This window comes from Coffea arabica, chromosome 6e, assembly GCF_036785885.1.
Source record: "Coffea arabica cultivar ET-39 chromosome 6e, Coffea Arabica ET-39 HiFi, whole genome shotgun sequence".
Taxonomy (NCBI): Eukaryota; Viridiplantae; Streptophyta; class Magnoliopsida; order Gentianales; family Rubiaceae; genus Coffea; species Coffea arabica.
In genome coordinates, this window is record NC_092321.1 from 1,945,626 (window position 1) to 2,051,540 (window position 105,915).

At 38.0% G+C, this 105,915-nt stretch overlaps 11 protein-coding genes across 21 annotated transcripts; 5 read left to right on the top strand and 6 right to left on the bottom strand.

The window, feature by feature from the left end:
• The first annotated feature begins 2,285 nt into the window (after positions 1–2,285).
• Positions 2,286–9,777, top strand: LOC113695796 (ribonuclease II, chloroplastic/mitochondrial). Of its 4 annotated transcripts, none has more exons than XM_027214952.2 (15): positions 2,286–2,751; positions 3,480–3,633; positions 3,764–3,877; positions 3,962–4,039; positions 4,108–4,239; positions 4,511–4,732; positions 4,892–5,077; positions 5,293–5,355; positions 5,438–5,544; positions 5,623–5,772; positions 6,655–6,814; positions 7,617–8,012; positions 8,320–8,544; positions 9,067–9,237; positions 9,320–9,777. In XM_027214952.2, the coding sequence occupies exons 1-14, from the start codon at positions 2,480–2,482 to the stop codon at positions 9,193–9,195; spliced, it is 2,388 nt and encodes a 795-aa protein (XP_027070753.1). In that variant the 5' UTR covers positions 2,286–2,479; the 3' UTR covers positions 9,196–9,237; positions 9,320–9,777. The 4 variants fall into 4 exon arrangements, with proteins under 4 accessions (XP_027070753.1, XP_027070752.1, XP_071910395.1 ...); XM_027214951.2 differs by having other exon boundaries at positions 9,067–9,217; XM_072054294.1 differs by having other exon boundaries at positions 2,287–2,751; positions 3,711–3,877; positions 9,067–9,217.
• Positions 9,778–15,980: 6,203 nt separating this feature from the next.
• On the top strand, positions 15,981–19,078 carry LOC113695797 (expansin-A6-like). The gene is made up of 3 exons (XM_027214955.2): positions 15,981–16,334; positions 16,583–16,901; positions 18,155–19,078. Exons 1-3 carry the CDS (start codon positions 16,181–16,183, stop codon positions 18,468–18,470), a joined length of 789 nt encoding a protein of 262 aa, XP_027070756.1. The 5' UTR covers positions 15,981–16,180; the 3' UTR covers positions 18,471–19,078.
• Positions 19,079–22,077: 2,999 nt separating this feature from the next.
• Positions 22,078–23,508, bottom strand: LOC113694634 (16 kDa phloem protein 1-like). The gene is made up of 5 exons (XM_027213480.2): positions 23,269–23,508; positions 23,074–23,169; positions 22,854–22,998; positions 22,554–22,686; positions 22,078–22,268 (listed from the first exon to the last, which is right to left on the bottom strand). The coding sequence occupies exons 1-5, from the start codon at positions 23,339–23,341 to the stop codon at positions 22,209–22,211; spliced, it is 507 nt and encodes a 168-aa protein (XP_027069281.1). The 5' UTR covers positions 23,342–23,508; the 3' UTR covers positions 22,078–22,208.
• A 1,127-nt stretch (positions 23,509–24,635) lies between these two features.
• On the bottom strand, positions 24,636–28,484 carry LOC113696206 (probable serine/threonine-protein kinase PBL10). Of its 2 annotated transcripts, XM_027215594.2 has the most exons (7): positions 28,007–28,429; positions 27,787–27,912; positions 26,980–27,305; positions 26,572–26,707; positions 26,313–26,455; positions 26,053–26,176; positions 24,636–25,383 (listed from the first exon to the last, which is right to left on the bottom strand). In XM_027215594.2, exons 2-7 carry the CDS (start codon positions 27,842–27,844, stop codon positions 24,929–24,931), a joined length of 1,242 nt encoding a protein of 413 aa, XP_027071395.1. In that variant the 5' UTR covers positions 27,845–27,912; positions 28,007–28,429; the 3' UTR covers positions 24,636–24,928. The 2 variants fall into 2 exon arrangements, with proteins under 2 accessions (XP_027071395.1, XP_027071396.1); XM_027215595.2 differs by having other exon boundaries at positions 26,980–27,342; positions 27,787–28,484.
• A 7,332-nt stretch (positions 28,485–35,816) lies between these two features.
• Positions 35,817–38,609, top strand: LOC113695191 (transcription factor AS1-like). 3 transcript variants are annotated; one of them, XM_027214197.2, is made up of 2 exons: positions 35,817–36,134; positions 37,272–38,609. In XM_027214197.2, exon 2 carries the CDS (start codon positions 37,635–37,637, stop codon positions 38,280–38,282), a length of 648 nt encoding a protein of 215 aa, XP_027069998.1. In that variant the 5' UTR covers positions 35,817–36,134; positions 37,272–37,634; the 3' UTR covers positions 38,283–38,609. The 3 variants fall into 3 exon arrangements, with proteins under 3 accessions (XP_027069998.1, XP_027069997.1, XP_027069999.1); XM_027214196.2 differs by having other exon boundaries at positions 37,298–38,609; XM_027214198.2 differs by having other exon boundaries at positions 37,304–38,609.
• A 5,002-nt stretch (positions 38,610–43,611) lies between these two features.
• LOC113696264 (E3 ubiquitin-protein ligase PRT6) lies at positions 43,612–61,614 on the bottom strand. Of its 3 annotated transcripts, none has more exons than XM_027215695.2 (19): positions 61,152–61,614; positions 58,366–59,469; positions 55,961–57,183; positions 55,717–55,857; positions 55,000–55,243; positions 54,178–54,891; positions 53,302–53,502; positions 52,503–53,158; positions 50,698–50,749; positions 49,979–50,618; positions 48,708–48,916; positions 48,088–48,620; positions 47,897–48,001; positions 47,737–47,803; positions 47,566–47,643; positions 46,292–46,360; positions 45,537–45,569; positions 45,226–45,353; positions 43,612–44,438 (listed from the first exon to the last, which is right to left on the bottom strand). In XM_027215695.2, exons 1-18 carry the CDS (start codon positions 61,209–61,211, stop codon positions 45,345–45,347), a joined length of 6,138 nt encoding a protein of 2,045 aa, XP_027071496.2. In that variant the 5' UTR covers positions 61,212–61,614; the 3' UTR covers positions 43,612–44,438; positions 45,226–45,344. The 3 variants fall into 3 exon arrangements, with proteins under 3 accessions (XP_027071496.2, XP_027071493.2, XP_027071495.2); XM_027215692.2 differs by having other exon boundaries at positions 45,472–45,569; XM_027215694.2 differs by having other exon boundaries at positions 45,467–45,569.
• Positions 61,615–63,833: 2,219 nt separating this feature from the next.
• LOC140003723 (transcription factor MYB3R-5-like) lies at positions 63,834–71,442 on the bottom strand. Of its 3 annotated transcripts, none has more exons than XM_072054297.1 (9): positions 71,076–71,442; positions 70,463–70,642; positions 69,621–69,672; positions 69,208–69,265; positions 68,776–68,870; positions 68,547–68,650; positions 67,907–68,035; positions 66,044–67,118; positions 63,834–64,191 (listed from the first exon to the last, which is right to left on the bottom strand). In XM_072054297.1, the coding sequence occupies exons 2-8, from the start codon at positions 70,639–70,641 to the stop codon at positions 66,053–66,055; spliced, it is 1,683 nt and encodes a 560-aa protein (XP_071910398.1). In that variant the 5' UTR covers position 70,642; positions 71,076–71,442; the 3' UTR covers positions 63,834–64,191; positions 66,044–66,052. The 3 variants fall into 3 exon arrangements, with proteins under 3 accessions (XP_071910398.1, XP_071910400.1, XP_071910399.1); XM_072054299.1 differs by lacking the exon at positions 63,834–64,191 and adding an exon at positions 64,625–64,748 and having other exon boundaries at positions 71,076–71,216; XM_072054298.1 differs by lacking the exon at positions 63,834–64,191 and adding an exon at positions 65,697–65,902 and having other exon boundaries at positions 71,076–71,216.
• A 5,529-nt stretch (positions 71,443–76,971) lies between these two features.
• LOC113697170 (kinesin-like protein KIN-10B) lies at positions 76,972–80,848 on the top strand. Its single transcript, XM_027216654.2, has 10 exons — positions 76,972–77,267; positions 77,384–77,552; positions 78,383–78,776; positions 78,869–79,074; positions 79,180–79,854; positions 79,936–79,982; positions 80,069–80,090; positions 80,222–80,284; positions 80,373–80,411; positions 80,517–80,848. Exons 1-10 carry the CDS (start codon positions 77,041–77,043, stop codon positions 80,559–80,561), a joined length of 1,887 nt encoding a protein of 628 aa, XP_027072455.2. The 5' UTR covers positions 76,972–77,040; the 3' UTR covers positions 80,562–80,848.
• Positions 80,849–81,521: 673 nt separating this feature from the next.
• LOC140009260 (metallothionein-like protein 1) lies at positions 81,522–82,710 on the bottom strand. The gene is made up of 3 exons (XM_072054300.1): positions 82,551–82,710; positions 82,131–82,214; positions 81,522–81,998 (listed from the first exon to the last, which is right to left on the bottom strand). Exons 1-3 carry the CDS (start codon positions 82,613–82,615, stop codon positions 81,905–81,907), a joined length of 243 nt encoding a protein of 80 aa, XP_071910401.1. The 5' UTR covers positions 82,616–82,710; the 3' UTR covers positions 81,522–81,904.
• A 6,767-nt stretch (positions 82,711–89,477) lies between these two features.
• LOC140009261 (uncharacterized) lies at positions 89,478–93,876 on the bottom strand. Its single transcript, XM_072054301.1, has 4 exons — positions 93,052–93,876; positions 92,599–92,684; positions 90,762–92,412; positions 89,478–90,423 (listed from the first exon to the last, which is right to left on the bottom strand). The coding sequence occupies exons 1-4, from the start codon at positions 93,215–93,217 to the stop codon at positions 89,732–89,734; spliced, it is 2,595 nt and encodes an 864-aa protein (XP_071910402.1). The 5' UTR covers positions 93,218–93,876; the 3' UTR covers positions 89,478–89,731.
• A 5,449-nt stretch (positions 93,877–99,325) lies between these two features.
• On the top strand, positions 99,326–102,733 carry LOC113694934 (probable protein phosphatase 2C 4). Its single transcript, XM_027213853.2, has 4 exons — positions 99,326–101,354; positions 101,457–101,570; positions 101,964–102,228; positions 102,343–102,733. Exons 1-4 carry the CDS (start codon positions 99,933–99,935, stop codon positions 102,456–102,458), a joined length of 1,917 nt encoding a protein of 638 aa, XP_027069654.2. The 5' UTR covers positions 99,326–99,932; the 3' UTR covers positions 102,459–102,733.
• The last annotated feature ends 3,182 nt before the right edge of the window (positions 102,734–105,915 follow it).

Genomic DNA, 105,915 nt, shown 5'->3' on the forward strand with positions numbered 1-105,915 from the left:
CATATGCAACCAAGCATGGAGTGCACACAATCAATGTATAAAAAAAATATTACTAGAGCTAAAGAAAATAATTAAAAATACAACTAAAAGAAACATAGTAGTCAGTAAATAACTATATATATGTCTATATGTATTCTATGTATTAGAGGGTTTTTATTAGAAGCCTTCACAAACCTCCAAAATTCCAATCCCTTATTCTTACAATTTTACATTTATTTTAATTCAATCTATTGGGTAACCCTTATTGCATCTCTGCAACTTAAATTTACGCGACTCCACTAACTTCAACAACCAAAATCCAATTAGCTCGTACCCCTTATATGAATATGCAAATTACATCTGCAGATCCACTAACTTAAATGACCAAAATCCAAATGACTCATTTAAGCAACTGACCACTATGTAAATCACATTAGCAAAATTTTTAGGAGTTCATTTGAATTACAATTCTCACGATCTATAATTACTAACTAATAACACAAAATCATTCTCAAAAACTAACAATTCCTAGCCAAATTTATCTGCATTTGTTTTCCACCCAAACCAAATAGAGCGAGAAAAAACTTTTAAGAATTTCATAGTCTGAACATAGAAGAATTCCACCTATAAGAATTTCAAGGATGACTCAATTTTAAAAGCTTGCAAGATTGCAAAGAAGAGAACAACTAATTATAAAATGAAACCTAGACCGTAGTGATATAACAAAAGTACTCCAAAAGGTTTAAGAAATTCACTTCCAAAAAAGACAAGTCTCACATAAAATGAGATGGATAAAATCCCAATTATACTGTTTAAAGTGTCAAAACCATCAAATTACAATTCCTGATATTCTTTTTTTTGCCAAATATTATTGCCATTTGTATTCAATTGTTTTGCATTCAATTTTTGCAATCTTTTAATTCAACTTATTTATTACTCATGATATGTGTGCATTTATTTATTTCTAATGGTATATCATAATGTACTTTTTTTGTTGAAAACATATTTTATGCGTACATTTATTTAGTTCTCATGGTATGCCGAAATATACTTCTTTTCCTCTCTGGGATACATATTCTATACTTTTATTAACATAAAAGTAGTTTATGTTGATAATTTTAACTTGAGTTTAGCAACTAGCTTACATGGTATGTTGGTACATAAGAAACTAAAAATCTTTCCTATTAGCCCTTTTATGTCTGTTAAACTTTGCTGATTGGTCCATATAAAAGAGGAAAAAAAACACTTATTTTTCACTCTTATCATATTTTGTTTAGTTAGCAAGTTTGATTTTGGGCAAGATGATCTCAAACTAATAAAATGTTGATATTAGACTATAATTCACAAAGGATTGTAATATGTATTTAAAAATTTGACCCTTTTTTGTTTGTTAAACTTGGATAAGTTTGGTTTTTAGCAAGATGGTCTCAAAACTTATAAAACGTGTAATTAATTTCATATACCTTTAATTTTCATATATATTATAGATCACATTTTCTTCTCAAACAAGTATAGTGTTAACATGCAAATAAGATATTTTAGTAGTAACCTGTATCTTAAAGTATAAGATAGACATGCACAATGCACAATTTGTATTTCGTTATGATACTTCTTATCTTATAGAATTATAAAGAAAGGTTGAATTTCTTTATGCACATTTATTTTTATGTAATATTATTTATAAAATATGTAAAAAAAATACACTAATTTTGAACTCTGCTCTTAATTTTCGGGAAAATGGAAGTAGGCCGTTCAACCAACGGATCAATTCATGCAAAGATCGTGCCTTTGAATTTATAATACAAACTTCGCAAAATTCAACAAAGTTAATTAATTCACTAATAATGACTTTTGTACCAAAGGTTGATTGGTGTGAAGAATGTTCGCACCTACGTACAAGATTATCAAATCAAATGTATAATGTTTATAAGTATTTCATTTTCAAATCAAATTAAACATGCTATGACATTTATTTCTATTTATGTATAATTCATTTTATAATATACATTCCTAGTCTTATTTCAGGATCCAACTTCCATAGAAAGGCAGTTCATAAATGATGGGCATATTTTATCATAATTTGAACTAGAATTAATCTTTTATATAGGGATGGTGTATAAACTTTCACTACTAGATATATGAAATATAATTTAAATTTGAAAATCAAATTGTACATGTGTATCATGCATCTAACCGTGATAGTGTATACACTGTCAGTATAAGATTTACTTTTAGAGCGATTGCTAAAAAAATTTTGGAAGGTTTTTTTTTTTTTTGGGTGTTTAATTCAACCACCCTCTAGCGTAGTAGAAGTCGGCAATCTAAAAGCACAATATTATCAACAGGCGACAGCGGGCATCCAATCCTTCCTTTCCTTCCTGCTCTCAATTGAAAGAAGCCCGTCCCTCTTCCTCTTCCTTCCCATAAATATTTCTACATCAACTCTTGATGCAGAAATTTTGTGCTGTCGTTTACAGAAATTAGTTAACTACGATAACCAATGGCGGTTCGAGTATTGAACACCCGCGTGACGTTTCGCTCTGCCGCGTCGCCGCCGTTCGCCGTTTTTCGGAGCTGTGTCCGCCAAGTCAGGACCGTGCGGCATCCCAACCACTCCAAATTAGGGCTTCATCTCTCAATTATTGGGTCACGGTGGTGTTTTTGTAGCTATGGTGGAAGCATTCGAAGTTACTCAGTTCAAAGTCTTGTCGACACTGTCATGGAGGAGCTGGGGGTCTTGCGCAAACGCCGCCAACTCCGCGTTTCTAACAAGTATCTACACTCCCACGGATTGTCATAATTTCATATTTTCCCCGCTGTTACGTCAATGTGGTTCTCAATTGCAATTTATGTTTTTACGAAGTCCTTATTATGTGCCAGTGCATATAAATGTTGAGTAAGTTCGCTGGAAAGCTTAGAGTGCCCCTATGTGCGTTTATATAGGCAATAATATGGTTTAACGCCTGAATTAATATGGGATGACTTATGGTGCCTGAGCTTTGGAGAATTGTAAATTGGACTTGACATAAGTTTAACTTTGATTGATTTGTTGGGAAAATGAAATGGAAGACGATCAATATATGATTCTGGGCCGACCTGTTTTGCTTTTTCGCCTTGATTTCTTAAAGTGCTAACAGCAGGTATCGATTTTATTCATCTGTTGGTTATTTGCATTGTATCTTCTGGGACCAGGAAGACTGATTTCAATGAAACTACCGTATATATATATATTCTCTGGTAGTATGTATACCTCTACTTTTTTTTGACTTGGAGCTGGCCTGATGAGTGGAAACTCGTTTAAGATAGGTGGGCTTTCCTGCTGACATAGGTCACCCATGACTTACCACTTTTTGGCCCCTTGTGATATATGTGTTCTGAATTGTTATCATGCCAGTATCTAGAACGTCTAGGTCCATTAAAATAGTCAACAGTGCCTCATATTAAGACTAAGGTTGGTCTGTTTCTTTATGGTTGCGGTGTTTGACAGAAAAATTCTGCAGGTTAGCAACTAGTGGGGAGCTTCTCCAAGATAAATTGGAAAAACGAACACTGCAGAAAGGGTTGCTGCTGGAGTTCAAGAAAGACACCGGAAGGGTATTGCTGGCTGTTGCTCAGAAACCCGACGGCAAGAAGAACTGGATGGTCTTTGATCAGGTTTTATTGAAACAATACGCTGCATGTCAGATATGTTGCTAGGTGTTAGAACTCATTCTTTTATTCCTTGTTTGTAGGTTTTTCAGGTTTTCAGGTGGTCTGATTGTTCTTTTGGTTCTTAATGATTCAGAATGGTGTCACAACCTCCATAAAACCACAACAAATAACATTTATTGCTCCGGGTATTGAGGACTTTGACCATACACAGATATCAGACTTCATTCAGAGAGCTCAGAGTAACTTGGTTGGTTCTTCTTACAGTTAAAAGAACATGTTTGCAGTTTTTAGCTTGTTGTAGTTGAGTTTGGAAATTCATTATTCATTGCAGGATCCAGCACTACTTGAGTTTGCATGGATTGAGCTGCTTGAAAAGGGCAAGTCAGTAACTATTGAGCAACTAGCTGAGGTATACCTATTAAAATTGTCATGGTTTCATCTTCTTGTTCTTCTAATGACCTTGGTTTATGCTAGCAGATGATTTTTGGTAGTACGGAGCCCCTTGAGAGCTATTGTGCCCATTTACTGCTGTCAAATGATGATGTTTACTTCACAGTTCTGGAGACAAAAGGTCCTTTCTCTCTATATGGTCCTCGACCTGCTGTTCAGGTATGTCTCATTGAGTAGTACTGCTTTATGTTGTAAGAAAATGTATTTGTGGTTCTTAGTCTTTCTCCATCTTGTGAATTATGCTTGGCCTTTTTGTTTGCATGATTTCCTTAGGCTAGTTTGCTTCCTTTAAAAAAAAAAACGTTATGTTTGTTGGTCAAGGTCAATGTTTTCCCCTTATGGGGATGGGGTATTTACTTGTGCCAATGACCTTCAAGTTATTACTTGTTTATTCATAGTAAACTAAGGTCCTCTTAACTTGAACAATTAGGTGGAAGAGCTTCTTCAAAAAAAGCATGCCAAAGAATTGGCTGAAAGGGAGTTTCATGAGTTTATGCAGTTATTGAAATCTGCCAAAGGAATGCCTCCACATGCTAAACCCTCAAAGTCTTCGTGGAGAAGTGAAGAGAAAATTTGGCACAGAATTGGGTCTCTTGAAGCTTATGCTATTGATGATTTCAAGAATGATGACCAAAGGAAAACTGCTGGGATGGTAACTTCTTTTATAAGCTAATATCACTTGATAGTATTCCTGTTCAGTTGCAGATCCTGATAAGTCTTATTTATAATTGAAGGATGGTTATTTTTTAATGCCTTTCGAAATTGTGTAAAAGAGAAAGAGTTATATCATCTCTCCTATTGGTTTTGGCAGATTCTAAAAGAGATGGGGCTATCAAAAACTTCAGCAGCAGCCCTAAATCTACTCATAGACATTGGCTACTTCCCTGTACATGTCAATCTTGATTTATTGAAGTACAGCATTCACACTGATTACCCAGACAGGGTTTTAGCAGCTGCTGGAAGCCTGTTATCAGAATCGTATGACGACCTTGATGTGGTATACTGGCTTTGCAATTCTTATATCCTCTTAACACTTTTAAATTTTGCATGAAATTGAGTCACACTAGCTAGACTATATTTGCTCAAAGTAACTGGAAGATGACGGTTTTCTTCGGAATTAAGTTTAGAAAATGCAGTTATAGCTCCACATGAGATTGTATATTTTTTCATATTCTTTTTGTGACATAATTATTTGCTCATGGTTATATCTAGAATGTCAGATTAGATTTGACCCACTTGAAGGTTTATGCCATTGATGTTGATGAGGCTGATGAGGTAATTTTTGGTCTTATTGCGATCTCCTGTTTGTCTTTATTGTGTTGTATTCCATAATGGATTTCCTCACAATCCATTTCAGCTTGATGATGCACTGAGTGCTACAAGGCTTCAAGATGGTCGAATTAAGGTTTGGATACATGTTGCAGACCCAACGAGCTTAGTTCGACCTGGAAGCATAATAGACAAGTAGTTCTTGTTTTTCATAGCAATTCTTTTTCCAAATAAGCTGTAATAGGGCATTGCTTGATCTAATCTTGTTCTTAGAGAGGCAATGAAAAGAGGAACTTCCATATTTTTACCAACTGCAACCTATCCTATGTTTCCTGAGAAATTGGCGATGGAAGGCATGAGTCTGAAGCAAGGAAAACCCTGCAATGCTGTAACAGTATCTGTTATACTGCGACCTGATGGAAGGTGAGCTCCTGTTAGCTAGTCTTTTTAGCAAATTTCAGTTTATGAGGTCCCAGCTTTGCATCTGCACTTCTGTTGTTACTTATCATGCCATCAAGCTTAGAGGAAAAGACTTCAGAGTTATCAGTTTAAAGAATGGGGAGGGCTTAGATCAAGAGAGAAGGGGCATTCCACTGCAAAGCATCGATTCTAAGTCCACTATTCTATAAATCAGAAAGAAATCCCGGAGAACCTTCGGCTTCCATTCTTTTCGCCTTGGGATTACTTTTGCCTTTAGAAGGCTGCACTCAGGGTGAGGATTACTTTGGTTTTCTAGATAAATGGGTTTTCTGGGCTTTGACCTGAAAGCTCTGCAATGTGTTTTCGAGCCTTTACGACAGGAGAGAGTATTTTGGCCTCTATAGAGAAACTTTATAAAATTCATTCCCTGCTTGGTTGTGTCTCTTGTAGGTGAGTGGATGTAATTTCCAGAGTGAAGGTTTTGATACTTTCATTCTTAACCCTTCTTTGTGATGTCAGTATGCATTTTGGGGTTGAGGAATTCTGAAATTTAGAGAATCATTTAATTGTGCATTTTCATAGTTGGTGTATATGTGAGAGTGTCCATGAATCCTTCAGAATTTGCTTTTCAGTTGGAGCGAGTGATCTGAACGCATAATTCGAATTACTCTTACATGTTTGCTTAAAGATACTGTAAAAATTGATACTCTTGCATGTTTACCTAAATTATATTACCTTTTGATGTACCCAGCATCACTGCACGAGTTTTGCCTCATTTGAACGAATCATTTGTTGAATGATGAGCAACTATATAGATAGTAGACATTTCAACAAGGTTTGAGAAAAACTATTTTTAGCAGGAGTTTCACTTTTATGGCTTTATAGTATTGCAGAATATTCTGTGGACAATTCCATAATCAAACCAACTTACATGCTGACATATGAGAGTGCATCAGAGCTCCTTCTTTTGAATCTGGAAGAGGAGATTGAATTGAAAATTCTGTCAAAGGCTGCTGCGCTGCGATTCAGATGGCGGCAACAACAGGTCAATTTCTTTTCCAAGGTTTTAACATATTCATCTCCATGGTTTAATTATATTCACAAAATTCTTGGTCTAGTTACCCCTTATGTTCATGAAAGATGTCACTGTTGTGGTATGGAGTATGCTATTTGCAAATTTACCAATCGTGTGTGCATGAAATTAACCAGGCTTCCTTCAAAACTTTCGAATATGCTATTTGCAAATTTACCAATAGTGTGTGCATGAAATTAACCAGGCGTCCTTCAAAACTTTCAGTTGTTCTTCACATATTTAAATTTTTAAAATGGAAGAGGTGAAAGTTGACATGATTTTCTGGCCTTTAACAATGGCTACTTAATTTCCATGTAATAAAGTTTCAGTTAGCTGCACCAATTATTGAGTTTTCACTCATTCATCTTTACTGAATGGGGTGGCATCAAGCAACTCCTACAGAAAATGTGTGAAGTTCTTGCTTTGTATAATATATTCATGGCCTCTTTTTTGCTTCCCTTCGCATAAATCAAGCACGAGCCTTTAGCTAATTGAATTCATGAGAAGGCTGTGGCCAGCATTAAAATTTTGTGGTGGCACGTTTGATTTCTAGGATTTCCAAATTTGTTTGGAGCACTTATCATTTTATCATGCTTTAATTTTGTGAAAGGTTTTCTTCATGAGCTTCTTGTATATTTGGAGTGCAAACAGATTATCATCCACATTCTTCGGTGTTACTATTGTTTAAGGTTGTGATATTGCAAACCATCCATGTTGGCCAAGTGCCACGGTTTTTTGGTTCAAGTTGTAATTGAACTGAAAAAGCTTTGTGTAGGGTGCAATAGACACGGCCACATTAGAAACACGAATCAAGGTTGCAAATCCAGATGATCCAGAGCCTTTGATTAGACTATATGTTGAAGACCAGTCAGATCCTGCTATGCGACTTGTATCTGAGATGATGATCCTGTGTGGGGAAGTTATGGCCACTTATGGTTCTTGTAACCACATCCCATTACCATATAGGGGGCAGCCTCAATCAAATATTGATACATCAGCATTTGCCCATCTTCCTGAAGGACCTGTGAGGAGTTCAGCAATTGTTAGAATAATGCGGGCAGCTGAGATGGATTTCAGTAAGCCTATCCGTCATGGGGTTCTAGGACTTCCTGGCTATGTTCAGTTTACATCTCCCATCCGAAGATATATGGACCTCCTTGCTCATTACCAGGTAAGGTTTTTCGTTTAGTACATGGGGTGAGTATCATGCATATCATCTGTCTACTGGTGCATAGCTGCTTCAACGGTGGTTTTGACATTCGTAGCCTGTTTTCCTCCTGGAAAAGTAGGCTGTAACATTTCTTGAAGTGTCTCATAAACAAATTACGAAGTTTTTCCTGTCACAAGCCAAAAAGTTACAAATTGGTTAATATTTATTCCTTGACATACTATTTTTAAACATAAGCTAACAACTGCAACTGAGAAGGGGGCATTTGTTGTGTTCCATGAATTTGTTAAATTTTTTTGCCAATATGCAGGTAAAAGCATTTCTTAGAGGTGATTCTCCTCCTTTCTCAGCTGGTCAATTTGAAGGAATTGCATCTTTAGTAAACATGAGCACCCGAGTAGTCAGGAAGCTTTGCAACAGCAGTCTACGGTATTGGATATTGGAGTATTTAAGACGGCAACCAAAAGAGAAAAGGTTTTCTGCTTTGGTACTCAGATTTATTAAAGATAGGATGGCCGCAATACTCTTGGTGGAGGTAATGATGTGACAGTTAATATTTGAATTGAACTCATGTTTCTTCCTCCATTTGCTGTTGAGTTTTGTGTAATTGCCTTTCTTTTTTTTTAAGGTGAAAAAATTCTCCTAGAATACATGCTTGTCTGCTAGCTACAACAAATGTCAGACTATGTATGATACTCATACCGTTTACTTTGATTAAAGAGAATATAAAAGATTCTCCATAAAAACATGTTCCTGTTCTAGCTACGACAAATGTCAGATTATGTATGATATTGAGACCATCAACTTGGTTGAAGAGAAGATAATCAACTTTCCTTCATTAATGAAGAGAAGCACCCTTCATGAATGAGAACCCCCCACAAAAAAAAAAAAGAAAAAAAAAAGAAATTGAATAAAAAGAAAATTGTAAGTTGAAGAAAAGGAATCGAAAATGGTAAAGTAGAGAAAAGGAGTCGTCTCAGGGCTTTGTCAAGACGTGCTACCTGTTGCATTGTTCGTTTTCTCAGTCAAAAAACTAATGATGATGTACTCTTTCCAGGTTGGACTTCAAGCTTCTGCCTCAATGTCCATAGGTGTAGAGGTTGGTGACGAAGTTAAAGTTCAAGTGGAAGAAGCTCATCCACGGGATGATATTCTCTCTCTCAAAGAGGTTCCAGTGGCAGAATGACCTTTTGATGTTAAAGTTTGTGGTAAAAACACTGACTCTAAGGTGGTAGAGAATGGTGAATCTATGATTTGAGGAGAAGCAATCTCTTTTAAGATGCTGACACATCAATTTTGTTGAATGACAGCCCTTCTCTCTATGTTAGCTGGTACCTTCAGTTGGGCACCAGACGGGAGTACATGGAACTGTCGTCGAAGTCTCGAGGAGCTCCAGTTATTTGTATTTCACTACTTCAGAAGCTTAGGCGCAAAGCATGTACAGGCACAGCTAGGGGCCACATCATCTTTCATTATGCGGCACCACAATGCAAAACAGATGAAATCCTGAACTCTTTTGAGTTTTCCTCTTGACGTGTCGAATCCTCAAGGGCTGCGACGGAGTTTGATCTAAGATCACGTTTTTGGCTGGCATTAATGGGTGGGTGAGTTCAACACGGGAGCCTGTGAGTTCCCATCTGCTGGGAAATTCTGAGGTTGGGAAAAAAAAAAAAAGGTTATACAGGAACTGTTTAGTTACAAGCATTCGCGCGCTGTATATAGAGGTTCCGAGACTTGAAATAATGTCATGGTTTTTATGTTTTGGCAAGTCAGTCCATCCCTCCGTCGACAACTTCTTACTTTACCTAAAATCTTAATTAAGGTCTTACGGCGTTATCAAATTGGCACGTACTTGATTAAGATTTTAACATGCAATCCGTTGGGAATGGTGTTTTGTAAACTTAGAAAGATCGTGGGCGATAACAATGCGTTGCCTTGACGGACGCGCATCGTCAATTACCATAATCTCCTCCCTTTTCTTTTGCACGTCAACAAAAGTTGTGTGCCTAAAACTTGGACGGCATGATCTTTGATGAGGGTTGGTGATTAGCTTGATTAGCAAGCGGATGGATCTGGATTGAAAAATGGTCCTACTACGTCTACACGATTTCAGCGTCTTCAAATTCTGTTCCTGGTGGGCCGATCATTTTCAAGGCCCAAACTAGCCATCGAATGAGATACCCATATTTCATTTAGAGTTACAGGACTGGGCTTATTCTCGTCCTTGATCTTCCGCCACTTGTTTTTTTTAAAGTATACAGTCACATTAAGGAAAGGTGTCCTAATATTAAGCTAGACTGTTAATATCAATTGTTTTTTATATTTACAGTTTAAGAAAGCCTCTGGATTAGTAGACCTAGGTGCAAGGTGCGTGTGCAAAAAAAAAAGATATTCGAATTTGAAAAAAATGATGTGTCTTCTAGCGTTAAAAAGAAACAAAAAAAAAAATAGATTATACATTTAGGAAATGTTAATCCTTGATATTATTATGACAAGTTAGGTCCTTAGTAGGTACCAAGGAGTACACAATGACGAGACGAAAGCAGCAGCAAGTACCATTGTCCAATTTCGAGGGTGCAACCAAATCGCCTAATCTGGCCTGTCTGAACTGTAGACGGAGCGCATTCGTACGGTTGATGGTGCGGTTGCTTTGGAAAATATTTTCCAGCAACAAAAAATCTGGAACAGCTCTTGTTGGCCCATAACTAGCAAACCCAGAGGTGGTTGTCATAAATACTCCTATTGCTTTGCAGCCGCTTTCGTGTTCCTGATGAATGATGATCACTTGGGTTAGAAAATGTACGAAATCGCAATTGACGGCCGAAGTTAGGAATCTTTAAAGACTAATAAAAGCGGTAAGTAGGTCATTTTACATCTTTAACATGCCTCTTTATGAAATTAATCGAGTTATTAAATATAGCAACAACGCACAAAGGAATTTGACTTGCCACGTCGGCTGTAATTAGCATGCATGCACTCATGTTTTAATCAGTTGGGATTCTCTGTGTCACTACTCGGTGCTAAATCTAGTGTCAATCCCACTTATCAATCACCGTGATGGTAGAAGAAATTTAAATAAATAGCACATGACAAATTAAATAAACAGGACACTTGACATAAATATATATAGAAGTGGCACTGAATTGTCATTGAAAAAGTGGCAATGAGGATCGCGCGTGTGTTTCAATTTGCTAGATGGAGATCGATATTAATGGATGGCGACCTCTCCGTAGCAAACTAATCCAATCTGAATGTCCTTCGTCCCCAGCCCCTCAAGGTTTGTTTGCGTCACTGACATTATTATTATTATTTGCTATTATTTTGAGGGTGGCTTTTTCTTTTTTCTTTTTTTTTTTTTCTCTTGCCGCGGGGGGCGTAGCTGAAGCACGAGAGATGAGGGATTATTTAATATTTATTATTATTTTGGCGGTTGGACATGGATGGGCTCTGGTGTCACCTTGAGGCGGGGTTCTCCCACATGCTCAGGATCATCTTCCCTGTCACTTCCATGCATAATGTGTCTTCCATGATATCTCCCCCTCCCTCCCTCCCTCAAGAAGATGATTAGGTGGCCTCTTGACTATTATATTCTTGATGCGGCAAAAATCAGTTACTACTTAGTAGCACTGCTGACTGCTATCGCTATGCTGCTCGATAGATTTAGAGGCAAAGCATAATTGAAATGCGGGGTGAAGAAGGTTCAGGGTTAGGACTGCTTAACGAGACGACGGACTTTAATGTTTATCAGGATTCAAGCACGTGCGATCAGCAAAAACATTTAATTCCCTCGTCTTGGCCCGAATGCTTTTGTATCTCTGTAATCTTTACTCGTGATCTGCTTTATCATCACATCACTGTGTTGTACGTGTTCATCTGAATATTGCACCAAGTCTTATCCGTGTGTTCATCTGAATATTGCACCAAGTCTTATCCGTGTGTTCATCTGAATATTGCACCAAGTCTTATCCGTGCATCACCGACAAATTAAGCAACAAAGTTTTAAACACTCGTTACAATCATTCAACATCATTTCATACGAATGAGACGAGTTGTAGGAAGTAAAATCTTTTTCTTTTGGGGGAGGGGACGAAGCATTCCAAGGGAGTATCTAATTAACCAAGAAAAAGCATTCAATTGTGATGTACATACTGCATACAGTTCTTTGAATTTTCCTGTCCTCTTGTCTAAAATAATTTTTCCGTACGCCATACAATTGTTGGTCATATATCACGTGTACCGTACGTTTTTTTTTATTATTATTTTTCCATGAGAGCATTGCATTTTCTAAAGTAGCGCGCATGTGGTTGGATTAATTTTTTTCATTTGATGTGGTCTATAACTAACTCATGAACCGTGGCTGGCTACGGAGGCGGCGGGAACCGTGATAGATATAAAGCACCAGCACTGTTACGATTGTACTAATGAGAAGTCATTTAGTGAGTGAGCGTGCGTGGTGGCTCGATAGTAAATTATTTGAGATATTTTTTTTATTTAATACATATATAAGATTAAAAAAATAATTAAAAAATATTGATAATACAAATAAGTAAAAATTTGCAAATAAACTAAATTACAATCTAAACAAAGTATTATGCAATTGTTTCCGGGATTATAATAAGCCAATTGCCAAGTCATCGTGAATGCTTTTACTACCTTAATTTGTGGTCGACTTGATGGCGTGCGCGGGCGGGAACTTTGCAATGGTGGGGTGGCGTTTTGGTTTTTCGTCCCTTCTTTCCCCACCGGCAAGGCGGCAGCCAGGACCTGACAAGTAAGTACATCATGAACCTAGCTTATCGATTCACCGTAAAACTCAGGATTGCAATTTGCTACTCAATTAGAATTAACTTTTTTGTCGTTGGGAGAGGAGATTTGTAACAACAATACTACTGCATTTCATTCTGGAATTAGTAGTGGTGATTACTTAAGTACCCCTAACCTACTAGGGTTATGGTAAATTTCAATAATTAATGTGAATTACTAGCAGTTCAATCAATGGTGGATTAATGCGTTTAATTGGGAATGCAATTTCAATTTCACTCGCCTGCCTTTGATTCATTTGCCACAGTCCTCCACCTCCAACACATATGTACGTACATTTCCTTGGTGTATATACAGATTACTAATAAGAAAAGAAGGGGAAAGTTGGATTCACATGCGTGTGTAGGTTTGGGTTGGGCTGCTGGGCCTTGACGGCGCCATTGATTCACTAAAGCTCATAATCTTTTCTTTTCCATTTTTTTTTGGGAGTGGGGGATTGGGGAGGGGGAAGGATTAATCAGTTGACATTCTCGTCTAACCAATGAGTTGTTTAATCTCCTAAGTTATGCCCTAAGATTTCACAAGAAACGATGATAGAGGAGACTTTTACGAAGGCACCCATTTTACGCATTCTAGTAGAGATTGAGACTGCAGGTTTTGTCACTGGTTATATTGGTTTCCTTTGTTGGGGTGTATTGAAGATCAGCGCAGTTTGGACTTTGGATGCGCCTCAATAGTTGGAGCGTTTATGCGATGCTGAAGCTTGTTTTGGCCCAACTAGCCGCGAATTGAGAAAAAAAAAAAAAAAAAACTCGCGAAGTTGGCAAGAAGTCATCAGATTCCCTTGATAGGGGAAGGAAGTAGGTGCAGAGTGCGCTATAATTGATTGGGGCAAAATGCAGAGACATAGGCATTGAGGGTGAAGATCATAATAGAGAAATGGTGCTTAATAAATGATTCCCTGATGCAATGGGCGACGAGCAGCTGGGACTGGTGAAAAAAGCGATCGATCGCAGGTGCCTGAATTTAATTTAGAATCCGCCACCCCAAACCATATGCTGGTGAGGGTGATACTTTGATCTCTCGAGCAAAAAGGACATAGAATAGAAGGGTAGATGAGGCTCCCAATTTGCTCACCGTCATCCTCGAAATCGTTTTTGTTTGCCTCCACTTTCAGAGCAGATGCCCGGTGGATCCTCCGTGCATTTGTTCCAGCTTAATCAATTTTCTGGACTAATTTCGTCTTGGCGGAAGGTGTCAACGGCAGTTGTTTACTGTAATAGGGAAGGAGATTAGCAGATGGACATTCAAAATATACGGAAGTTCATCCTTTTAAATCAAAGAAAAGAAAATGTCTCAGTTCATATTCGAGTAAAAACAGTAACTTCTACCAATTAGTTTCGCAAAAATCTCATAGTAAATTTTCTTATTAGGACCGGGCACATTGGTATGGAAGTGGCGGAGGCTCGTTCAGTAATTCTTGCAGCAAATCAATTCTCAGAGTGCCATTTGCCGACCCCACACATGCGCACCCAGCAATCATAGCCACGTGCGCATCAGGGTACAAAGCAATTTCCCTCATCTTTTGCCTTTTCTTCTTCTTATCATTATTGTTCTGTTTATCTATAAAATTATAAGAGAGAAAACAATAAATTTAACCTCCTTGTGACATGTCATCACGAGCCCGCGTGGATTGCTATTTTTTTGAAAATTTTATAAACAATGTATTTATAATTATTTAATATATATATGTGGTAAAAAATAATTAAAAAATATATTTATAGAAATGTAAACAATTTTTAAGAAAAAATACCAATAATAATTAAATTTTTTAATAAAAAAAAATTTGAGCGTGTTCAATTTCAATCACCATCAAAAGTCAGAAACTATAAATTTCTTATAAAGGTTCTTAGAAATTGCCCATCAATAAGGTCTCACATCGTAAGTAGAATTCAAATGCACGATCTTTTATGAAAAAATAGCATTTTCATTGAACAAACTTGTTTTGACTTCAATAATAATTACAAAACTTTGTAACGATGAGTTATTACTCGCAATAAATGACCCACGTATTTCCCTCTCCCTCGTCTTTGTCTCTCTGTCTTTTCCTTGTTACTATTTTTTTTTGTTCTTTTTCAAAGGATGGGAAAGCTAGTGTTCTAACCAACAGCCGTTTGGGTTGTTGATCATCACCAATGACTTAAAGTCTTTGTAGGGTAGGAGGCCAAAAGTTCAAACTTTACCTCCCATTGCTTTGCCAATACGTGACTAAACGGTTGTGTAATATACCTATTTGATCCGATAGTGATTCAGTTCCCGTCGATTCTCACATTGGTCTAGTTGAGCTTTCTCCCTAAAATAGGTTAGAGTAGGAGACGCGCCCGTTTGATCCGATGGTGATTTAGTTCCCATCGGTTTTTCTATTAACCCAATCGAACCTCCCTCTAAAATAAGGTAGAGTAGAAGTGGAGCAAACGGTGATAATTAACAAAAAAAAAAAAGAAAAAGGAAAGCTGGTGTTCCAAATGGCAGGACAAAGAACATCGCCACATATATTTTTGTTACATTGTCAATATGATCCTTCTCCAATGATTATTTTCATTTTCTTATTTGATTGAGATCCTTCTCTAAAGCTGAAGGTATTTTAAACTTGTAAAACTTGACATTTACTGTAAAGTTATTTTGACGTTAACATTTGAGCTGCGGCATTATTGCAGCCTGGGAACCAACATATAGTTTGGGGAAGGATTATGGTGACGTTCCAATACGAGGAGACAGTGAAATAGCCACTTAATTAGAGAAAATACTTGTGTAGGTTTTGTTTATTAACCCGGATCATACAGTATCTTCTACAGCACTATGATATAATGAGGCAAGAAAAGTTACTAACTATTTGACGAAATATGTAAATTTATGCTAGTTTTGGCTGCTCCACATGCTTTGCAAGTGAAATCACCAACCATATCAACCAATACTACACAGTACCTTCCCTATTAGTGTTTCGATTGTCGATTCAAACTTCAAACCACTGGGAAAATCCACTAGGAGTTGGATCTTGTCCAACCAATAAAGGGGGGAGGAAAGAAAAAAAAAAAGAAAAGGCCAAGAACATTAAATAAGGACATGGGGTGACAATCTTCCATTAATTACAGAACCCCGGGCATGTGATCGTGAGTGTTTTACGATTATACCCTCTCAGAAAATCACTGTGGTATGGAGGCCGTCCTTTTAAGTAGCCCCCTTTCCTCCCGCTTTCCCCTGGAACAGAGCACCCTTCCCCTAGCGGCTAGCTAAAGCCCCCTACTCCACCAACAGAACACGGTATATGTATATCCTTCCAGTTTCAGTTTCAGTCGAGCCGGAGTGGTAATTACTCATAAGGTAATTGGTCAAGTGAGAATTTTCAAAAAATGAAAATGGCTCAAATGTGTCTGCTCTGCATTGCTGCTCTGCTCTGTTTCTTGACGGTGGTTAACGCTAGAATGCCGGGTGCTTATTCCGGCGGTCCCTGGCAAAGCGCCCACGCTACTTTCTACGGCGGCAGCGATGCCTCTGGCACCATGGGTATGCATGCATCATTCGTCCCACATCCTCCCCTCTATATTTTACACATACTAACTAAAATTTTGTACGTACTACGACTGTAGTATTTTCTTGAACCTCAGATTTTACTTATATGACATGTCCGTCCCCAATCGGTGCATGCCTGTTTTCACATAAACTCTGTAGTAGTATGCTAGTAAAAATACTAGTACTACTAATTATAAACTTTTGATTGTTTATAAGTATTTTGATTTACGGTAACTCATCAGGTGGGGCATGCGGGTACGGCAACCTGTACAGCCAAGGCTATGGAGTGAACACGGCAGCGCTGAGCACAGCGCTTTTCAACGATGGTCTAAGCTGCGGGGCCTGCTTTGAGCTAAAATGTGCTGATGACCCCAAATGGTGCCTTCCCGGCAGCCCTTCCATTTTTATTACGGCGACAAACTTTTGCCCGCCAAACTTCGCCTTACCAAACGACAACGGTGGGTGGTGCAACCCTCCCAGACCCCACTTCGACCTCGCCATGCCCATGTTCCTCAAGATTGCCCAGTACCGCGCCGGCATCGTCCCCGTCAACTTCCGTCGGTAAGTAGTTTCACTTTCACCACTCGCGATCCATCCATTGGATAAAGATAAACAAACCCCTCTTAAGCTACTAGTTAGTTGTATATATTAGCGGGTCTCGCTTCGGTCTTTTCTCTATGGTGACATTTTTTTCTTTCTAGAGCCTAGAGCACTAGCATTGGGATTTGAGTTTAGACCATCCGTACGATGTTAGCATTGGCTAATACAATAATATATGTGACAATTATCTTAGCAAGCCGAACAAAAAGCGAAAAGTTATCTTTGTACTTGGACTATATACACATTAATTGCAACTATGTTAAAAAAAGGAGATTAGGAAAAGAAAAGTTCCTAAGGGTGAAAGGTACGCAGAATGGTTAATCAGTACTCAGCAGTCGGAGTCATTCTAGTAGTAGTTATTTTGGTTCCGTTTTTGTCTCTTTTCTTTTCCTCCCTGTTCTAGTGGTGTACTAATTTGACAGGCACCAAGCAGTGTCCCTTTTTTTTTTTTGTCGGTTAATTAATCTGTGGAGTGCATTTGTTGGCAAAAAAAAAAAAAAAGAGTTAATCTCTGGAGTGCTACTGGAATTTTTTTCATCCTAAGCTGGTTGTGAGAACTGAGAAGGGAATCCGCCAATTCTATTTGTAGTTGTGGTCCACCCCAGATTCAGAGATGCTGGACGCGTTTTTGCGTCGCTTTCACCATTTTTCAGTTAGTAACAAATTACTACCCACCAAAAATTTTCACTCCTATCATCCTATGTTGTTCTGTGCCATGCCATGGTACACTAAAACCCGGATTCAGTCCAGAATGGACAAATGCCACTTGATTTTATTCTTTTTTGAAAATGGATTCGTATGCTAAAGTGCAGCCCAAGATAACGCCGGGAGATCCCGATCTCGGTTGCCGATCCTTGAGCATTTCCGGTTACGAGGGCAACAGCGTAGTTTTATGAACAATATTGAGTGTCGATGCAAAAAGCCGCACTGTCATGGTGGGGCCTCATTACCTGAATTACCGGTCAATAACCCCAGTCCCTCCCCTTGTCCCCTGCCCTAAGGCAAAAACTGTAAGGTGCATGCAGCAGCAGCATCTTCTTGTGACAAACCATGATAGCATTAAAGAACCTATTACCTAACGTCGTGCTTAGGATTTTTTTTTTTTTTTCTAGTATATATAGTACTAGTGTTTATTAGGTACGTTACGTTTTAATGATCTTAAAACAACTTTTTGGTAAAATAAAATAAAATAGAATAAAATTTGGTTTTTGCAGGGTCCCTTGCAGGAAGCGTGGAGGAATCAGGTTCACCGTCAACGGCTTCCGTTACTTCAACTTGGTTCTGATCACCAATGTCGCAGGTGCAGGGAATGTGATGCGCGCCAGCGTGAAGGGTACCCGCACCCAATGGCTGCCCCTCAGCCGCAACTGGGGCCAAAATTGGCAGTCCAATGCCCAGCTCGCGGGCCAGGCCCTGTCCTTCAGAGTCACCACCAGCGATCGCCGTACCTCCACCTCATGGAACGTCGCACCACCTAACTGGCAATTTGGCCAGACCTTCGTCGGCAAGAATTTCCGAATTTACACTTAAATAATTAACTTTCAACCACCACCAATTCCCGTAATTTAGTACTAGTAGTATTATCAATCAATTAAATTAAGTAGTTTCTGGATCCAAGTAACAGTAGTAATACCCTATTTTCACGCTCTGCCGCCTTCGCAGTTTTTCTTTTTCCCCCTTCTTACCCCCGGAAACTATTTTGGAGCAAGCAAGCGCTAAAAGCAAGCAGCGCCATTTTACCCTACTAGCTGCTTATTAGGCATGGTACTGCACTACCAGGAGACTATTAATGGTGGTGAAGAAGCACTTATAAATAGCTATAGGATTGTACTGTCAAGTGGGCTTGCTTACGGTAAGCTTTGTCCATTCTTTTTGACGTGGAAGCCATGACCCTGCAAGTTTGGCTTGGAGTCGTCTTTTCTTTTTCTTTTTTTTTAAAGTATTCTGGTGCTGTAGCCTTATGGGCAGTGAAGATATGCCGGCAGCAGCAGCAAAGTGCAAAAGCTGTTTGTAGGGGCTGAAGTGGCTGCAGGGAAAAGCATGATCCCGGTGTAGCCCGCAGCTCCAGTTATATTCGTATTCAGTATTGATATTACGATGAACACCATTAATATATACTACATCTATAGCTTTTGGTATGTTTGTTCTTCTCATTGTGGTGAATGGATGTAGTAGAAAAGATGAGGCATGAATGCTTTAATTTAATGCACTGCTACTAAGAATTTGTGTTGGGGGTCGGTCGGTCGGTCGATCGAATTGATGGTGCCTTGGTCACTGCAAAATGGTTTCAGCGACCACCACGACCATCATCATGGCGGCATTCGGGAATTTGCACTTCCTAATCAAATATTGTCAGTTACCGCTAAACTTCCTGCCGGGATGTACCCAAAATTTCAAGAAATTATGGCAGGCTTTGCTCGTGCCAACAACAGCCCAGTACGGTCCAGTGCTATGACAACCAGATGTAAATTTTCAGCATATGAAGTCAAAGTGACATAAAACTCCCGTTATCGTGCCTCTTATGAGTCTTATCATTTGGAATCTCTCTCCCAAAAACATGTTTTCGACATTCACTTTTCTCTGGATAGATCTACTGAACTCCGGCTATGGATCACGCAAAAAGCCAAAATCCTTTTTAAGCTTTTGTTATTTTATTTTATTACTGGTAACCCAAATTTGGAACTCTGGATATGGTCTTTATATCACCTTATCATCGCTTTTTTTTTTTTTTTTTTTGTAGATTATTCACTCGTTTTGTGTTTCCTTCTTTTTCTGGGACAGAGACAGCGTTGTTCGTGTTGGGATCTGATAGTCTTTTCAATTGGGCCCTTCGGCATTTTATGCAAATTGTTGGGCTCTCGACCCTTTCCTTTTCACATTGTCTCGAAGAATAAGTAATCCTTGCTTAGCATAGAAACGGGATATATACCTGATCCTTGCTTGGCAGAAGATGGGACTTTCGGCAGGAAAAAATCCACGATCCAGGGGTAAGGACCATGTGACGTTTGTCTCATAATCGACTGGAGGAGGATAGATTCCCATTTTATGTTTCCTTTAGCCTTTTCGAGTGGTTCTTAGATAAATGAGGCATGGTTTCCAATTTTGAGCTTATGCCATGGAGGACTTCGAATTGGGTTTTCAGAATTTTTAGTGAAACATTTTTCAAGTGATCATGTGGAATCAATCATGGCATCATAAATGAGATATTCTTGCGTGCTAGTGTGCTGAAGTTGGAGCTCGCAACGTTCAGGATTTGACTGCCTTTGTGGTAAGAATCAGTTGTGCTTTCCCAAGCACAAAGCTAAGCATTGACCAGCACTAGTTCCGATCACATCCCTAGTGGCACCTGGTGTTTTTTTTTTTTTTTTTGTCGACACAGGGGTGTTTGGGTCAATTTTTAAAGGAACCCGACTAATCCCCTGCGACCCGGACCTTGGCTCCCCAACCCGACCCAAGCACGGTAAGTGCGCGGAGGAATCCAGTAGCGCAGAGACTCGAACCTGGGACCTAGAGGTTCACCAGGGGAGGTGCCGTCTCTGGATCATTCACGCGGGGGCAGTGGCACCTGGTGTTAGCTTTGCTACTTTCTCAATACATTTTTCTATAAATAAATCTTATATATATTGACCATATATACACTATCACAATTGTTGGATATATAATACGTATATAAAATTTGAGTTTCAAATTCCAATTTCGAATTATGTATCATGTATCTAATGATAAAAGTGTATACACTGTAAGTGTATAGAGAATTAATCATTTTCCTATTTAAATCTCATGCCTTTAAGATTTATTCAGCAAAGAATATATTAACTGTAGTCGACTGCCTATTTATCCCTGAACCTAAAGAAATATATAGTAAATCATTGACAAATACATAGATTAGACAAAAGAATTTCATAGTGCTGTACTAGTAATTAAAAGAAGGATCATGAGAAGTTTGCTCTTGAGGAAGTTCTTCACAGACTTCTTTTATTTTTGACAATCTAAGTGGATATTTTATTTTGAACCACCATAGGCTTACATTACTAATGGTTTTCCTTTTCCTTTCTCGAGTATAATTATAATACTCTTATGCCTAGTTTGGGAGATGAGATTTGCCACGTTTGAGAGTTTTAGTGAGAAATAAAAAGGAAGAGAATCCGACTAATTTGAAAGGAACAAGAAACCTGCTACAGTTTAAAAAAAATTTCAGCCAAAATCGAGCAAAAAGCAAAGGAAAGCTACTGCAAAAATATTTTAAATTACCCATTCTTATCCTTTTTTCTCTCTCGTAACTTAACCTTTCTCTTTTTTTTTTTTTTGGTATCCTCAACTCACAAACCAGACGAATCATGCATTTGCTTTCAACAATTTTCAAGAAGAACATGTACATCAGCAGAACGAACTGGACCTGTGGTCGTGGACTGGGCCTGGGCTTCACAATGCAGGTAGCCGATTCAAATTTGAGCCCAGGACATGATGGTGGTCTTGTCTGCAAAGAACCCACCTCACCCATGGGCCTCAACATGTTTAATATATATCGAACCCACGACCACGTGGTTAAAAGCCACGCGCTCTACCGGCTGAGCTAAGACGGCATGATTGGTGATTCGACGTTAGCCGTTACACAAGGCATTCGCAACGGAGTGCAATCCGCGATTGGACGTTAGCCGTTACACAAGGCATAGCACATGTTCATTTCATTATGTTGCCTTCTTTTATTACCCTATCTCTCGTTTACAGAGTGTCTAGAATCAAATTGTATATTTATTTTAATAATTTACAATAAATATCTGATAAAATTTAAAGCTTTTAAAGTTGTAAAATGAAATCTACAACCAATTTATCATGATGCGTGTCATGGCTATTAGACTTCCATTATACTCTCATTATGGAAGAGGGTATACTGGTCGAGCCTTCTCTCACGCAAGCAACTTCCATAATTTTTGAATTGAATTCAGTTAAGCTGCATTTGGCTCAGAGATACTTGGCATAAGATTTGAAATTCTTTCACATTTTTCTAGTTATTTGGATTATTTAGGAGGTATTTGGGTTCCTAATTCATAGATTCTTTAAGTGTATTTTAAATATAGAAATAATTAATGAATTACAAACTCAAATTTCTCCTAAACAATTTAAACAACAAGAGGAATTTTGCAGAGTTGCAAATCTTTCGTCAAATCCCTGATACAAACAAAGCCTTAGTGATTGACATTTTCATTGGTTCTGGTAATTTGAGAATTTCCTTTTTTTTCTCGACTCGATTGTCCTTAATAATTCCATTCATTCTTGATTAGCGCATTCCTTCCGGCCTTCAGGATTTTCTTCTATTCCATCTTTGATCTGCATAAATATTAAATAGTAGTACATCAATTGAATTAACCCAAAGTCATGCTCAAAATAGAACTTAGAAAGGCAACATCTCTCCACGCTTTTAATTTAGACGCAACTTTTAATTATAGGTTCTTTCAAGTAGTTGCAAAACTGGATGCAACAATTATTCTCAATCTTTTGCTATATATGGTCGTGGCTACAAAAAAAATACCTTATACTTTTAGGCCAAACATTATTTATTAAAATTTAAGAATCCAAATGTCAAGCTTGAGCTTATAAAGTATGAAGTCTAACCTTGGTGAAGGTAAATGCAACAGAAATTTCTCCAGAGTAGGACTTGTCCGATTGAACAACTCTATAGAGGCGAGGTTGAACTTCAAGCTTCCCCTTCTCTGCCCCGATTGATAGTATATCTTTTACGTACACCCTACATGCACCAAGTTATTAATTTAAACACCATAAAGAGAAAAAATTATGTCAACAGCATATTACAGTCACAAAAATTGATGCAAAAAGAAGTGAAATATTATATATATATATATATATATATGTGTGTGTGTGTGTGTATATATATGTAGAGAGGAGGAGGGTTACGTAGATTCGCCAACAAAAACATCGTCGGTGAACTTGTGTTGGTCCATGACGCGAAATATGATCTTATACACTCGATCTTCTCCGCCATCCGGATACTTCACCTCAAACGCGAATTTCTCATTCCACTCTCGTTTGTTTCCTTTCCCTGCAATTTTTTTTTTATTACCAAATTAAGTTCAAAGTTTTCGAGAGCTAGATAACATACTAATATGGGGATTACCTTTGGCTACGCAGCTGGTACGCTCCTGCTCTCCGTACAGGATGTGTACGTAAGGCTTTGTTGCTAGATTACAAGGATTTAGGCAATTTAAGCAACCTACGAAGAATATGTTTTTTTTTGTTAAAAAGAAAAGAAAAAAAAAACGAGGTTGTGGACAGAAATTCCTTAGAGAATAAAGAAGAGATATATATATACCAGGAATGCATTTGTCTCTGTCTCTGATACCTTGAGCTTCCACCAACAGGACCTCCAGCCTGCCGTTTGCCATCCGAGTTTAGGAAGATGATCAGTAAGTAGTGACTTCTCTGGGAAGTTCTTGCATTTTTAAAGCTGCCCGGCGGACCTAATGCTAATGGATTAGGTAGGCTGACCAAAGAGGTTCTAAGAAAATTTTTCCTGAAAAGCTGTCTACGTAAACAATAAAGAATTAGGAGCAAGTGGGATTTGTTTCGGATCCATATTAAGTTGAAATTGTATGACAAAGCCGTAGTTGGGATTTATGACTATTGAGTAATCGATGACTTGGAGATGAAGATCAACATGTAATATAGCAGCTAAGCTTCCTTAAGCAGGCAGCTAGCATTTGATACCGCGTCAATTGGACGTTGCGGAGCTGGACCATTTGACGCAGGTTACCCGAAAACCAACCCGTTCCTTCATCCAGCTGTGTATTTTGACTGCCAAGAAGACAGCAAACTCCCGTCTTTTTCTTTTTCTTTTTTCCTTTTTTCTAAGGGTGCAAACTCCCATATTTAATTTCAGGAAAAGGTGTGGGAAAAAAAACACAAGAATTAAAATACTACATAGAAACCGCGTGTAATATTACTCCTACCATTCATCAGACATCAATCAGATCAGTTGTTTGTTTGTGTAATTCTAATTACACCACATCTTACTTTTTACGAATTCTTGTGTTTGGATTGCATTTTCTGTCATTTTTCATGAAAAAATTATTGTAGCGATTTGATATATGTGAGGGAAAAAGGTGATAGGGAAATGTGATCACGGAAAACGACAATATTTTCCGACGGAAACAAGCAATCCAAACAAGGCCTTAGTATATCAACTTCTTTAGGTTGTGGTTATTACATAATTTTTTTTTTTTTTTTATTCACTCGTTTAATTAGAAGTAGCTAAAACAAACATGTAACTTTTGAGTTCAACCGTCGTAAGGTGAATTCCAAAACCGTCAAACAAAACAAAACAATTAGGTAGGCCAGGACCATATATTGTGGACAATTTTTCTACGCGGCAAATTATTCTTTTGCCAAATTTCGTCAGATTGTTTTTTTACTTTTGCTTTTCGTTGTTGGACTTCAACTCACCCACGGCCAGGGGCCATGACAGTTTGGGCTCCCTTGGGCTTCTCTATGCAATGCCATGCACCCATAACCAAGGGGGCTTGATTAGTACAACGAGATTTGGGCTCGATGGAGATTAAATTGGGATATCTGCATTTGAATCTACGTCTTCTTATCTACTACTCCGGGCCAGCAATCCAAAAACTCAAGCACCTGCTGCCAAGCCCATGAAACAAAATTAATAAATAAAGGGTCATGGACTACACATATAAACAGAGAGCTTATAGCACACATGCAAAGAGTTCAAACGCTACAAACTACAAAATTACAAACCAAAGAGCAACAAGTTCCTAATCTTTCCTCGCAACATCTGATGCAAAGATCCATCTACCAAAAGCATGCAAAACCCTTGCATTACAAGGAAGGAAGAGCAGCAGCTTTTTAAGCCTCGCCATGACCACCGTATTACTAAAAAGCAAAAACTGTACATCACTTGGGAATATAGCAAAAAATTGATCAATGCTCTCGCAATGGAATTGTCTTTCCTCCTTCCTTCAAGCATAAAGTGGTGAAGATGAAGGTCTAGGGTAAGCCGTCATTCCAGGAGCTTCTTCAGCACTTCTTCTGCAATGCCTAGGCCCACCACCTGAATTGCCATGCAGATTTAACTGGCTGTCCTTCTGGTCATGGTTTGATGTGCCTTTCAAGTCCTGGAGCTGCTCTAGAGTTGTTACAACCTCGTCCATGCTTGGCCTCACCTTGGGGTCCACGGACAAGCAGTGAATGGCAAGATTAGCCACCCTTAGTGCTCGACCCATGGAATACTGGCCTTCAAGACGGGCATCCAGAATGCGGAAAATTCGGCGTTTGTTGGTAAGGTAAGGTTTTGCCCATTCCACTAGATTGTGTTCCCCAGTTGGCCGATTCTTGTCTATTGCTTTTTTCCCAGACAACATCTCCAGAAGAACAACTCCAAAGCTGTAGACATCGCTCTTTGCAGTTAAATGACCTTTTCAGCAAGGATAAAAGTTAATAATGGTGCACATTATTATGTTACTAAAACCAGAGTGAGTTCCATCAATCAATTGTTTACCATAAAAGTTAATGAGAAATAAATGTAAACCAGAAGAGTGATAAAAATGTCCATCTCTTTAACAGCAAGGACAGAAGGTTACGGAAATATCATACTTCATGGCCAGTCACATCCATGCTCATCATATTACCGTCATGTTATATGTTTATTCCTTGCATCATGATCACATCACCAATTTGTCACAGATTTCCCCGTATATATATATGCATGTGTGTGTGTGTGTTTGCGTGCATGCGTGTACACACACATACAGACCGACACAAGTTGATCACCCATCAGATTGTATTCTGCAACAGTACTACATCATCTTCTTCTGAACAGAGTATCAAAGTGTAATGACTAATCATCTTTCAAAATAATTGTTTCTTTAAAAGAATTTTGGTTGCAGCAATTTACAAAAGAAGAGTTCACACACGTGATATAGAACATGAAATGCCATAAAACAGAAACGCAAATCAACCGGAACAATGGAGGAAAGCTAAATACAGAAGCTTAGCAAAAAATGTTCTATAGCATGTATTCAAGTCGGGAACATGAAACAAAGATACAATGACAATGGTATTATGACACGCTAAGTTGATTTACCTGTTGATAGGTACTCAGGGGCAGCATAACCATAGGTCCCCATAACCCTAGTAGAGACGTGGCTCTTATCACCAGTTGGCCCATCCCTGGCCAACCCAAAATCAGAAAGTTTGGCATTGTAGTTCTGCAGAATTAAACCAGAAAAAACAGCAAGGGAAATAGAAATCAGAAGACAGATACTAGTCATGTCATGCGTAATAGAAGCAAGAAAGTTCATTATCTGTTAAAATATTATGGAAAATGGTTCTCGAATCACATACGGAGTCAAGGAGGATATTAGAAGTCTTGAAGTCCCTATAAATAACTTTTGTTTCAGCACTGTGAAGAAAGGCAAGTCCCCTGGCAGCGCCAAGAGCAATTTTCATACGAAGGCTCCAAGAGAACGGCTGGAAGTAAGATCCTTCTGATTGAATGAAAATCAACATGTGAGAGAACATTTCCATTATTAATAGATAGAATAAACCAGGAAACTCTTGTCACAACTAAAAGGTCTAGTCCTAAGAGGACATAAGAACCTACTTCTGAATAGATGATTTTCCATGCTACCCTTGGGCATGAACTCGTAGACCAAAAGTCGGTGGTCATCCTCCAAGCAGTACCCGATCAACTTCACAAGGTTAGGGTGACGCAGCTGCCCAAGATAATTAATCTCGGCCTGCAAATCCAAAAGTTCAAAAAGAAAAATTAGCTAGTTGACAGGTGAAGAGATAATTCTTCAAAACTTTAGTGCAATATGAATCACTTTAAGTGTGCCTAAGTGCTGTGTTGACTTAAAAGATTCAAAGTATTTCTAAGAAGCCTACGTAACAAGCAAGGCCAAAAAAAAAAAAAATTTTTGTGTCATAAAGTACTTGTGCTACAAATAACTTGCCTCCTATCACTTATGAATAAGAATTGAGGATATGCCAAAAATTTTAGATTGCTCACCAGCCACTCCTTGTGCCCCTGCCAACCATCTTGGTTTAGCCTCTTCACAGCTACAACTATCCCAGTCCCAGGCTTTGATGCTGCTTGGGATTGCTCATCAATCCACCCCTTGAAAACAGAGCCAAAGCCACCTTCGCCCAAAACACTGTCAGGCCTGAAGTTTCTGGTAGCTGCTTTGAGTTCACCAAAGGCGAAGCTCTTCAAGTTGGAGGACTCCAAGATCTCACCCTCACTTCGAGGGGTCTGACACATGGAAAATGAAGAGGCCTTGCTGCTCAAATTGCTCGTCTGAGTCCCATCCTCACTCACATTTCGTGAGTTTACTTCTACACACAGTCCAACAGCTAAGCGATACGAATAGAACTGAGAAAACAAAACAAGCAGCTAGGATATATATGGTACTTTTTTTTCCCACAGGCCAAGACAACGTGTAGGTCATACAAAATGAAACTTCGTGAACTGCATAGAAGCACGGTAAAAAGGACCCTACTCGTACTGAAGTCCAGCTAGCAGTTACAACCCAAAAATAAAAAGTACTTTGCAGCTAAGAATTCGCATCACCTAGTTTAGACTTTAAAGTCAGTTGAACTAGATAAACCTCTAATTGAAATAATCCTAGAAAGATTCACTTCCTAATCCACACAAGATAAAAGAAGAATGAAGACCGTGGAAAAATACCAGATTAAACAATTTAGCTAGCTAAGATTGATGGATTATACAATAATGGCAAAGAGAGACACCTCCTTCCTCATATTTCCTTCAATTTGTATACGTGAAGAACGGAAGCGAAGATGAAGGGCAAATTACCTGTACCAGAGGAAAATGGAAACTCAGCCTTGACTTGTTGGCTCAAGCAAATCCCCATGGAAGCAAAGCTTCAAAAAAGAGACAGCAATTCTTCGCTCCAGAAACCAAGCAAAGCGCAAGAGCCCACTTCAGGATGTCATTCGTATATGCATAATAGTATTAGATTATATCACAACCTGCTGCCGCAGTTGAGTTAAAACACATAAACAAACTTGAATACCAGCACTAGCACGATTGTAACCACCCCAGAACTTCTGTGAATCCAGATCTAATGTGAATTATGCCTCTCCTCCCTTTCCTCGAGTTAGGTATTAGCCGCCAACCACACCTCCCCTTTTCTCTCTTACTGTTGAGAAGAATCCGTGGAAAGAAGAATGATTGATAGTATACATGTAGTATTTTGCAAGCAGCTCACGTTAATTGAGGACTAAAAAGGGATGGGTCTCTGACGAGAGAAAAGTTGGAAGTAGAAAGTAGAGAGTTGGAGAGGGGTTTTTATTTTAATTGCCAATGGCTAAGACGGAAAGAAGGAAGAAGGCTACTTTTAGACCCTCGTGGGGAATGAAGGTTGACTCGCCTTTTAGCTTCTTCTTCCTCTCACTGCGTTGCAAGATACTTATTAAACAAGCAATTGATGACAACTGAAAATCAGTCAAAAAACTTGACGACTAGGGCAGCGGACTAGTAGGTGGGCTGTGTGATTCATTTCACAAACTTGACGGGTGTTACGATTAGTTCCGACTAATATTCGTTTGTGATTGGAATTTTTTGTTTGCTCATTTTAGATTCTAGCCGTTTTGTCGGGTTTAAATGGTCTAATTCAGCGTGCATTTTAGAATGGAAAATCAGCAGGTTGATTAGTAAATCGTTGTTTACTTAGTCTATCAATGGCTAGATGGAGCTAAAATGATTACCTCTACTCTTTGTCATTGAATCCAATTAATGCTCAAAATTTTATTTTATTTTTTACTGCTAATTTATCTTCACAGTAGCAAGTCCCAACTTTAAAGTCCGTTTGCACAAACTCGAGAGAAAATTTTGCACTATGATGGTGAAAATTTTATGTCTTGAGAGATTTTTTTTCTTTCTTTTTTTTTTTTTTTTGTAAAAATTTGCAATCCAAACAAGGTCTTAAGTCCTCACTTCGAAAATATATCAACATTACAAGACAATGAACCAACTCTCTCTCGAAGAGTTGGTCATCACATTAATTGTGGGGCGGGAGATTTAATGGTCTTGTTTGGACAGTAATTTTTCAAAGAAAAATTGCTACGTTTTTTCGTAAACACATTTTTCAATTACCTTTTTACTTCACACATGTCAAATCGCTACAGTAATTTTTCTACAAAAAATCTAAAAAAATGCAATCCAAACACAACCAAGAACCTTACCTCCTATCAATGCGCCTCTACATGAGAATTATTCTAAATTCATACAGGTGCGTAGTACACCCCGTCTAGTCTGATTCTGCATTTTTTATTTTTTTTTACGAAAACTCACAAACCAAACCAAGGTGCAAAAGACTTCATTGGGATTGTGAGTTTTTTTAAATATATTTCTCTTATAAAATATAATATTACAATGTAATATATAAAGCAAATAGATGATTGAAAAATTTGTCGAGAGAATTTCTTAAAAATTCGCAATTCAAACAAGGTACTATGACCTCACTTGGAGACAACCTGCATTACGTAACTCGCCCGGAGAAAGAGTCAAATAATTGATGACTAGTATTTTATTTTTACCATTACATGGAGAAAGAGTCAGATAATTGCGTCCCCCACCCCAGCCAAAACCATCCATACTTCCACTGGGCACACATGTGGAAACCTTAATAAAAAAAAATTTGGATGTTTTAGATAATCTGATGCTTCTAGTTGTTCCGTCCCTGTCTGTCCCCGCTTTTCTTCTAGAACTGCAGGTTTTTAAATCGTTTCTGAAGGAATTATTGAAAGTGTGGAACATCTGACAGGGATTTCCTTTTCTTTCTTGCTTGCTTTCTTTCCTTCTTTATTTTTTTTTTTTTTTTGTAATAAATAACGTCGACAGGTTGGTCAAACACTATATAGAGCATGGTATTATATTTTACATACAAGTTAGAACCACTCTCCTTGGAACATTTGACAGGTTTTCTAAATTATGCATCATTTAGATAATTGAAAAAAGAAGATTCATAATTTGGATTTTGCAAGGTGGATTTACATAGGAATTAGAAAGTGGGCCGTCAAGAAGGCCAAGAAAATTCATTTGATTTTCTGAACAAATAACCAGGAGGCGTGTTTGGATAGAGTGTATTATTTGTAATATGATTTAGAATATTTACTGTAATATTTTTTTTAGATGTGATATATATAAGATAAAAAGATAGCTGAAAACATAAAAAAATGATTGAAAAAATGTGTTTTATAATGCAAGTGAAATATTATTTAAAAAAATATTTGTATCCAAATCGTTTGGGGGAAAAAATGAAGTCGGACAAATATACCTAAAACCATAATAAAATGATTAATAATTTAGAAATTTAGGATTTGTGTCAATGATTTTAGGCCCAATTGTCATCAGAGATTTGATCTGGTCTGCGGGGTAGTGCATGGTTTCATTGTTGCTTTCACTGTTGCATGAGATCATTTCTTTTAAAGCCACTTACCATCAATATCAATATCGCTTTGTGAAGTTGAATTGAAAAGAAAATATCATCTGAAATCAAAGACAATTTCCCTAATGATCATATAATTCTGCTAAGAACCTGAATGCGCATAATCAGCACTGTTACTAAAAGGAACAAAAAAAGTGTTATGGTATATCTGATTTCTTATATTTTACTTTAGCCAATATATTCCCAGGTTTTAATTTCAAATAATGAGAATTAGGATGGGTTACTTACCCAATAAATAAATAAATAAAAATTAGGATGGGTTAATATTATTATTATGTGTTTGTAGCCCGTCGCCTTGAAAATGGAAGCCCAAGACAAGGGTCCTTTGGAAGCGGCATCCAGCCCATTCTCACGAACAGCTTTCCTCGCACTATGGTATGGGAATGGGACTATTACTACTAAAGGACTCTGCTTCATCGTAATGCAGGTGTCCAACATCCATCCAGCCTTTTTATATTTCCCAAATAATGGGCCTGTTTGGAACCTGAGTTTTTTGGGAGTTTATCTAAAATTTTAGTGTAGTGCACTGTAGAAGTTTTTGAAAAAATTTTGTAGAAGTTTTTGTAAGGTGAAAAACTTTTTTTCCTTTTCTCTTTCTCTTTCTCTTTCTTTTTCTTTCCTTCCTTTTTCTTTTCTTCTTCTTCTTCCCCGTTACCTCCGCCACCCCTAGCAGCCACCCCCTTTTCTTTCTTTTTCTCTTTCTTTTTCTTTTTCTTTCCTTCCTTTTTCTTTTCTTCTTCTTCTTCTTTCCCGTTACCTCCGCCACCCCCAGCAGCCACCCCTCTGCCCCGCCACCCCCCGCCTCCCCCTTCCACCTCTGCTCGCTTTTCCCCTCTGCCGCGCCACCTCCCTCCCCCCGCCACCATCTCTGCCCCTTCCCCCTTTGCCCCGCCTCCCCCTTCCCCCTCTGCCCCGCCTTCCCCCTCCCCTTGCCACCACCTCTGCCCCTTCCCTCTCTGCCCCGCCACCCCCCGCCTCACCTGTTCCCCTTCCCACTTCTCACCATCTTTCTTTTCTCTCCTTTTTTTCACAGAGAGGTGGGAGGGAAAATGGGGGAAATGCAGAGAAAGAAAAAAAAAGACAATATGGGAGGATAGCAGGGGAGGAAGAGGGGGAGAGGGAAAAAAATGGGAAAAAAAAAGAAGACCGGCACCGGCACCGGCACCGGAAATCAGCGCCGGAGCCGGGGACGGAGGTGGTGGTGGGGGAGGAAGAAGAAGAAAAGGGGAGGGGAATTTTTTTTTGTTGTGTTTTGGATATTTTAAGTGTGTAGATAAAAAACTTTGGGAAGTTTTTTGGGGTTCCTGTAGCAAAAATTGTTAAAAAACTAGTAGCTAAAAAACTTGGTAAAAAACTAGGGTGCCAAACAAGCCCAATATTTCGCTTACATTATAAACACATTTTCCAACCCACCTTTTTATATTTTCAACCACCTTTTTATCTCACATACATCATATCATAAAAAGTGTTACAGTAATTATTTCAAATAATATGTCAAATAATACTCTATCCAAACAAATGTTTCTCTCCTCTACGAGTATTCGTGACTACTAAGCACCGATGGACTATTCATGCCAGTACGTAGCATAGTAAAAGGACGCAATTTGGTTTTGAATCCGTGGTCAAGAAAATTTTTTTCCCTTGGCTTGGTCACCGCACTAGAGAATCATTGAGCTTTGGTTCAGTGGCTTTAAAAAAAAAAGGACTAAGTTTCTTTTTGGACTGTAAATCAAGGGTTCGAACCTCGCTTACAGTGAAAAAAATTCTAAAGAAGTGTCAAACTATCTCTTTGATATAGTCAAGTATGTATATCTGTGAGTCCCTTTCACAACCTCTTTAACCTTCTTTTCTTGCAGAATAAGATAGATTAGGTTATACAAATGTTATTGTTGAAAAAAAAAAAAATCCATACTAGAGATATCTGTCGTCGTGCTCTCTGTGAAGCCTTCTTTGGAATCACGCAGTTAAGCCCCTTTTTTTTTTTCCTTTTCTTTTATTGCTTTTCTGTGCATCATTGTTTCATTTTTTTTTTTGGTTGGGTTATTTTACTACGAGCTTGGTTATAGTAAAATTTCAAAAGGGACTGAAGTGGCCAACTTTGCTGGTGGGTTGGTAAGCGTAGTCCGATTGGAGTGTAGCATTGGATTGTTGGACAGAGTTATTAAATTCAACCAGACCCGCCGATTGAACCGGCTACCCCAATGATCCGGACATCAGATCGGGTCGAGTCTCTAGTTCAACTGAATAAGAAATTGATCTGATCAAATCCGGACAAATTCGGTTGACCTAGTGGTTCAATCGGAAACTCGCTCAAATTTTTAATTGACTCGATTTACCTTTTTTTTAATATATAATTGTGGGTCTTTGTTTTTTAAACAAAATGTACATATGCTTTTGATAAGTTTTATACATTGGATCTTTATTTAAATATATATAAAACTTTACCACTTTCTTAATTTTTATTTAATAATTTAATTTTTTTAATAACTTGTTTATTTTTTATTATACAATTAGTCCTTTTAACTTTTAAATTGACAATATTTGATTAGTTAGAAATTACTTTATTTTTAAACAAAAATAAAATAATGAAAAAATAATGCTATATTTTTTAAAACAAGCGATATAGATTTTGTTTTATACTTGACTATATTATTTATTTATATAAAAGTACAATAAAATGAAGTTAAATCTTCTATTAATATCTACATATTTATTATATATCTTCCTGAGTATAATAATTCATATCTAAAAACACTTTATTATACATTTTATGTATATTAAAATTACTATTTTATATTTATAAATATTAAATTAATACTCACAGGTTCTACTGGTTGAACTAGCGATCCATTAATCCAATCCCTCTGCCGGTTATTTACTGGGCCGGGTTTAGTAAGTATGTTGTTGGGAGGAGGTAAGTGTTGTCCAATTAGATTGTTGGGAGAGATTGGTATTTTGATTGATTTCGATATTGATCCCCTTGGCCGCGGATCCCTATGCACTATAGTATAGGATCGGATCAGTTGGTAGTAGACCTAGGGAAGGTCCTACCGGTTGTGTCGAATACTGGCGTTTTGAGGCCATTAGTAATTTGAATCAAACGGCATCATATGGCGACACACACATTAAGGACTACGTAGTGCTTTCCAGACTCCAGAGTCGAGGCTCCTGCTGGGAGCGGTTCCTACTTTCTACCGTAGTGTATAGTTGCCTGCCGCTCCAGACCCCCACCCAATTCCACTGGCCTTTTCAGAAGTGGGATCAGAATTGAGATCAGGCCCTCGAGCAGGATCTCCCTCACTTTTGCAATTTTGATGACATGTCTTTGTCATCTTTCCTTCCCCACTCTAGAGTTGCCCTTCTTCCCCCTCTTCAGGGCTTTTTGGAGTCAAATCTGTGGTACCAGTAGTATTTGTCTCGCTAGGACCGCTGCCAAATTGCTGCAGCCACCGTAGTATTTATTGAACTTGTTTACTTTAAGTATGGTCTTTCCTATTTAATGTAAATTATCAAACACTTCATCCATATCAATTTGATAACCATTAATTCACATAAACAAAGTTGTTTGGCACAAAACCTATATTTGGCAACTTAAGAAGAACTTTTGGAGCAACACAAATTTTTTTTTTCTTGTATTAAGAGAAGGGTATTATAATTTGACATGTACAAGCATTTTGGGCCTATGTTAATTCCTAAACCGTTAAAAGAAGGAAGATTTGTGTAGTTTTTAGAGTTTTGGGGAAGCTCTTTGTAATTGTCAGGAGCATTAAGGGAGGTTTTTGAAATTATCCCTGAATCTATCCTACAGTCCATTGCAGTAAGAGGAATGGTAAAAGACTTTGAATGAGAGAAGGGAAAAATCAGACGCAACCGCATCAATGACAGCTGAGAGGGCAGGGCAGGAGCAGGGTCAGGGTCAGGGCTCGGGGCTGTAAGGTCCAGTCCCCATCAGAATCGTCCCTTTGTGCCGTGAAATCCGGACTGCAGTCACCCCCACTTCCCCTCCCCTGCCCGGTGGTGCCCCAGCTCCCAAAATCATCCCTCCAAAGTCTAAACAAAGAAAATACCTGGGTATCGATTCCTTCGCCTCTCAAAGGATCTTGAGATTTCCATTTTCCACTGGAGCCATTCTTTTATTTTTTTGTGCAATCTGTTTGTTCTTGAAAGGTTCATAACCTGAACACTTGCTTGTGTAGTAGGGGTAGTATGTTGACAACGATAGGGATACTGGCCGTAAGTAACGTATCAGCTAATAATGCCAATGCGCATAAAAATTCTCTCAGGTCCTTCCTGCAACAAAAATTCTTTAGGCTGTAGAGTTAGAACTAGAACCCCCTCAGAAGTACACGATGCTCTGACGCATTATATTTGTGGGTTTTGATTTCCTTTTCTTGTGAATTCTATAAAGACCTCTTTGGGGTGTAGAATTATACTTAAAGCGTTATTTTTAAAGAATTTCTTTTTGGGAAAAAAATACCCCCAAAGGAAATGGGATTTTTTTTTTCTCAAAAAGGAAATGGGATTGAGGTGCTTCAAATTTGCATCTCGAGTTTGGGGTGGATGCTGTTGCGGTTTGCTTTAGGAATCTGAAGGACCCCTCTAGCCTTTAGTCTAGTAAAATGCAGCCAGTTTTGCAGAAAATGGTTAAAAGGGTCATTGAAGCTAGGAAATAACTTTCCAGTAGTAGTGGTAATACGCTAAAACAGGATAAGAAATCGGCAGTGAAAGAAAGAAAATTGAGATGGTAAAAAAGGGACCACCTCCCAAATTACCCAATCGGGGGCATCAAAAATTGCAGTAAACATGACTGTGGAATAATCTACAGTGCATATTGATTGCTTTATAATACTACTACAATATTTTGTGCTATACAGCTCCTAGTTGTAGAAAGAAAGGATGTAGTAGAAATTTTGGCTATGTTTTGCATAATAGCTAAGAAAGAATAAAAAAAAAAAGTTGATTCAGTTTAGAAGAGCGAACCGTATGTTCGAATTTTGTTGTCGACGTGAGAGTTGTGTTAATAGACGATTTGTAAGAATTTTTATAAAGGATTTTAAGGCCTTGTTTGGATTGCCGGTTTTCGTCGAAAAATTACATCGTTTTCCGTGATCACATTTCCTTATTACCTTTTTCTCTCACATACATTAAATCGCTACAGTAATTTTTTCATAAAAAATCACGAAAAATGTAATCCAAATACATTATGCTTTCGAAATACGTTCTGGTTCGTACCGACGACGATGACTGAAGCCGAATTCATCCAATTTTATTTTTTATTTTTATAAAAATTAAAAAGAGCTAAGAAAGAAAGCACGTAGTAGAAATTTTGGCCATGTGAGAGTTGTATAAAATCGCTGATGCTAGTAGTACTTCTACATCTGGAGGCTCAGAAGCCTGCTCCAACATTTACGTCATCACATTCTTTTGGCGCGTCACTCAGCCATCCGGGAAACATAAAAGAGAAACCGCTCGTCTCCGGTCTCTGCTGCTACTAGCCCACTCTCTTTCTCTCTGGGTCTCCACCCCTCATTTCTCTTCTTCGCACGCCCACTTCACTTCACTTCACTCCAAAGTCCAAGTCCAGCCTTCAGAGAATTACTACTCCATCCATCGTTTCTTCATCAGAGAGAGATACCTCTTTTCTTGCCGAGTGAAAGCATGCAGTGCTGGGATTTCTTCTGTATCCTACCCTGTAAGTTCATTTTCTCTCTTGTTTCCTCATTTTCTTCTTCTTTTTTTTTTTCGAAAAAAAAAAAGAAGACACTTGGGTCTTGTTTGTGGAGATATATGTTTTGTTTTCTGATATCAAGATTGATAACGTGTGCGGGTTTTCTATGGCTACATTATGCTTACTGGCTAGAGAGATGCAACGGAGTAGTGTTTGCTGTGAGGGCCATCTGTTCGGAAACTCCTTTTCTTCAGTTCCAGTTATTCTTCATGGTCCCGGCCCAAAAAAAAAAAAAGAAAGAAAGAAAGGAATTAAATCATATGGTAGTATATGTTTTTAGGACCAGCTTTGAATTTGCCTTGACGAGTTGTCTTTTTTTTTTTTTGGGGTGGCTAGGACATATTAGTAGTAGTTCTGGTACATCTGTTGAGTCGGAGAAATTCCTACTATCACGTTAGATAAAGATTTGATTTCCTTATTCCCACTGTACGGAGAACAAAGTAGCCCTTCTCTTTTGTGGCAAAACTTTTAATTATGCGCATCATGTTATGCTAACTCTAAGCAAGTCGTCTACCCTGCGATATATATATGTTGCTGGAGATTTTCGTATTGTTCATTCCTGACACTAGCAAAATATATACATATGCATATATATATATTTGTTCATGTGGGCAGCACATTTTCTGTTCCCGGCTACTTTAAATTTTCTGGGATGCTTCAGATCGACTGCTTTAAATTTCATCCGTGCCTCTAATGTAGTAGGTGATTTAGTTATTGCAGATCAGATATCGATTAGCCTTGCTCAATAAGTAAATTAAAACCGTGATGGTTAGTCTCCAATCTACAGTTTTCAGCATGTTATCGTGTAGCAACAATCTGTTTGCTTTTGGGAATTCACGATGCAACTTGAAACAAAATTCAGATCTAGGGAGAGTTAGGAATTCATATAACTAATTGTTCAGATCTGAGGTCTGTGGACTATAAAACTCCAAACATTTGTTTTCTCCGTGACAATCAGTCGAGCATGCTACTTTCAATATGGTTGAATCGCAACAATTCTGTTTATGTTTGCACCGGCACTACAATTCTGCTCATGCTTCATTAGCTGTGTTTGACTGAGGGTAAAATAATGCCAATATTTATTCCCTCTGCATTGACCAGACACATGATTAAGAGTTTGTGGCCAGGGGCAGTGGTGTTTACACCTGGAAATTAAAGAGGGGCAAACTGAAGAAGCTGCTTTGTTGCTTGCTTCTACGAGACAGTATGGCCCAAGAAAGTGGCGCCTGATATCTCAATGCAAAGCATTGTTATCCGTCTTCAGGCCAATTAGCACGTAAAGTAATTGGAAGAAGAAATTTGCAGCTGAAGTCTTTGGCTGAACTGCGTGGGAAGTTTTTATAATAGAAGCAGCAAAGAGGACACTCAGATATTAGCCGGCTGAGGAGGGAAAAATACAATAATCATTTTTTGGAGACTTTTACTGAGAAACAGCTTAAAAAGCATAGTGTCGAAGAATTTCTCATGGCTACCTCGAGCGGCCAGTTTGTCTGTACTGATCCACTTGCTCCTCCTCCCCCAGTATTACTTCCTCCATGGCTTTCAAATTCTACGTCCGGTGTGCCTGTTAGGCCATCGTCACCTTCTGTGACCTTAAGCCTTTCACCTTCAGTGGTTCCACCACCACCACCAGGAGCAGCATGGTTGCAGCCTGATAGAGCAGCAACAGACGATAAAAATCCTGTCTCGAACAGTTTGCCATGTCTTGGGATGGTGCCTCCTCCCCCCTCCAGAGAGAAGGCCGCGGTGGTATCTGAACTCTTGGAATGCTGCAAAGAATTGGAAGAAATGCAGCGTGCTTGGGCAGTGCACAAGAAGGAAGCAGCCTGGAGGTTGAGGAGGGTAGAGTTACAGGCGGAATCGGAGAAGGCCTGTAAGAGGAGGGAGAAAATGGAGGCAATAGAGGCAAAGGTGAAAGCACTGAAGGAAGAGCAGAAGGCTACTCTGGATAGGATTGAAGCCGAATACAGGGAGCAGCTAGCTGGATTAAGGAGGGATGCAGAGGCCAAGGAGCAGAAGTTGGCTGAGCAGTGGGCGGCTAAGCACTCACGTCTAACTATGTTCCTTGAACAGATGGGGTGTCAATCAAAATTTGTCGAGCCCAACTGCTGATAAAAAGGTTGCTTTGCCTCTGCTTCGGTAGAGCTACCTTAAACCTTGCTTTGCAGTTTGCCCTCTGCTTCTGTAGACCTACCTTAACCTTGCTTTGCAGTTTGCCCTCTGCCTGCAAGACCCGTACGTTTCTGTCATATTGTTCTTTGCATATTGCCAACTTGGTTGACAATATTCGTTGGGTTAGTGATTTTGCACCTCTATTCAGCTATTGTAACCGTTGGGTCATTTCTTGATCTTGGTTTTCTGCATTGGTCTTCTGTATCTACTTTGTTTATTTGAAGAACCAAAAGGTTGGCTGATCCTTCACCTTTTGTCTTTACATTACATGTTGCGCATATCATGGCCTACGTCCTACTCTTTCCACACAATTCCCAAACCCCAAAAACCAAAAACAGCTGCTTCATTCATACCAAATAGTGATATGCACACGTACAACTGTGCATCTACTACTAGAAGCTATAACATGCACAGGATGATGAGGGCGGTCTGTTTAAATTTAATGAAAGGAACAGCAACCAAAAATAGACTAAAATTTAAAAAAATTAGCAACAATTACTACGCGGATCCAGTAACTATCTAACCTCCGCCAGACTAAGAAAAGCTTTTAACATGGTAAGTACGGGATAAGATTCCCAACAATTCTTCTGTCTTCTTCAGTTTCGGAGTTTTATGCATCCTGAAAAAGAAAAAGCGAAGGAAGAAGACCATTGGTCTTGGTCGGGCAATTAAATGATTAATTGCAAAATAAATCTACATCTATTTTCTATACATAGATTTCTCCAATAAGTACCAAATGGTTCGAAATAGAAAGCATTGAATTGAAGGATTTGCAGGCATACGTATTTATATATCCCGTTATCATTATTAAAAAAAGCGATGTGTGTGATTGTTCCTCTTAACCTAGCAAGGCATTGAAGAATTGAATAAAGGTTCCCAAATGTAAAATGCTTGAATTGGTAGAAAAGCCCCCGCAGGTCCTGGTTTATGAACTCGCAAGTCATCATGGGGGCCGGGGGGACATGATCTCTTCACACAAATTTGCTAAACCAAACAAATAAAGAAAAGAAAAGAAATTAATGTTGTCTACAGCCTCATCAGTTTTTTGAGTTTTACTTGAGAAGATTGCAAGTACTTCCTATGTTATTTCCCTGCATTACAATGTCAGCAATTCCTTTCAGTTCCGAATTGGGTAAGTTGGACGACTCCCGCGTCCGCCTTATTGGCCTCATCCACACAAAATACTCTTAATTGTCCTTGAATAAGAAAGATTTTTAGGAAGGTGAAAACAAAACTTAGATTGTCATCATCCTCCATAGGTTCCGCTGAAGTACTTGACAGTATAAAACACTACACAATTTTGTCATGAAAAGAAAATGGATATGTGTGTGTATCACTCGCTACTGCTATTGCCGTTTGCCTCTATTTATTTGTCTCAAAAAAGACCTGGAGGATCAGGCTCAAACAGAAAGTGAGAATAATCCACAAGGTCTTCTTCATCTTGTTGATTATTCACGTTGCCGTCACCGCCCAAACCTTGGCTAAAAATTTCGACCACCTCCATTTCTTTATCCGTCCACCGATTCATCGCTGCTTCCTTATTATCTGCATTTGCATTCCCAATCCCACCTTGCTGTAATGGCGGCTCCGGGATAATGTTCCCTGCACCTTCCTGAGTTTTTGATGATGGCTCCGCATTTTGGCGGGCATGTTGAGAAGGCTCGCCGCCGTTCATCACCTCACCATCAATCTCTCCAGGACTAGTTCCATTTTGATAGCGAATGGGGCCTGCTGTCGTTTGGGGATGAATCCTAATTTTGGTTTCTTCCTTCTGGAAACCCTTGAGAAGGTTTTCGTGGGCATCAAGAAGGAAAGCCTCAACGCTAAGCTTCTTGTCCTCTTCTATGATCGCCGCCTCGTGGGTTGATGGGGGCAAGTTCATGAGGTTTGCATATGCGTCATCGAAAAATTCTTTCACTCCTGATTGATCTTTAGTCTTCATCCCTGTACGCCAAGAAACTGGGAAGATTCTTCTTTTCTTGGATTCGGAACCAACAATACTAGTATTGTATTTCGGTTTCTTGTGGTTTCGGTGTAGTGATGCTTCAGATAATTTAAGCAGTTGAGGACCCTGCAATACCAAATCCCATACATTTTACAAAGTGATTGAAACTCCTCGAGGCAAGGCAAGACTATGTAAATCTAAACCTAGTTTATATACAAGTAAAGCTGTGATATATACAAGTAGCAACCCGATCAACTCACCTGAAGCTCCTGAGCATTGGTCTCCTTCTCGATAGATGTTATAGTGTTGTTGCTTCTGATGAAGTTGATGACCTCAACTAAAGATCGAAACATTCTTTTGCACGTTGGATGGAAATAAAACTGCAACAGAAATATGTTTCGTCATTTCTGTATATCCATAAATATATATATATATATATTTAAAAAAAAAGCTTTCTATTTCTTCCTTCCTTTTTTTTCTTAAAAAAGGAAAGAAGAAAATCAGAAAGAGGGAGAGATCGACATGGAAAGCCTAGCAAATAATCGAATTGGCAGCGCTAGCTGGTACCTTATCTTGTGCACCACTGGGACGTTGTCTTGTCTCCCTTTTCCAATTTCTGAGAAGAGCAGGGAATGGTAAGATGCGGTCATAAAAAGCCATGCCTGGCATTGTTTCTTCCATCTCAGGAGCAGATCCAACCTACATATATATATATATATATATATATCGCAGCCGCATACTCTATATGAGTTGAGTTTGAATCATGCATTTTCAATATTTCTCTTTTGACTTTTCAGACGGCTAGAAGCAAAAGGGACTAATTAAACTGCATGACATTAATCACCTCGTACATCCCGAAATCATAACCAACTGGATCTTCACGACTTTTAAAACAGTTGAAGGAAACATATGAAACTGAAACAACCTTTGTCTTGGTTAGACATCCTCCCCTTCTTGTCTTCTGTTCTTGAACAATTACAGGCTGCAGCTGTTCATATTTCTCAATTGATGTTAGAGACGCAGCATTCATGCACGGATTTTTTTTTAAAACTCATAAACCTCTTAATACGAACTGTTAAAAGACGCAAAGAGTGAATAGATGTCATGCAACAGCGCTAGATACAGACCACGTACGTAGATTGTAAACCACTACAAATACTAAGGCTTTTGAGAACATAATTAAAACCCTTCTCTATACAACTACATATAGTATATAACCTGAGGCTGAGGTCTCGCGGCATTTTCAGGCAAATTAACAGATTGAGGATTTGGCGCTAGCACAATTGCCTTCTCCAAACCACCACAGGCCTGCGTCCCTTCTTGCACCGGTGAATCGAAGTTCTGCAGTTGTGAAACAGTAGAATCCAGTTAAAGAACTATCAGCGTGACACAAATTTTCATGTCAAAATCGAATCGTAAATGCTTGAGAATTTATCAAGCTAGACGAAACAAAACAGTAAAAGCATGGTTTTTTTTTAAAAAAAAAATTTTCGACTTATAAACCTTTTAATACATATATCTGCACTACAAACTGTTAAAATATGCAAAGAGTGCATAGATGTCACGCGACTGGTGCTAGATACACACCACCGAGATTGAAAACCACTACAAATACTAAGACTTTTGAGAACGTAATTAAAGTCCATCTCTATACAACTACATGTAGTATATAACCTGAGGCTGAGGTCTCGCGACATTTTCAGGCAAATAAACAGATAGAGGATTTGGCGCTAGCACAATTCCCTTTTCCAAACCACCACCGGACTGCGTCTCTTCTTGCACTGGTGAATCGAAGTTCTGCAGTTGTGAAACAGTAGAATCCAGTTAAAGAACTGCTAGCATGACACAAAATTTTCATCATAAATGCTTGAGAATTTATCAAGCTAGACGAAACAAAACTGAAAATGCATGGTTTTGTTCAAGAGAAGGAAGAGGAAACAATTACTTTAGCACCACAAAGGCCGAGGTATGGAGTAATCTCCCAACCAGCTGTTGCTGTGATTTCGGAGGAGTTGTTATCAGAGCTTGATGCCATATCTTAACTGAGGCTGAGGGCGAACTAATGATGCTCCCGAGAGATGATTAGAGATTTTGTTGGCCAAATGGAGATGTAAAGAAGATGATTAGGACTGTTTTTTTACTGAGCACTGATTCGTGCATATCAAAGCTGGTTTATGGGGCTAGGTTTATATAGTGCTAATGGGAAAGAGTGCAGCCCCCGGAGGTTAAGATGTGCATGCACTGACACATACACAATAAGCATTTTTTGGTATGTGAATTTTAGGTCTTTCCTATTCTGTCCTGTCATAAAAATCATCCTGCAAATGTCTGGATGAGCCATTAAAGCTCTACTTTTAAAGAGATTCTCGCTATTATTACATCAAAATATCATGTTGGAGTCGTAGATTTTAGAGCTCTCTTACCATATTATAGGCCCTGGAGAAAATCTCTCACCGAAATTGCTTTAATTGTTGGTTTTATTCATGCTGTCCCCTCAAGGCTCAAGAATTGAGAATTTTTACTCAATTGTTGTGTAAAATGGTCTATTATAGGCCATGGCCATATTATAGTTTACCCAAGAACAAAAAAATCCTCCCTCTTTAAATTGAGAATAAGAAGAAAACTCTTTATCTGTTGCCATGATATACGTTGTAAATATTGGTTGTGTTCGTATTCTCTACGCTCAATTTCTCAAACTTAAAAAGCGCACGCAAGCACTCCGAACGAATTGTTTGGCCTTGATCAAATGCAACACCTGAAGTTGGTGCCTCTTCCAAAAAATCGTTTCCGAACAATAACAATAATGCTTCTGCCCATACAGAAGAGTCATAGACTACCATACAGCTTAACTTGAGAGCGCGAGCGTTTTTTTTGCCCCCCCATTTGCCTTTGCTAGTTTTGGTTGTCTCAAAATGTGTCTACAAAATTTATAGGCCTAATTTGGATGAATAAAGTGGATGTTGGCATAATTCGTATCACAAATTTGATCAGGAAACGAAGGCGACAGCATGAAGTTTGACAGGAGGGCATCTTATTTTATCTCAAAAATTAGTGGCGGCTAAGATATAGACGCCAGAACCAGCATCGCTCCTAACCACCTCCAAAAACATATAAAATAAAATGGAAAGAAGCAAAACTAAATCAATGGAGATATCAGAGAGTGCATACACATTGGACGGCAAGAAAGTACAATAAAAATGAGATCAAACGACCAGTCTAGCTAATTAGTAAATATTAACCACTGCAGCCTTGAGCGAAATTTATCGGCGGACAAAATCCGAAATGGAATATTAGCAGACTCTAACATAGAAGTTTTTGCATACGTTCTGGAACAATGAAATTATGAATTTCAAATTAACCAATTTGTACATCTCAACGGTACAAGCTTTCAGTGAGAGGCATTAACTCTTCTACAATTGAGTCTTGCAAAAGTTAGTCATCAAAGGGCAGGTACGCTACAAAGAACCTCAATCCATGAAAACCGCTCCAGAGACCGAACTTGCACGAGTAGCAGTCGAGAATTTAATGCAGCTCGTGCCAATATTTTCCTCCAACTTTTCCCATGGAATGTTCTGCTATCGAAAGCCAGAACCAGGTTTATCAAACCACAGAACATTACAAGCACAACCAATCTGCATGCAGCTATCATTCCTGGCCAAGCTAACAAAAGAGAGGAGACTGATGGAAGCTTAAACATCCAACTCACAAGATCTCCTTTTCAGTCCTCTTACTGCACTAAACACGTACACCATCCGGTTCCTTCTGCTCCTCTCGGCCGTGAAATGAAAAATAGCTCTCCTCGCAGAGTTATGCACCTTTAGTACCATCAATGTTCTCAGTAATAAAACCTCTGCAGACATCTATATACTTGCCATGCAACCACAATTTTAGCCCAAGCTAATGAAAACTTGCACAATCCAAGTATCTCTCTCTCTCTTTGAGATCAGCCGGCCAATAAATATCAGTAGCCACAAGAGCAGCCCAAAGGCTGGTTAAACTATTAAGTACAGAAAAAGCACAATAAACATAGAAAAGATAATTTATACACGAGGGTCTATCTGTACAATTGGGTATAGAATCCAAGAATATAGCTGACTGCTATTACCACCATTAAGTGACAGTATCAACTCGCAGCAACTGGTCCAAGTTACCTGTTAAGAGACCAGTATGTGAGAGAGATGCAATGTCTTGGCCATGAAAAAGCTTTAGATAAGCTGTCATGAGAAATAACATGCGTAATTAAAACTTCTGAGGCAGACCAGTGTGATTGTATTCTTCCTAGATTGCCTTCTTTCCATGAGTGCAAATAAACGATGAAATAAATCAACCAAGATATACACGCATTTAAGCCATATCTCCATTTAGGACAAGATACCACATAGAGAAAATCCATTTGTAAAACATTTAAACTTTCTGACATAAATCCAGCATTATTCTCCACCTCCTTCCTCCTCTTTTTTTTTCTTTTTTAAACAAATTACAGGAAAAAAAGCATTCTTTGTTCCAATAAATTCACTATTTCACACGAAAGCAAATTCATTATTTTACAGAAAAGCAAAACACACTAGATGAACTCTTCTAAATAGTTTGTGGCGGACTTGTATAGTTTAGAGTTGCTCAAGAACATGCACAACTCCAACAGGACCATTATTTTGGTTCTACCTGCTCTCAGTTAAATTACGTGTCACAACAACAGAAAGAAATCAGACAATTTTCAAATATAATAATCAGACTCATCGTTTCTCCAACATGTAGATCTATACACGGGCACACAAACACATGCACACCAAAAAAAAAATAAAAGAAAATGAGAGAAACAGCAACACCCCACCCAAAAAACATAAATACTCCATGCTGCTAGAAGTGATATGAAAGGCTACTTCTATCCCCAAACGAAAAGTTGTAATGCTTCTAAATTGTCAGTGAAACACAACTAACCTCTGCAATTTCATTGATCAAACCATACCACCAGAAATCAGTAGTTCGTCTGCATTTTATCCTAACTTTGAAATTTGGGAACTCAAATAACTTAGGCATCTGGCAGCAAGATTAAGAACTTAATCTTCCTGTAAATTGAAATTAGAAGCTGATTAAACAATTAATTATGATTGACCTGTATCTAAAAGAGTATTATAAAGAAGCAGAGCATCAAGGCAACGATTTAAGTTCCATGTCAGACCTTACTTGTTATTATTAAGAACTTCAATCTAAAGCATGAAAAAAGAACCAATAGTTGTTTGACGAAGCACCTTTGAACTACGATCAAGGCCATGAGAAGCAACCTAGACCACAAGAAAAACATAAAATCAGCGTATCAAAACAAACATTAGGTAATTCTCTTTTCCTTTTCCCTTCTTATTCTCAAGAATTTCAACCAAGACAAGCATTAGACTGTAAGTGAGCATGATCTAAATAAGAAAGATATATGAACTTCAACCAAGACAAGCATTAGACCGTAAGTGAGCATGATCTAAATATGCAAACTTCCACCATCGTATTTGATGTCTGTATACTGCAGGCATGTCATATAAAATGTTAAAAAATCTACGAGGCAAGGACAATAGCTAAGTCCATGAGAGTCAAGATACTGTTAAGCGGATGCCTGCATCCTATAGATGAAAGGAGGGAGACATCAAATCAAGCGAATAAACCAGCAAATTATTGTGAGTAGGAATATATGTTAAACTGCACATAGTTGCTTCCTTTCCCACTCCTCTCTTATCCTACTTAAAGACCAAATAGCATTAGATGAAAAATTCACTTCCCTCTCCTTTCTTATCCCATCACATTACAAACAGGACACAAAGCTCATATAAAAGGCATATCCATGTGGTTCCCCCCTTTTATGCTCAATCTTATAGCATGTTACCTCAAAGCTGAAAAGTTGAAGTCTAAGGTCCCAAAGGAGATGGTTCATGGACTGCCTAATGAGCGCTTAAGTTCAAAATTGGGGCACAACTAAACAAAAATCATGATCAAAAGCATAATGTAAAACTTATTTTACCATATGGGTCAGAGCTGCATATCGTTCCTCACTCAAATACAATGGCTTGCCGCGATGCATCTCTTTATCCTGCAACATATGAAGGGGAAAAACATATGACAGATGGATATTGGTGTTCTAAGGAAAATTAAAGCACAAAGAGTCTCCATTTCCCCCAGCAAGACATATCTCCCAAAATGACATTATTGAGAAGTGAAATGCATTTATATCCTAACAGCAAAAAGAGACGTAGCATCTATCTAGAAATGAAAGATTAATCTCATCCTTGTGCCAGGTATCAAGAATTTACTCAGTCTTGGATGCTAATGAACTTGGAAATTCCTCGAGGACAACTGTAATACTCTTTCAACACAGATATATAATCACACAGTTTAACATCCACTTATTGATTGATTCATCCTGATATGGCTAAGAAACAAATTTTCAAATACTTCATAGAAAAGACTACTCAGTTTGGGCTTAATAGAGGCAGCAGAATGACACACACAATACAACCCCTCCACATTTTCTTGGGTTATCCAAAAAAAAGGAACTGCAAATTTTAAGGGACGTACAAAGAAAAGTTGGAGCAGGTTACTAACCACATAATTTTATGATTATATGGGACAAACCACTAATTTCATGAATAACAATTACTCTAAGAATAGATTATACCTCTTGGGCAGTTTTGCAATACCTCAACATTTGCTTTTATGCATGTATGAGCACTAACGCACACATGCATGCATGTTTGTAAGGGAATAGATTCATACACACATATGATACATAGAACTTAGCATTATTTATCAACATACTTAGTAACTGGCCTCTGCACCACTTGCAAATCCTTAGCCAATACTATCACCATAAATAGAACCAATTAGTACCATAGGGCACTTGTTTAAATTAAAATCCATTGTTACAAGCAAAATTTTCCAAGATTCATTCCCTTACATTAGATAATCTCCATTGGACATGTTTAAAAGTTCAAGTACATCAAATTCACAAACTTTCTTGGGTCAAATTAAAAAAGCTAATGTTGAATAAGAAATCAACCATCAAACTGCAACAAGTCAAGTAGAAGGTACCAATCTACAAAAGCAATAAGTGATAGTTCAAGTCTGCACAGAAAACGCTTCATGTTACGTGGCAACATACAAAATAAAGCATGCTGCTAAATTAGTGACCAACTTCTGTTTTATATGGCATAGAAGATTCTATAGACTATCTTATAACAGTGTTCACTTGAAGATCTTACAATTCTTATGCAACGAGTCTTCAAGATTATAGTTTACCTCTTCGCCAAAAGCATCTAAGTAGGGGGATGGCCAAGGAGCCTGACGAGCAGATCTTTGAAGTAGAATTGAGGTTTTCTAGGTCAACAACATAAGCTTGTCAGTCATAATCAGATACTGCAAGAACAAATCCTAATAGTCTTCATGACCCATGGAAAGTATGCAACATACTCTAATCAACAGGAATACTCCAGTGCCAGCACCACAGCCCATTGCATGAGTTTGGCATCCACTTTCCCTACATAAGACAAGATAGAAAAGGCAGCATTAACATGCAAGTTACTCAGCATCAGAAAAATGAAACAGCAATCCACGCAAGCTGGTGTCAGACCTGCAGCATGGTTTCCAGTTTGGTGAGCACAATTTACCACACAGTAAGCAAAGTGCAGGCTCTTCTAAAGCAGCTCCGCAATCAGGGCAATGCTGCTTAATATACCTGATGTATCAAAAATAGAAGTGACTACCAGATTCTTAAGGAGCATAACCAAACACTTTCCACATGCATGTTCAATATAAAGTAACCTTTCCAACAGATCCTGGTATAAATAAGGCAACACCATCAGGCTAAATGGGACAGCTGGTGTAGAGTATAGGACACAATGTCCTTTAATTTTGAACTCCTTTGAGAAATGATGCAGCCATCTCAAAGCCATGGATCGTGATATTTCATCATTAATGACAACATCAATTGGAGGAATCTTAAACATCTTCTCCAGCTTTTCTACCCCAACAAACTCAATTATGTTGTTTTGATGATCCAACAGATCACCAGCCACATATGATGATCCATAAGGGGCATCATTACCATGACTAAATGGCAGTGACGCTGAAGAATTTATTAGCCTCCAAAGAAGTGCACATCTCCGGAAATAAGGAAAGCTCAGGCTGCGAATGGCATCCTTGATATCATAAGAAGCATCAATATAGTTGGAATCAAAATATTGCAGAGCAATCTCATGTTCACCCACGAATTTACAGATGTCAGTAATCAGGCAATCCTTGTATCCTAACTCAGTGATACTGAAGTGTTGCTTTCTGCAGCACACAATTATTGCCTGGCAAAAGATAAAACTATTAACAACTTTGATGAGTAATGTGAAAATAAAATACTAGCCGCTCAAACATAAGAAGCTATTTACTACCTGAGCAATGGTCACAACATAAAAGAGATGCACAAGACACACAAAAGATTTCTCGCATGACAAGAATGGGCTTGGAAGACAGAAGAGTGTCCACATTAACGAGGAAAAAGCATCTCGTGCAAGGACAGGATCAGAAGCCCTCTTCCATAATTGGGTATCTGGATATTGTGCATCTGTTTCTGAATTTTCTAATATGTACCGCATATTACCTGCACAGTCAACACCAATACCATAATTATGAGATTAATTTTCAAGTATGTACTGCATATTACCAGCACAGCCAACACCAATACCACGATCACTCTCATAACTACTAAAACAGACAAGAACAAGAAAGATGTTTGCCAAAATGTTTCAAAGTAAAACATCCTACAATCATACCAATCTTTTGACACTTAACTAAAAAAATAGCAATAACTCAAAGGGACTATTATTACAAGTCAAAAACCTTATACTTCCCAGATTCATGGGGCACTAAAGACATCCATTCCACACAGATAAAGAAGATTTTGTATCAATTTCATTTCACTGGATAAGTGTTGATAGAAATCTCTTAGATGGAATTCTAATATCAAATCTATAAGCCAAAGAACATTATAGATTCACATTCTAATATAAAATATATGAAAATTATCATCCATTAAGCAAAGATGAAAAGGAAATGGATACAGAAGGTAAAAAGAGGAGGTTTTTCTTCCAACTTCAACACAGCCAAGCTATAGATGGAATCTACCATAATTCTAAATGTCCAAATCTTGCCAGGAATAGTTTTTGACTATGGTAGAACCCAGGTTAGTGATGAGAAGCCTTCTCGAGGGAACACCGAGAAGGAAGATAGATGCCAGATTGGAGTCAGGAAGCATTCCACAAATACCACTCTAATCAGAAATAACTCCCATAAAATAACAAGTTTGCTAAGTTGCTTCTAGTCTCAATTGACAAAAATTGTGCATATGGATAGGTTCAAGTTGATATAACTGTGCGACAACCACCATAGAAGCACCAAACCTTACTCAGGGAAGACCACAAAGAAACATAAAGGAGCACAAACTTCACATGACATTATTAAACAACTATTCTGGTGCTAATTCTAAAAAGATATTTGAATTTCATTTTTTTAACTGCAAAAACCATCAGAGATACTATATTAAGTTAAAATTCATCTGTTAAATACTTCAAGTACATAAAAGAAAATCAGCTACCATATATAAGAACAAAAATCACCAGCTGAAATAACAGTAAGTCAGAGACACATCTGAAAAGGAGTTTACCTTCTCCATGGCAATTATGTGCAGGAAATTTGTCTAGGGATAATCCAGATGATATAGACTTTGCAAAGAGCTGGATGCCTCTCAATCTTAGCAAGATGCTAGGTGAATTCTTTACTCGAGATCCTAGAGCAATATTTAGCAACAAGGATAAAATAAATCCATTGGAGGATTTGAGTTCACCGAATAACACATTGAGGCCATAGGTTGGACTTAAGGAAGTTTTTCCCGACCGAGCAGCAATCTCTGTTGAGACAATAGAGTATTTCAGTGTATCCCACAAAACCAATGACTGGCTGATCCTGCCAGAGTCTGAAATCTTGTCCTTGCCAGGGAAATACAGTTTACATAGGACACGAAACACAGATTCAAGATTGGACCTTTGCCTTCCAAATTGCTGCAAAGGAATAGATTTGAGAATCTCACTGTTTCCAGAAACATCAGCTGCACTTTGCAAAAGAGACAATGCTTCTTGAACTTGAAGCACATCCACTTCTCTGCATGATGAGGCTGGAAGACCCACAGCATATGATGCATTGGCCGTTGAGAAAACAGGCGACACAGGAACCTTTTTGGAACCTTTAGCTAAGGCTGGCAGGACAGAATTTGCAAGTCCACGACATACGGGACAAAGGAACTCCCCCTAGTGACACAGAGCACCAACACTGTAACTACACAATCATTCTCTTTGAAATAAGAACAGACAGGAAGACAGAGAATACCTGATCGGGGTCTACAATGTGCCCTCCTTCAAAAACAATTCTTCTGGTATATCTGTCCAAACAAAATGTAGATTGATTATTTTGGGCCCTAGTGGAACCACACAAATTACCTTGTCCACAATCTCAGTCAGATTCTGATTTGCAGTATCCGCATTAAAATATGATAAAAATTCAATTGGGTAAACCTATGTTGCCAACGCTTAATGTAGTTTACTCCATCCTGAGCTCATGTCCCTCTTCAAATTTACTACTCCTCTGTCCCTAAATTAGAGACGCTTTTTGAAGTTCCAAGTTTTTATCCAGAGAGCATCATTTGGTATTTATCTGTGTTCTTCTGTCAACATTGCCATCATTGAAAATAGCACCAAGTCATATTGAATCCAAGAAATTATACTTGTGGGTCCCGTCTCAAGTGTAGATGAAATGAAAGTATGGTACTCACCAAGGGACGTGAAACACGCACAAAAAGTAGACACCAGATTTGGGTTTTGCGTAGTACGCACCTAACTAATTTGCACATGGGAACTTCTCTGATGGGTCCCACGTGAATGACTTTAGCCCATTTTCAAAATCTCATATAAGGGAAAATGTGGGTGTTTGGAAGGAAAAAATTATTTGGTGACTCTAATTTTGGGACAATGAAAAAGGTGAAGTATAACATTAACAATGAAACTGATGGAGTACTCAAAATTTCTTCCCTCAGAGCAGCCATTTATACTTACTGATGCTAGTAATTAAAACTATCTGCTAGTGTTTTACATGGACATTTTGTATTTCCCAACTTCTAATAAATTAGATATAATTCATAGGACACAATTTCAATAAAAATGTGCAAGAAGGGCAGGCCAGAAAAATTTGAGCACAATCATGTATACACGAAAATGTTTGTTTAGTGCATAAATGCAAGAGAATGTTCAGAAAAAGGGAATGTGACAGGTACAAAGGATAAGTTCAGCAGTCTGCTGCTACACAATCTCCATGACGCAAAGTCATGTAAAACTTGATTCTCAAAACTAATTTCTAATGCACGAGGAGCAAAGGTTCCACAAAATCCCTTTTTCTTTTTCAATTTTTCCTCTCATGCAGGGAAAAAAACAAGCATCAACATTGCAGCTCAATATCAGGAAAAGTAGCAACAGGCAACAAAAACGAAACCATTCTGCCACAGCTCCCTTCATAAACAATAAGCAAATTAGCCAGACAAAATGAAAAAGGCAAATAGAGAATGGCCATAATCCAGAATCCAACAAATTAGGTACTGTAGTGTCGAAATTCATTTATAAAACTTATTTATCAATACCAGCGCCTGCCCAGCCAAAACTCCTGTTTAATCATTTGCACTGCTCTCAAGAATTCCTATAAGTTTAGTTCAAAGGCTTTACCAAAAAATTAAGATATGCTATTTCAATGAAGTATTTGAGGACTTTTTTTTCTCACTCCACCACTCATGTGGTTAGAATAACAACCTCAAAATAAAAAATTAGGACCCATATGCATGAGACGTACCTCCAGAAGCATATTTTACACGAGCTTGCTAGCACAAATTAAGTATGCTAGGTGCATTTTGTGCCTCACTATGTACCTAATCTATATCATTTAGTTGCTGAAATCCTAGGACCCACAGCAAATTAACAGAGGAAAATGCACCATATAACCAAAAAGAAAAAAGTGCAGTTTGTTTCCTGTTTTTCATTTATTTATCTTGTCAAGATGGCTTGACAACCCCCATTAACCTGTGGTGGTAACTCAATTGTTCCCAAAAGAAGAGGAAAGAAACCGGATTTCATCTTGGGAATTGGAAATACCTTTCCCTCAGAGAAGATAAATAGCGGTCAAGACATCCCTGATGCACAGCATGTCCACAAGAAGAAAGGTAAATCCCATCACAACCTGAGGGGCCAAATCCATCATAGGCTGGAAGAACCATTCTGGTATCTGTCTGTCTGCTAGAATGAGTACTTTCTGATACTGATGGGTAATCTTCAGTTTCTTTGTAAACAGAAGCTATATATTTCCCAAGCAAGAGACATTGGGTGCTTCTTTCTTGGTTGCCTCCAGCTGCAGGATAGTTGTTAATATGCAACGACTTACCATGCATTGCATCTTGTATCAATGAATACATATGGTCTTCCACCATCTCGATGGAAGAAGCTGTTCTTTCCTTGTGGTCATTAGAATTGGAAGGTGATTCAATATTCCTAACTGAAGGAAAGTGGGCTTCAATGAATTTGAGGAAAGCATTTATTTCAGAAGATCGCCCATCCAATGCAAAATCATCAACTGCACTCTGAATCAAATGCAATAGTTCAGAATTTGAGCCAAGTGGTGAAGTGCTTGAGGCACTGCTCGGAGATGAAAGATTGTCTGCACTTTCGCCTGTAGATACTTCTTCTCTTTTTGAAGGGACACTTTGTGCCCATGAAAGGGGGCCTCTATCTAGGAAACTAAGAAGCCTGGATTTCTAAGAATTTAAGCTGAAAGTCAGAACTGAGTATAAATTAAAGTAAGATGACAGCGAAGTAATGTGGCAATCAAAAGCATTACAAACCAGCACTTGGCAAACTCAAAAAAAAAATTAAAAAATTGTCACTTAAATGCACCTACCTGAAGAAGAACAAGGAAAGACAGTGGACTTTTGGAGTTAAGGTCATGGCAGAGAGAACAAACGACTTCTTCAGTGTCTTTAGACCCAAATTCAACATCAGAATTGCACAATTCTTTTTGACATTCTGAATCCTCTGCCCCATTGTCAATAGTGGTATCAATGCTTTCCAAGAACTTTGACTGTTGGGCTCTCATTTTCTCCTGTGCAAGCAATTAGAATGTATCAAAAGAGGAAACTCAAACAAGACTAACAGCAGTAACAACAATAGACAGGAATGTTAATAGCACTACTTTGTACTAATTCACCATACAAAAGGCATAATAGATTGCTCTAGTAAAGCAAACATTAGTATACTTCCTGAAATGAACAACAAAGCAATAGCTGTAGCTGACACACACAAGCAGTAACTTGATTCGATTTTCTATAATACAAGACATGCATGTATTTGTCGTTGATCCGTATTAAAGCATTTTCTGGATATGTTTAAACCCATGCTGTGCTGAACTCAAAAATCTCGAGGATAACAACAGAGAGATGCACATACATCTCTCCCAAAGAAGCTTCAAACTAGTAGAAATGAAGGATGCAATCTATTCATGCATCAGAGACATGATCCTTGGTAGATATTCAACTCAGAGCATTACGCATGTACAAGGTAAACCTGAAAACCCTCACATGCTTGCAAGCAACAAGCAAAAACATTCGGTCCCTAACACTCCATATTTATGGGTTTCTTGAAGCAAGAATAGACTGGCAACTTTATTGACAATGACAGTTCAACGCAAATAAAAAAGCTTAAATACATATCACCAGTTAAAATGAATGTTGATTAATTTGACAAACTATCCCATAAGTATTACAACAGAGATCCTCACCAGGATTGCAGCCTGCATCTCACGTGCTTTTGCCTTGCGTTTATCATTATCTGAAGCAAACCCAGAGACATTAGCATCAGCATTTGAGATGGACTGTGATAGCTGATTGACTACTTCAGGTGCAAGCTTTTGCAGTTTCATGAAGCATCCCGGTTCAAGCTCAGCAAATTTTCTGATTAGATTTCCACACAAAGATGAGAGGCTAGAAGTGGCAGCTTCAATGAAGTTATCAACCTTCTCTTTTTCATGGATCCTCATCAGCATAATAAGAAGGGATAACAAGCTCTGATTGCGATGCTTGGTTGTGGATATTTCTTCACGTGCAAATTCCAAAATGGGAATAACATCACCTGCATAACATGAATGCTCACCAGATTCTCTTTGCACGGAACAGACATCCAATGCTAGTGACAGCAAATGCAACGCAGCCAAAAGCACACCATAAGGAGCACGCAATGCAGTTGATTTATCAGAGAAAACAGCATAAAATAGTACAGCACGAATAATTTGTAGTACAGTTTTACAGGTAGCTATTCGAGCTATCCCACTGAGAGGGTCATAAATCTTTGACCATTTCGGAAGCTGGGTGGTTACTGCAGAGACATTACAAAAGCGCAAATATCTTTCTTCTGCCACCTGTAAGTCCCGTGAATTCCAACGTGGATGATACAGATCCAGTTCCTTCCATTTTGGCAATCGCAGTTTGTACATACCCTGAAAAAACAGAAATAACTGATCACATCTCATCAATGAAAACAAACAGATTTTCTATCCAGAAGCTGGAAAGGATGGAGGACCAGAAGCACCATAAGAAACGCAAACCTGATTCATGCCAGATGGATTGGAATATACAGCTACTGTATCCAATATTTCCTGAAGTTTGTCAATTTTTGATACTTCTAGGGGAAGTGATTTCACCAACTGACTATGAGTGGCATCTCCAATGGATAGCTTATATACCAATTCTCTTTGCAAACATTCAGTATTTGTCAGTCCACAAAACCGCCTTTCTTGTATTATTTGTATGATAAGTGTGAGCATTTCCTGCACCAGAATTGGTTCATGCCTGGAAATTAACAGAAAAGTGGCTGCAAGATTATTTGCTGAGAAGTAACAATTTCTTACCAAATAAAGAAATATTCACCATAAAAAGAGAAGATTCTTGAGATACAGCATAGAATGGTCAATTAATATGTGATCTAAGAAAAAAATCCTACACAAACTACCACATTCCATCAATCAAAAGATAACTCCTAATGTAGTTGAATTCATCATAATCAATTTCATTTCTCAATCTGCGAAAGAAGCACCAAGCCCTCCACTCGACCCTTTATCTACCAGTATAAGTTACCTTATAAAGCAAATGAGCACCAGTAAATGGAATTACCTAACTCACTCTGTATCCAAACTACATCCATCACAGCAACAGAAATTATGCCAAGAAGGATGTGAAGGCTTATTAATGATGAAAGGACTAAAAATTTCGCGAAGATAAGAAAGTTCCTCAAGAGTGTGAGGTTAGGGTAATCTATTACATACTCACTAGACCGTTCAAGATTCAGCCAAAGGTAGTTTGATAGCCCAAAACGTTCCAGTATTCTCTTAACATAATGATCAGCTGGAGCTAGTGCAGCACAGCATTGCAGGAGAAAAAGATCAAGCTCTAAACCCTGTTCAGAACTGAATAAAAAAAACTACCGAGAATAAGAATATGCACCAGTGCAGGTTCCTCGAGATCTGATCATAGAGACGGTAAAGTACATGATAAAAACTTTTCACCTACCAACGAACCGAGCGATACCACTCACAAGACAATATGGCAGCATCTCCATTTCTGCGCCACATCCCAGCTCGAACCTGCGCGCAGAACACCCTGATTCGCAGAGGATGCTCCATAACAAAGGCAGAAAACCCATGAGGGTGGCAACCTCCTAAAATATGACCAAAGAAGTCCTGATGGATGGTTGATGAAGGATCTCCAAAAGTAGCTCTTGACACATTTTGCAGTGTAGATTCACAATAACACTTCCTCAGGGATCTCTGTAAAACCATGGATAGTAATCGATGTAATGGAATGTGAGCAGATATATCCTCAGAACTAACATCATATGCTAAATCAGGCCAATCAGACAAACTTAGAACTCGAAGCGCTTCCAACTCAGTAGCACATTCTCCATCCATAGGACTATCATCAGAACTACCAGCGCCTGCTTCTTGTCCCAAACTTTTGCAGGACTCCCTGCCAACTCCCATGTTAATACCACTTCGAGACGGTAAAGAATATTGTCTGCCAAGTACTTCACCTGAGCTATTGAGTTTACTACTTGAAGATGGCACTATGCTTGATTTAAAAATATATCTGTTTTTCCTGAACTTAGACAGAGTCCTCTTCAATGCAAAGAAATTATTGCCAGACATATTACCTAGTTTTGGAGATAAGTAACTTAAGAGAGGCCCTGATGTGTTATCCACTTCCAACCAATTCTCAATAGCCCTCAAGCACTCATAAGTTAACCATAACACTGATGAAGGAAGAGAAAAATCATCAGATTTTGCATCACCAACCTTTGATGAATGATCAAACAAGTTCCTTCCAGTCATACTACTAACAGAGCATTCCTGTGATATCCTCCCAACTTTGGCATGTCTTATGCTATCTTGGTCTTCAAACTCTTGTTTATATGTATTTAAGAAAGTTTCTTCCTCGCTCCCATCATGACCACTGGCAGAAAATGCACCACCAACTAAAAGTGAATGAATATTTGCAATAGAACGACCCAAAAGAAAAGGCAAATGCATATTGTCATTTTCTTCTTCTATATGCATGCCTGTTTCTCTCTTTTGAGGATTCATCCCCTGCACAAAACCCAAGAGTCTCATCCACATTCTTGATATATCTCGCCGTTCACGAGTCACAAATATGGGCACAACAGAGTGGCTCATAACAAAGCGAATGTCCTCAACAACTCGGATAGTAGTTTCATAGAGTTTTACCCACTTAGTAATCTGAAATAGAACAACGATCATCATTCTTCAACGAGACTAGCAATTTGTATTACAAGTAACAACCAGAATACACAATGCAGTGGAATCTTGTTTTATGCAAAATATCATTGGGCTTAAGGTAAAAAAACTGGCGCTCAACACCGTGGTTGAAGCAAGGCCAGCAGAAAGAGCTGCCAAAAAAGATAACAGAATCTGAGGTACTAGATTCCCTAACTCTTACCAGACTCTGATCAACAAAGGATTTAGCTTATATAGGCTCCAGAATAGGTCCACAAGTAGAAACTATATAAAACCAAATCACCAAAATACCCCCAAAAGATAGAGTAATTATTTTAAATTTTTTTAAAGTTTGAATTTTGCACTAATATTCTGTTTAATTCATCTCCACTTTCAAAAAGCAAAATTTTTTCATGCCATTCCCAGGGAGGACATACATGAAAGGACAAGGTATTTATTGATTAATTTCTATTGAAGCACCAACCAAAAAATTTTAAAAATCTGACAAAGTCAAGGTTGTTAAGAAAATAACAAAGGACTAAAAAAAATCTCTGCTTTGATATGCTGTTTTTTGGGGAAAAAAATTCGAATATTCCCTAAACCATATTCCAACCTCCATTTTAATTTCCCAACCAGCTTTTCACCTCACAAACATCATATTCAAAATGTAAAACAATATCAGTTTCCAAAAAAGCAATCAAAATAGATATTACTCGGCTTTCAGTGTCTATGGTGGCAACAAAAGGAGGTTTAGTAAGATATTTGGCAACTGCGGGGAGAGGGGGGGTCCATCCTATCAAGAAGGTTGTACAGCCACAAGCCTCATGTTCAAATGCAATCACGAGATATACACTCACAAGCATTTCCAAGAGAAATAGAAGAGTCTGTGCTCGAAAAAGCAGCTAGTCCCTCAACCAAAAAAGTTAGACAAAAAACTCAACCTCCTATTTTCTGAAAGACCAGAATATTATTATTAATTGGTCACTAATACATAGATTTTTTGGAACCAATCAAGTGCTGGTACTGACTGCTGAAAACTAGAGATAGCTCTAGCAACTTCCCCAGACTATGCTACAGAACCACACAAAATTTTATATATCTGGAAAATGCACAAACAGTTAATATACAAAACTTAAAGAGCTATAGATAAGCAGATGTCAGAACAAAAACGTAATCGAAACATACCTGCAGCTGACCATCTTCACCAGCACAAGAAATGAATATATCTCCTAAACATTCCAGAAGCATGGGCAAGAGATTCATTTCCTTCACAAGTCGTGGAGTTAGTGTAGGAACGGTGAAAATTTGCACAGAGAATGTTGGTAGTAGAGGATACTCCTTGAATATGTTATCATTATACTCTTTTATGGCTTCCGCCACAACCGTTGGATAATAACTTAAAAATACTTTTGCAAACTCATATTTAAAGTGAGGTTCACCCAGCAATTTCAGTAGTAACTCGTACAGTTTCCTAACATCACCACCAACCAAGAACCTCTCTACCCTGACAAGAACATCTAGCAAACCAGCTGAAGAGAATACTCTCCCGGAAATGAAACAAAGAAGGCTTTCACTGCATTTACAGAATTGCAATAGTAGCTCCACGACAGCAGATGTCAACTCTTCCGCGAACTTTTTGAGTTCAGGAACATGATCAGATTTAGCTTCAGATGCACTTTCAGCACATATAAGCCTCCTTTTCCAGTAACCAAGTAATGAATCCAAAACAGGCCACATAGAGTCAGCAAACTCCTTAGGAAGGGGTTGTATCTGTTCAGCACCTTTATGCTTGGAACAGAAACCCTCACGTTTCCATGCAGTAATATCCCCACAGTCACAGCAGCCACCACCTGTGTATATGATAGAGTAGTCATGATCCTTGTGATTCCCATTTTGGAAACACGGAACACAGATTGCACATGTTGGATCATGCTCACATGTACGGCATTGGTAAGCAATATCATTATTCCCCCAAACAGCTCCACAAACACCACGTTGGTCAACATTCATCTGAGACAGGTTCTCCAGTGCTGTTCCTGGATCACCCTTGAACATCAGCCACTGCAACCAAACCATACTTTCATGGAGTATCTGTTTAAGAGTAGGGCCTACCCTATTTTCAGTTTCCTCAGACTCAGCTTCTGAAAGAGCCTCTAGTGCATCTTTGTCAGTAGGAAGGATTGTAGAGACTAATTCTGCCATATCAAAATGGCTATTCTTCACATAAGAAACTAAACCAGGCTGCTGACCCTCCACGTACTCCGGAGGAATTCCCAGTTCAGCCAGCCTCTGAAACAGATGTTTGAGAATAAAATTAAGTGCAAAGTTTAAAGTACCAAGGTCATATGTCCTTTAATTAAACTGAAGCATCCAACAATACATAGTATAGCAGCTACTAATATTTCAAACATATATACTTCCCACTTTCGATGTTTATAAAAAGAACCACTACAAAGATATTGAAAAATGAATGTTTACATGCAAATCTACTTCTTGCATATGATTGCCACAAGGGCCAATTAGAGCAAGCTAAAGGCATGAAGAATTAAACACATTAGGCTAGAGGAACAAAGTCCCCACAGGATGACATAGGCAAACATCCGACAGATCAGACTTTGACGATATTAAACATGCAAAGAAAGGGGAAGAACCACTCAGAACCAGAACCTAGCCAAAATGTAAAATAGACCTCAATTGCATTACATGCGGTGTGAAATAATTCATGTTTTTTGGTGTGAAATAATTGCCATGTTTCTTGTACCATTCTGGATAGGGTGTATTGAACAAGCACAAAGAAAGAAGACTAATTCATTCTGAGCAGCACAAAGAAAATGTGAATGTATTTCGTTTTTCTCCTTTTTGGCGCAGATCGAGTCAATGCATATAAACTTCGAAGTCTCTGAAAATCTTCACCCTGATGGCAATTCTCATGCAGCTCAACAATAGAGACAATACGCATCCATCAAATTAGCAAGGATACGAATGTAGATAAAACTTTTTAACTTCTCAAGAGAAACACAACTTCATCTGCTTGTTCGAACTCTTCAAGTGCTTTAGAACACGACAAGATTCAGAAATCTTGAAAGTGCCTTGCATTTCATTTTCCTTCCCAACTTGTTTGCTACAAAAGTCATACTATCAAATGACCCATAAATTACACGATATTTTGTATAAACCTCTATAACCTTATGTCCAACAATTAATCCAGCTACCCCTAATTCAATCCTATGAATTCATACGCTTCTTTCGGCCTTTATTCAGCAACTACCCCCTTGACAAGTTCCGTTCAAAGTAGTGCTGTAGAATACTAATTCAAAAAACTGACCCCAAGCTGATCTATTTTGTCGAAGACCAAAGGGAGCTAGTTCAAGGCTCCAAGCATCCCAGACTGTTTGTGCAGCAACTGATCTATATAAGTGGTTGGTCAGGTTTCAGTTTACTCTCCAATCTTTTACTTCATTAAATCCAAGCAGTAAGACGAGCCTCACTCATATCTGAAACTCAATATCTACATTCTTTTTTTATATTTATATTTATTTTTTCTGTATTTGATGAGTTGCAACAGAAACGACTATTCTAGATAAACTAACAGAAGTTATATAACTCCATTTACCTGAACTTTCACAGTAAAGTTGACAGTATATTTAAATATCAATCGTTGATTTTTTTTTTTCCCACCCCCTCTTCCCATTCCAAACCTTTCCTCGTCAACCAACCACCAGTAACCAAACCAAAATTCATCATGGAATACGGAGCCAACAATCATGCAAAGAATGTATAAATATTCAATGGAAATAGCAATCTTTTCATAAATAAACGCTGTAATCAGCAAAAAAAAAAAAAAAAAATTATTTGGGTGGCGGAGGCGTAGCGAAAAACGCTGTAATCAGTAACTTCAGGTATCTAGTTTTGCACAATGAACCCTTTCCTAACTTGTTAAGCAACAAAAGAAGCAGAAATTGGAGCAGTACCTGCAGAATGCGAGCTCCAGGAGAGACATCCATGGCCTCCGTCGGCGAGTCAATCTCCATCTGGAACGTCGCTCCAAAGCAATCAACGCAGTTATACCACTGCTTGCATCCACAACTTTCACTCCCCAGGGCTGCCCAAACCCCCAACTCCCACCAGCCTTAACACCCACAGCAACTGTAAATATAGAAATATTTGACCTATGATTGGAAACCCTGGATAGACAGATATAATAATTCTACCAGGGGTTTTTTTTCCCTTCTTTGGGCCTTAAAATTTCAGAGCTCAGCTCCTCGTTTTGTCTTTAATAAAATCTGCGTCTGTCTGTCGAAGATTAATAGTATAATTTTGGATTTCAATAAATATGTGATGATGATTAAGACGGTTTAGCAATTTTGCTCTCTAAACTTTTTTGCATAATTAGGGGAGTCTACAAATATATTAAAATCCTCCTCCTTTCTCTGTTCTTCTCCTTTTTATTTCCTCCTACTTAGCGCCATTGCCCCTGGGTCGGGGGAAGGGTGGAATGGTCATTTGACGACCCTTGGCCTTGGGGGTCCGGTGTAAGTCGGTGAAGGGGTGTCGTATTTGTGTACCGACCCCGTATTCGTTGATTCATGGGCTCATGGGCTAGCGAGAGAGGGACAGACGACCCTTTCGAAACCATACGGGCCGGCTTAATGGAGTTAAATGGAAATTCAAATTGGCACCTGGCCCAGCAGGAGCATAGTTGGTTGGAGAGGGCACGTGTTCTACCACCTTCAATACAGTAGCCATTTAATTTACCACTCTTTTTTTTTTTTGGGAAAATCATTAATTTACCCCTGCAACACACACGAGTCAGTCGTTACGGTCTTGACAGACGACCCTTTCGAAACCATACGGGCCGGCTTAATGGAGTTAAATGGAAATTCAAATTGGCACCTGGCCCAGCAGGAGCATAGTTGGTTGGAGAGGGCACGTGTTCTACCACCTTCAATACAGTAGCCATTTAATTTACCACTCTTTTTTTTTTTTGGGAAAATCATTAATTTACCCCTGCAACACACACGAGTCAGTCGTTACGGTCTTGCGTTACAAACTCCCTCAAATTAACTTCGCTCCAAAAAAACATCTAGGTGTCTCAACCAATATATCATTGGGCATTTCCATCGTTCTTTTTCTTTTAAAAAAAAAAAAGATTATCAATTCTTAACTTGTAAACAGTGGGCATCAACCGTTACTTTTCTTGAAAGGAAAATAAAAGATACCAAATTGAACAACAGGTTGCATTGGATCACTTCCTAGTTATACAATACCATCTCAACTTTTGAAGTTCCGAGCAGTTAACTTTATGTTAGCACAATCGAATCAAGTTGTCCATGACTCAAAATCCATACTATATATAAGGAGAGGGAGGGTTCGTATAAATATTTTTGTGTCACTTTATGTTCTTTCTAAACTATCCTTGATAACGATTTATTTCCAATTTTTAATATATCCTTCTTCCAACTAACATGTATTTCTTATTATTATTTAGTAAATCTTTTAATTTTTATTAGCAACTATCAATTATGATTATGAATTATTACTAAATAATTATTTGTTTGTATATTTTATTTTAATAAACTTTCTACATATTTATTACTAGAACATAAAATTAATTCTTTTGAAAATGATTTCAAATATACTCAAAAAATTTATCACAAATTTCTTTTATTAGTTGCATACATATTTGTGTGCGTGCCTTGAGCACTAGTGTGCGTGACGTCTCAATAGAATGACGGTTCGATTGTTTGTTGCCATTTTGATTCCAATCCTTCAACTTACAAAAGAAAATGCGATAATTTTAGAAACTTCTCTCGAGATTTATGACTATTTTATTGGCCTTCCTCCAGGTTTCTAGAATTGTACTAACCTCTCTTGAAGTTTATTATCTTATATCATGTAGGTCCAATCAGCAATTAAAAAGTGATATTAGTAAAGAGAAAATAACATATTTTCATCATTACCCCCCATCTACTATATTGTTTAGTTAATCTACTATCAGCCCAAACATTAAATAAAATGTTAGAATTTGCTATTTATCATAAAGGATCAAATCACATATGGCATAAAAAAAGGTATATTATTATAAATATCTCATTTAATATAGGATCCAATTTTTTTCTTCATTTACAAACCTATTGTAAAACATGATCAATGACAAATATTCAAAAAATTTTGAAATTAAAACATTACAAATAGTGAACTTTAATACGATGAAAATCTCAACAACAAACCTTGATACGTTAAAAGAATATTTATGATGTTAAAATTTCCTCTCTATATTATTTCAATTGCAAATATTTTTTTATTATTTATTGTTAATCATGTTTGACAATGAGTATATGGCTAGAAAGAGTAATTTGAATATTGCATTAAGTGAAAAATATAGAATGATATACTTTTTTTTATGCTATATATGATTTGATCCCTAATGATAAATAACAAATTTTAATATTTTTCTTTAATTTGTGGATTAGTATTAAATTAACTAAATAATGTAGTAGATAAGGGACAATGATGAATCATGCTTTTTTTTTCCTCCTCTGATTGGATTTAAATGTTACAAAATAATCAACCTTAAGGGAGGTTAATGTAATTTCCAAAACTTAGAGGGAGGCTAGTGAAATAGTTAAAAACCTTAGGGGAGGTTTCTGAAATTATCCCAAAGAAGAATTGATCTTTATTGAAAAAGGGCACAACACAATTAAAATATAGAAGCTTTTTTTTTTCCCTTTCTAATGCCACCTTGTTAAGTGGGTTTCTGTACAAATCCATTGTACCTCGATTCATCTTTCACTAGTAACCAATAGGTAATCTACACGAAGGCCAAAACTTACGCCCTCTCGCATCGCTGCCACCAATTTTCTCCATGATCGCGAGACATCAAAAAAATCTGCACTCTGGATGGACATCTTACATTGTTCAATGAAGCCACCACCCTCAACAATCTATAAGCTACTCCTGAAAAGCTGCAGCCAAACAGCCAAATCTAACTTCGATTCTGACTTTTGCTTCCTAATGAACAAGGGAACCAAAGAATCAAACCTTAAAAGTAGAACGACGGCCAGTAAAATAGAGAGTGAAAACAGATAACAATAGCAATAGAAGCGGAAAAGGTGAGAAATGGTTAAGGAAGAAAAACATAAATAAGTAAAATCATAATCCACAATGCAGTCGGTGGAAGAGAGATTATTCAAGAAGGTTAGCTTCAAGAGAAGTACAATAACACTTGTAATTATATTAACAGCCGACATAATTGATAGGAAATGTCAAGAGGAATGACAACAGCCATATACAACATTAATTTTAGCTTCCTTCTTTTAAGTTCCAACCTGCTTACACGGTCAACACTTCTTGACGGTGGACAGGAATTCAATCGCATGATACTACTCCAATTACTGTTAGTATTTTTTTAGTGTTATCCACCTGAGCACTTAATAAACCACCTCAGCAACTCTTTTCTGGTGTTCACTTTAAGGTTCACAAATTTTAAGTCTTCCCTCCCTTTCTCCATGTGTGTGTCTGTGAGCAAGCTAGTCGGCATGCAACAAGAGGAAATTCAAAAGAGAATCCTATAAGAAGGCGAATGACTTTCAATTAATACACATGCACATTAAAAGGAAGAATAATAGACAGTAAGTCCCATGTTGAATAACAACTTTCCTTCTTTTTCCTATTTTTTCCCCCCAGATGTGTTCTTTCTTTCATACCGTATGGTTCATAGGTAAAAAGAGCTCATGACAAAGAACACTCCCTATAATATATAACTCCTCATAGTGTATGGAATGGCAAAAGATAGAGCAAATTTCCATTGAAGATATGTTAATATTTGACTCCGATAAGTTTTAAAAATATATGTACACATGGCTCAAATACAGAGGCTAAAAGAATAGGATAAGAAGGCAGTTGGATGAAGTGCTCAGATCAACAACATTCTCCATTTCCCATAGTTTCTTGGAAGTGTTTTATAAGTGACTCATGAAGCAGAAAAATTAAGACTAGCAAGACTTGGTCAAGTCTTTGAAGCACTCCCGGACAATAGGGTAGTAGGTTTAGTAATTCATAAACAATATCCTTTCGTGTGGCCTTGGTATACAAATTAAAGAGAAATTCACTTTATTCAAGTTAAAGTTGTACTATAGGAAACAAGATCAAAGAGTGGTAAAGTAGGCCCTGCCTTTCGTGCAATTCTTCTCCAGGGAAACAAGATCCTGATCTAGTGCCAACAACTTACACACTGAAGAGGTAGCAGATAAGAAATACTAGGAGGCAATCTAGTGTGCTCCAATAGAAGCAGTGAACACAAAAGGCAATGAATAGCACACACACATACCAACAACATGTACCCAATACTAGTTGAATTCTGATCAAACAAACAAAGTAGTGTATCAAGGTTTAACTGCTTCTTGTTGGAACCTCTGCATGCAAGATGACCATTTCCCACATATTAAATACAAGAGCACCCTTTATCTATATATTGTCCCTTGTTAACCATATCCAGGTTATATGATTTTTACAGATTTGATTCAAGTTCTATGCCTGGCTTATAAAGAAAAACAAGCGCTCCAGTATCATTTAGATCCCAAATTCATCCTATTTCAATCAATTAGCAATGTGCTTGTTGAACTGCTTAAATCTATCAAAAAGAACATTTAACCACGGATTGTCAATATTGATAGGTTCAATAGTTCTCATTCTTGCTTCAGAACAGGATAACAGGTATTATCTGCAGGATAAGACATGAATTATAGGCTGTAAAAGAACAGAATAATAGGAGACATACAAGCACTTTGACGAGAGAAAGAAAAGAAAATTTATATGCATGTGTTCAAGTATAAACAAATAAGCAGCTCATGAAGGCACTTACAGTCATGTTCTATGTCACCCCCATCTTTGCTGTCTCTAAATTATTTTTGGCTGGAGAAACCTCTTTAATGGTTGGACTATGATGATTTGTGTTGTTGTCACATTGCTCCTCGTTGAATACAAACTTAAGCTGCTTCTCGACGGACTTTAATACAGTAGTTCGTTTGGATCTTAACCGATATGGTGGAGATGCATTAAATGATTTAGCATTGCAATGTCCATTGGTGTCATTGTGAGAACTTTCATGGAAACTTCTATCTTGCAACTCAGATCTCTGGAAAGTACTATTTTGCTTACTCTCATCAGATACAAGAAGTCTATCCTTGATACTTTCTTCGTCCTTCCCAACTTTATGTGATGGTGTTGATAAATGATGTTCAGTCTTTCTCTTTCTTAAAATAGAAGGAGTGTTTGGGAAACTTTGAGCAGCAATTTTCAGTATAGATTCTGGCGTTTGCAGGTACAGGCTACCACTGCTCACACTAGGTGGAGTGAAAATACCAATAGGTGACAGTTTTGGACTACTCTCAGAATACTGGTGACCATTTTGAAGATCCGAATCCAGTGGAACATAGTTTTCTAGTAGTGGTGGCTCATAGTACAAGGTACCGTATTCTGGAATTTGAGAGCTCATTGGTGTCTCTATCACTCTATATTGATAGATTTCATCACTAGTTCTGCTTTTGTCAAACATGGCATCTATGTTTGGATCAATCTGGCCAGGGTTTATCTGAAAAGACTCTTCCTCATATCTAACCACTTCAGAATCAGTAGAATTGTTGTGAAAAACACTAGTTGAAGCACCAATGTCTGGGACTGAGGCGGCAATATCTTCTTGATCCTTACCAACTACTTCCACTTTATGGCCATCTGTGATTTCTGATGAAGCTAAAGCTATTGCGTCTGATCCATTGTGTGACCTACCAATGACATTAGCGGATGACAACCCACTAATGTCTGTAGAACCATTTTGAAGACCATTCTTAGCAACTGGGGGAAGGTTCCCTGTGGCCAAATAGAAATCTAGCTTTTTCTTCAGAGAACTATTCCAGTGATTCTTGATTGCATTATCGGTCCTGCCAAATCATAAAAGGCACAGCATATATAAAACACTAAGCATGATATCATCGTAATTCCAGCATTCGCACCTAATTTGCTTAAAGCTGGGTGAAATCAGAACATTTACCCCTAAACTGAGATATTTTCTTTTGTTGCTTCTAAAGTGTCCCTGCTACTACCCGAAAGCAGGAAACAGAACATAGATAGTGTCTGTAATATATCATCTCTATTGTCATAGAAACAAACCAGAACTAAATATCTCTTTCTCTTTACTTTGATTTTTTCTTTTTTTTTTTGGGGGGGGGGGGGGGGCATTGTTGCCGGAGGGGTTGTCAGGTTCATCAACCTATTAAGCTTCTAAGTCAACAAAATGGAACTTGTATCTAATTCAATCTGAACAAACATTCACCCAGATTTTAGAAAAGCACGAGGCAGAATTGGTAGAGTAACAGCTCACTTTCCTGTCAAGAGTGTCCACATCTTTATGTGGCTATAAAAACTGATAATTAAGTTTAGAACATCAGACTGTAAAAGAAGCAGCTAGAAGTAATTTAATATACAAATAACATCCTAGTCTTGGTCGATGAAGAGACAGGTATTACAACAAGAATAGATTTGGTCTAGACAGTGGACTACATCCTGCATCAATCAAACATCTGGTTATTATTGCTATAACCATTATCTATAATATTATTATAGTCATAAACTGTATCATAAGGACAGCTTGAGAAGACCTACTGACTCAAGTGAATGCAGCACCAAATTCAGACACTGTCTACTGAATGTTTGCAATCAAGGAATATACCTGCCAGGTAGAACCTTAGCAATTTCAGCCCATTTGTTCCCATGAACCCGATGAGCATTCATGAGAGCTAGTTCCTCTTCCAATGCCCAGGCATCCTTCTTTATGCCAGGATTCAGATGATTGTGCCACCTAAACATTTTGAAAGCAATAAATTACATCCACAGAAATAAACAAAGTAATAGAACGTTAAGCTAATTGAAAATTTTAGAAGACTAAAATGACTTGATGAGATATGAAGAGGGAAAATAGTTGGTGCTCAGAAAATTAAAAACGGTATACAAATTAAATATGTAACCATAAATGTCTATTGTGCTTCAAATAGGCAGACAAAATCTCATACATGTACATGAAAATACCTACTTTGAATGATTTTACATGTGCATTCGGAGCACAGATTTTAGAGTAATGTATTAAGTCCCAAAATCCTGAAAACACAACACATGAAAACTGCTGTAGTATGAATAACATACAGACTAGATCAATCAATGCCAACACTCACAACTACCTAAAACCATTCTAGGACTGCAAAATTTTTGAAGTTCTCAAATATGCACTTCACCAATAGTTGAACAAGAATTTAACTTCTACCAATTTGCAGATTAAACCCAAAAACGAATACATACTGTATTTATAGTGTTACCTTTCGCGGCACTGCTTCCCTATTCGACCAGGCAAAGACTTTGCTATGACCGACCATTTTGTAGGCCCATATTTTGCTACTAGTTCAACAATTTTTTCGTCTTCCTGTTAGCCAAATAACAGGAGGAGCTCAATCAATAGGGGTAATTATCAACATAAAAACAATTCTGACTCAAGCCTAGAGACGCATGAGAAAAATGGAGGACATAAGAAACCAGAAGCCAACCTACCTCCTGAGTCCATGGTCCCTTAACAAGTTCAGGATTTAGAACTTTTTGCCATCTGTGCAAGCACTGCACTTCTGATCTATCCGGAAAGAATTCGGCTGCACAAATGGCAATATGAAAATTAAAAGAAATCTTTTGTACATTGTTGTTTTAGAACATATGCAACTGCAATCCATATAGATATCTGAACAACTTCCTATCCAAAATCTTATGTTAATCTATAGAAACACCTGTTAAAATCTTTAGCTTGACAATCACTACAGGTGTATTATTTTCTTCTAAATGTATTGGTTGACAATTCCTATCACAACCTATATTCATGCGATGCTCTAGTCCCAGAACGTAAAATAACAGATTCTCAGAATGGTGCCCATCAAATTACTGCCACTGGGGATCAAACAACAATAAGATGCACCGTGATGCAAAAATGAATACCTATTTTCTTCCAACACTTCCCCTTGAAAGCTGCAACAGCTCTTTTCAGTGTATCATCCTAGTAACACATTTCCAAAACTTTTATTAACCCAAAATGAAAAACCGAAAATGAAGAATCAAGCTGCATATTCCAACTGAAATTTGAGCTACGACAAAAATTTGTATCTGGCAACAGATAGAAAATCATGTGATTTGAACAATAAAAAAATAGATAAATTGCAAGAAGATAACTATAATAATAAAAAGACAATTACTTGATTGTTCACCCAATTGACTTCAGTCCCCAGAACATAACAATTGGTAATTTTTTAAAATTCTAGATCCAGCTTAAACTGGCTGCTAATATTGTATGACTAAAGACTGCCTCTCACTTTTGTGGTCCGTCTCAGAAATTAATTGCAGAAATTGCTCACCTCCTCTGGTGTCCAGCCTCCTTTCGCTCTCCTAATTGGCCCCGTTGTCCTCCTACAAGTCAATATGCACATCATTATGTTAACATGGTTTAGTGCACTTTGATGCATTAAAGATGCAAAAGATAAAGATTAAGCCAAGCAAGTGTAAAATCTTACAGTAACTACCAATCTCTTGATATCACACCAAATCCAGAAGGTTCCAAATAGAGAACAGACAAAATGGATATCATTTGACTGACCACTGAAGACAGCAGTCATTTTAGCAGTCTTCCCTATCCCTAGATTGGCTTCCAATTTCCTAAACCTGTATCCTAAGACACTCTCACTTCGCATTTTCAGCACAACACCACAAACTATCCTTTTTTTCATCAATGGCCTAGATTAACTTCCATTGTTGCTCTAATGAGAGCATCAAGTGTCTACATTATTTTCCAACACAATATGCTTTGGCACATTACTACCAGTTCCAGTTAGGAATGAATCTTCAGAAATTTCAGAGTTTATGAGTAAATCATTGTGGTCAATCTGAAATTCCACTTTCTTCCCCTCCTCCTCTAAAATTATGGAACCACTTGCTGCTCCTGAGGACCAAACTCATAAGGTCACATATGCCGATTAATCTTCATGTATAATGTCCAACTTACGAAGTATTTTCTTCTAAGAGACAATAGACCTATATGTATGATAGTTCATCCCTACCAAACACCAAAATCCACCCAAATAACATGTATCCTGAAGTAAATTACATATCTTAATGGGGTGATTACAGTGAAGCTTGACATTTTGATTAGGATACATTCAGTCAAAATCTTGAAAGTAAAAGGTACTAATAGAATGAATACCGATGAGATGGAGATGTAGCTGTCGGGCTTCCAATCCCGGGCGATTTCAGCGTGACACTGCCACTGGTTTCAGAAACAGACGAACTCGAAGCAGCTGCTGACTGCTTATTCTCCAGACAATAACCCTCTGTTTTCACCTCTGTCATCTCCTTCAGATCATCACCTCCAGAGCCCAACATCCTAAAGCACGTTTAAAAGATCCAAGAAAAGAAAAGAGGATAAAAGTCCTAATCCACAAACAAAAGCTAGTTAAACTCGCACAAAAAGCAAAGCCCTTTAAACTAATCTCAGGAATTCGCCAGAAAGGGACAAACCCACGTCAGCATAAACCCTAAAAACCCCAATTAAAATAGATAGTCGTAATCCATTCAATTACCAATGAAATTAAACTAAAACCAGATCTCGTGAATCAATATCAGATCAAAATATGATTAAGAAACCTCCATCAGACACTGCAACACTGAATTACTAAAACACTTGCAGCTTTGGCATATCAAACAGATAACAACAATCGATAAAAATTAAAATACATCGCAGTAGTCTAATCAACGGAAAGCATAGTTAAACCTATCGCAAAGCAGTTGAATTTTCCAGAAAAAATTTCAAGAATCACCTCTATACTAGAGAAATGGCGGGAATTCAACTCCAGCTCATCGGACACTTAAAACTCAGAAAGAGAAGAATTCAGTTTAGAGAGAGAGAAGAAGAAGAAGATTGAAGCTTTCGTTTCGCAAGAAAACCTTGCCCGTTGAACAATAAAGAAAGAGAGAGATAGAGAACGTATATATCCCTATTATTTATAATTTTGTACATAACGAATATCACCGACGGTGCCGTTTACTGGCCGTTAAATTTTGTTGGTCTAGGGGCTGCGGAGTTGGGGAACTTCGCATCAGGTTATGACGGCGGTTAACGGTTTCACGTGAACGTTGGGGAACGAAGTTTGAACCTCAAACGGCACACTTGCCCTTGTGTAGGTTATTGGGTTAAATGTGGGACGTGCTTAGAGGAGTTAATGGTTCCCGGGTAATTCTGGACCGTCTGATTACGATATTGATTGTTTAGGGGTTCTGCACTTCTGGGCTTGTCTTTACATGCCAAAATATATATAGAAATGGGTACGTACGTAATACAGATTGAGTTTGAGAGAGATTTGGATGGGGTAAAATTTCACAATGAAGTATGTTTTGTCATCAATGTCTAAAAACATTCTTCGTGGCCACTTAGGCATCATTGAAGTGGATCATGACTTTGCCAGGGGTTGAGATTTATTGATTGGTTTTATATCGGATGGTGAGAAATTTAGTTAAGAGTAGGATACATGGGAGGTGATGGGCGTGAGATACACTTGAAACCCGTCTAGAATTGATTATGATAAGTATAGACAAAAATTAAGGAGCTTTGAACCAAGGAATGAAGGGATTAAGATTAAATTCTTTATTTTGTATTTTGATAGAGTTTTGGAGGGAATCAACAGCTTTTTATACCACAGAGTCTTGGTGACAGCCGGAAATTGCCATTTGAGCATATTTCATGCATTAAAACGCAAAAAAAAAAAAAAAAAAAACACCTGCAGAATAGGAAGGGGTTTGGAGTCGAGGCCTCGAGTTCGATTATGATTAGTGTCAATAAATAAGCCACCTAAATTCTAATGACAATCAGTTTTTTATATATTTTTTAGAGAAAAGATCAATGATTTCATTCATTTAAATTTTGCCAGGTTTGTTCATTGCTCTAAGCAGTCACAAACAGTTTTATTTCATGTTATAACACTATAAATGCTAGCTGCTCCTCCAATTGCTATATGTTATATGTTATACTAGGGATGATGCTGAATCAAGTAACTCAACTCGAGCTCGGGAGTTAGTTGATCAATAACTCGATTCGAAATCATTTTGATCGATTTCGAACTTGAGTTTGAGCCACTCGTTTGAGCTCAAACTCCAATATTTTGTACTAAAAAACACGATGAATTTAATGGAGTTTTTTATAATATATATTTTGATTTTTTATATATAATATTATGAAATGTTAATAATATTCTTTATTTAAAATTATATATAAATATATTAATTTTTATTACATGAGCTTGATTATATTCGAATAGGCTCAATTACACTCGAATAAACTCAATTGATCTTGATTTGACTCGATTAGATTTAATTAAACTTAATCTCGAGTTCGGGTAAGGTAAATTGAAGAACTTGACTTCTAAAAACTCAACAAACTCGAACTCGAGTTCGAAATCAATTATTTTACCTCAAGTAGTGCACTATTCAAGTTTGATTTGACTCGAATGCATCCCTGTGTTATACTTCTGAGTACATGTACATATATTTAAATGAATTTTTGCCAGATTGGGGGTGAATATATTTAATGTTATTTTTTTAACACAGGCTAAGTTCACGCCGATTTGATAATGTACATATATGTACACAGTATACATGAGATGTATGCATACAGATTTGAGCTCAAAAGAACCCGCTATAATCCCAAAGCTAACAACTTTTTTCAAAGAGAGAGAGGGGAAAAAAAAGGAAGAATAAATGGTCCGACTACTCAAAACAAACACTTATAAATACCTAGAATCAAACATTTAAGGTAGTTATCCCACATCGAGTGTTGGGGGGGGGTTTGGGTTAGTTTATAAATCTCCTAAAGAACCTCAAGAGTTGCCGGCTTTTGTGATTTCCTCGGGGTTTAGGTTTGTAAAATGATCAAAAGTCATCCTGGTTTTGGTAAAAAAGACAATTGCCTGTCCGGGGTTAGTGAGGTCTCTTTAGGTCTTAGTAGCAGCTGCCCTGCTTAAGGTAGTTATCCCATATCGAGTGTTTGGGGGGGGGGGTTTGGGTTAGTTTATAAGTCTCATGAGAAATCTCAAGAGTTGCCGGCTTTTGTGATTTGCTCGGGGTTTAGGTTTGTAAAATGATCAAAAGTCATCATGGCTTTGGTAAAAAAGACACAAGCAACAGGGGGATTGGTGATCATGCACTCAGCCAAAAAAGGCCGTGAATTTTTCTAGTATTTTAACTCACAGCTAGGAATGCAGTGGATTCCCTTATCCTATTGTCCAAACATTTCCCCGGCCCGCTCCGCTTCCTCACAAGTCACAAGACAAAAAGTATACAATAAAATAAAGGGTTATTATCACTTTAACCCCTTAACGTTTAGTGCTATTATCAATTTCCCCCTTAACATTATTTTTTAGTCACTTTACCCCCAAGATTAACAGTCAAACTTAACGGAGTTTGTTAATTAAAGTAAAAAGACATGTTAAACCCTTAAAATTATTATCATTTTACCCCCATAAATATAGTTTCATTATCAATTTACCCCCTGGAGTTATTTTTTAGACAATTTATTCTACCATTAAACTAACTTAGCAAGTTAAAAAACATAAAAAAAATACCCTCCTCTTTGTATAATAAAAATAATAAAAAATTTAGAATGACTCTTCTCCTTTTTAGTATCAAGAAAAAGTCAGAGTATTAATTTCTTTCTTCTTGGCAATCTTATAAATATTGAAAAAAATTAAAAAGATGGAGAGGGGGAGGGGGAGAGAGAGTGCTCAATTCTTTTTTGTAAAAATTACAAATAAGAAAGAAGGGAAAATCGCCATTTTAGTCCTTGAACTATTTTACTTATGCCAATTTCATCCCTTAATGTTTTTTTAGCCTAATTTAGTCCTTCAACTTAAATTTATTGTCCAATTAAATCCTTTTACGGTGGTGCCACCCACTAAACCTTTTCCGACATGAAAAAACGCTACCTAACCAAGGGCAAGAATGGAAGTACAAGTCATGTCCTACGTTAAAATAAAGAAATATGAAAAATTTTCATCTAATGGGGTAAAACAAAAATTTTACACTAAATTGGGGAGAAAAACAAAAATCTGCAAAAGAAGTGGCTGGAATCCGGCAAACTAGTTATCTGCTGGTTAACGGAATCACCATGGTGATTCATGAAACTACACTCTTTCGTGATAACCAGCAGATAACAGAATCACCAAACGAGAAAAATCCCACAACGAAGGCGAGAAAATAGCACCGCCTGGGAAGGGGCTTTCGTGACTCTGGGTCTTCCAGCAATCCTTCCTCCTCAATCACGTCACACTCTTTCCACAGTTTTTGCCCCTTATGGCTAGGGTGCCTATTCCCACCCGATCCGCCGTCGTTTGGGTTGATCTTCATCGATCCAGGCTTGAGGGAGCCGGAGAAGCGGCTGGTAGACGACTCCCTGGAGTGACGGCCGACGGAGAAGTGAGAGTGGGGTGGCGAGCCCGCCGAATCCACCCATCCAAACCTGCAAAAAATGGGTTCAACGTCCCAACAATTCTACCATCATCCTCCGTCACCTCATTAAATTTGACACTGCCCTTTCCCTCCGCCCAACAATCCTTACAGTCTCCTCAAATTCCTCGAATTCTCAGGGAACGGTCACCTCTTCTGCCCTCTAATCCTCTCCCTCCTCCTTTACCCTCTCTCGACCACCGCCAACCGTTTTCTCCTCGACCTGTTTTTAGGAGCACTTCTGGACATCCTCCTCATTGGCCGCCTCAAACATCTCATCCGCCGCCCCCGACCCATCTCCAACAAAAACATGTTTGTGTCTTTTGCCGTCGACCACTGGTCTTTTCCTTCTGGCCATAGTTCTCGAGTTTCCTTTATTGCCCTTTCCTAATTGCTGCATTGTTTTTTTCCAGAGGATTCATTAATTGGGGTAAAATCTTGTGTGATTGTCATAAAAACAGCTCATTTGTGGGATATTTTTGTGAGCAGCTTTTTTGCTCAATATGCACTCTACATTGTGTGTAGTTCTTTGCTCAATATGTTTTCTAGATTGCATTTTGTCGAAAAAGTCGGAAAAGTGTTTGATGAAATGCTTAAAAGAATTGTAGTTTCATGAATCACCATGGTTTTCTGGGTATGCGAACACTAGACAGGCTAGACTTGCTAAGGAGGCATTTCAAGTTTTTCAACCCCTATTTGATGGAAGGTAGATAGACGACTTGAACGAATTTCTTTAGAACTTTTGATGATACTGGTGATGGTCCTGGAGAGAACTTTTGATGATCTCTATTTTCTATCCCAATTTGGTCGGAATTTTGTTTTTCTCCCCTTTTTAGTTTTTTGGGTTCTAGCTTTGGCCCTTGCTTTGTAATTCCTGGATTGCCCTTAATTGGATGGTGATTTTGTGCCGGAAAAATTGTAATTGGTGGTGCGTTCCTGAAAGGATTTAATTGGACAATAAATTTAAGTTGAAAGATTAAATTAGGCTAAAAAAACATTGAGGGATGAAATTGGCATAAGTAAAATAGTTCAAGGACTAAAATGGCGATTTTCCCTAAGAAAGAATTAAATACTTTTATTATTTTAAAATTATTTCACTTTTTTGTTTACCACTAAATTCCAATTCTAATCTCGACAACTTTAGAGTAATACGATAATGTTAGACTTTTCTTTATTTTCTTTTTTTTTGCAAAATCTAATTTTTTGCCTCCTTCTTTCCTATCTATTTTTCTTTTCCTACTATTAATAAATGTGAAAAAAAGAAAATTGAGAAAATTTTTTTATTTTATATTTTTCGATCTTTTAAAGTGAAAAAAAGGAAGAATAACCATTCCAAATTTTTTATTTTTAATTATATATGAAATATATTTAAAATTTTTTGACCATACTAGTTAGATTAACGATGAGGTAAAATGCTTAGAAAATAATGTTAGGAACTAAAGTGATTGTATCACTATAATCTAAATGAATAAAGTGATAATAACAATGTAGCAATGCTATAAAATAAAAAGGGTATTTTTGTCCAAAATTTCTTAACATGTTAAGTTGAATTACTCATGGGAGTAAAGTGACTAAAAGATAACGTTAGGGCGTAAACTGATAATAGTAATATAGTTTAAGGGTGTAAAGTGATAATAACCCTAAAATAAATGTATAATTAGTACAAATGTAATTAATAATTTAATATAAATATATTAGCATAACTAATTAATAATTTATATTAATATAAATATATAATTATTAGTATAATTAATAATATTAATTATATTACATATAAATAATCTAATACCCATATCTAATAATATTAAATATGTTATAATCTAATATCCATATATATATATATATGTGGGTGACGTGACTGAGGTATATATATATATATATTTTTCAAAAACGATAATTATTGTATAATCTAATTTCTCATACATTAGGGGGAGGGGGCGGACCTAAAGAAGCTTAGAAATAATCCGAAGGGGACTGAACCACTACCACAGGAAACCCCCCCTCCCCCCCGGGGCGCCCCCCCAACAAACACATCCACCACACCCTGCACCTGGGGCCATTCGCCCCAATCAACCCTGCTGGCAAGTGGGGGACAAGCAGGTGGCCCAATCCTTATTTCGAGCTCAGAAGCCCAAGAAATTCAAAATTTTGAATGCACAGCCTCCATAATAAGATATAACGGTCTCCCTAATTTTGCTTCATCAATCAAGAAAATTTCGTCATTTTCTCCAACTTCTCCAGATCCATCAATTCTCTTCCGTTTCATCCCCTGTTTTTGATCCAATTCCAATGGCAACTCAAATTGGGCCCTTAAATACGCCTGGAAAAGATGGAAAATTATCAGCTTCCCATTCCAGTTCGGTATCCAAGGTCAGAGTCGTCATAAGAGTTAGACCCTTCCTTCCCCGAGAAATTTCGGAAAAAAATGGCGATGCCGTGTCCTGCATTTCCGTTCTTGACTCAGAACTGAAGTCTTGTGATGAAGTCACTGTGCACCTCAAAGATCAAGAAACTAGGCAAGTCCAAAAAAATACGTTTTACATTTTTTCCCCCTTCCTTTTTGGAGGTGTTAGTTATTTTTGGACCTTTCTATTTAGTTGATTGAAGTGCTATCTTCTGTTGGAGGATATAGTCGGAACGAGTGCTTCAAATTGGATGCCTTTTTCGGGCAAGAAGACAACAACATTAGTAAAATTTTTCAGGAAGAAGTGAAGCCGTTGATTTCAGGTATTTTTAAGGGCTGCAACGCCACTGTCTTCGCATATGGTGCTACGGGGAGTGGAAAAACTTACACTATGCAGGTTTAATATTTTCTCTGGACACTTTATTTTCATTACCAGAATTCTGCCCCCGAGGGACTTTTTAAGATCTTTGTTTTTTCAGCCCCATTAAGAATTCAGTTTGAAGAATTTGTTGAATGTATGGAACTTAGCATTACTACTGCTACTGTATTTGCTCAAAAGACGAAACTTGATTTTACCTATAAAATTTGTTAACGAATGCTGTAATTAATGAGCTTTCGCTTGTATGTAAACAATCTGACTCATGTTGAACAGTAGAGAAGATTGGTTGCCCGCACATCATGTTGGCACTGCTTTTTCATTTTTCTTCGTTCTTCCCTTTTTAGTTTCGTTTCATTGTTTTGCGTTATTCATTTAGCTTTTGGAGTTTTTATGTTTGACTTGAACACCTGATAAGTGATAAGAGCAGAAGCAGTACTCTAACCTTGATCTGGTTAAAAGGAAACACAGTATCCTAACTGTCGTGCAAGTATCTTTTTCAACAGCCTCCTCATATTCAGGTTGTGGCTACACAGATTTAGTCCTTTCCTGATCCCTTGAATTCCTCAACAATTGTGGCTACATAGGTTGTGGCTAATTGAGCTTGTAGGACGAGTTTGTGTTTTGCATTGCACACAGTCTTATTTTAATTCCCATCTACCTTATTATGGAAAATATGTGTTTGCCTTAAGGATAACTGCTTCGACTGTTGTAACATATAAAGCAGCATTCTTGCTTTGTTTGAGTGGAAAGAAAGGGATAAACTTGTCATATATCATACATTAAGTCAATGAAAGGTTCCCTTTCTACTCTTTATATGCATAAGTGTAAATTAATTGATGACATTGCAGGGGAGTGAGGAGTCGCCAGGTCTGATGCCGCTTGCTGTGGCCACCATTCTCTCTATGTGCCACAGCACAGAAAGTAGAGTAAAAATCTCATACTATGAGATCTACATGGACAAATGCTATGATCTTTTGGAACTAAAAGAAAAGGAAATTGCAATATTGGATGACAAAGATGGACAAATTCATCTTAGGGGATTAGCTCAAGTTCAAGTGAACTCAATATCTGAATTCCATCAGGTGTTTTCTTGTGCAATTCAGAGGCGTAAGGTTGGGCAGACAAGCCTCAATGATGTTTCTAGTAGAAGTCACGGTGTGCTGGTGATATCAGTTTCGACCCCTTGTGATGATGATAGTGGCAAATCTGTGGATGGCAAGCTAAACCTGATTGATTTAGCAGGTTTTTTTTTTTTTTAATCATTGCTGTGTCTAATAGCGTCAGATAACTGTCCGTCAAATTCAAAGGCAAACTGAATTTCTTTATTGATTCAGGAAATGAGGATAACAAAAAGACATGCAATGAAGGAATTCGTCTCTATGAAAGTGCCAAGATCAACCAGTCGCTTTTTGCACTTTCCAATGTTATCTATGCACTAAACAACAATAAACCCCGAATACCCTACAGAGAAAACAGATTGACACGGATACTGCAGGATTCTCTCGGAGGAACAAGTCGTGCTTTGATGGTTGCTTGCCTGGTAAGTTCTGTTGTTTTGAGTACTAATGCAAGGTTCGATGGAAGTTTGTACAGCTCTTTGCCTTTTTCCTTTTTCCTTTTTCTTATCTTTTTTTCCGCTGCTCAGAATCCAGGAGAGTATCAAGAATCAGTTCGCACAGTTACTTTGGCCTCCAGGTCACGTCACATATCCAATTTTGTATCTTCAGCTCAGAAAAAAGATGCTCCAAGGGTCAGCATGGAGGCAAAGCTTCGTGAGTGGCTGGAATCTAAGAGCAAGACAAAGAATGCTCAAATGATCGGTGGATATGGATCTCCGGTAACCATAAAAAGTCCAACTTCTGTGAGCTCTCTAAAAAAGCCAAAAACAGGTTGGAGTTCTGCAAAACCAAGGATTGATAGCAACCGGGGTGCTTCAACTTCTGTGGCTCACAGAAATTTATTTAATCATGGAGGTCCTGTAGATCCAGGGAAGGAGGTAAACATGAAACTACTTTCTCCAATTGGTTATTGCACAGATGAACCTGCAATTAGAGAGCAGAAGATGGCAACAAGCAAATGTTCTACAGGACCATCCCCTGTTAGTGCTAAAACTAAATCACCACAAAGTCCCTTGAGGAAAGTCCTTTCTCCAATAGACTCCAATATAAAAGCTGACGACATAATTTCAGAAGACCAACCTCTTGTTTCTTCTGACCTGAAAACTCCCAAAACACCTTTTATTCATAATGGTGGTAATGACCAGTTTGAGGGCACTGGAAACCCCCTTGAAAAATTCCATACTCGAAGTACTAACTTGAAGGTATGCGTGCACATTGTATCATGCTTATAGGTATTTTATCTCTAACTTCAAGTTTGATCCTTTCCGTTCTATCAATGACAGGGCACTCTGGTTCAAGAATATATCGAGTTCTTAAACACAGCAACCAGGTAATTTTTTCCCCTGGCCTAGAATTTTCCGTTTCCATTCTCAGCGTTCCGCAGACTTAATAACAACTGCGCTTGCTTCTTGTCAGGGAAGAGCTACTTGAGCTAAAGGTAGAGCAAATTGAGGAAAGGATCATATTTTTTATTCAGAAATAATCTTTCTTTTTTTTTTTTTTTGGAAGAATAGGAAATAGTCATTTTGCCATTTAAGTTTTACATAGCCTTTTTGCTTTCTTAAATAGGGAATCGGGCAGAAGATGGCGGAGTACATTACTGACCTTAGGGAGACGAGTCCTTTAAAATCAGTAAGGAATTTTCGAGCATAATGTCAATAAAGTTCCCTGCCCAACAAAAACAATTGAATGCTTAACATTGTCCCTGTGACTGTTACAGCTGAACGATTTGGAGAAATTAGGCCTTTCATCAAAGCAGGTATGGGATAAACATTTGGAATAACTGCTAGGAGTATATTGTCCTGTGAGTAAAATTACGTGCGGAAGATGCACTGTTTCATACTTATTTTCTGGATCTGTATAGGTACACAATATGTTCAGCAGAGCTGCAAGAGGTGTTTTAGGATAAGCTTGTATGAAACCAAGTCACGAAATCATGAAGAGGATAACTTACAAATTTCAGCCAGCATCATAACCATTGTAACAGTTATATATATACTCATTTAATAGTCCTGTTCTTAACCTAATTTCGGCATTTGAACTGTAGCATACGAAATTTAATTTCATGGTTTGTATTAACCTTTTATTATTGTCTTCTGGGATGGGCGACAGCAGCAGATTTCATGGCACTGAACTAACACTACCAATTCCATGGTCTATCACCTTTAATTTTAATATGAAGAAGACTTTAGATTTTTTTCAGTTCCATGGCCGTCCGATTCGTCTTCTCCTGTGGGAAAATGTCGGTAGATGACCGGTTGCGGATGAACTACACCTGCTGCTTTTGGTAATTTCTCCTTTTTTTCGTCAAAAATTTTTTTTTTTTATGAACAAAACGTTCAAGGGATTTTGACCATAAGTCTTTGATAAGAACACTTGCTCACAACACATCTTTCACAGTCAAAGGATTATCCACTTAATAAATTACTCACACCACATTTTTTACAAGTATTAAATGATTCACCTACGCAACTCTCATCTCTCTCATATTTGACAAAAAAAAATTCGAACACAAAATTTTTTTGACCAAAAAGATCACTTATCCCTTCAAACAAACCTTTTAAGATCTTTTTCACCAATTTAGCCGGTAAATTAATCGAGAAAATTTGACCAACTATTTTGGATTTTTAAAGGTAAAAGACACAATTTTTCTCCCAAGAAAAATCAAACTTTCAAGGTTGATCCGTATCCTATTGCGAGGTTAATCCGTATTTTAACCAAACTTCATAGAAAGTAAATGCAATTAACAAAAAAAAAATCATTAACTCGAGCGTTTCTATGAATCAGACAGATTGCCGATTTCAAAGTCGGTGTGCGAGACGCAACACACATACATCTACAAAGCACAGGAAGATCTATTGAACACTGGTTAACATACAAAACAAAAGAGTTTTCATTAGGCTTTGATCATACTCAAAAACTCCCTTCCTGACCACCAACATACAGACAAGCAGAGGAACAAACAGTACCAGCAACGCACAGGTTACTGCCTTAAAATTAATACACACAGAAGAAGGGACACCCAAAGCAACCACTGGGAATCCATGGCCACTTTATTACAGGAGACTCCCGTGACCCATCATCATCATAAAGATCAGATGATGATAGGATGACAGAAGATATTATACTACTACTACTACTACTACTACGTCCCCCCGACAGATGCTGACAAACCGACAACCGACACGCTAAAACATTTCTAGTGATTATTATTTAGTCATCATCTCTGCTTGTTTTGTTAAAAACACCGCCTCATTTGCAGTTGCAGGGATTGCACTTGCAGTCAGGTCCGCACTTGCAACCTCCGTTCTCAGCTGCAGCCTCCTCACCGGCCCCTTCCAAGTATCTATCACAGCCCATGCCAAAGTAAAAGACATATCAAGTCAGATTTCAGATCCGATTTCAAAGGTGCCGCCTAATAGAAAATTAGTGGTAATAAATTGAAATAATTTTGATAAAAGAATATAGCGACACGTACGTCGTCTTGGGTGGTGCAACACCGAGAATGAGAGTTTCAGCGGCGGTGTTCTCGGTGTAGCTCAACTCGGGGTACATCTTGCATCTGCAATCATCATTTGACACCATCACGAAATCAGTCCGCACAAAAAAGAAGACAATTAACTGACTCCAGATTTTAATTTAAAGACAGCAGCTAGATAGATACACTACCCACAGGACGCCCTGATTTATGGTTTAGACGAAAAATTTTCCACCACCGTCAAAGATAATAAAAAAACAGATTTAATTTTTTTAAAAAAAATTCAAATTTACAAGCGATAGATCCTACACGAGAAAACCGGTCGAGGCTATTGATCCGGAATTTTAACCCGAGAAAGAAAAAAATGCATGCACGCACGTCCAAGGCAATTGCTTGAAGGAAGAAAAGTAAGAAAGTTACCCGCCACAGCCGCCGCTGCACTTGCAGCCAGCGCCACAGCCACAGTTTCCTCCGCAGCACGACATTCTTTTTTGTTTCTTAGTAAAAGAGACTGGGAGATTATTACGGGAACCGAGAAAAGAGAAAAAAAACAAGTAATCCTTCAATGCAGAAGAACAAAGGAGCCATGACAAAAATTTATAGTGGAGGAGTGGAAGTAAGGGGATGGATGGACCGTCCACGTGGTATGATATCATGATGGTTATCCCCATGAAAGTCGGTCGGTCCCCCCCGGGGGGGGGGTTCCGGCATCAGGTCACCTTGCTTCCACGTATCTGTCGTTTTCTATGGTTCTAATCCATCTCCGCTCTCAGGGTCTCATCAACGTCCAAACAAGTTGTACAGTCCCTACTCTCAAAAGATGATTAAAGGAATATAAAAAAAAAAAAAAAGAAAGAAAGAAAGGCCACCAAATTATTGCTATTAAACAGTAAACGGATTAGACGAAATGCAACCAGGACGAGGGCAAATTATTACGCTAGTGTGTTCTGGAAGTGCACGTACTCCACAAAAAAATATCCCTCCTCGCCGTCAAACAATTTCGGTTGGATTGATTGTTGTTTTTATAAAATTACGATCTCCTTTTATCCTTTTTGTTTTCGATTTTCTGGTGTTAAATTTGAGGATGGCGGCTCAAAACAAACTACTCACATTGATAGGTTTGATTTTTTTTAGGAAATTTTAAAAAATCAGTTAACTTTATTTAAAAAATAAATAAATCTAACTTACTAAATTTCTAAAATGACTTACATTAAATAGAGTATGACTAAATAGTTTTACATTAAATAAATTAGATTACACTCAATAATAACCTATATTAAATAATATATTTTTAAAAAATTATAAATTAATTATATTTTTTAATTAAAAAGTGAAACCACGAGTGTTTGGTAATTGGACAGACAGTAGGACTGCAGGGTTGCAAACGAACCGAGCCGCTCGAGTCGAAATTGAGCTCGAACTCGAACTCAAAATATTAAATTCGTTAGCTCGCGAGTTCGAGTATATATATATATATATTTTTTTTTTAAGTATATATTTTTTTTATTTTTTTATTTTAAGTATATATATATTATATTTTTGTAATTTTAAGAGTTAAATTACATATATATCCTTAATATTTTATTATTTATTAAAAAAATATTATTTTTTATTTTTTAAAAAATAAAATAATTATTTTTTATTTTTTTCGAGCTCAAACTCGAGTTTAAAATTGTTAGTTCGTCGAAATCGAACTCAAACTTCAATGAAATTATGTCGAGATTCGACTCGATTATGCTAAAACTCGACTCGGCTTGACTCGTTTACCGCCCTATGATTGATTGGTGTATGCTAATGGCGAGTACAATAAATGAATGAAGCAACAAATCTCCGCCACACAATTTTGAAATGTCGTCTGCTCATGTACTTGCTAAGGACCATAGTGTTGTTAGATGTTACTAGTTGACATCTGTATTGCCAATTCAAATTGAACCTATCTGCTCCGATATGACCCAACGTAATTGTAAATTTTATTAATTTCGTCCATCTTTTTGCCTTGGTGGTAGACTTTTTTGTTGCTATCATAATTCTGTCCACGATCCCGGTTGTTCTAGAGCCTTATCTGTACCTAGCATGACACTACAATAATCCTACAATAATTCTTCTAAGATATCATAATAATGTGACAGTAGTAAAATTTTATTGATTTCGTCCACTTTGCTTGGTGGTAGACATTTTCGTTGCTATCATAATTGTTCTAAAGCCTGATCATAATTTGAAGCGGGTCAAAGATCAGTTTGTCTACGAAGGAAACAAATGTACTTATCTGATTCTGACCAACTGCAGTTCGGCAATGGAAGTTTAATTTAAGTTAATGAAAGTTTCCTTTTTTTCTCCACGAAAGCACAGGGAATGAAGGAGAAACATCTGTCATCAGTGTAGAACATACACTCCAGTCAAAGGATAAAAAAAATAATAATCTGATCCTTAATTTGCAGCAGCAAAACGAAGCGAAATTGGAGAAAAATTGATCTTCTCTTCTATTCCTACAACCACCTGAACTCTTCCACTCGATTGTCTTGTGCTTCCGTACGTAATTATCTTTTTACTACCAAACACATTAGACCATTAAGGCAGCGATGAAGGGGAAAAAAATACATTAGACCATTATCATCTATGGGTAATGTATGAATTTTATGAATACAAGGGACGATTTGCTATTAATACCTAATTACAAGGGACGATATTATGTAATTAAGCCTAGTTTCAATTTATGGATAATATCGCATTCATTAATTCCAAATTGCATGCTTATGAAGGAACTTTCGTAGTTTCTTGACTTTGTCCAATCAACAACCAGGTGAGGAAAAATTATTACATAACACGACCGTGAGAAGGCATATTGGTTCTTTTTTTTTTTTTGATAATAGCATATTGGTTCTTAAACGTAGGATGAACTTAATAGTTACTATTTACTTAGAAGCAAAATTTACAGTAACATGGATAAATTTGTTTTCGGAAGGAAAAGCTCTTTTACTTCTAGAATGAAACTTTTAGAAGATCTCAAAATTACAAAGGTGGAATATATATATATATATATACATATACATACATACATATATATGTGTGTGTGCTCGCCCGTGCACACAAGGCCACGCCCTCTCATTTTGAGTTTAAATTACATATGAGACGTGGATATAGACATGTTAGTTTATATATTATTAGCGATATATATATATGTACACATATACATATACATATATATTTTCTAAGAATAAATCATATACACTAATAATATATATTATTATTATTATCGTTAAATTCATGACATATATTTAGTATCTGCGCTATACACTAACAGCTTAATATAAACATTACTACACTGTTAGTGATACACATATATATATATACATATATATCTTTTAAAGTAAATCATATACAACAATAATATATATACTACTCCGTTATCATCGTTAAATTTATAATATATGTATAAAAATTAAATTTTAAATTATAACTATGTACACCCTAATCTGTATTCTAATAAGCGCTTGGACTAATTTCAGAGGATCGATGCGTCTAAGGTCCCGCTTAAAAGGAGAGGTCACTACACAGAATATTTTTTGCGGTTGACTTCACTGAATTGATGGGTTTTATTTTCCCTCTTCTTTTATTTTCCTCTTTGCTGCTTTTAGTAGAATCATAAAGCAAAAGGTGCTGGTCCTTTTCTTGAGAAACTCAACACATCAAACAGATTGACGGTTTCAGGTTACATATCTCAGTCACATCCGCTTCACCGGACAGATTACAGAGGGAGGTGAAAACTGAAAAGGAAGAAAGGGGAGGGTGCGTCAATCCCGCAGGAAGTTTTTAACCTTCCGACTATGAGCACGACCTGCCACCCACCACCCTTGCTACGACCAGCCACCCACCACACTTACTCCAAGCGGCACTATGCTCCCACATGTGGAGGCCAAGTGTGGATTTATCCACCTCGGCAACCCCTCACCTCGGCAATCGTCTTGGGGAGCAGGGGAGCCTGGACTCCCTGGTAGTCAAGAGGGTGTTGGAATGGTACCGGGAGGGGCCTCCCCAGGATTCGAACCCTTGACCTTAAAGGTCTTTGGATTGAATGCCTGGTACCCATTGGGCTAAAGGTCAAGGTTCGAATCCTGGGGAGGCCCGTCCCGGTACCATCCCAACACCCTCTTGACCACCAGGGAGTCCAGGCTCCCCTGCTCCCCAAGACGATTGCCGAGGTGAGGGGTTGTCGAGGTGGACAAATCCACACATGGCCTCCACACCACACAAAGCTGTGTTTCAGCCGTGGGGGTTGTCAGCCAGTAAGGAGTAGCAAAGATTCGACACGAGTCAATTTACATTGACATCCACCCATTACCAGTGCCATTAACCCCACTGCGTCAGGAAAAGCAACTACTGTGGCGAAAGTATCAGTTTAGATGAAAGAGTGGCAAGAGATGCATGGACTAGTTTCTTTAAACGCATGTCTGTCTTTTAGATATTAATCTCTAGTAGATGTCTTTATTAGTTGATTAAAAAGGTAATGTATATCATAACGCAGTAGATATCATGCAAAAGATCAGAGAACATCTAGATCGAAAAGTGATTATGACTGCGCATGAATCCTCTCAGTGGTTTTGTAAAGTTGAATGAGTGTAAATACTAAGGGTGCTTTAACAAATTTAAAATCTGAAATTTATAAATTTACTAAATTATTGAATCAATAAATACTAAGGGTGTGTTTGATAAATAGAAATATGAAAACCGAAGTTTGAAATCTAAATATGTTAAGTGATCGAATTGTTCAATATTAAATCCAGATAGAATATAAACATATCAAATGATAAGTGAATAATTTATCACTTATTTTTTGAAACAAGTTTTGCGAAAGATTCAGAGGGCAAGTTTTGTCTAGAAAATTCAAAACCACAGACGTTCTATTTTTTTTATCAAACTCGTTTGAATATACTAAAATCTAAACCCGATCTTAACCCGTTAAATTTAAATGTTAAATTGCGTTATAAAATATGGGCAAAATCTGATACAGTTGAGTGTATATCACAATAAGCGGTGAATAGCCCATCACTTAATTTTCAAATCAAGTTTTGTCCAAAAAATTCAGTAACACTTAATTAATTCAAATATTTAATTTTTTGTTATGAAATTCGTTTAAACATGTTAAGATTTAAATCTATTAAATTTAAGTGCTTAATTGGATTTATCAAACACGTGCAAAATTACTTTTCGCAACTTCTTTGATCCATTATTAAATTTAAATGTTCAATTGAATTATCAAACACAACCTCAGATTACTTTCGGCAACTTCTCCTGTTTCTTACCTAATAATCAGTGGGTATTTCTTCCTCAAAGGGAGAACATATACAATTTGGAATAATCTTCTCAAAACAAAAAAAAAAAGGCAAAAAACGGACTACCATTCTTTTGAAGATCACGCGCACACCATTCTTTTAGAAGAAACTCAAGCGAAGTGAATTGCTTCCATTGGCATCAAATCGGTTCGCCCTTTACCATCCGGGCCATTAACAAACCCCACTAAGGATCAGAAAATCCCACAGTTCCGAAACCCTCACTATTAAAATCTCAAGAATAGTACACTTTCTCTCCCACCACATGGCGTCTCCAATGCCTGTGGTCCTACTTCGTCAGCTTTCTGCACATGAAATGACCCATTCTATCATACCATTGTGCACAAAGACTGAACAACAGAAAATTAGAAAAGTAAAGGGGCTTTGTTCATTTCTCCGAATTAAAAGTTATAATTGGTGGGACATAAATGAACTTACTCCATTGGTTGTGGAAGTACTGATGGAGTAGAATCTCTTTTTTATGTGCCCAACTCACTTACGTGAGAAATCATGGTTTTGCCTAATTCTCCGATGAGCACTCAGTAACAGGTATTGCAGGTGTCATGCGTTTGTAAAAATGTAGTTGAAGTGGGAAAGTATTGAAAGTTAAAATGGATAAATGTGTCTTCTAAGTTGAGACGTTCATCTTGTAGACGGAAGAACAAATGGGCGCAAGTGTGTTAACGAGTGTTTAATAGGCGGCACATGTTAGGGAGAGGATGGATAATCCATCGGGCTCTCAGGACTCCGGTGGTCTCTTTAGTTTTAGATGGTATGAATGTTACTGCACAAAAATCCGATGGCAAGATTAGGGCCATGAAGATTTTAATCAGCAAAATTCATACATGGACCCAAATTAAGGAAGTTGAGAAAAAGATTGCTCTGTTTGTTCTGGATTTGTGATGCTATTGTCCATTGAAAGTGGAATGGGCTGGTTAGTGGCAGTGATTAATTTGAAATGCTGATATGCAACAAGCCAACAAAATCCCGACGCCATTGCTCTTTGATTGTCAATCCAGTGGGCCATGTTTTTTTTTTTTTTTTTTTCCAACAACGATTACAATTGTATAATCTATTTTATTCTAGAATACAGACCTGATTAGATTAAAGGGATACTTTGACATCATCCTTGAATCTTTTTCGCTGCAGGTGAAATTTGAACTCCCACTTGTAACCCTTTAAATCCCTCTTTAGTGGCCACTGAACCAAACTCAGTGGTTCATTGGGCTGTGTATAGGGATCGCCTTTTGGAAGAGGTGGTGGAAAAGTGTAAAGCGATGGAGGCAAGGAGGTCAATGTTTTTTTTTTTTTTTTTCTGAAAAAGTCAGGAGACCAAGAAATCAGAATCAAGATGTGTGAGCCTAAAGAGGCGACGAGTGCATTATTATACCCTCTGAATTTAAAAAAAATAAGAAGCACTATGCTTCTTGTGCGACGTACTAGGTGGAGTTTGAACTAATAAATGAGAGAGCTTTCCCTGACAATTGCATCAAGGCCCAATGGTTGGAAAAGATATATTTTGATTGTGCGTGTGTTATTTTAATCTCAGGCGGGGCTACCCCTTTCAGAAACAAGAAAAGAAAATCCTTGCGTTTTCATTTCTGTTGTTAGTCCAGAAGAGCTAAAACGAAAGTGGGCTGCATTTACGTGCGAGAGTTATCCTGATTCACGGCCAGCACTGCCATGAATTGTGATCAATGAGATGTATATTCCGGTATGGCTGAACCATGATTCCTGATTCTCCAAGTTTCCCACACTAATTCTCGGTTTGTTCTTTGATATAGGCAGCTGTTGGACTCTTGAATCTTGGTTCCGTTATTAGTCCTCAATGTAAGTCTGGAAATTTGCATTGAGACAGCAATTTATGTCGAGCACAGATTTCAGAACAAAAATCTGCATTTCCTTTATCCCCTTTGCTCCCTCTCCTGGTGGTGTCCCTTGTGCCATGATTGCTTGTGTCTTCTTCCTGTAACTCAGCCATACGTGGTGCTGGAAATTCTTCGTGCGACAATCTAGAGCATTGATCTAATCTTTGTCTAAATAAAAATATCCATATTTGCGCTTTACGACTCATTACTGTCAAACTCAGCCATACAACACGCAAGAACCTAGCACACAAGTCCATGCTTGAATTTGTGTCCCACAAATTTGTCGCATCTCTAAATGAGAGAAAACTGACAGCAATACTAAAATATATGGAAGGAAAATTGTATACGTAACCAAAATCACAACTGCCGCTTGAGATGAGAACCTGATCCACCAGCCAAGGAACGTTCAGGTGAAAACAAGTTCTTGTATTAGATCATCAAATATCAAGTCCTCCAGCCCGATCCCCACGCATTCTGCTTCAAACTGAATGTTCATCCAGCCATCGCTTTTTGATAAATCATGGCTTATCGCATTATCACTATCAAGTGATTCGTCCACCTCAGGCCTTAGCCTTAAGTACCAGTTTATATCTGTCCAAACGTCCTCCAGAACGTGGTATCCCACAGGCATCGGATGGACATGAGACCGCCAAGTTAAAGGCATTGGCCAGTAAGAAAATGCTCTCTCGTAGATTTCTAACAGTACCTCGTTGATTAAATCAAACAAAAGCAGATGCTTACAGCTGCCGCCTTCTTCATTTCCAGAACAATCAGCTTGAGCTACTAAACAACCTTCTACTTCCTCAAACACTGACGGGGCCACTGGCTGCTCCTCAGAATGCCATTTCCCAAGGAACTCGGTTCCACTGAAGCCAGACAGCTCCAGCACATCTCTAACATAATTGAATTCAGCCTTATTTTTCATGTCAACCTGGACGTGCAATAGATCATTGTAGGATTGCTTCAGCGAAGTTTCTACTTGCTCAACATTAATATTGCTTTCATTCAAGCCGAGGGGATCCATCCTGAGATCATTCTGCAGGTTTAATAAAGAATCCTCTTCCCCAGGAATCAGGACCGCCGGCCCAGGTTCTAAATCTGGTCTCGACCAAAAACAGATAAGAACGCGTCAGACAGTAAATTAAAGTTCATAATCCAGTCTATACCTATGATCATTACTTTAACCAGGTGCTTCTCATAGTTAAACTCTACCACTATTCATAGGTTTAATATTTAGTGATGCAGTTAATTAAATTTGGGTGCTCTTCGTAAGGGCAATCAGACTTTTGCCCAATTTTTTGCATGAAAACAAGATGGTCTTCACTATGGAAGAAATAAATTTTAAGCTCTAAAGGGTGAGAGAAAGGGCAGAACTGAGCACAATCAAAAACATTTCAAGCTGTTACTTGAGAAAAGGAGCAACTTCCAAAACATACCTTCAGAAGCAATTGCATCCTCCTCGAACTTAGAGTCATGTCCAGAATCCCTTGTGGGATGAATAACGTCGTCATGGTCCAGTGTTCTCTCCCTTCTATTGGAGCCAGCCAAGTCAGGCAAAGAGTCACCAACTTCGGGGACTTTTTCCTCACTATTGTTTTCGAGAAGGCCATCTGACTGAATTTGTTTTTCTGAAGTTACAGGTTTTTGTTCAGAAATACTACTTTTTTCTGTATTTTGGTTTCCACCTAAAAGAGGCCTGATTGGCATCTCCAAAGAACTTGTCGTGGCAGATCTCTCAATCCGGGAAAAGGAGTATGACCTGAGATCCGGTAACGAGAGGATCCTTCCCAGGCATATAGGACTGCCATCCAGAGGTGAATGGGTCCCTGTTGTTTTCAACTCTGATCGATCGGGCGTGCGACTGTTTTCTTCTCTGTTAAAACATAACTCAAGTAGTCGGTTATATCTACTTAATGATTCATTGAAAGATGATATTCTTCTAATGCCGTGCTGTCCAATCTTGCCAACTGCAGAATTTTGCTCGTTCCAAGAACCACTCCAACTCCGAGGAATGCATTTATTCCAATTCAATGTAACTACATCCTTGTTTACGTCATCCTCTTCCTTAGTATCTTTTGGATACCCGTAAGGAATTTTATGGAGGACTGCATCCATGACAATTCTTTGCCTCTCCTTTCTGCTCTCCTTGATTGCATGTTTGATTTTTTGCCTAAGATTTTTGAAGCGTTTCATGATAAGTTTATTCATATGATGGGTCTTGAACTCCTTCAGTGAATCTAAAGAAGCATTATCCTGGGGACAGAGCTGTTTTGGGTCTTCCGCCTCCGTGCATTTGCCTTTTTTAATTGCCAAAATCTGGTCCAGGTCTTGAGATGCTAATGCATTCGAAGTTAGGTCCTCTTCAGTTTGAGATTTACGTTCCCCTTCTTTACAAGTTCCCAATTCCTTCTTGCACCTGGGACTGTTGGATGCAGAAGGTCTTTCGCCTGAGGAGCCAGGCACAGGAAATGACACAGACTTCGTTAACCCTGATCTTAGAGTGGATGCCCTATGGCTGTGTAAATGATGCGACAATGATGAATTTGGATCTTGTAAAACTTTCAGGAATAACTCCTCCCTTAAGTTGAGCAAATCCAGCGCATCCAGAAAGATCTTTGACTCTTGGAGTGAAGCAATTTTACTCGGCTCTATTGCACATATAAACTTGTCCTGAAGAAGAGTATGATCTTTAACTGGTTGCTTCCCATGCTCATTAACCTCACTCTGCCTCAAGTAATTCTTAGTAAGCATGGCAGCACACAAGTGACATGTCCTGCTCTGTGCGACTGATTCACCACAAAACTGTGGCGGAAGCGGATCCAGTAAGATGGAAACAGAAGAATGCAGTGTATTTTCCTGGTGATCCAGGGACTCATCGTTGAAGCTAGTTTCAACACAAGGATCTATACTGGAGACATCTAAATGATGGATAGAAGGTTTCCGCTCCAATGGCAATCTTGTGGGATAGGAAGAGCTTCGGCGATGACGGATTCTTCTTCTATAGACCTCTTCAGTAATCAAGGCTTTTATTCGAGATTTCATTGAACTTTTATGCCCTGAACTAGAGTCTGAAGATTTTGCATGATCCTGAAAGTAAAAATCTCTTAGAACATTTTCCAAAAATGGACAACCTTCCTATCCTTATCCTAATCCTAGCAATGACATTTATAAGTACCTACGACTAAAATTTTATGTATTAAAATAGAAGTGTAGAGAAAAAGACTGCGAATCTATCTTCAAATTTTGCTGCCCGGCAAGATATATAGTACGTACAGAAGATTTAGCAGTTTCAGCTTCTAATTTTTCTTGCGGTTGCCCAGCATTTGTTGTGTTCAGCTTACTTCCTGGATCTTCAACCACTGAAAAGTAGCAATCCACATAAATTTCAATAGCAAGACCAAAAGTTAAAACGTTCTTTGCACGCCAAGATCATGAAATTGTGCAGATCCCATGTACTAAAATTTGCGTAGTAACAACTGCATTGCCAGCATCAATAAGGCCACGAATGGTATATTCAAACTTGAGACGTTACATTTGTCACAATAGCAACTTCACTTGCATATGTACTGATGCTATGGTCGCAGAAGGTCACATAGTTAAACATGCATGCCGACTGAAGTGACGAGAAAAGAGCACTTAGAAAGACGGGGGCCTATCTGAAACTACACGAGTAACCTGGCAAAAAAAGAGCAATTAAGAGCCAAGTGAACGGGCAGAATTAAGTACCTACACCATTTGCCAATTTGCCACCGCTGCTTGTTTTATGTACAAGCCTTTTCCTGACATGGTGCCACTTGTGGTTGTTGAAATGATGAAGTATGCCTTTCATACATCCTGGATTACTATGCTTCAAAGTGATGGAAGGCTCTTGCTGTGGAATGTTCTTTCCCATCTATTACAATTGGATCAGCTTTAGTGGTGAAATGGCTTGGAGTTAGAAAATGATCAGGTCAACAGTTGTACTGGCACGCTCTGAGAACCTGATAGAAAATTATGAAAACCGACATTAACGACCAGAAAATGGATCATGATAATCGTCGAACATAAAAACAATAGGGAAAAAAATCATATTGTTAATGGCCCATAATCAATATAATGCATCCAACGGTTTATCATGTCTTATGAAGCGGTTTCCCGGGAAACAGAGGAAACCTGCCATTAGGGTGTGCTGCAATTTTTTTGCCCCAAAACGTGGCTGCGTTGAACAATATAAGCATTGTTGAACAGTCACCGCATTCATCAAAACACAAAATGATATGCCATAGTACACAGCACATAAAGCAATGGAAACTGGATTAAACACATATTGGTTGGGGACTACAAAAATTAACCCTTAAGAGGCTCCGTTCCTTTCCCAGATGATCAATTGTCAGATTGAGATGCCTTTCAGACGTAAAAATTGCCAGGTTTTCTTTTTGGGATACCTGTGAAATGAAGACGAATAAAGAATATGAGGTTGTTTTTGTTTATTGATTGGTGGACATTTAAGAAGTAAAGAAGCCGGAGATATTTAGCCAAGTAGCAATAAATCGGGGGAGAAAAAATGGTCTAGGGCCATTTTCCTTTCTACTGATTGCCTTCCCAAGATCCTAAAACTACTGGGCTTCCAAAATTTGGCGCCAGTTACCCGTCAACCGCCCTTCTCCGCAGTCGCCTATTTCGGTCTCATGTCGCTTGCCATCTGTCCACTCTCTCTTTTTTAATGCATTTTTGTAATCTAGATGTAGAATAGTGATTTTTTTTTTTTTCAATTCCGTCCATATTTGAATAGTGAACGTCATTGAAAAGTAATTATAATCATCAAATGAGTTTTCAAACGACTAAAAATAGAAAGTTTCTACCTTATTTGACCCTAAAAAAAAAAAAAAAAAACTTCGCGAGATACTAAGGTATATTCTAAACTAGTGTTAATGACACACCCACTATGCTTACAATTTAAAAATAATTAAAACATATAAATTTTATGTGAATTTTTTTACGTAAATCAAATTGATATAAAATTTTCATTAAAGAACTTTGGTTTATAATGTTATAAGAATTTGACAGTTAGACTAAGGTGGTTATGAGTAGTTATAATGTCAAAATATGATGAAGTGATTAGAGTAAAAATGGAAATTTTGTAAGGATTGAGTTGCAAGTTCAAAAAATGACCAAAATTATTTAAACTAACAACAACTTCTCTGGCATTATATGTTTTATAGATTATTTAGAATTAATTTATTATTGTTTTTATAATTGTTTAAAATATTGCTTTTATTTTATTTATAGGCTAAAAGAAAGCTAATCGTCAATAGTGGCCATGAGAATGCTTTTGAAAGCATTTACTGATTTTTCAAAACGTTCGAAAGAAAAATACTGCACCTTTTTCTAAGCAACTTTCGCTATAATTGTTTTCTACGAGTAACTGAAAAAAAAAAAAAAAAACAAAGAACGGGCCATGAGATTATACTAAGGGGGCTGACAAAGGTTGTCATGATTTTGTGGACAAGTGTGGGTTGGTTGCCGTGTCGATGTTGGGCTTCGGGTGGGCTTTAAACTCTTCTGAGATGAAGCTGACAAGCACTAGGGTAGGCACGGGTCGGGTAACCATCCCGTGCAGCATTTGGTTGATTTGACCCACACTTTTACGGATAAGCCGGATCCTTATCCGCCTCATATATTAGCAGATGCTTGGTTATCAAATACCCGCTAAGATAGGGTTAGATCAACGGGTATTCGACTCCTCTGACTTATCATTTAATTTTTTTAAAAAATTTTTTTATACTAATTTAATTTTATGTTTTACATATTCATCTAAAATTTAATAAAGATTTTTCTCAAAAAAGTCTCCCACCAAGAAACAAACCTGTGAAGAAAAATTCAAAAAAATTCAAAATCAATAAAGATTTAAAATAAGTAGCACATTTTTTAAGATATATTTCACAATAATTAAACTCTTTTCTAAAAAAATATAAGATCATGACCTTTACAAATAAATTTTGTAAATAAAATATAGTCTTCCATATTTGTAATGCAATTTGTTCAATAAAATTGCTTATTTAACTCTAAAAATGTATTATTTTATAGTATGTGTATAAAAATAAAAATATATACATGCTGGGTGGGTCGGGTACTCGCAGATTTTTAATTATGTGACCCTAACCCATTCCGCATTTAAGTGAGTATCCGACTCTCTTTTGACGTGATCAAATAATACTAATTGGGTATTCTAATTTTTTGATCGAATATGGCAGATTTTCAAGCTAGCAGGTATTTTTGTTCACCCCTAACAAGCAGTAGGAGTAGCCCATCGAAAGTCTTCCCGTTTGAGCTGCGATCTCTTGTAAAAACTTTTCTGGAAAGATATAATTTAAAAAAAAAACTTCTAATGTTAGCAAAGAGTCGTCACAATATTTGGTGCCAAACCAAAAAAAAAAAAAAGAAGTTCTAATGTTATCATGACCAACGCATATGGTCTAAACATAGGTCATAGACAGATAAATTTTTTGACTAGAACTTTTAAGTTACCTTTTAGCTGCAAGGTGGGGCATCAAATCTCATGACTTACAGTTTATATAGAGTTGTTCTAGCCCATAAGAGCGGTTTAGTTCTGTGTTGGTTCTCCTTAGAAGCGGGTTAGCAAAAATTGTGTTGATAAAATAAATAAATAAAAACACTTAGCATTCAAAAACCGGTAGATGGAACTAAGATTAACTTGTAATCCTCGTTAATGGATGTATATATTTCTTGCGGATGTGGCTATATGTGTTTTTCTTGCGGATGTGGGTTCGGCGGATTACTGTTTGCGTAAGCATACATATAGTACACCAAGTATATAGTAAGGATAACAATGGGAGCGGGTGACTGCGGGGGTAGAAATGGGGCGGGGCGGGGTTGGGAAACATACACCCATTCCATCCCTCGCCCCGTTCCCCGCATATAATAAAAAATATATATATAATATAATCCTAAATTTTCTAAATTGCACCATTACTTATAAGTACAACGCTAGTTAGCGTCAACGGCCGCCGCAACAACTGAAAAAATTTCTTGGACTATTGTTGATTTATTTCTAATGCCCCCCCAAAGACTAAGCTATCCAATTCCAACCTGTTTTGCTCTTAATCCTTTTTTATTTCGATTGGTTCCCTTCCTCCGCACTGATTGTAACTTGACTTGTTGTGCTTTATTTCCATCTTGACAGCTTTTTAATCTCATTTAACATTGTTTACAATTGTATTATTGTAAACAAACATTTATGATAAGTCGATTTTTTCCCCCGCGAGGGAAATGGGATAGGGGCGGGGCGGGAGATGGGGGGCAAGAGGTGGGGGACGAGGGGAGTTATTTGACAACGGAGCGAGAGGTGGGGGAAGGATCCCCCGCCCCATTGCCACCCCTGCCAAGTAGTAGTCTGGGGTGGAAGTTCCAAAGTCGAACTAAGCAAATGGAGTTGGGATTTAATAGATAGAAGCTCATGGTTTGGATTTAGAGCATGCACATAGCGGAATATATCTTTACCGTTCAAATTTATTTGATTATTTTAATGAATTTAAAATTTTATTAAAATTTTATTTATTTATTTGTCAAACTAAGTTTCAACTAATTTTTTTTTTATCAAGTTTGAATATTATATAATATAAAATACCGTTCAAATTTTGTTTGATTAATTGGCGAATTAAGTTCGAACAAATTTTTATTAAGTTGTACTCAATTCGAATATCGAGTAGTTTAATTAATCTTTCAGTGAAAGTTAGAAAGACTACATACAGAAAAGGGTTTTACTGGTTTGTCCATCATTTATTAGCGGCCAGCGACCTGGACATCTGTATTCTATCATTCCAAGCCAACTAATGCACAAAAAGGGTTGAAATTTTCTGTGAGCCCTTTAACCCTTTTTTTATTTTTTAATAATGTTATTTGACTCGAGATAAAAGTTCTTTGGACTTGAGCGTTTAAAAATTCTTTTGACTTTTAGAAACAGGGGAAAAAAAAAGAGCAAATGTGAAAATTTGGTTTGGTCTTCCATGCAGATCGTTGGTGCAATGGAAAACGTCTCTCACCCAACGAGGCGGGGCGACACGTAAAGGAAGTTACGCCAGCTCATGCCTGCCGGAGAAAATGATGCCTTGTCCGTTGATATTAGAACTACTAATTGCACGTGAATTGATTAATTCTGCTTAATAAGAGTAAAAGTCACCAGGCCAATAAATTTGGTTCACTGCATCCCCTCTAACTCTGCTGTTGTCGGTCCGTTGACCAAACAGTTGAATTCAAACTTTTCACTTTTGTTCAATCCGCGGCTGTTATAGTGTGTATTTCTCCGGGAGAATGGATCAAAGCACCAACTGTTAATATACTACTAAGAAATGTTTAATGAACGATCCGAGAGATTGACTCGTTAAACAAACACAATTGATTGCTGAACGGGAAACCACCTGTTGATTTCCAAATCTTCTTATAGTAATAAGTAGTAGTAAAATAATTGCCTAAAACCTAAAAGTCAAACAATGCATTCATGTTTTTTGTCACCTTCAGCTGTCTCTCCATTGTCAATGTCAAATAGATTTTTTCTGGTACGTTCTTTGAATTCGATCCACGTTTGAAATCTGAACCTGACAGCTCTTTTTTTGCTTAAAATCCAAGGAAAGGCTTCATGGAACACGCCATTCGGCATCAACTCTTTCGTTTCTTGGGCTGTTGAATGTGTGGCACTTAAGCCCGCCTGACACTTAGCTGATCGTTTTGTTTTGTTTTGTTTTTTTTTTTATATATGAAATGACACATTCTATTTGACCAAATTAATTCCCTATTCATGGGATAAAATAATCTCATGGGTGAGATGGGATTAGTCATCCCGAGATGACTAATCGATAGAATGATAAAATTTTAGATTAATTTATCCTTATAAAAAATATAAATTTATACTCTTATAATTATGTAATCCTACTCTCACGTAATAATATAACATGAATGGACTATTTTCCCCCTACTATTTAATTTTCAAGTTTTTTGATTAATTTGCTCCTACTATCAATATAACAATATATTTAGACTAATTTATTTTTATGAATGATTCAAATTCAAATTAGCTATTATATAGCCGTACACTCACGTAATAATATCATAATAGATATAATCCGCAGAAACAGAATCATGGATAATTGTTCTTCATGGAGAGTCCCCTAATTTTCATGTCGGGACCAGCAGCACGACAATTCCGAAGGAAGTGTTTGGGGGTTTCACGGCAAATAGGCGAGGCAGGCAGGCATTGACAATAGAAATGAATTTATTAGCTCCAAAAGAAAAAGAAAAAAAATGCAAAAAATTCAACGACCTTCACAAAAGATATAATTATAGTATGATTATACACACAATTACAGTGCCCTTTCGGTTTCAAATTGCGAAAAACACAACCGCGGCTAAACTGTCCTCATGCTGCACTGTTACAATAGAAACACTTTAGGAAATTCGGTGTCATACGGCCACGCGTAAGACCGGGATTCCAGATGGCAAAGTCAAGACGCTGATGTGGCATCGAATAATTCGAGTGCAGTTTGGACGTGGGATCTTGTCTCTTCAACTCTCTCATCTATCCCATCTAATGTATCTCATGGTCAGGGGATTTTGTGGGGAGGGGGAGGGCCAAAGCCAACTGTAGCCCTTTGACTTTGAATAACTTGCAAGTTTTCCAACTTTCTCATCGGAGGGAAGCATTTAAATACTTATATTTGTTTTAATTTTAAATGCAAGCAGCAGTATATGAGTATTTGAGTAGTCAGCAGCACCACTATATTAGTATTACAGACAGTATATTAGTGTTTGATTATTCAACCCCACACGGCTTGTTACTTTTCTGCTTCAATTCCCAAAAAATACAAGTACTCCCCAATCAAGGAAATTGCAAATCCTTGCTGTAGCCAGTAGCCACCCGAATTGAAAATCTTTTTTTTTTTTATTAGGACTGCTGAATTTTTGATTAAGAAATGTTCGGTGGCAGGAGGAGTGGTATTTATTCTCCTCCCACCACCACTACAATTGAAAAGCGGTACCGCCGCCGCCGCCACCACCACCACCTCCTGCTATGAATTTATGAATTCAGAGTCAACTCCTGCTGTTCAGAAGCCATTTCCTTGAGGATCCCACCAATTGCAGCATCTGAATAAACAAATATACTTGTCACCAAAGTACTACTACTCCTCCTTCCTTAGCAATACGGCCTATTATTATATTACTACTTCTATATATTAATGTCATCATCATTTTTTAGCTCCCAAAGTCAACTCTCCACCACCCCTTTCACTAAGTCCCAATCCCCATCCCCTCCCATCGCTTTAATTTTATCCTTCTCTGTCATTTGAAACGAAAAGTCGTCTCTCTCTCTCTCCCTCTCAAAGGCTCAAATTCACCCCAGCTCTCTGCTTTTCTCTTTCAAATTCATAAAACTAGGCGAAGGAAAGAAAGAAAGAAGAAGAAGAAGCAAAGCAAGTAATTTTAGTAAGCAGCGATTTTGTCTGCTCCCCTACTTCCTAAGCTCAATCAGCTCTCGCCGCTGGCTGCATGGTGTGAAAGGGTCCTCGGCTCCGACGCGTTTGGGTTCTTCTCAACAGAAATACTAGTCAATCACGATGGGAAACGGCATAGCTAAACTAAACCGCTGCTTCGCCGGAGATGCTGGAGAGATATCCCGCCGCCATCATGACATCGCCGTCTACCTTTCCGACCCACTGGACGAAGGCCTCGGCCATTCCTTCTGCTACATCAGGCCCGACTCCTCTTCCAAGACCATCCTTTCCTCCTCCTCCGACTCCTCTACTACCACCAGCCACGCCGCCGCCTTCAGAACCATCTCCGGGGCCTCCATCTCCGCCAACACCTCCACGCCTCTCTCCACCTCCCTCATCGACCTCGGCCCCTACAACGCTTCCCTCGACAAGGCTGCTGCTTTCGAGAGCTCTAATTTGTTTGCCTCCATTCCCCTCCAGCCCATTCCCCGGAAATCAATTTCCTCGGTCAGGTCCGGCCCCATTCCCCGGGTCGCCTGCCCCGGCTCCGGCCCCATCGAAAGGGGTTTCTTGTCCGGCCCCATTGAGCGGAGCTTCATTTCTGGGCCCCTGGAGAATCAGGAGGATCAGTTTCAGAGGTACAGGCCGAAACCCAAGAAATGGGCTTTAATTAGAAATTTCAAGAAAGTCATGTCCAAATCTTTTTGGAGTTCTGCAGAATTGAGCTGGGTTGAGAAAAATAACGAGAATGGCACGGTTAGCGGGAGTAATAGCAGTACTAGTAACAATAATCTGAGCTGTCGTTTGAGTTTGGCTGATGATCACAATTTTGATGATGGAAATGAATCTTTTGGGAGCCAAAACGTGCAATGGGCTCAGGGGAAGGCTGGCGAGGATAGGGTCCATATTGTGATTTCCGATGAACAGGGTTGGGTTTTTGTTGGGATTTATGATGGATTCAACGGCCCCGATGCCACCGACTTTCTGTTGAACAATCTCTACTCCAATGTTTGTAAGGAGCTCAAGGGATTGTTATGGAATGACAAGTCAGAGTCATTTGGCCGGGAAGAAGGGGTCTATCGGGAATTTGTTCCATCAGAAGGAATGGAGGTTAATGGATTTATTGATACGGGTGGTGACTTGAAGATGTTTAATAATTTGGGACCAGATGGTGTGGCGGGTATTAATCATATGGATGTGTTGAAAGCATTGTCGGAGGCTCTGAGGAAGACCGAGGCGTCCTATTTGGAGATAGCAGATATGATGTTGGTGGAGAATCCTGAGTTGGCTCTGATGGGATCTTGCGTTTTGGCGATGCTGATGAAGGGTGATGATGTTTACTTGATGAATGTCGGGGACAGCCGAGCAGTTTTAGCACAAAATGGCGAACCTGATCCATGGTTTGGGAAGGTACGGAAGGATTTGGAAAGGATAAGGGAGGAAAATCAGAATGATCTTGAAGCATTTGATGGCGATGAATTCGGCAGTCTGCATCATTTGACTTCTCGCCAACTCACCGTGGATCATGCTACCTCTGTAAAAGAGGTGAAAATTCTGTTCATGCTTCTTAGAGAGGGTACAAATGATTCTCCTTTTAGTTAATTGTTTCGAGCATGTACTGAATTTTGCTAGCATGCGAATTTTCAGGAGTCTCAGAGAATTAGAAGTGAGCATCCAGATGATGGTTTGGCGATCGTGAATGATAGAGTGAAGGGTTCCTTGAAGGTTACTCGGGCTTTTGGAGCTGGCTTTCTCAAGCAGGTACTTCTGGTTACAAATTATACGCTTGTCTCCCAGTGTTCTTAAATCTTAATGCACCCATATTAACGCATACTGGAATTTAGTACTAATTCTCTATGACCTGCAAAGGCTGTTGAATACTATAATTTATACAAGCTTGAAATCTGCAAAAGATGAGGAGCAGTTTCTAATTGCATAGTTCTCCAGTTAAGTGAGTAAAAGATCTAGATGGTGAACAATTCGGTCTTGTTCGCTCTAGCAATCCGATGTGTGGTTCATTTTTTTTTTTTTTGTTAGTGTTTCTTTTTATACATTACAACTTCCAATGCCAGTGGAATTTCAACTCGTACACGAATTTGAGAAAAAACTTCAAATTAACACGGAGTATCCGTTTTTTGTTCTGTCACTCTGCAGCCCAAGTGGAATGATGCACTTTTGCAAATGTTCAGAATCCACTATGTTGGAACTTCGCCCTACATCACCTGCTCACCGTCTCTTTTTCACCATAGACTCTGCCCAAGAGACAGATTTCTGATCCTTTCTTCAGATGGCCTCTACCAGTACTTAACCAACCAAGAAGCTGTCACTGAAGTTGAGAATTTCATGTCTTCATTTCCTGAGGGGGATCCTGCGCAACATCTCGTTGAAGAAGTGTTATTTCGAGCTGCTAAGAAAGCTGGTAAATCCTCCTTCACAAAGACATCTTTATGGCATTATGTAGCATCCCAAAAAGGCAAAAAAAAAAAAAAAAAAAAAAAAATCTGATAATCTCAATTATCTTGTTATACTGCAGGCATGGACTTTCATGAATTGCTTGATATACCACAAGGGGATCGAAGAAGGTACCACGATGATGTCTCCGTTATTATAATATCCTTCGAAGGAAGGATTTGGCGTTCATCCGTGTAATTAGAAACACGTATAGAAAGTACAGAAGCTATATATTCTTTTATCCACATTTTCCTTAGTGTTCATAGTATACGGCTAGGCTCGCAGACAAAATGTATCTACTTGGGGGAGGGGGGCAATGTATAGGATCAACACCTCTCCCCCTGTTAAAATGTGATAGGACGATTGTGAAATTTTGTAATGAATAGCCTTGAGGTTTGCATTTTCTGGAGAAGTGCCTGGTATAAGCATCTAGAGAGTAATATATTCGTTCATTTTTTTGTTACCCCATCAAATTTGAATCCTTTACAGCATCCTCCTTCCTTCCAATCGCTATTCTTGGCCACGATCAAGCATCTCGACCATCACTTTTATCTTGTGTTCAATCAATCCAGTGGAAAATGAATCGAGTAAAAAAAGAGAAAGCGTTGAATATTTGGTAAATTTTGGGTGCCATTCCACTTTGGTTTTGGCTATCCTATCTTTCAAGCCAAAGCAGAGCCACCATCTCAGGATATTTTTATGACTCGGTTAATCTGTCAAGAACCATTTCGATACGTTGTTGTGCAGGCAACCGCATCTCAGGAAATGCTGTCGATATTTTAATTAATTACTAATGTGTTAATGCATCCTGAGTCGGATGCAGTTAGCATAGGAGGATGGTGATAGTCAATTAATCTCATCATTTGGCATTAGCCATTCACGCGTTCTTATCATGACTTTTGTTATGATTATCATTGTCAATGCAATGGGAATTGTAATTCATATTTGCGTTGAAAGCCGGAGAATACAGCCGAGCCGTAGAGCTTTGTTTGGACTAATTCTTCTATTTTCCAGCGGTCAAACTCAAGGGCTAATACTAAGTAACACAAACAGACTTTTTCTGCGCAGTAGAAAAGGTCAGAAGCTGTGACTTTTCTGCACGAATTTCTTCGTTTCGCACTGGGCTAAAAATGCTGCTGCAATAACACACACATATATATATATATATATATATATATATATATATATATATGTTGCTCCAATTCCTTCAGAGAAGAAAAACAATTTTCTCTTCCATATCAAAAATTAAGACAAATAGATAGACTTACCTGTTTTTTTTTTTTCCGAAACGATAGAAATTAGATAGACTTACCTGTGACATTAGTTAAAATATTTAATGGTAATGGCCACCAGCAACTGCGTGGCCAGAAAGCATATATATATATATATGCAAAGGAAGAGGAAGGGTTGACCGCCACTAGCAGACAAAGAGCAATACTATAAATATCTGCACTTGGGGGGTTGTGAGTTTGATTCGAGGATTGGTTAGAGGATAACGTAAAAGATTTTTGATTTGTTGGGTAGGTTTCTAATTAATGAAAAGGAAACAGTTTGCCCATTAAAAATTAAAAGTAAAGAAGGAACATGTTAGTACATGATTTCGGGGAGGTCAAAGTCAGAAACCAACCAGAAACATGACAGTTGACATCAAGGGTTCAAGAACACACCACCACGTCACGAACAAACAACTAAAAAAAAGAGAGATCCTCTCTCTTTTTTTGTTTTTTGTTTGGGACAGTTTGGTTTACTTGCTACTTTTTATGTTTACGACTTCTCTGTCATCTCGTGACCTGTTAAACTGACCAATTAATGTTGAAAGGGTTTAGTTGGAGCTGGAAGATACAGTACCATTTTTTTTTTTTTTTTGGACTGTCGCAATCACGCCCTATCTATCTTCTGTATATCAAATGTTGGAACCAGTAGTAGAAGAAGTTAGTTGTCAAGTAGTAAAAGCGATTGGTTGGTGATGCTTGTTTCATTTTATTTTCTTCTAAAGGAACCAAAGTCAGGACAGAAAAAGGGAAGTTTGAATTCATAATTTTCCTGCATTTGGACCAAAATTCAACCAGAAAACTTGGGGGAGGAGTCAAGAAAGCCTACTTACATGTAAACACATGGTCTGGGTTTACATTCAGAACACAAGTGAAAGTCTGATTGGGAAATAAAAATGTAGTAGCAGAGGCCCCTTCTTCTAAAAATGTTTTTGCCTTGTCCATAAGTGGTGTGGTGGCTTCCGCTGACTTGATGATTTATTAGATTCTGATGGGATTCATTTCTATTTAATAAAAAAAAAAAATTAAAAGCCGAGAGTTGAATCAGTCAGCATGTTGTCGTGGTAGATAAGGAGGGAGACAGAGTAAAGATCTTGTGCAGAAAGATATTACCACAGCAGCAGAGTAAGATCTGTTAAATGAATGATCAAAGATGGAAGAATCAAATCTGTCTGACATGAATGATTACCAGGGAAATGGGGCAGGAACGGCCACGATGTGGCCTCAAAAATTTGTGCGGCTCAGATTATACCATGTAACTCGATTTTCACGCCATGTGTGGGACCCACAAAAAAGTGTTGTAAAATTACGTCGTGTGCAAAGTAAGTTACATCGTGTACAATAAAAGTTACGCGCCGTGAAAAATGAATACAACCCGCACAAACGGTTGCAACCATTTGTGCCTCTTGTCCACTTACCAGATGCTGCTTCTGGACGGACTTTCTTTTTTCTTTTAATTCTCCTTCTGAACGGATATAATTACCAATCTGGATCTTCCCATTTCAAGTAGTTGATTTTTCCGCATAGAATAATAGAGTGTGGGAAAAGGTTCAATGGAAGTAAGAGTTGATTTCAACTAAAAAATAAGTAGACCTGTCAACGGTCGAATCCGGGCTGGAATTCATTATTCTGGACCCAGACCCGTTATATTATACTGGTTTCGTATCCGGTCCGTTTACCCGACGGATCTTCTACTCTATGTTCTGGACCCAGGTCTGACGGGTCTACCCGAAAAAATAGTTGAAACCTGTTTTACAACAAAATTAGAAAAAGTACTACTTTTTTTTTATTAAGAAAGGTCAATTTAATTTTGTCCAACAAGTATTATTTCAATGTTGTCACTTGATTAAAGTCTTAGCTAGGCTATATTGCATGTGTTAATTAACATCTTCTAGATATAATGTTTAGCAGTGATAAATACGTTTTGTAAGATTCGAATTCATGCTTTTGCAATAGGTGTTGTATATGCCAAAGGCTCTACATGTCCGTGGATAATGTTTAGTTGTTTGGGCCATTGGGGTATAGAAGTAAATTTGGGATATATTATTGGTATATATATAGATATATATCTATTTTATATCGGGATACGGGTTAAATACGGGCCGGAATGATGTATTCCGTAGACGACCCGTTTTTATTTGACAAAACGGATCCGGATTCGGGTTCGGGTAACGGAATTATATCCCTACCCGGACTCGTAAAAAATTGACGGATCCAAGTCAGATCCAGGTCTAGACCCGGACCGTTGACAGGCCTAAAAATAAGGTCCAAAATGATAAAGCAGCGGGAATGAGAAACCAAATACTGATCGATCATTCAGCAGGAAAACATTTTCTGCTAAAACTTCCCCACCGTCAGAAACTAAACATTTTACACCTCCACAA

Coding starts and splice junctions, on each gene's coding strand:
- LOC113695796 (XM_027214952.2), top strand. CDS start 2,480: ATGGCGGTTCGAGTATTGAACACCCGCGTGACGTTTCGCTCTGCCGCG. Junction 3,634..3,763: donor ACTGGATGGTCTTTGATCAG/GTTTTATTGAAA, acceptor TTAATGATTCAG/AATGGTGTCACAACCTCCAT. Junction 4,040..4,107: donor CTATTGAGCAACTAGCTGAG/GTATACCTATTA, acceptor TTATGCTAGCAG/ATGATTTTTGGTAGTACGGA.
- LOC113695797 (XM_027214955.2), top strand. CDS start 16,181: ATGAAAATGGCTCAAATGTGTCTGCTCTGCATTGCTGCTCTGCTCTGT. Junction 16,335..16,582: donor CGATGCCTCTGGCACCATGG/GTATGCATGCAT, acceptor GTAACTCATCAG/GTGGGGCATGCGGGTACGGC. Junction 16,902..18,154: donor GTCCCCGTCAACTTCCGTCG/GTAAGTAGTTTC, acceptor TGGTTTTTGCAG/GGTCCCTTGCAGGAAGCGTG.
- LOC113694634 (XM_027213480.2), bottom strand. CDS start 23,341: ATGGCAAACGGCAGGCTGGAGGTCCTGTTGGTGGAAGCTCAAGGTATC. Junction 23,170..23,268: donor CAGAGACAAATGCATTCCTG/GTATATATATAT, acceptor TATTCTTCGTAG/GTTGCTTAAATTGCCTAAAT. Junction 22,999..23,073: donor TACCAGCTGCGTAGCCAAAG/GTAATCCCCATA, acceptor AAAAAATTGCAG/GGAAAGGAAACAAACGAGAG.
- LOC113696206 (XM_027215594.2), bottom strand. CDS start 27,844: ATGGGGATTTGCTTGAGCCAACAAGTCAAGGCTGAGTTTCCATTTTCC. Junction 27,306..27,786: donor TCCATTTTCCTCTGGTACAG/GTAATTTGCCCT, acceptor GACTGTGTGTAG/AAGTAAACTCACGAAATGTG. Junction 26,456..26,571: donor GGAAAATCATCTATTCAGAA/GTAGGTTCTTAT, acceptor TCATTCAATCAG/AAGGATCTTACTTCCAGCCG.
- LOC113695191 (XM_027214197.2), top strand. CDS start 37,635: ATGGCTACCTCGAGCGGCCAGTTTGTCTGTACTGATCCACTTGCTCCT.
- LOC113696264 (XM_027215692.2), bottom strand. CDS start 61,211: ATGGAGATTGACTCGCCGACGGAGGCCATGGATGTCTCTCCTGGAGCT. Junction 57,184..58,365: donor GTGAAGATGGTCAGCTGCAG/GTATGTTTCGAT, acceptor GTTCTATTTCAG/ATTACTAAGTGGGTAAAACT. Junction 53,503..54,177: donor AGATGCAGGCTGCAATCCTG/GTGAGGATCTCT, acceptor TTGCTTGCACAG/GAGAAAATGAGAGCCCAACA.
- LOC140003723 (XM_072054297.1), bottom strand. CDS start 70,641: ATGTTGGGCTCTGGAGGTGATGATCTGAAGGAGATGACAGAGGTGAAA. Junction 68,036..68,546: donor GGGAAGCAGTGCCGCGAAAG/GTAACACTATAA, acceptor CAAAATGTTTAG/GTGGCACAATCATCTGAATC. Junction 67,119..67,906: donor GCTAAGGTTCTACCTGGCAG/GTATATTCCTTG, acceptor ATGATTTGGCAG/GACCGATAATGCAATCAAGA.
- LOC113697170 (XM_027216654.2), top strand. CDS start 77,041: ATGGCAACTCAAATTGGGCCCTTAAATACGCCTGGAAAAGATGGAAAA. Junction 79,983..80,068: donor TTCTTAAACACAGCAACCAG/GTAATTTTTTCC, acceptor GCTTCTTGTCAG/GGAAGAGCTACTTGAGCTAA. Junction 80,285..80,372: donor AGACGAGTCCTTTAAAATCA/GTAAGGAATTTT, acceptor TGACTGTTACAG/CTGAACGATTTGGAGAAATT.
- LOC140009260 (XM_072054300.1), bottom strand. CDS start 82,615: ATGTCGTGCTGCGGAGGAAACTGTGGCTGTGGCGCTGGCTGCAAGTGC. Junction 82,215..82,550: donor TGCAGCGGCGGCTGTGGCGG/GTAACTTTCTTA, acceptor TGATGATTGCAG/ATGCAAGATGTACCCCGAGT. Junction 81,999..82,130: donor GTTGCACCACCCAAGACGAC/GTACGTGTCGCT, acceptor GGGCTGTGATAG/ATACTTGGAAGGGGCCGGTG.
- LOC140009261 (XM_072054301.1), bottom strand. CDS start 93,217: ATGGGAAAGAACATTCCACAGCAAGAGCCTTCCATCACTTTGAAGCAT. Junction 92,685..93,051: donor CAAATTGGCAAATGGTGTAG/GTACTTAATTCT, acceptor GCTACTTTTCAG/TGGTTGAAGATCCAGGAAGT. Junction 92,413..92,598: donor CTGAAACTGCTAAATCTTCT/GTACGTACTATA, acceptor TTTTACTTTCAG/GATCATGCAAAATCTTCAGA.
- LOC113694934 (XM_027213853.2), top strand. CDS start 99,933: ATGGGAAACGGCATAGCTAAACTAAACCGCTGCTTCGCCGGAGATGCT. Junction 101,355..101,456: donor ATGCTACCTCTGTAAAAGAG/GTGAAAATTCTG, acceptor GCGAATTTTCAG/GAGTCTCAGAGAATTAGAAG. Junction 101,571..101,963: donor GAGCTGGCTTTCTCAAGCAG/GTACTTCTGGTT, acceptor GTCACTCTGCAG/CCCAAGTGGAATGATGCACT.